The 141,405-nt window shown below is 60.0% G+C and overlaps 2 protein-coding genes across 3 annotated transcripts; one reads left to right on the top strand and one right to left on the bottom strand.

The window, feature by feature from the left end:
• The first annotated feature begins 19,884 nt into the window (after positions 1–19,884).
• On the top strand, positions 19,885–114,735 carry MUC5B (mucin 5B, oligomeric mucus/gel-forming). The gene is made up of 57 exons (XM_061203814.1): positions 19,885–19,926; positions 20,021–20,137; positions 21,106–21,226; positions 21,268–21,327; positions 21,503–21,764; positions 22,084–22,198; positions 22,566–22,656; positions 23,435–23,544; positions 24,777–24,875; positions 25,108–25,218; positions 25,621–25,690; positions 25,770–25,907; positions 25,988–26,152; positions 26,542–26,636; positions 27,746–27,872; positions 28,048–28,303; positions 28,373–28,425; positions 28,688–28,788; positions 28,976–29,127; positions 29,275–29,413; positions 29,501–29,614; positions 29,763–29,942; positions 31,539–31,778; positions 32,008–32,164; positions 32,557–32,685; positions 32,934–33,096; positions 33,570–33,613; positions 33,699–33,887; positions 34,546–36,219; positions 36,496–37,838; positions 38,717–38,859; positions 38,929–39,075; positions 39,160–39,243; positions 39,482–39,674; positions 41,217–41,246; positions 65,204–65,214; positions 100,610–101,599; positions 101,744–106,839; positions 106,980–107,161; positions 107,440–107,611; positions 108,373–108,620; positions 109,011–109,197; positions 109,475–109,700; positions 109,785–109,963; positions 110,034–110,103; positions 110,338–110,438; positions 110,730–110,761; positions 111,038–111,218; positions 111,617–111,721; positions 111,814–111,851; positions 112,269–112,385; positions 112,775–112,861; positions 112,973–113,070; positions 113,440–113,580; positions 113,690–114,251; positions 114,301–114,468; positions 114,514–114,735. The coding sequence occupies exons 1-57, from the start codon at positions 19,885–19,887 to the stop codon at positions 114,733–114,735; spliced, it is 16,467 nt and encodes a 5,488-aa protein (XP_061059797.1).
• A 6,711-nt stretch (positions 114,736–121,446) lies between these two features.
• TOLLIP (toll interacting protein) lies at positions 121,447–141,093 on the bottom strand. 2 transcript variants are annotated; one of them, XM_061202290.1, is made up of 6 exons: positions 140,934–141,093; positions 131,696–131,845; positions 127,946–128,128; positions 127,072–127,224; positions 126,329–126,419; positions 121,447–123,542 (listed from the first exon to the last, which is right to left on the bottom strand). In XM_061202290.1, exons 1-6 carry the CDS (start codon positions 140,964–140,966, stop codon positions 123,331–123,333), a joined length of 822 nt encoding a protein of 273 aa, XP_061058273.1. In that variant the 5' UTR covers positions 140,967–141,093; the 3' UTR covers positions 121,447–123,330. The 2 variants fall into 2 exon arrangements, with proteins under 2 accessions (XP_061058273.1, XP_061058274.1); XM_061202291.1 differs by lacking the exons at positions 126,329–126,419; positions 127,072–127,224; positions 127,946–128,128 and having other exon boundaries at positions 123,390–123,542.
• Between the last annotated feature and the right edge of the window lie 312 nt (positions 141,094–141,405).

Genomic DNA, 141,405 nt, shown 5'->3' with positions numbered 1-141,405 from the left:
AAAGCCAGTGCTCAGCAACGAAGACCCAACGCAGCCAAAAGTAAATAAATAAATAAATTTATTAAAAAAAAAAAAAAAGATGGCTAAAAAGAATCCTCCTAAAGATCAAGTGCTCCACCAATGATCTAACTCCCTGCTGACCCAGAACAGAACCCTCTCCTAAGGACGAGAACAGAACCTAGATTCTCAGCCATGTTTCTTGCACAAGGTTCCATGTGCAATAAAAGCCACTGGGCCTGATAACGTGACCTCCACCAAGAGGAAGAAGACAGCCAAAGAATTGCACTCACAGAGACCCATGTGATGGAATTAGCCCAGAAACATTTTAAAGTAACCATTAGAGGGACTTCCCTGGTGGTCCAGTGGTTAAAACTTTGCCTTCCAATGCAGGGGGTGTGGGTTTGATCCCTGGTCTGGGAACTAAGATCCCACATGCTGTGGGGCAAATAAGCCCGCACACCACAACTAGAGAGAAGCCTGAGCGCCACAAGGAAGAGACTGTGTGCCATAATAAAAAGATCCCGTGTGCCGCAACTAAGACCCAATGCAGCCAAAAAAAAAAAAAAAAAAGGAAAATAAATAAATAAAACTAAAACTAAAAAAAAAAAAGCTCTACATTAAGAAAACAGAGTAAGTTAAAAATCTATTTTAAAAAGGTATGTCTACAAAAAGGCTTGCACAAAAATGTTAATGGCAGCGTTATTGATAATTATAAAAGACTGGAAATGACTAAAATATTCATCAAGAGGTGGGTGAAATAAACAAATTGTAATTTATCTGTGCAACGTGCTATCACGCAAGACTGAAAAGAAACGAACTATGGGTACACACAACAGCACAGGTGAATCTCAGAAATATCCGGACACAAGGAGTTAATCCTTATGATTCCATCTGTATGACATTCCAGAACAGACATGAATAAGGTACAGGGACAAAACTTAGACCAGCGGTTGCCTGGGTCAGGAATAAGGGTGGGGTTGACTGGAAAGGGGCACGAAGTAATTTTTTGAGGTTATGGAAATGTATCTTGATCGTCGTGCTGGTTCCGTGAGTGTAAACATTTGCTAAAACTCACTGACTATTGGCTTGAAATGAATTAATCTTATGGTGTGTGAATTATATCTCAATAAAGTTTACTCTAGAAGAAAAGAAAAAACTGATTAACTGAAAAGAAATCAGGAAAGAGGAACAAAGAACAGGTGGGTAAAACACAAAACAAATTGCAATATGATAGACTTAAACCCAACTGTGCCAATCACATAACTGGATTGAAGATATGATAAAAGAAAACATTTCTGGGCTGAAGTAAGACGTCAGTTTTGCTCGTTTATTTAGCTATTTGAGAACCTCTCCTTTTCATTGAACAAAGGTCACAAAAACAGACAAAGTCCTTGCTCTCATGGGAATTAATGTTTGGCAGGATCATCATTTTCTGGTTCTATAGTCTCGTTAATCAGTGTATAATTGCAAAAGGAACATAACTCTGTGGGAATATTCATCCTGGGGAGGTGAGCCTGCCTGGAGCAGAGAACAGCCAGAGACAGTGCCCCCAAACAGGTGATGGAGGTCAGCGGGGAACGGATGGGGGTCCAGAAACAGGTGTCAGACACAGGTGTTCAGAAGCTTGTGCAGCCTGGAGTGGGAGGGAACGGGCCCTCTGAACACTGTTAAGTCTGAGGATTAGAAAGAATATTTCCCACATACTTTTCCTGGAAACTAAAAGGACTTGAAGACATCCTTTGAGATCACACAATCAAGATACAATCTCAGTAGCATGCTCAAGAACGGGGAAGTCTTGACCTAAGAAGCCTGGTGAGAGCCCTGGAACTGTCTGCTTTAGGGCCTGCTCCAGGTGGCTGTGTGCTGTGGCAATAGCCCTGAGTGCAAAGATCAGAAGTAACTCTTGCAGGACAGACACAGGGGTGAAATTGTTATTACAATCCAGAGTGAACATTCCAGAACAAGGCCTGGAAGAATGGAAGGGTGGTGGTTTCTCTGCCATCCACAGTGGTGACTCAATATTGCTAATAGAAAAAGATAGTCTCCATGGTAACATTACTCAGTGAGTATCCACAGGGCAAAAAAGGCAAAGTAAACATGAGCCAAATGGCACGAGAAGTGCAGGCCAAAGAAAGAGGCAGGGATGCATCCAACAGGGTGACTGGAGAGCCCACTCTTACCTATGAGAATAAAGGCACATCCAACTTCCCCTGAACACAAAGCTGGAGGTGGGGCTAAAAAGGAAGAAAAATACTTACAGGCTGACTACACGTTTAGAGGAGACATATCTAAAAATCATGCTACGGAAGAGTTAGAGGGGAGAGGCAACACCTTCCCCCAGAGTGTCAGTGGAGGTTGTGTAGGGGAGCACTAATGAGGAACACCTGCTCCCCCCAGCCAGGGAGGCCTCATGGGGAGCCAGGACTCCCGCCCCACCCAGCAGTAATGAGAAGGCCTCTTGGGTGTCAACAGAGGGTTAGACCTCCATCTGGTTCTCCCCTTCCCTTGGTAAATCTGCGCTAGAGAAAGCAAACTAAACAGGCTTAAATAAGGTCCAGAATCTCATGACAATACCCAAAATGTCCAGGTGTCAATAAAAATATTGCTCATCATGACAAGAAGCAGGAAGATCTCGAACTGAATGAAAAACGACAATCAACAGAGGCCAACACTGATGACACAGATGTTAGATTATCCAGCAAAGATTTTAAAGCAGTTGCCAAAAAATGTTTCAGTAATGAACACATTGAAACAAATAAAAAATATAAAGTGCCCGCAAAGAAAGGGAAAATATAACGGAGAACCCATGGAAACTTTGGAACTGAAAATTACAATAAATGAAATAAAAACCAAACCAACAAAGAAAAACCTCTCAATGGATGTGCTCACCAGCAAAATGGAGGGAAAGAATCACTGTACTGGATTGTAGAACAATGGAAATTATCCAATCTGATAAACAAAAAGAAAATAAATGGGAAAAAAAATGAACAGAGACTCAGAAACCCGTGGGATTATAACAAAATATCTAACGTCTGTGCCACTGGGGACCTGGAAAAAGTACTCAAAGAAATAATGTTTTAAAACGTCCCAAATTTGGCAAAAGACCCACAGATTGAAAAAGCTGAGTGAATCCTAAACAGGTTAAACCCAAAGAAAGCCATACCAAGACATATCATAGTCAAACTTCTGAAATCTAAGGGCAAGAAAATTAAAAAAATGAAAGCAATGAGAGAAACAGTACTTTACCTTTAGGGGTAAACCAATTTGAATGACGGCCGATTTCTCATTAGAAATCATGAAGGCCAAAAAAGCATGACATCTTCCACGTGTTGAAAGAAAAGGACTGCCAGCCCAGAATGCTTAACCCAGTGGAAATACCCTCCAGAACGGAAGGGGAAGACAAACCATTCTCAGATGAAGGAAAGGTTAGAGAATCTGTCACCATAAGATATACCCTAAAAGCTGCAAAATATGTGAACTGAAAACTGATATAACTGAAAGGGGAAATATATAAATTTACAATTACAGCTGGAGATGTCAACCCCTGTCTCTCAACAACTGATAGAACAACTAGACAGAAAATCAACAAGGATGTAGAAGAACTTAATACTATCAACCACCAGGATCTAATCAACATTTACAGAACACTCCACCCAACAGTTGCAGAATACACACACTTTTCAAGTGCCCACAGAAAATATACCAAGACGGACCATATCCTGGGACATAAAACAAATCTCAACAGATTTAACATAACTGAAACCACACAGAGTTTGTTCTCTGACAGCAATAGAATCAAATTAGAAACCAGTAACTGAAAATTAACAAGAAGATCTCCAAATACTCAGAAACACATTTCTAAATAATCCATGGACCAGTGAGGAAGTCTTGAGGGAAACACAAAGATACACTGAACTGAATAGAAATGAAAACTCAACATATCAAAAATTGAGGGACAAAGCTAAAGCAGTGCTGGGGAAATTTTATATCAGTAAAGGCATATACTAGGAAAGAGGAAAAGTCTCATATCAGTACACTAAGCTCCCACCTCAAGAACCTAGGAAAAGAAGAGAAAAATGGGCTCAAAGCAGAAGGAAGGAAAAAGCAAAGATAACAGCAGAAACCAGCGAAATTGAAAACAGGAAAATGGGAAAGAAATGAATGAATTTTAACTCATTCAAATGAAAAAAATGAAATGAAAGAAAGAAAAATATCAGTAAAATTGACAGAACTCTAGAAAGGCTGAAAAGAAAAAAGAGAGAAGACCCAAGTTACCAATATCAGGAATGAAACAGGGGATATCACTACAGAACCCACAGTCGTCAAAAGGGTAATGAGCAAATGCTAGGAACAACTCTACACACAGAAACTTGACAACTTAGATGAAATAAACCAATTCCTCAAAAAGCACAAACTACCACAACTCACTCAATATAGATAATTTGTGTAGCCTTATAACTATTAAGGAAATTAGATTCATAATTTTAAACTCCAAAAAGAGAATCCAGGCTCAGATGGTTTCAGTGAAGAATTCTATCAAACTTTTAAAGAAGAATTAACACCAAGTCTGCACAATTTCTTCCAGAAAGGAGAAGGGGAGGGGACACGTCCCAATTCATTTTATGAAGCTAGTATTACCCAGATACCAGAATTATAGAGACAGTACAAAAAAATTAAAAGCCAAAACCAACAACTACAGATTAACATCTTTCGTAAATATAGATACAAAAATGTTTTACAAAGTAACGGCACACAGAGTTCATCAGTACATAAAGAGAATTATACATTTTCACCAAGTGGGGTCTATTCCAGGGATGCAGGCTGCTTCAACATTCAAAAATTAATGAAATCAACTATATTAACAGGCCAAAGAGGAAAAATCACATGAGCATATCAATTAATGCAGAAAAAGCACTTGACATGACAAAGTTCAACATCCATTCATGATAAAAGCTCTCAGAGAAACAGGAATAGAGGGAGCTTCCTCAGCTGGATGAAGACCATCTACAAAAAACCCTACTGCTAACATTGAACTTCTTGGGGAGAGATGAGTGCTGGAAACCAGGCAAGGATGCCCACTCTCACCACTCTTATCCAACAGGCCTGGAAGTTCTAGTCAGTGCAGTAAGGTAAGAAAAGGAAATAAAGAGCATCCAGTTTGGAAGAAATGAAGCTGTCCCTATCTGCAAATGACACAATTGTCTACACAGAAAATTCCAAATAATCTATTAAAAAAATCTAAGAATAAGCCAATTCTGCAAGCTTCAAGGATACAAGATAAACACACACCCATGAGCTGTATTTCTATATCTTACCAATGACCACGTGGTCACTGACCATTGTATTAAGAATATAATACTATTTGCGATTGCTCAAATAATTGAAAAACTTAGGTGTATGTCTAACAAGGCATATATAGGACTTGTGTGCCAAAAACTGCAAAACACTGATGAAAGGAATCAAAGAGGATCTGAACAGATGGAAGTGTCACCGACCTCAGGTTTGGCTGCTTGTCAGCTCAAGAATCCAATACTGAGAGACAAGTATTGGCTAAAAGGAAGGTAGCTTTATTGAGGAAGCCAACAATCCTGGGGAGAATGTGGACTCGTGTCCCAAAGAACCAACTCCCCAGCTGCTGATCAGAGGGCAAGAGCTTTTAAAGGGGAGTTTCAGGGTTGTATAGGCGGAGGGAGGGGCTAAATGCAGAAACGGCGGAGTCAGCTCTGACAGTCATTTTGAAACTGGTCTGCAGTGGTCTGATCAGCGTCATCTTGATTGTTTTACGTACAGTTAATCTTTAACTCCAGGGTCGGTTTGTTCCCATTTCCTTGAGGCCAGTTCTTGGAATTGTGCAAGATGGAGCAGCTTATGTCATGGCTACAGTCTGGTCACCATGCAGTCAGCTTTTTCCATTCAGTGCCAGTTTCTGTATCTGCAAAACAGCTCAAAGGATACGGCTCAGGATATTATCTATAGCCCTGGAGGAGGAACTAAAGGTCCTTGACTTTGTTTAATGGCTAACTATTATTATTTCATCTTGTTTGACTGTTTTCCTTTGTTTTTTCATTTTCTCACTTCTCTGATTAAATTTATTCTTTGGAACTCAGGGGAGGCCTAGGAAGCTAGTTTTCTATAAACAAGAGGCAGACGGAGGCCAGGGCAGGGTCTGTCCCAGGAAGGCCCCACAAGGTCCCACTCGCTTAAAGACATACCATGCTCATGCACTGGAGGACTTGACATAGTAAAAATGTCAATTCTCCTCAAATTAACATACAAGTGCAATACAATTCCTATCAAAATCCCAGCAAGAATTTTTGTAGATATAGACAAGATTATTTTAAAATTCATATGGAAACATGAAGGAACTAAAGTAGGCAAAGCAACTGTGAATAAGAAGAAATTGGGAGACATCAACGTGCATGATTCCAGGACTTCTTATGTAGCTGGATAACCAAAGCTATGTGGTATAGGTAGAGGGCTAGAGATAGATCAGTGGGACAGAAAAGAGACCCCAGAAACAGACCCACACAAATATGCCCAAAGGTGCCAAAGCAATTCAGTGGATGAAGGGTTGTTTTTTCCACAAGTTGCTGGAGGCATTGGACATCCACAGACACACACACACAAAAAAGAATGTGGACCTAACTCACAGTTATGCAAAAATTAGCTCAAGATGGATCACACACTTAAAGGTAAAATGCAAAACTCTAAAACTTTTAGGAAAAATGGGAGAAAATCTTCAGGATTTAGGATTAGGCAAAGAGTTCTTAGTCTTGACACTAAAAGCATGATCCATAGAAAGAAATAAAAGGTAAATTTGACTTTATCAAAATTAAAAACTTCTGCTCTGTGAAAGACCCTGTTGCGGGATAAAAAGAGAAGGTACTGACTGGGAGAACATATTTGCAAACCACACATTCACCAAAGGATTAGTATCTAGACTATATAACAAACTCTCAAAACTCAACAGTAAAAACCAAACAATCCAATTAGAAAATGGGAAGAAGACATGAAGAGTCACTTCTCTGAAGAGGACATAGAGAAGGCAAATAAGCACATGAGAAGATGCTCAACATCATTAGCCTGGAGGGAAATGTAAATTAAAACCACAATGAGATATCATGACATACTTGTCAGGATGGCTAAGAAAACCACAATACCAGATGTTGGTGAGGATGTGGAGAAAGTGGCTCACTCGTTCATTGCTGATGGGAATGCAAAATAATACAATCACTCTAATAATAGTAACAGTTTGTCGAGTTCTTAAAAATCTAAACATGCAACTATTGTACAGCGCAGCAATTGCACGAAGGCATTTATTTATCCTGAAGAAATAAGAACTGATGTTTACACCAAAGCCCGTGTACACATCTTCACAGCAGCATCATTCGTAATAGCCAAAACCTGGACGCAACCCAGATGTCGTTCAACAGGTGAATAGATGAACAAGCTGTGCTCCACCCACGCCCTGGGATCTCACTCGGCAGTAAAAAGCAGTGAACACAAAACAATCTGAGTGAATCCCCAGAGAATTATGCTGAGTGGAAAAATGTCAGTCCCCAAAGGTTATATACAATTCCTGAAACAACAAAATTATAGAACTAGAGAACAGATTTGTGGTTGTCAGGGGTTAACTAGGTGGTGAGAGTGAGAGCAAAGGCAAGAGGCAGGATCCTGGTGGGGCTGGAAATGCTCTGTGTCTCGGCTGTATCAATGCCAACATCCTGGTTGTGCATGATTGTTTGTAAGATGTTTCCACTATTGTTTTGTAAGATGTCACCATTGGGGGAGGCTGGGTAAAGGGTACATGGAATCTTTCTGGATTATTTCTTAGAGCTTCATGAGAATCTACAATTATCTCAAAATAAAAAGCTTAATTGAAAAAAACCCCATAGCATCAAAATATGTTAAACTGTCTTTTCAGCAAATGGTGCTGAAGTACTTGAACATCCACATGCAAAAAAATGAAAGAAAGAAAAGAAACCCAATCTATACATCACACCTCACACACGAATTAACTCAAAATGGATGAGGATCTAAATGTAGAACCTAAAATTATAAGACTTCCAGAGGAAAACAAGAGAAAATCTTGGTGACACTGGTGTAGGCAAAATTTCTTAGCTATGACACCAAAAGCAAGACCCATAAGAGAAGAAATTGATAAATTGGGTCTCATCACAATTAAAAACTTTTGCTCTTTGAAAGACCCTCTGAAAAGTGAAAAGATCAGCCATAGACTGGGAGAAAATGTTGACAAATCACATGTCTGATAAAGGACTTGTATTCAGAATACACAAAGGTTTTTCAAGACTCAACAATAAGAAAGCAAAGAATTCAATGTAAAAATTGGCAAAAGTGTTGACGGTCACCTCAGCAAAGAAGACACACGGATGGAAGGCAAAGAAGGACATAATACATCCTCAACATCAAAAGCTGTTAGAGAAATTCAAATTAAAGCTACAAGGAGACTCACTATGAATCTGTCAGAATGGAGAGGGTACAGAGTGGCCAGGCTACCACACGGCTGGCAGAATCAGGACGGCACAGCCGTGCTGGAATATGGTCCAGCAGTTTATTGTAAGTTAGATGTACTCTTACCGTGGGGTCCAGTCACCCATGCCTGGGTGGTGGTTGTTAGACACACAGTATGCATTCATCAGAACTCCCAGAATTCTGCACCAACAAGAGAGAATTTTACTGTGTATAAATTACACCTTAATAAAACATGAAAAATATACAGAGAGTTGATGTCAAAAAGAGCACAGAGGAATTGCGAAGAGGTGGTTGTAGTCTCCCAACCCATGACAGGTGCAAGATGGACGGATAGACAGACATAGAGGCAAGATTTGAATTATGTGATTCATAAGATGTATTTATTCATACATTTCTAACTTTATTCCCTAATACAGATGATATTCACTCATTTTTAGAGTCCAGAAGATAGTCACAAAAATTAATCTATATTAGTCTCCAGGGGAAACTGCAACTCATTCCATAGATAATAAATGTTACTTGTTTATGAAATGTTAGCCATGGTCCAGCAAAAATTCAAGCAAAGCAAAACAGTGTAATTGGCGAGTTAACGGTGTGGTTAGCCCCCAGCCCCTCTCCCCTCCTTCTCTCCTTCCCTTTCCCCTCCTCCCTCTCTCCCATCCTCCCCCTCCCCTCCCCCACTCCCCTCCCACTTCCATCAACTGGGCAGAATGGGAAACCCAGGAAGAGACCCACACATGTGGCTACTTGGCTTATGACGAACACACCATGAACAGCAGTGCTCGGGCCCTTGGGCATCGGACGGAAAGACATGAACCTGACCAGGCCACACCACACACAGACAGGATTCCAGCTGGATCACGGTCCTATATGTGGAATGGGAAACAAGAAAACTTCCGAGAGAAAACATGGGAGCATGTCTTCAGACTGTGAGTTAGATGAAGATTACTTAGAACACGAATACATCAACTAAGAAAGAAAAAAAGGGATAATTGTGTTCCATCAAAAATAAGAACTTCATCAAAACATACTTAAAAAAGGTACTCACAGTACGAGCTTCTGACAAAGAACTTGTATCAAGTATATATAAAGTACTCTTGCAAATCAATAAGAAAAGAAAAACAAACCAACTTGGAAAAAATGGGCATTTGAAATGCCACTACTTACTTGTTTATTTTACTGTACGTGGACATTGGGTTGTTTCCATTTGTTGACTATTATGGATGGTGGTGCCTTGAAATGTATGATTGTAAATTTCCTAAATTTTTTCTTTTAAGTTTCTTCTACTGCTTTTATGCTTCTTACGTTTTTCTCTATTTGGGAATTATAAACAGATTCACCTATATTTTTCTAGTTATCAAAATAATGTTATCTTAAATATTCAAATATTAAATACCCGTGATGGAATTAGTTTAGTGAGTCATATCTTATGGGTACAACTATTTTTTTTTCATCCAAATAGTTAAATAATTGAACCTTTAAATGATTAATCGATTTTTGAACATTTGCTCTTTCTGCAAACTTTGTGATCTGATAAATTATTAACAGATGCAAGTGTTTACATGTGATTGCTCTATTTTGACATTCACAGTGATTTCAAACCAAAGACTTAAGGTTTAGATAAGAGACTAAAAAGATTCATTGAAAAAACAAAAAAAGAAATAGGCAAAGTCTTGCTGCGCTGCAGCAGAGGGGCTCCAAATGTCATAGCACATGTGGGAAGAAGCTCAGCTTGGTGGTCCTGGACCCCACCTTGCTCCGAGCAGAATGGCCCACATTGGGGTCACTGACGGGAACACTCCCAGAGCAGGCTCTGTGGGTCAGCTGGCCGGACACAGCCAGCCGTGACCAGTGACTGCTCCAGGTCAGTCCTGGCCCGGCCATGTGCAGGGCAGAGGGCTCTTCCTGTACCCGCCTACCCCCCAAGACCCCCAGCCCCCGCCTGCTCCCGCCCCATGGCTTTCCGAGTGGTCAGTGGGAGTCCTGCTGGCAGGGCGAGGGTGACCAGCTGTTCTGGTTCCCGGGGACTGAAGGGTTTCTTGGGATGTGGGATTTTTAGCTTCCTGGGGGAGAGGGCGCTGGGGTCTGGCCCAGGCTGTCTGCAGCCCAGGAATGTCCACTGGATCCAGTTTCTAGCTGGGACACCTCCTTCCCCGAGGGGGCCCTTCCGCTCCTTCATTGGGGGTCACTTGTCATCCCACAGGAAAGCCAGGGGCAGGGCTGAGGGGTCGTGGATGGAGAGAGGGGTCCTGGGACAGAGGGACGTGGGACGTGGAAGAGGAGAGGGGCCTGAGCAGGGAGTGAGGTCGCCCAGCGGGGAGCGGATTGGGGACGACTTCCCAAGGGACTGTGGCCCGTGGGTGAGGGGGCGAAGGCTCTAAGTGGCTCCCAGTCTGCGCGCTGGACCTCCGCAGCTCAGTGGCGTGTGGTCCCGGGGCGACTGCCACACCCCTGGCCACGGGGGCCGGGCTTCCAGCCTGGCCCGAGCTCCTGGCCCAGCCCTTGGGGGTCCCAGAATCTGTGCTGCGTCAGCCTCCAGCCCAGGGCTCGGAGGGGGTGTCCAGCCTTGGGAGTGGAGCCTGGTTGTGCCGGGCTTGGGAGGGGCCTGTGTTGCCCTTGGGGCTCCCGAGAGCTCTCCAGGGTCTGTCCAGGGAGGATGTCAGGGGTCCCTCTGCACACCCCAGCTCTGCAGAGCAGATGAGGGGAGAGAGGTGGCCTGGGCTGTGGGGACCGCGTCACCGAGGCGTCGTGCTCACTGCCTCCCCTGCCCTCTGTGTGTGCCTGTGTGCGTGTGTATTTGCATTGGTGTTCCTGCCTGTTTCGTTGGGGTGTGTGTGACTGCTTTGACGGCTACTGAGACAATGTTTCAGTTCCAGCTACAATGTTCCAGCTCTATTGTTTGTGCACTTGTTTTCAGAAGGAACACCCGCCCACAGCCCCACCGTCTACAGCAGAGCAGTCACTGAAGTGATTTCCTTCGGCATCTTTCTGGTCTTATCTTTACAGATCTGGGGTAGTGCAGGCACGAGTGTGATGCGCTGGTGAGCATTTCTCTCCAGATCACTGCCTGGCTGCCTGGGCCCCTGGCGCTCACGTCCCCGGTCCCTCTGGGTGGAGACACCGCTGTCCCTGTCCCCCTCTGGGCCAAGCGTGTTGGGGCCTTGGTCCCTCCACCATTCCCAGGGGCCTGGCCCAGGGAGGTGGGGCGGTGGAGTCCAGGCTCCATCAGTGCTGGAGGCTCGAGGCCCCCCCCAAGCTGGACCTGGGGGGCAGTGATTCACAGTAGGTGTGCCCAGGTCACGGGTGGCTATTTGCCTGTACATTCCGCAGAGATTCCAGGTGCGAGTGAGTGGACGCTCCCGGCTGGTGTTTGCCAAGTGGGAGCTCCAGGCAGGGTGGTTCCCCAGCATCTCTGGGTTTCCAGCCCCAGAAGTGGGTGCCAGGCACGTGTGCTCTTACAGGTGGAATCCCGCCAGCCCTGGGAAGGCTCAGCTCCACCAATATTTCAGGGGTGCTGGCCTGGCCCCCCTGTGGGTCGGCTCCCCTCCAAGCCATGACTTTAATGAATGTTCCTGGAGATGTGTCTGATCTCTTTGTATTTATATGAGCCAGGAAAAGGGAGAGGAAGTGGTCCCTTGGGGGGAGGAGGGGCTGGGCCGCCACCAACAGAGGCTCAGAAGAGTGTACTGTGAAAAGCCTGCTTTCAAGATCTGCAAACACAGACACCAGATTATTTACAGGTATTTTCTCAAGGTGAGAGTGGCAACTTTTGCTTCACTTTTTTTCCCATTAAAAAATTGTGTTAAAATACATGTAACAAAATGTACCACCTTAACCATGTCTAAGTGTACAGTTCAGAGGCACTAAGCACATTCACCTCCTTGTGCAAACTTCAGTCCCATCCACTCCAGAACTTTCCATCTTCCCAAAAGGACACTCGGTTCCCATTAAACACTCGCTCCCCTCTCCTCCCCCAGCCCCTGATCCCCACCATCTGCTTTCTGTCTCTATGGATGTGGCTCCTCCAGGGACCTCCTGTGATTGAATCATGCAGGACTTGTCCTGCGTCTGGCTTATTTCACTGAGCATCTTGTCCCCAAGCTTCATCCTGTGTAGCCTGAGTCAGATTTCCTTCCTTTTTAAGGCTGAATAATATCTCACCGTGTGGATGGACCATGTGTATCCCTTCATCCATCGATGGACACTTGGGTTGCCTCTACCTCTTGGCTGCTGTGAGCACAGGTGTGCAAATATCTCTTCGAAGCCCTGCTTTCAATTCTTTTGGGATACACCCGGAAGTGGTGCTTTAATTTTTATGAGTATGATTTTACACTGTGAAAAATACCTTTTAAATGTGCTGATGGTATTAGACAACCCCCAGCCCCTCGAGTGCGGATGTTCTTTTGTCCTGGGGTCAGAGGCACCCGCTCCACGTCAGGACCCTGGGGGGCCACAGTCAGTGTTGTATGGATGGCATCTCACATTGGCTCCGTCCTCCCCTCTCCCTAGAGGTTGACAGGACAGTCAAGGGTGACTTTTCCTTGTCCTAATGCAGGCAAGTGGGCCGGGCAGTTCCCTGCCTGCGGATGGCGGTGTTCGGGGGAGGGGCTGGCACAGTGCTCTTAGGGCAGAGGAGGGGATTCTAGTAGTGTCAGCTGCTACCTGACCCCTGGGTGCCCAGGCTGCCTGGGAAGCTATGAGGGACACAGATGCGGTTGCCTCCAGGGAACAACCTCAACGGACTGTCCCCTCCGTCCCCCCAGGGAGGTGGAAGGGTGACCGCTGAGCAGAGGCTGAGGAGGAAGGTATGGTGGGGAGGGGCTGAGGGCCTTTGTGTTTTCTGGGGCAGGAGGAGGCGGGCGGGGGCTCCCAGGAGCCGAGCTGGGCCCAGGGAGATGAGGGACTCCAGGGCCAGCACTGCCCCGCCCAGGCCTGGGCAGAGAGGGGCTCAGCTGTGGGGGGAGGGGGGGAGCCGCTGTCAGCAGCAAGCGGGGGCCTCACTGCCCTTCATCTACAGCTGTGGATCTGGGGAAGCAGGTCAGATCTCGGGAGGAATTCTGTTTGCCCAGTGATGCAGATAAACAAACACGTGCTGGAAGCCTCCAAATCAGTGCAGCCCCGCCACGAAACCACACTCACTCTCCGCTCCCTTCTCCCGCCACTCAGAGAGCATCCCCCGTGCCCCCCCGCCCCCGCCACCGGTCCCGGGAGGGTCTTGGCTCCTCGGCCCGGGGAGGCTGACCCCACCCGTGGGCATCTTCCAGATGGCCCTCTCCCCCTTGTGCCCCAAAGCCAAGCAAGAGGGATTAGGACGCCGTCCTCCTTATCAAGGAAGTTCCCGGCTTGGAGCAACTCTGAAGCCACCCTGCCCTTTCTGTCAACAGCATAATTCCTGTAAGCTATCACAGGTTCCCAGCGCCTCCCTGCCAAGGTGGCGCCCACTTCCTCTTCGAAGGTTAGAGGGGTTCCATCTGTCTTTACCCTGAAATCATTCTCTGTCACACGGGCTACGTGGTAAACTTTCCCCAAACTGCTGGTTTCCGCATCTATGACATCAGGCCGCACCCTCGGCCTCACAGTGTCCCCTGTGTCAGGAGTGGCTGTGGGTCACGGATGCTAAGCCAACATTGATGAGAAACTGTGCTGTGATTTTAGGTGCAGCTGAGAGAGGAAGGTGCTGCCTGTTTGATTGTCATGGTGCGGGTAGGCTGACAATGCACCGAGATTCCAGATGTGTTAAAATGTGCAGAAAGTCGAAGGGATGACCCAGCGCGGCATCATCACCCCGTTTCAGGAAGAGAAAGCGGGAGCTTCATGAGGTCCCTCAACTTGCCTGAAGTCTCCTGGAGGTGACCGCTGCGAGGGCGGCAGGGGCTCTTCCGGGGGACCAGACGCAGCTCAGAGGATGCTTCCCTGATGCATCAATTGGTTTGTCCTCGGGGCAACAGCCCTCTGAGCTGTGCTCCTACGATCACCATTTTCCAGATGAGATGCCCGAGGCACAGAGAGGGTGATGTGCTGGCCCAGGGCTACACAGCTGATGGGTTTCAGGGCCAGGATACCACCTCCTCCCACTGTCTGGAGCCCCAGGCCCTGGGTTCGAATTCCAGTTGGTCCCTCTGAGGTCAGGTGCCTCCCATCTGTGTCATCCAAAAAGCAGGGATAACCACAGTTCCCACCCCTCAGGAGTTTTTGGTTTTCTATGGACTGAATTATACAGTGAAGCCTCCAAGAAGTGTGCCCGGCCCACCAGGGCTGCCACCAGGCTGGCGTCCGAGACGGGGCTGACAAAGTGTCCACTGGAGACAGCCGTCCACCCCGCAGTCTCAGCAGAAAACGGGAGCCACAGCTGACTGTCTGCTTTAAGACGTGCGGCTGGTCCAGGCCTGGCTCTTCTCCCAGGGCAGGGAGTTGGAGGGACCTGGCGTTTGGGGTGCAGGTGTTGACCTCCGGGTTGGAGATGTGTCCCAGGTGGAAGGGTGGAAGTCAAGTCTCCCCCGCACCGCAGCCCCTCGAGAGCACCGGGCTATAGGGGAGGGAGGACTGGGTCCGGCTGCCTGGCCACTCCAGCCGGACGGTCTGCGCAGCCAGTCGGATCCCGCTGTGCTCACGTCCTCGCCCTGGAGGGGAGGAGGCCAACCCCGCAGAGTCCCACATGGGAAGGGCCGTGAAGCTGCCCCCTTTTCCTGCCCCCAAGCTGTACCTGTCCCCCAGGACAGAGCCTCTGCCCTGCAGCCTGCGTGGGCTGAGGGAGGTGGGAGCGTCGGGCCCGAAGAAGGCTGCGGGGGTGGCTCAGCCCCCAGGTCCTGCAGCTACAGCAGAGTGACCCCAACGGCCCTGCAGGTCACCTGCGTTGGGACCTCGGCCATGCCCAGAAACTGGAAAGGAAGGGACAGGCGTGGGGGAGGAGTGCCAGCCCTGGGCAGGCAATGCTGAAGCCAGCGTCCCCTGCCTTGGTCACCTTGGCCAGGAACAGCTGGGCTGGGCTGGGCTAGGCCAGGGTCAGGATCAGGGTCAGGGTCAGGCAGCCCAGGGTCCTGAGGGTCATGGGGGCCGCTTCTCCACCATGTCATGCGTCTGAGGAGAGAGCTGTGAGGAACATGCTGCCCCCGGGGGTCGCAGGACACCACCCGCCCCAAGAGGAAAGCGCTGGACTCGCACCTCCCACCCATAGGCTCCTTGCCCACCCGTGGGGCTCTGTTCTTGGCCGGATCCGGGTTGGTGGGCGTTTCATCCTCACCTGGGTCAGTCCCTCATACAAATAGGAGCTATCTGATGGCCGCTTCCGGTCCCAAATCAGAGCTGCCAGAGTGAGTCAGCGGCCTGGCCTGCATCCCATCCCCACATCCCTCCACCGTCCTCCTGTTGCCACGGCAATGCTTGGGCGATCCTGTCAGGGCTGGACCCCAGCCCTCTGTCCAAACAAGCACTGCCTTGCTCTCTAGTAAACCCGCTGGTTTATCAGGTCCGGGTGGGGGGCTGGCAGCAGCCCAGGTGCAGGCTGTGCGGCCCCCGGGGAACCTGGGGGAGCAAAGGCTTCTGGGGCCACCGCCCTGGGCGAGCTGCATCCCCATGTGTGGCTCCCGCTCCCCACACACAGCACCCTACTGTGAACCCCTGGACATGAACCCTCTTCCTGCAGGGGTTTTCATGGACCCCCTTTTCAGATGAGGAAACTGGGGGTGGCCAAGGCTCACCCCGGCCGTGCCCCTTCCCCTGTGCTGCCCTCACTAAGCGTGAAGGCCCCTGAGAGCAGGAGGGTGGAATCACTGCCCCACTGCTTTAAGGGACCCCTTCCAGCCCCCCACCCCTCCACAGCCCCCACTGGGCTCGGGGAGGTCACAGGGAAGAAGGCCCCTGGTTTTCAAGGCTGGGTCACTGGTCCCACACCTGCCCCGACTCCAGACCCCCTCTCCATGGGTCCCTCTTATGGGTTCCCCCACCCCGGGAAGGGATGCTAACCCCGGCGCAGGGCGTGCCTGGTGACTCAGATGGGTCGGGGGCGAGGTGTGGACTCAGGCCTGTGCCCTACGCCGTAGACACTGGTTGACCTGTTGCCTCCCTGCCTTCCTGGGGTCGTGGGGAGGGGAGGACCATGTCACTCATGCTTCCCTCAGCTTGGGTCTGGCCCCCAGCTGCAGGCCCTTGAGCCTCCCCACCAAGGCACTGGTTCCCAGTGTCCAATATCCTAACCACAAAACCTGCACAGCCCTTTGGAGACAGACTGGTCCCCTCGGCCTGCCCCTAGGGGCCTGCCCTGCTCAGCACCAGGTGACGTGCTGTCAAGCTCTAGAGCCAGGCAGCCGTGCCGGGGAGGGTGAGGACGTGATACACCAGCCTGCAGGGGGGGTGGGGGGGGTGGGGGGGCACGGAGGTGGCGCCAGCTCCCTTCAACCCGCATCCACGCTCCCTGCTATGTGATCACCCACCCACCCACCCACCCACTCACTCACTCACTCGTTCATTCACTCACTCACTCATTCATTCACTCGTTCATTCACTCACTCGTTCATTCACTCATTCATTCACTCTCTTACACTCTCACTCCTTCACTCACTCACCCACCGTGTCCCTCCCCCTCTCTCCTGTTATGTGTGAGGCATTCTTTCTACCAGGTACCAGGGCCCATTTGGGGCATGAGGAGGGGATGGCTCAGGGACCAAAAACAAGGTGACCAGAAGGAGCTTGGGACAGGCCTCAGGCGAGCCGGAAGCAAGTGCTCGGATCAGCTCCAGGGCGCCCCCTGCCCCCAGACCCCTGCCCAGCATGGTGGGGACCCAGCCCAGCCCCTCCTGCTCACCTTGCTGCCACTCCGCCCCACGTAGAGCTTCCTGGCTGGGCCCACCTGTGGCAGTGGAGCCGCCAGCCTTGGTGGGGGTGTGTGGACCCCTGGGGCGGAGGTCCAGCCGCAGCGCCTGGCTCCCTGATAGGCCCAGGGCTCGCACACCCACTGTCTGAGGCCGGGTGTCCATCACACCTGGGTGCTTTCTCAACCAGAGCCCATCAGGGCCAAGACCACTGGGCCACTTTCTGGGCTGGTTCAGTCGGCATCTCTCCAGCTCAGTGGACTCAGCCACCCCTGCCCCTCGAGGCCACAGGCCCACTTGTGACTGGAGCCGGCCTGGGGTCACCCGCCCAGCTGGAGCACGGCCAGGCTCCCAGGCAGTGCTGGTCGGGGGGCTGCACTGTGGGGCGGGGTCCTGTCACCGGGGGCGCCGTGCCCTGAGCCCTTCTCCAGTGAGGGTGGGGCTGGCCCCAGCAGCCCCAGCAGCAGGGAAGATGCCAGTGGCCACTCCAGGTGTCAGGAACTCAGGGGTCCGGCTGCACGGGAGAGTGCCCAGGGAAGGTCCAGGGGCAGGGGCGTGGTGGAGGATGCCTGAGGCCAGGACTGGGGGACCCTCAGGAACCACGTCCCACCTGGCAGACACACCCATCCCTGCCTGTCTTCAGCTGCCGGCCAGCCCGTAGCCAGTGCCCACTGTTTACCTGGGTGAGGGGAACCACAGGCCCTGCCCCACCCTCCCACGTGAGGCCAGTGGGGCTGGAGCCAGCTCTGGGACTACAAAAGGCTCCTGCAGACTCAGAGCCCTCCTCAGAGGCTGCCCTGGGGACTTCTCCCCCCACACACCATGGGTGCCGGCCGGAGGAAGCTGGCCCTGCTCTGGGCCCTGGGCCTCACTCTGGCCTGTGCCCAGCACACAGGTAAGGCTCATGCTGGCTTTCCCAGGCTGGCCCTGACCATGGCCTGGGGCCCCTGGGGTCCCCCCAAATCCTAGGGTGGCCCTGGCCCCCAGCGGGCAGCAGGCAGCTCTGAGGCCTCGTCCTGGGCTCTGGTCAAGCTGAGTGCATCCGTGAGCGGCTCTTCCAGCTTGGCGCCCGCTCCAGCGGCTTCCAGCTTTTGGAGTTGGGGAGGGGTTCTTGGGGGCTGCGGGGTCCCTGTGGGGGTTAGGGGGTGGGAGCAGCCCAGCGTCCATGAGCCCCTGGCTGCAAGATCTCATCCACACGTGCGTCTCTGCTGCTCTCTGCCCTCTGCCCCCTGCCAAGCCTGGTCTGAGCAGACTCTCGAACTCCTGGGCCAGCCTGGCAGAGCTGCCCACCTGCCTGGGACACCCCCCCGGGCATCCCCGGTTCACCGGGTCACTTTCCCTGTCTGGTTCTCTATGGTGGGCTCAGTCCCGGCTGGAAGGTGTGATAAGGGAGGCTCACAGTCTCCATGGTCCTCGGAGGCCCCTCCCCATCTGGGCCTCCACCTCCCTCCTCTGTTTCCCAGGGGATAGCTGGGCCCTGGATGGGTGAGGGGTGGCTCCCAGGCTCCCGGAACGGCGGCTTGGGGAACATGACATGTTAGCCAAGGTCCCCACTGCCCCAGGCGGCTCGCACATCCCAGTCCCCAGTCTCCCGCTGCTGCCAGACGGTCCCAGAACTGGGAAGCTCTCCCTCGAGTACTCCGGGCAGGGCTGCCCCACTGGATGTTCCCTGGACACGTGGCGAGCATGAGTCCAGGTTGTCCCGGGTGATCTGAGAAATGGGGCCAGAACACCAGTGAGTGAAACTGTGCTCCCTGGGTCAGCCCCCCATCCAGTGGAGGGCTGGGCCTCCCCCTCTGGGTGGGGGGCTGGGCACCCTCCTGCCATGCCAGCTCTGTGCAGGATCATGGCAAGCCTGTGTCTGACGACATTCTGCACCTTTGGAACGGCCTCTGAGGACCCCAGATATGAAGTCCTTGGGGTGGCCTCCGGGCCGACACTGCCTGTCCCGGGCCCTGCCTGCCTGGCCTCCACGGCGCTGGGCCCCTACCTGTGCAGTGGCCCTGAGCACCCCATTTTGGGTGCAGCTCTGTCCCCACTCTTGGTCCCAGATCCCCAACAGGCTCTGAATTTTCCTCCAGAGCTCTGGTTGCCTTTGGACCAGCTGCAGCAGACCCGCGACTTTACTGTCTGCTCCCTCGGTAGATGGGATGCCCCCGGACGGGGGCTGCCTGCCTGTCCCCTTACGTCCTGAGCAGGGCACCAGCGGCTGGGCCCTGGTGGACACTCGGTGGGCATGAATGAACAGTGAACGAAGGAATGGCCCCTGGAGAGACCAGCCGGGGTCACCCCCACATGCTCATGGGGCCGGGGACACCGCCACATGCTCATGGGGCCACCTGAGGGGGAGGTCAAGGGAGTGGCGGCCCAACCGTGGGCCCGGGTGACCTCAGAGGCTCGGCAGCCGGGAAGAGGTCCTCCCGGACAGTGCCCCCGTCCGCACAGAGAACCCCACCATCCGGACCTTCCGTCCCTCCCTCCGTGCATCCTCTGAGAGGATGTGCGGGTCCTTCGGCCGGCTCAGGCCCAGCGCCCTCTCCTCTTCCCAAAGGCCAGGCCCGGGGCAGCGCTGCAGAGCTCGGATATGAGTACCCGGACCTCCCTCCTGCCCCCCAGCGGCCTGGCGGTGAGTGGACCCCCCACCTGTCAGAGCCCCCGCCCCGCCCCAGCAGTCAAAGAACCCTTGAGGGGCCATGGGCCACTCACCTTGGGCCCTGCAGGCTGCTTGCCATCCCCATCCGGCCTGGCTGAGACAGGGTGACAGGCTCGCTGGGAACTCACAGAATGTCCCTTTCTCCCTGGAGTTAACACCTGATACTCCAGTGGTGGCAGGGCAGGTGAGGGTCAGCCCCCAGCGTGGCCAGACACCCCAGAGCAAGGGGAGGCTCGGGGACAGACCCAGCCACCTCAGTTTGCATGTCCCCAAAAGGGACTCCCAGGGAGGCGCACCTGTGCCTGATGTCAGCACCCAAGGGATTGTCCGTAGCTGCTGATGCATTTGTTTTTTTTTTTAATCGGGGTATAGTTTTACAATGTTGTGTTAGTTTCTACCGTACAGCAAAGCGAAGTAGAGTTCCCTGTGCTATCCAGCAGGTTCTCAGTTGTTACCTATTTTATACATAGTAGTGTATATATGTTAATCCCAATCTCCCAATTCATCCCACCCCCCTTTCCCCGCTTGGTGTCCATACGTTTGTTCTCTACGTCTGTGTCTCTATTTCTGCCTTGCAAACCGGTTCATCTATACCATTTTTCTAGATTCCACAAATATGCGTTAATATACGATATTTGTTTTTCTCTTTCTGACTTACTTCGCTCTGCATGACAGTCTCCAGGTATTTTTTTTTTTTTTTTTTTTTAGGGGTACTTTTTTTTTTTTTTTAAGGAACTCCTTTATTTATTTACTTATTTATTTATTTATTCATGGCTGTGTGGGGTCTTCGTTTCTGTGCGAGGGCTTTCTCTAGTTGCAGCAAGCGGGGGCCACTCTTCATCGCGGTGCGCGGGCCTCTCACTATCGCGGCCTTTCTTGTTGCGGAGCACAGGCTCCAGACGCGCAGGCTCAGTAGTTGTGGCTCACGGGCCTAGTTGCTCTGCGGCATGTGGGATCTTCCCAGACCAGGGCTCGAACCCGTGTCCCCTGCATTGGCAGGCAGATTCTCAACCACTGCGCCACCAGGGAAGCCCGTCTCCAGGTATTGATTCAGGCATTTTTCAGATCCCGGGAGCAAGGAAGCCCCAGTGCAAACAGCATTCTGGGCCACGTGGTGTGAGAGCTGGGGCCCCTGGGGTGCTCTGCTCTCAGCCCACAGTGGTGCCCGCTGGCCTTGGTGTTCACACCGGCCGGGAGGCCATATACACGGCAGAAGCCGGAGCCAGATCTGGAGTCCGCCAGATCCGAGCAGTCGCGGAGCCACCAAAGGGCGGTGGGGGTGAGGGCTGTGCGTCACCCGCCCTGTTTCCACAGGCAACTCCCTCCACGGGGTGACCATCCACCCGCCTCTGAGGAGCACCCCCCTGGTGCGAGGTGAGACCCCGAGAGGCCAGGCCGGGGGCTGTGTTGGCCGAGCTCTGCCTTGTCAGACCTGGTGGGGGGGCAGGGGGACCGCGGCTTCCCAGGTGGATAAGGGCCCAGGTTTTGGGAGGTCCAGGTGTCCCAGACTCGGCGCCCTCGGAAAGGCCCTGCTCTGTTCGGCCCACAGCCCTGAACGCGGCGCACGGAGGGCGGGTGTGCAGCACGTGGGGCAACTTCCACTACAAGACCTTCGATGGCGACGTCTTCCGCTTCCCCGGGCTGTGCAACTACGTCTTCTCCGCGCACTGCGGTGCCGCCTACGAGGACTTCAACCTTCAGCTCCGCCGCGGCCCAGGCCCCAACGCCACCGCGCCCAGCAGGGTCACCATGAAGCTTGACGGCATGGTCGTCGAGCTGACAAAGGGCTCCGTGCTGGTCAACGGCCGCCCGTGAGTCTGGGCCCCGCACGGCGAGGATGCTTCTGGGCCGTCGGGGGAGGGAAGTGCAGTTGTCCCAAGAGTGGGGCCGGGTGCGGTGCCCCCCAGGCCCCCATGCTCGGCCCCCTGCCCCGCCCAGGGGCTCAGGCTCTCACTCTGCCCCCGGAAGTGGCCCCTTCCTCGCTCTTCTGATGCCAGAGCTCCAGGCTCTTGTGGGCGTGTTGACCTTGTCACACGTGTGACTGAAGGGACCCTCCCTGCCTGAGGTCCAGACCTATGTTGCCCGCCCCCTGGTGCCCTATGGCGCCTCAGCTGGGCCCTCTCTCCGCAGAATTCAGCTGCCCTTCAGCCACTCCGGAGTCCTCATTGAGCAGAGCAGCAGCTACGTGAAGGTGGCGGCCAAGCTGGGCCTGGTCTTCATGTGGAACCAGGATGACAGCCTTCTGGTGAGGTGGGGGGCCGGGGTCGGGGGACCAGGCACATGCCTCCAGCCTGGCAGCCCCCCCAGGGAGGGAACAAGGTGCTCTGGGAGAAGGAGGGTGGGAAATCCAGACACCCCCGGCCCCACGGCAGTGAGGATGGGGGCCCAGATGCTAACGGGGCCCCAGGGTCCACACCCCTGATGGAGACCCTGCGTGTGGGGGTCGTTTCCTCCAGGACAGACCCCCTGCTCCGGGTCCCAACTGCGTGGAGCAAGTGGGGAGGGTCCTCTGTGAGGAGGCCCAGCTGCTCCAGCCTTGGGAACCTCGTCTGTCCTTCTGGTCCGGGGGTGTCCCTGGCACGGCTGGAGCCTGAGGCGTCCTCTCATTGCAGCTGGAGCTGGACGCCAAGTACGCCAACCAGACCTGCGGGCTCTGCGGAGACTTCAATGGCGTCCCCATCTTCAACGAGTTCTTCTCCCACAGTAAGCCGCGGGGCGTGAGCCCCCCTCCCTGCTGCCTGCTCCATCTCTGTGCTCCCTGGAAGCCTGCCTTCCAGGGTCCCAAGTCAGAGGTCTCAGTCTCAACACATGTGCACGCACCCACACGTGCACGCAGACCCACACACTCGAGGTCCAGCATGCACACGCACCCACACCACACACATGTGCACAGACTCTGGCACGCCCCGGCACGCACAGACGCACGGCGTGCGCTCACATGCACTCACCCCCACCCCATCCCACCCAGCACACGCGCTCAGCGGGGCAGCCCCCGCTGAGGCCTCCTGTTCTCAGTGCCCGTCACACACCCTCTTCTGAAACCGAGGACCGGCCTCCATCCAGACCCTGTCTCTGCTTCTTGGTCCTTGAGACTTTGCCAAGCAGTGGCCTTTTATGTGACCCACACCCGCTGCAGCCCCGATCCCAGGGTCCCCACTGTCAGGCCCATGAAGCCCCACGCAGAGCCCATCCGTAAGGGACTCCCTCAGGGGAAGCCTGCCCGAGTGCCCAGCAGTGGCCGGCAGGGGCCCAGGGTCACTCTCCAGCCCTGGGCCAGCGGAGCATCAGTTAACGGACCTCAACCCGCTGCCCTGCAGCCCCGAATGCCCGGGAGTTCCTCATTTCATCTCCAGACTCCCCGAAAGTCCTGTGTAGCCGCCACTTAAACTGGCAGTGTTGAAGGGGAAGGCAGGCGTAGCCCGGTCGCCCCGAGCAAGGGGTGCTGGGAGCCTGCGAGGAGCCCGGTGTTCGCTTCTGGCAGACGTCAAGCTGACCTCCACCGAGTTTGGGAATCTGCAGAAGATGGACGGCCCCACGGAGCAGTGTCAGGACCCTGCCCCTGAGCCCCCCACGAACTGCTTGACCGGTTTTGTAAGTCCCAGAGTGAACGGGGGTGGCGTCCTGCTCCCACGGCCCCGGGGACAAGTCGAGGAGGGGGCCGTGAGCCAGGGGATGTTCCAGAGCCTGGACCGAGCGCCCCGGCTTTGCCCCAGGGCGTCTGCGAGGAGATGCTGAGCAGCGAGCTCTTCTCGGGCTGTGCCGCCCTGGTGGACACCAGCAGCCACCTGGAGGCCTGCCGGCAAGATCTCTGCCACTGTGACCAGGCCGACCCCACCAGCTGCCTCTGCCACACCCTTGCCGAGTACTCACGCCAGTGTTCGCACGCCGGGGGGCTGCCCCTGGACTGGCGGCGCCCCCAGCTCTGCCGTGAGTGCCCTGCGTGGCCCCGGCCCCGCCATGCGGTCCCTTCTCGGGCCGGAGGCAGGGGCAGGGCGTGACGTGGGCCCCATCCCCCTCCCTGCAGCCCAGACGTGCCCCCTCAACATGCAGTACCGCGAGTGTGGGTCGCCCTGCACGGACACCTGCTCCAACCCCGAGCACTCACGGCTCTGTGAGGACCACTGCGTCGCTGGCTGCTTCTGCCCCGAGGGTGAGATGGAGCCCCACCCCCTCTGGCCCCCCGGAATCACACAGATGCATTGTGGGTGCTCAGGAAGGAAGGCCCCTCTGACGTGGCCCGAGGCGTCCCTGGGCCCCTGGGTCTGAGGAACCCTCTAGGGCAGGGCCACTGTGGGCAGAGGGCCTGTCCCCTCCACACACTCACGTGGTAGACACAGTCCGGCACCTGCCACGTGGCCTGCCTGCCTCTGCAGGGACGGTGCTGGATGACATCGGCCACGCTGGCTGCATCCCGGTGCCCCAGTGCTCCTGTGTGTACAACGGGGCCACCTACACTCCAGGGACCGGCTACTCCACAGACTGCACCAACTGGTAGGACCCTGGGCCCCTGCCCTCCCCTCCCCCTGGAGATGCCCAGGGACGGCCCCTGCCGTCTGGTCCCCCTGGATGCGCCCGGGCCGGCCCCTCTGGGGGCTGTGGCCCCGGGGCTGCTCGTCCCCTCCCACGCAGGTCCCCGGGCAGAGGCCAGTGGCTCTCTGGGCAGGCGCTGATGGGCTCCAGTCTATGTGGTGATGCAGGCAGGCCTGGGCAAGTCTACCTGCCATCTTGGGGGGGCGGGCTGCTCCCGGGGGCCGGCACCCACGTGGTCGCTCCCTGCTCTCAGCACCTGCTCTGGAGGCTGGTGGAGATGCCAGGAGGTGCAGTGCCCGGGCACCTGCTCGGTGCTGGGCGGTGCCCACTTCTCCACGTTTGACGAGAGGCAGTACACGGTACACGGGGACTGCAGCTACGTGCTGGCCAAGGTGCGTGGGCCCAGGGTCCTCCCCGGACAGAGCGGCTTTCAGGCCGTGGGTCCACGTGTCCTTGCCCAGCCTGGGCTGCATGTAGGTGCTGCATTTGGGGCCACCGCGGGATCCCAAATGCCGAGTCCTCCAGGAAACCACCCCAGCTCTGGGCGGGCGGACAGGTGGTGGGGAGGGGAGGATGAGGCGGGCTGGGGGCCGCTGAGCTTTGGGTGAGGACCTGTGTTTCCAGCCCTGTGACAGCAGCACCTTCACCGTGCTGGCCGAGCTGCGCAGGTGTGGGCTGACCGACAGCGAGACCTGCCTGAAGAGCCTGACGCTGATCCTGGGCGGGGGGCACATGGTGAGTGCAGACCCTGGGGTTGGGGGTGTCCTTCACGGCAAGTGACCTCTGCCCGAGCCCTTGATCCCACATGGGCAGCAGGTGGCCCAGGCACGGCCCGAGGACCCTCCCACTGACTCCCTGCTTCCACCTCTTGTGGCTCTTTTGAGTGACCGTCCCCAAAGGGAACAGCTCAGGGACTGGCATGGGGCCTCCACACCTCCCCCATGAGGCCAGGAAGCTGCTCTGCTGAAGTTGACTTTTTTACTTTAGTAAATCTCTTTGGTTTTCATGTCGCCAAAAAAAGGTCCGGTCCTCGCGGAAAGCTTAGCAGAGCAGGCTGAGCCTGGGGGATGGGGGGCCAGGTCATCAGCCCTCCTCTGCCCTGGGGAGGCCATCGTGAGTCCTGTTGTGCTTCTTCAGGTCTTCGTGGTAAAGGCCAGCGGGGAGGTGTTTGTGAACCAGATCTACACCCAGCTGCCCCTCTCGGCAGGTGAGGGCGCCTGCCCTGCCCCACCCCCTGACAGCCCCGCCCCTTGCGCCCACTGAGACCTGGTCCCCTATGTCTGCAGCCAACGTCACGCTCTTCAGACCCTCCACCTTCTTCATCATCGCCCAGACCCAGCTGGGCCTGCAGCTGGACATCCAGCTGGTGCCCGTCATGCAGGTGTTCGTGAGGCTGGCGCCCCAGCTCCGGGGGCAGACCTGCGGTAAGAGGGTCACCACCCAGCACCCGAGCCCACCCTCCACAGCCCAGCACACAGGGGCCTCACGCCACCCCCGCCCCCAGGCCTGTGCGGGAACTTCAACCAGAACCAGGCCGACGACTTCCGGACCATCAGCGGCGTGGTGGAGGGCACGGCCGCCGCCTTCGCCAACACCTGGAAGACCCAGGCCGCCTGCCCCAATGTCAAGAACGGCTTCGAGGACCCCTGCTCCCTCAGCGTGGAGAATGGTATGTGTGTCCAGCAGCCTCGCGGGCCAACCTGGTGCTGGGGCCCCTGGGCCAGAGGTCTGAGCATGGGCTCCTTGGGGGCCCGGCCTGAAGGGGGAGTCAGGTGGTAGGTAAACAGGCAGAGTCAACGTGCGTTGTTCTGGCTGGGTGAGCCCCGGGAGGAGGGGATCAGGGTGCTGGGGGGAGTGGAGGCCCACCCTCCTTGCCTCCTCTCCTGGCGGGACCAGGCTGGGGGGCACTCGGGAAGTAGCCTAGGTCTGCTCACCCCTGGAACTCCTTTATACGGAGCATCAGGAATTCCGGCTAAAAGGAAAGCTGCTCACCTCCACGTAGCTGCCGCCTGACACGACTGTGCAGCCTCGCTGACCGCCCCCCTCCTCTGTCCACAGAGAAGTACGCTCAGCACTGGTGCTCGCGGCTGACAGACCCCCACGGCCCCTTCACCCGGTGTCACGCTGCTGTGAACCCCAGCGCCTACTACTCGGTAACGCCACCCACCTGCCTCTACCCTTGGACCACTCGGCCACCCTCAGGGTCCCCAGGGCCGTGGCAGCAGCATCTGGGCCCAGCCGGTCTCTCAACCTCCAGTTTCTCCCACCCCCATTCACTCATTCGTCCACTCACTCATTCGTCCACTCACTCATTCGTCCACTCATTCATTCATCCACTCACTCATTCGTCCACTCACTCATTCATTCATCCACTCATTCATTCATCCACTCACTCATTCATTCACTCATTCATCCACTCACTCATTCGTCCACTCACTCATTCATTCATCCACTCACTCACTCATTCATCCACTCACTCATTCGTCCACTCACTCATTCATTCATCCACTCACTCATTCATTCACTCACTCACTCATTCACTCATTCATCCACTCACTCATTCACTCACTCATTCATCCACTCACTCATTCATTCACTCATTCATCCACTCACTCATTCACTCATTCATCCACTCACTCATTCACTCACTCATTCATCCACTCACTCATTCATTCACTCATTCATCCACTCACTCATTCACTCATTCATCCACGCACTCATTCATTCACTCACTCATTCATTCACTCACTCATTCGCTCACTCACTCATTCATTCACTCGTTTATTCATTCACTCATTCATCCACTCACTCATTCATCCACTCACTCATTCGTCCACTCACTCATTCATTCACTCGTTTATTCATTCACTCATTCATCCACTCTCATTCATCCATCACTCACTCACTCGCTCACCCACCTACTGCGGTTCTGAGCCCGCCCTGTCCTCCTGCTCCACGCTAGGCACAGGGGCTACACCCAGGGAGTGAGTAGCCCGCTGGCCCCGGGGTGCAGATGAGAAACTGGTGTCTAAGGCTGACTACACAGGGCTGGACTGCTGGGTCACAGAGATGAGGGGCTGTGGTCCTTCCAGCACCCCCGCCCCCCAGCCCAGGGGTGTGACTGCAAGATGCTCTGTGCACGTTAGTGGGACCCCCCGTGAGGCTCGGGGAGGGGTCCTGGGGAGGCAGGGGCTCTGGCAGCAGCGGGGGGGAAGCTCACCGTGTGTGGCCTGGTGTCCCTGACGTCCCGATGCCCCCCCAGAACTGCATGTTTGACACGTGCAGCTGTGAGAAGAGTGAGGACTGCATGTGCGCGGCCCTGTCCTCCTACGTGCGGGCCTGCGCCGCCCGGGGCGTGCTGCTCGGCGGCTGGCGGGACGGCGTGTGCAGTGAGTGTCCCAGGGTGGATGGCCCATGGCCCCCGTCCCCCAACCAGGCTCAGAGGCCAAGGAGCGCCCAGGCCAGTATCCCGGGACCCCATCAAGGACGAAGGGCCTGGCGGGAACAGGGAAGCCAGGGGGGCCGGCCCTGTCCTGAGTGCTGCCCCCTCCTGGCATCCTGCAGCAAAGCCCATGACCACCTGCCCCAAGTCGCTGACCTACCTCTACAACATCAGCACCTGCCAGCCCACCTGCCGGGCCCGGAGTGACACGGACGTTACCTGCAGCGTCAGCTTCGTTCCCGTGGATGGCTGCACCTGCCCTGACGGCACCTTCCTGGATGATATGGGCAAGTGTGTGCCGGCCACCAGCTGCCCCTGCTACCATGGGGGCTCCGTGGTCCCCGATGGGGAGTCGACGCACGAGCAGGGGGTCATCTGGTAAGAGCCCCTGCTGAGGGGGTGGGGTGGGCGAGGCTGGGGGGCTCTCTGACCACTCTCTCCTTGCAGCACCTGCACCCAGGGCACACTGACCTGCATCGGAGGTCACGCCCCAGCTCCAGGTGAGCCCGGAGTGGGGGAGGGGGAGGGAGGGGGCCCTCGGTTGTCTCTGCATAAAGTTACCTAAGTACGGGGTTAAATGCCCACAAGTCAGCGAGGCTGGTGGGTGTCAATCAGCGTCTCTGGGCTCAGCAGTGTGGGCACCCTGCCCACGCACTCACACGCTCACCCCGGGGCGGCCAAACTCTGCCGTCGGGAAACACGTCCCTCAAGCCAGCCTGGCAGGTGGCGTCAGGGTCCCCTGAATGGCCCCTCCCTCCCCAGTCTGTACCCCACCCATGGTCTACTTCGACTGCCGCAATACCACGCCTGGGGCCGCTGGGGCCGGCTGTCAGAAGAGCTGCCACACCCTGGACATGGACTGTGTGAGTGTCCCCAGCGACCCCCCTCCAACAATCCCACACCTGCTCGGCCCTCATGGGCACCTGTGGAGAAGCCCACTCGCTGGCCCCGGGGGACCCCTGCCCGCAGGCTGCTGGTCCTCTATCCCTGTGGCCCCGCTGCAGGCCCTGGGGGTCCACTAAGCTGTGTCTGCTCCGCCCCCCTCCACAGTACAGCTCCCAGTGTGTGCCTGGCTGTGTGTGTCCCCACGGGCTGGTGGCCAATGGCGATGGCGGCTGCATCCCTGTGTCCGACTGCCCTTGTGTGCACAACGAGGCCAGCTACCAGCCGGGCCAGATCATCCGGGTGGGCTGCAACACCTGGTACGGGGAGGGGCTTGGACCCCATCTGGGGGAGGGTTCCCTGCAGCGGGAGGTACAGCCCAGCTGGCAAGTCCTGCCGCCACCCAGGCAGGCAGCTGGCCCTCTAGGAGGGAGGCTTGGGCCTGATGCCTGCCGCCCCTGCCCCAGCACCTGTAAGAGCAGGATGTGGCAGTGCACAGACCAGCCCTGCCCGGCCACCTGTGCGGTGTACGGCGACGGCCACTACCTCACCTTCGACGGGCAGCGCTACAGCTTCAGCGGAGACTGCGAGTACACGCTGCTTCAGGTATGTGGCTGCCGAGCTCTCCCGCCGCCCCGCAGGCCGGCTGTGCTGCCCCGGGGCGCACGCTCAGTCCCATCCCGGCCTCCCCAGGACCACTGCAGGGGGAACGGCAGCGCCCAGGATGGCTTCCGCGTCATCACCGAGAACGTCCCCTGTGGCACCACCGGGACCACCTGCTCCAAGGCCATCAAGATCTTCCTGGGGGTGAGCAGTGGGCAGGGGGCTTGGCGGGGAGCCCCCAGGAAGGCCGCGCTCCCAAGGCCGAGCCGGGACAGGGGCCACAGGGCCATGGACCCGTTCGACAGGTAGCCGGGGTCCTCACCCAGACACTCACTGGCCCTGCCCCACGCAGAGCTACGAGCTGACGCTGAGTGACGGGAACGTGGAGGTGATCGAGAAGGAACAGGGGCAGCTGCCACCCTTCTCCATCCGCCAGATGGGCATCTACCTGGCGGTAGACACGGATGTCAGCCTGGTGTTGCTGTGGGACAGGGGGACCACCATCTTCCTCAGACTCAGCCCCGAGTTCAAGGTGAGGCCCGCGCTGGAAGCACGCCGCCTTCACCCCAGCCCGGGCCGGCCAGAGACGGGCGTGCGGGTGGGGGGACAGAGACAGAGAGAGATGGAGAGACACAGAGACAGCGTGAGTTCAAGATGAGGCCCGCGCTGGAAGCACGCCGCCTTCACCCCAGCCCGGGCCGGCCAGAGACGGGCGTGCGGGTGGGGGGACAGAGACAGAGAGAGATGGAGAGACACAGAGACAGCGTGAGTTCAAGGTGAGGCCCGCGCTGGAAGCACGCCGCCTTCACCCCAGCCCGGGCCGGCCAGAGACGGGCGTGCGGGTGGGGGGACAGAGACAGAGAGAGATGGAGAGACACAGAGACAGCGTGAGTTCAAGGTGAGGCCTGCGCTGGAAGCACGCCGCCTTCACCGCAGCCCGGGCCGGCCAGAGACGGGCGTGCGGGTGGGGGGACAGAGACAGAGAGAGATGGAGAGACACAGAGACGGCGTGAGTTCAAGGTGAGGCCCGCGCTGGAAGCACGCCGCCTTCACCCCAGCCCGGGCCGGCCAGAGACGGGCGTGCGGGTGGGGAGACAGAGACAGAGAGAGATTGAGAGACACAGAGACAGTGTGAGTTCAAGGTGAGGCCCGCGCTGGAAGCACGCCGCCTTCACCCCAGCCCAGGCCGGCCAGAGACGGGCGTGCGGGTGGGGGGACAGAGAGACAGAGAGAGATGGAGAGACACAGAGACAGCGTGAGTTCAAGGTGAGGCCCTGCGCTGGAAGCACGCCGCCTTCACCCCAGCCCAGGCCGGCCAGAGACGGGCGTGCGGGTGGGGGGACAGAGACAGAGAGAGATGGAGAGACACAGAGACAGCGTGAGTTCAAGGTGAGGCCCTGCGCTGGAAGCACGCCGCCTTCACCCCAGCCCAGGCCGGCCAGAGACGGGTGTGCGGGTGGGGGGACAGAGAGACCACAGAGACAGCGTGAGAGACACAGAGAGACACAGAGAGAGATAGAAAAACAGAGAGACACAGAGAGGCAGAGAGATAGAGAGGAGGTGACCGTAGGAGACCCACGGCCGTGTCCGGGTCCTGCAGCTGCTGGAAGAAATGATCCCTAACTGGTGGCCCTTGTCTCACAGTCTGGACACTAAGTCCAACCAGATGCCCCAGGGCCACGTTCCCTCCAGAGGCTCAAGGGGAGGATCCTTCCCGCCTCCTCCAGCTTCCGTGGCCCCAGGCGCCCTATCATCCCAACCTCTGCCTACAACGTCCCTTTACTGTCTTCACTCTGTGTGTGTCCCTCGTCCTGTAAGGACACCGGCCACTGGATCAGCCACCCACCCCCCAGTCCAGGATGCCCTCATCCTAACTTGATCGCATCCGCAGAGACCCTACTTCCACTTTGGGCCACACTCGTGGGTCCTGGGTCAGGACCTGAGCCTGCCTTTGGGGGACACTCCATAGCCACTAGGCTGCTTCTCCTGTGCCCTCCCCTCCTGGAGACTTCAGAGCCCAGTGGGGCTCTTCCTGAGGGCGCCGGTGTGGGGGGGAGCGAGTGAGGTCGCAGGGCCCCTCCTGCACTTGCCCTGAGCCTGTGCCGTCTCTGCGTCTGTCCATCCGCAGGGGAGGGTCTGCGGGCTGTGCGGGAACTTTGACGACAATGCCCTCAACGACTTCACCACGCGGAGCCAGTCCGTGGTGGGCGACGCGCTGGAGTTCGGCAACAGCTGGAAATTCTCCCCGTCCTGCCCGGACGCCCAGGCCCCCAAGGACCCCTGCACCGCCAACCCGTACCGCAAGTCCTGGGCCCAGAAGCAGTGCAGCATCATCAACAGCGCCACCTTCAGCGCCTGCCACGCCCACGTACGTGGGGTGTCCCTCCAGGCACCTGGGGGAGAAGGGACAGAAATGGGAGCAGTGGCTCTTTGCCACCCTCTAGGGCCAGCTGTGGCCATGAGGACCCATCTGGCCGGCCTTGTGGGACAACGAGCGCCAGGGGAAACCGGCCCAGGCCGACACCAAGCTGCATTGATTCCCCGGAGCCCACAGGGACGGCGGGTCCTCCGGCGTCTGAAGCCTCTCTCTCCCGTAGGTGGAGTCGGCCAGGTACTACGAGGCCTGCGTGAGCGACGCATGTGCCTGCGACTCGGGGGGTGACTGCGAGTGTTTCTGCACGGCCGTGGCCGCCTACGCCCAGGCCTGCCACGAAGCGGGCGTGTGCGTGTCCTGGCGGACCCCGGACATCTGCCGTGAGTGCCCACGGATGTGTCCGTCAGGGTGGGGCGGAGACACAGGGAGTGACAAGAGTGGTATTGAATGTGCGAGGGGAGGAAGGGCTTGAAGGGAATCAGCTAGAGCACCCCCTCCATGGAGCCTGGCGGCAGTGGGTGGGCGTCCCCGACAAGCCAGCCCGCCACCCTCCCCACTGCCCCCTCTTGTCCCTGGGCATCCTAGGCCCATGTCCTCTGAGGCCGCGTCTGGGAGGCACAGAGGAGGGATGTGTCTTCAGAACAGCTCACAGGACTTGGTCAAGGATCGGGGTATGGGGGAGCCCCCCGGGGCTGTCCTTGCAAGGGCGGCACTCCACCCGGGGCCCCCTGGGCCGAGCGCCCGGCCCTGAGCCCGCCCCCGTTGTCCGCAGCCCTCTTCTGCGACTACTACAACCCCCAGGGCCAGTGCGAGTGGCACTACCAGCCCTGCGGGGCCCCCTTCCTGAGGACCTGCCGGAACCCCCGCGGCCAGTACCTGCACGACGTCCGCGGCCTGGAAGGTGCGCTGCTGCCCTGCTGGTCTGGGCGGGGCCGTGCTGGGGAGCTGGTGGTTGGGGCTGAGGTTTGTCCTGGGGATCCTGGGACCCTTGGCCAGGCTGGGCTCCTCCTGACCCCTCGTGGTGCCTTTGCGGCCATAGCCTCAAGCTCCCCACGGCCTGATGGGGTCCAGGGCTGGGGACTGAGTCGAGGCGGGGGTGAGGCAGTGGGCAGTTGGTGTGGCTGGGACTCAGGCCTCTCTGATCCACAGGCTGCTACCCCAAGTGCCCATCAGAGGCCCCCATCTTCGATGAGGACCAGATGCGATGTGTAGCTTCATGCCCAACCCCGACCCCACCAACGCCCTGCCGTGTCCAGGGCAAGTCCTACCGGCCGGGCTCCGTGGTGCCCTTGGAAAAGAACTGCCACTACTGGTGAGACGCTTGGCGGGAGCCGAGAAGACCCTGGAGCACGTGGGGGATTCGCCCAGCCCTCCGCCACTGGGGAAAGGCCCCACCCGGCCACCCCCCAGCAGAGCCTCCCTCCTTCAGGGCCAGAGGGTCCCCCAGCCTGGGTTTCCTGTGGGGTCCAACAGGGAGCTTCCTTTATGCAGGATGAGGGTGGGGGGTCTGGGGGTGAAGGAAGAGGCCAGAGGGGAAGCTGAGCCGTGACACGGCCCAAGGACCTCTGGGAAGACACCCTGGAGAGGGAATGGCCTTCAGAAGGTCCAGGGGGCTCAGTGGCTATGCTCGAACTGCCTTCTCTGGTCATTGATAGGAAGGGCTCCCTGAGAGGGTGTGACTTCTGGGGCTGAGGCATGGCCCCCAGGGACCCCAGTGGGGCTTCCCCTGCCTGCCTGCCCCTGGGTGAGTCTCCACCCCCAGACTCATCTCCCTTCTGTCGCCAGCGTTTGCACCGAGAGCGGCGTGCATTGCACCTACGACTCTGAGGGTGAGTGGTGGGCGGCCCTCCTTGCGCCCGGGGTCTCGGGTCCCCGCCTGCGCCCCGGCCCCCTAACCGCCTGTCCTCCCCACAGCCTGTGTCTGCACCTACGACGGGAGGCGCTTCCGTCCCGGGAAAGTCATCTACCACACGACGGACGGCACGGGGGGCTGCATCTCCGCCCGCTGTGGGGCTAACGGCACCATCGAGAGGAGGGTCGAAGCCTGCAGCCCTACCCCCCGCACCCCCCAAACCACCTTCACCTTCTCTACAACCCTGTTCGGTAAGGCAGACACGCGGGGTGCCGACCAGGCGGGGCCGTCCCCCCACCCCTGGCCCCAAGAGGCAGGAAGGAGCCAGGACGGGACAGAGGGCTTGTCCCTGTGCCCGTCAGCCCGCAGCCAGGAAGGGCCAGCCACCTTGAGGTTGGCAGGTCCCATGTCCCCAGTCATGCTCTCAGGGCTGAGGCGCCCAGCACGGGGCAGGGGCTGTGAGCAAAGGTATCCCAGGCTGGTTCCTGGGAAGAGGACCACGGGAAGCCCAGCTGGGGAGTCCCTGCCTGGATCCACTGCTCTCCGATCGCCTTGCGTTGCCCCAGGGCCAGGCACCTCCGCATCCTTACCTCTTCTAAGGGCACCTAAGGGCCTTATTAGAGCTTCCCCCAAGGGTGAAGAGCCCCTGTAACTCTGGCTTTAGATTCCGGGGAGCAGGCTTCCCTTACACAAGCTTAATTCACCCCTTGACTCAGCTGCGGTGAGCTTTACCCCTGCCCGGTTTGGGCATATCCCAGACGCTTGGCAGCTGCCCTCTCTCCCAAGTTCCCGTCATGGGTGGAGACAGACAGGCAGCTGACACTGACAGAGGGGGCGGGGGGGGGGGTGTCCTCAAGGAGCGTGGGGAGCCCTGGCTCCTGACGCTTGCCCTTTCTCTCCTGCCCTCAGTCATGAGCTCCACGCTTCCACCCAGCACACACCCCAGCCCTTCCGAAAGCACAGCACACACTCCGAACACGGCCCCGGCCACCACCCCGGGCACATCCCCTGGACCAACTCCTCCCACAGCCCCCTCCCCGCCCTCGTCCCGGCCGCACTGTGGGGAGGACTGCCAGTGGTCGCCGTGGCTGGATGTCAGCCGTCCAGGATGGGGCATAGACAGCGGTGACTTCGACACGCTGGAGAACCTCCGTGCCTATGGGTACCGGGTTTGCCGAGCGCCGAGGGCGGTGGAGTGCCGAGCCGAGGGTGCCCCCGAGGTGCCGCTGGAAGTCCTGGGGCAGCACGTGGAGTGCAGCCCGACGGTGGGGCTGACCTGCTACAACAGGGACCAGGCCTCTGGGCGCTGTGACAACTACCAGATCAGGATCCTGTGCTGCTCCCCCCGGGCCTGCCCCACTAGCAGTACAGAGACCACCCCTCCTGCAACCTTCAGCACAACTGAAACTGGGCCCACGCCAGGAACCAGAAGGGTTACATCTGTGCCGACAGGGAGCACAGGTTCCTCAGCCCCTGTCACCACACCTGGCCCAACCACTGCCTCTACGACTAGCAAAACACCTGGCCCAGGTACCTCTACACCTGCCCCAGGTACCTCAACAACTGGGAAAACAACCCTCTCGACTCCCAGCCCAGCGCCAGTTTCAACAACAGTTACAACCACAACCTCTGTGTCAACCACAACCCCAGGGCCCTCGAAGGGAACGTCATCTGAGCCAACCCAGGTCACCTGTTTACAAGAATCATGCACCTGGACCAAGTGGATTGACGGCAGCTACCCTGGGGCAGAGAGGAACAGTGGAGATTTTGACAGTTTTCAGAATCTGAGATCCAAAGGTTATAAATTCTGTGCAAAGCCCAAGAACGTGGAATGCCGGGCAGAGGTCTTTCCCAACACCCCACTGCAGGCACTGGGGCAGAACCTGATCTGTGACAAAAACGTGGGGCTGATTTGCTGGAACAAAGACCAGCTGCCCCCCATCTGCTACAACTACCAAATCCGGATCCTGTGCTGTGAGGTGGTGGACGTTTGCGGAACAAATATCACACCCCCTACCACACCTGGGCCCACACAGACGACCACAGGCGAAACCAGCACTGCCCGGGCCACTGCAACCTTCTCGTCTTCCACACAACACAGCACTGCCAGCTCGGCACACGTGCCCCCAAGAACGAGGGTCACAACCAGAACAAATGAGCGGACCTCTCTGGGGACCACCTCCTGCCAGCCACAGTGCACATGGACCAAGTGGTTCGATGCGGACTTCCCATCTCCTGGGCCCCACGGAGGAGACTTTGAAACCTACAGCAACATCGTCAGAAGAGGAGAGAAGATCTGCCACCGACCCGAATACATCAGCGCCCTGGAGTGCCGAGCCGAGAACCATCCAGATGTCAGCATCCAGACGCTGGGGCAGGTGGTACAGTGTAGCCCGGAAGTGGGCTTGGTGTGTCGGAACCGGGACCAGAAGGGCAAGTTCAGGATGTGCCTCAACTACGAGGTGCGCGTGCTGTGCTGTGAGCCCCAGGAAGGTTGCACTGTCACACATGTCACAGTTCCCAGCACCTCAAGTGTGAGTGTCACCAGCCAGACAAGGACCACCTCCCATGAGGCCACATCCAGTGCAACCACTGTGCAGACAACCAGACCAACCGCAGTGCCTATAACCAGCACAGCCTCTGTGGAGACAACCAGCCCAACCACAGCTCCTAGAACCAGCACCACCACTGTGGAGACAGCCAGCACAACCTCAGCTCCTACAACCAGCACCACCACTGTGGAGACAACCAGCCCAACCTCAGCTCCTAGAACCAGCACGACCACTGTTGAGACAGCCAGCACAACCTCAGCTCCTACAACCAGCACCACCACTGTGGAGACAACCAGCCCAACCACAGCTCCTAGAACCAGCACCACCACTATTGAGACAGCCAGCACAACCTCATCTCCTACAACCAGCACCACCACTGTGGAGACAACCGGCCCAACCACAGCTTCTACAACCAGCACAACCTCAGCTCCTACAACCAGCACCACCACTGTGGAGACAACCAGCCCAACCACAGCTCCTACAACCAGTACCACCACTGTTGAGACAGCCAGCACAACTTCAGCTCCTACAACCAGCACCACCACTGTGGAGACAACCAGCCCAACCACAGCTCCTACAACCAGCACAACCTCAGCTCCTACAACCAGCACCACCACTGTGGAGACAACTGGCCCAACCACAGCTCCTACAAGAAGTACCACCACTGTGGAGACAACCAGCCCAACCACAGCTCCTAGAACCAGCACCACTACTGTGGAGACAACCAGCCCAACCACAGCTCCTAGAACCAGCACAACTTTTGTCCCTATACTGGAAACAACCCACTCCCAACCCGGGACCACCTCCTGCCAGCCACAGTGCACATGGACCAAGTGGTTCGATGCGGACTTCCCATTTCCTGGGCCCCACGGAGGAGACTTTGAAACCTACAGCAACATCATCAGAAGAGGAGAGAAGATCTGCCACCGACCCGAATACATCAGCGCCCTGGAGTGCCGAGCTGAGAACCATCCAGATGTCAGCATCCAGACGCTGGGGCAGGTGGTACAGTGCAGCCCGGAAGTGGGTTTGGTGTGTCGGAACCGGGACCAGAAGGGCAAGTTCAGGATGTGCCTCAACTACGAGGTGCGTGTGCTGTGCTGTGAGCCCCAGGAAGGCTGCACTGTCACACAAGTCACAGTTCCCAGCACCTCAAGTGTGAGTGTCACCAGCCAGACAAGGACCACCTCCCATGAGGCCACATCCAGTGCAACCACTGTGCAGACAACCAGACCAACCGCAGTGCCTATAACCAGCACAACCTCTGTGGAGACAACCAGCCCAACCACAGCTCCTACAACCAGCACCACCACTGTGGAGACAGCCAGCACAACCTCAGCTCCTACAACCAGCACCACCACTGGGGAGACAACCGGCCCAACCACAGCTCCTAGAACCAGCACCACCACTGTTGAGACAGCCAGCACAACCTCAGCTCCTACAACCAGCACCGCCACTGTGGAGACAACCAGCCCAACCACAGCTCCTACAACTAGTGCCACCACTGTGGAGACAACCAGCCCAACCCCAGTTCCTACAATTAGCACCACCACTGTTGAGACAACCAGCCCAACCACAGCTCCTAGAACCAGCACCACCACTGTGGAGACAGCCAGCACAACCTCAGCTCCTACAACCAGCACCACCACTGTGGAGACAACCAGCCCAACCACAGCTCCTAGAACCAGCACCACCACTGTGGAGACAACCAGCCCAACCACAGCTCCTACAACCAGCACCACCACTGTTGAGACAGCCAGCACAACCTCAGCTCCTACAACCAGCACCACCACTGTGGAGACAACCAGCCCAACCTCAGCTCCTAGAACCAGCACGACCACTGTTGAGACAGCCAGCACAACCTCAGTTCCTACAACCAGCACCACCACTGTGGAGACAACCAGCCCAACCACAGCTCCTAGAACCAGCACCACCACTGTGGAGACAGCCAGCACAACCTCAGCTCCTAGAACCAGCACCACCACTGTGGAGACAACCAGCCCAACCACAGCTCCTAGAATCAGCACCACCACTGTGGAGACAACCAGCCCAACCACAGCTCCTAGAACCAGCACCACTACTGTTGTGACAGCCAGCACAACCTCAGCTCCTACAACCAGCACCACCACTGTGGAGACAACCAGCCCAACCACAGCTCCTAGAACCAGCACCACCACTGTGGAGACAACCAGCCCAACCACAGCTCCTACAACCAGCACCACCACTGTTGAGACAGCCAGCACAACCTCAGCTCCTAGAACCAGCACCACCACTGTGGAGACAACCAGCCCAACCTCAGCTCCTAGAACCAGCACCACCACTGTGGAGACAACCAGCCCAACCACAGCTCCTACAACCAGCACCACCACTGTGGAGACAACCAGCCCAACCACAGCTCCTACAACCAGCACCACCACTGTTGAGACAGCCAGCACAACCTCAGCTCCTACAACCAGCACCACCACTGTGGAGACAACCAGCCCAACCTCAGCTCCTAGAACCAGCACGACCACTGTTGAGACAGCCAGCACAACCTCAGCTCCTACAACCAGCACCACCACTGTGGAGACAACCGGCCCAACCACAGCTCCTACAACCAGCACAACCTCAGCTCCTACAACCAGCACCACCACTGTGGAGACAACTGGCCCAACCACAGCTCCTACAAGAAGTACCACCACTGTGGAGACAACCAGCCCAACCTCCGCTCCTAGAACCAGCACCACCACTGTTGAGACAGCCAGCACAACTTCAGCTCCTACAACCAGCACCACCACTGTGGAGACAACCAGCCCAACCACAGCTTCTACAACCAGCACAACCTCAGCTCCTACAACCAGCACCACCACTGTGGAGACAACCAGCCCAACCACAGCTCCTACAACCAGTACCACCACTGTTGAGACAGCCAGCACAACTTCAGCTCCTACAACCAGCACCACCACTGTGGAGACAACCAGCCCAACCACAGCTCCTACAACCAGCACAACCTCAGCTCCTACAACCAGCACCACCACTGTGGAGACAACTGGCCCAACCACAGCTCCTACAAGAAGTACCACCACTGTGGAGACAACCAGCCCAACCACAGCTCCTAGAACCAGCACCACTACTGTGGAGACAACCAGCCCAACCACAGCTCCTAGAACCAGCACAACTTTTGTCCCTATACTGGAAACAACCCACTCCCAACCCGGGACCACCTCCTGCCAGCCACAGTGCACATGGACCAAGTGGTTCGATGCGGACTTCCCATTTCCTGGGCCCCACGGAGGAGACTTTGAAACCTACAGCAACATCATCAGAAGAGGAGAGAAGATCTGCCACCGACCCGAATACATCAGCGCCCTGGAGTGCCGAGCTGAGAACCATCCAGATGTCAGCATCCAGACGCTGGGGCAGGTGGTACAGTGCAGCCCGGAAGTGGGTTTGGTGTGTCGGAACCGGGACCAGAAGGGCAAGTTCAGGATGTGCCTCAACTACGAGGTGCGTGTGCTGTGCTGTGAGCCCCAGGAAGGCTGCACTGTCACACATGTCACAGTTCCCAGCACCTCAAGTGTGAGTGTCACCAGCCAGACAAGGACCACCTCCCATGAGGACACATCCAGTGCAACCACTGTGCAGACAACCAGACCAACCGCAGTGCCTATAACCAGCACAGCCTCTGTGCAGACAACCAGCCCAACCACAGCTCCTACAACCAGCACCACCACTGTGGAGACAGCCAGCCCAACCACAGCTCCTAGAACCAGCACCACCACTGTGGAGACAACCAGCCCAACCACAGCTCCTAGAACCAGCACCACCACTGTTGTGACAGCCAGCACAACCTCAGCTCCTACAACCAGCACCACCACTGTGGAGACAACCAGCCCAACCACAGCTCCTACAACCAGCACCACCACTGTGGAGACAACCAGCCCAACCACAGCTCCTAGAACCAGCACCACCACTGTGGAGACAACCAGCCCAACCACAGCTCCTAGAACCAGCACCACCACTGTTGTGACAGCCAGCACAACCTCAGCTCCTACAACCAGCACCACCACTGTGGAGACAACCAGCCCAACCACAGCTCCTACAACCAGCACCACCACTGTGGAGACAACCAGCCCAACCACAGCTCCTACAACCAGCACCACCACTGTTGAGACAGCCAGCACAACCTCAGCTCCTACAACCAGCACCACCACTGTGGAGACAACCAGCCCAACCTCAGCTCCTAGAACCAGCACCACCACTGTGGAGACAACCAGCCCAACCACAGCTCCTAGAACCAGCACCACCACTGTTGTGACAGTCAGCACAACCTCAGCTCCTAGAACCAGCACCACCACTGTGGAGACAACCAGCCCAACCACAGCTCCTAGAACCAGCACCACCACTGTGGAGACAACCAGCCCAACCACAGCTCCTACAACCAGCACCACCACTGTTGAGACAGCCAGCACAACCTCAGCTCCTACAACCAGCACCACCACTGTTAAGAGAGCTAGCACAACTTCAGCTCCTACAACCAGCACCACCACTGTGGAGACAACCGGCCCAACCACAGCTCCTACAACCAGCACCACCACTGTTGAGACAGCCAGCACTACCTCAGCTCCTACAACCAGCACCGCCACTGTGGAGACAACCAGCCCAACCACAGCCCCTACAACCAGCACCTCCACTGTGGAGACAACCAGCCCAACCACAGCTCCTACAACTAGTGCCACCACTGTGGAGACAACCAGCCCAACCCCAGTTCCTACAATTAGCACCACCACTGTGGAGACAACCAGCCCAACCTCAGCTCCTAGAACCAGCACCACCACTGTGGAGACAACCAGCCCAACCACAGCTCCTAGAACCAGTACCACCACTGTTGAGACAGCCAGCACAACTTCAGCTCCTACAACCAGCACCACCACTGTGGAGACAACCAGCCCAACCACAGCTCCTAGAACCAGCACCACCACTGTGGAGACAACCAGCCCAACCACAGCTCCTAGAACCAGCACCACCACTGTGGAGACAACCAGCCCAACCACAGCTCCTACAACCAGCACCACCACTGTGGAGACAACCAGCCCAACCACAGCTCCTAGAACCAGCACCACCACTGTGGAGACAACCAGCCCAACCACAGCTCCTAGAACCAGCACCACCACTGTGGAGACAGCCAGCACAACCTCAGCTCCTACAACCAGTACCACCACTGTTGAGACAGCCAGCACAACTTCAGCTCCTACAACCAGCACCACCACTGTGGAGACAACCAGCCCAACCACAGCTCCTAGAACCAGCACCACCACTGTGGAGACAACCAGCCCAACCACAGCTCCTAGAGCCAGCACCACCACTGTGGAGACAGCCAGCACAACCTCAGCTCCTAGAACCAGCACCACCACTGTTGAGACAACCAGCCCAACCACAGCTCCTAGAACCAGCACCACCACTGTTGAGACAACTAGCCCAACCACAGCTCCTAGAACCAGCACCACCACTGTTGAGACAACCAGCCCAACCACAGCTCCTATAACCAGCACCACCACTGTGGAGACAACCAGCCCAACCACAGCTCCTAGAACCAGCACCACCACTGTGGAGACAACCAGCCCAACCACAGCTCCTAGAACCAGCACCACCACTGTTGAGACAACCAGCCCAACCACAGCTCCTAGAACCAGCACCACCACTGTTGAGACAACCAGCCCAACCACAGCTCCTAGAACCAGCACCACCACTGTGGAGACAACCAGCCCAACCACAGCTCCTACAACCAGCACCTCCACTGTGGAGACAACTAGCCCAACCTCAGCTCCTTCATCCAGCACAACTTTTGTCCCTATACCGGAAACAACCCACTCCCAACCCAGGACCACCTCCTGCCAGCCACAGTGCACATGGACCAAGTGGTTCGATGCGGACTTCCCATCTCCTGGGCCCCACGGAGGAGACTTTGAAACCTACAGCAACATCATCAGAAGAGGAGAGAAGATCTGCCACCGACCCGAATACATCAGCGCCCTGGAGTGCCGAGCCGAGAACCATCCAGATGTCAGCATCCAGACGCTGGGGCAGGTGGTGCAGTGCAGCCCGGAAGTGGGCTTGGTGTGTCGGAACCGGGACCAGAAGGGCAAGTTCAGGATGTGCCTCAACTACGAGGTGCGCGTGCTGTGCTGTGAGCCCCAGAAAGGCTGCACTGTCAACTCTGTGACTCCCTTTGTGACTTCAAGTCCCCCGTCCTCACTCTCTCCCGAGTCCACCACCCTCACGGTTTCCCTGGTGACCTCCCCCAGCTCCGCAGCGCCCTCCGCCTCCACGTGCTACTGCAGTGTGGCCGACGGGTTCTACTCCGCAGGTATGTGTACTCTGCCTGGGTGTGTGGTGTGTGCTGACCCTGGTCACTGTTGTCCTGTTCACAAAACTATGGTGGTAAGGAGAGGGAGGGGTGTCTTGTCTTTGCGAAAGGGCTAGGTCTTGTGTATCGGAAGGCAGTAAGCCGTCTCTGAGGACATGCCATCTACATCCGGGCAGGAAGGCCACCTGCCAGACCGGCACCCAGGTGGGCCACCGGCCGGGTTAGAGTCGCTCCCGGCGATCGCTTCTTGGCTCTGCTAGTGCCCTCCTGTTCCTTTTCTTGCAGGATCCATCATTTACCAACAGACGGACCTCTCCGGGCACTGCTATTATGCCGTTTGCAGCCTGGACTGCCACGTGGTCAGGCGGACCGACCACACCTGTCCCACCAGCACGCCACCTCCCGCCCCGGCCACCTCCACGCCAGCGTCCTCCCCTTCTGCCTCTGTGCCCGTTACTCAGCGAGGATGCCCAAATGCAGTCCCACCAAGAATGGTACCCTCACCTTTCCTGCCCTTCTCGGGGGCTCGGGGGGGCCAGGGCAGGGACCCTCAGCATCATTCAAAGTAGGCTGTGGCATCAAGTGTGCATGAAGGTTGGTGACTCCTTGGCTGATGTAGGCTGACCATGGCAAGTGGCCATTTCTGGTCCTCCAGAACTTCTGGAAGGGGGTGCCAGGAGCGTGGGGCCCGAGGTTGAGACTCTGTTGCCTATAAAGGGGGCTAGAGCAGGTGACTGATGCTCTGGACAGGGTCAAACAGCCAAGGAGTGGAAACGGTGGGTGGGGAACAGGGTGGAAACGGGCAGAGGGGGAAGGGGGCAACCTTCAACACCCGGAACCCCTCCGAGTCGGCAGGGTGCTCGGCGGGGGCTGGGGGAGGAGAGGCCTGGTGTGAGTGTTGGTCCCAGTCCCGGTGGCTCTTCTCTCCCCGGAGACCCAGGCGAGCTCTGAGCCCCGAGGGGTGGGCGCCGGGTCAGGGCAAGGCCCCGCAGCAGTCTTTGCTTCCGCAGAAAGGTGAAACCTGGGCCATGCCCAACTGCTCTGAGGCCACTTGTGAGGGCAACGGGGCCATCACCGTGAGGTCGCGCCAGTGTCCAAAGGTGCAGGAGCTCACCTGCGCCAACGGCTACCCCGCTGTGACGGTGGCCAACCGGGAGGACTGCTGCCCACACTACGCGTGCCAGTGTGAGTGGGCGGGGCCGGGGGTGGTGGCCACGGCGGAGAAGGCCGTGGGACGGAATCGGTGGGACCCAGGAAGGACCTCCTAAGATCAGGGCAGCGATGGTGGCGCCCAGCCTCCTCCCCAGGTGCCCGGCGGAACCCTGGCCAAGGCCAGAGCAGCCGGGCCACGCAGGCGCGAGGAGGCGTCCGGAGTCCGGTCCCACCTCTTGGCCGCTTCGGGCAGCTACTGGACAGAGTTCTGTGCGCTGTGGGCGGGTGGGTCCCGACAACAGGGCAGTCGCCTGTTCCCCTTGGTGCGGGACACACTTGCCCCTGGGGGAGCCCCGGGGCGGCGGGAGGAGGCCCGTAGTGCGGCCAGTAAGGCGGCTCCTCCACCCGCAGGCGTGTGTAGCGGCTGGGGCGACCCCCACTACATCACTTTTGATGGCACATATTACACGCTCCTGGACAACTGCACGTATGTGCTGGTGCAGCAGATCGTGCCCGTGTTCGGACACTTCCGGGTGCTGATCGACAACTACTTCTGTGGTGCTGAGGATAGGCTGTCCTGCCCACAGTCCATCATCGTCGAGTACCAGCAGGACCACGTCGTGCTGACCCGCAAGCCCGTCCGAGGGGTGATGACCAATGAGGTGGGGACGCCCGCCGGGCAGCCCCCATTTGTGCCGGGCGGGCTGGGGGCGCCAGGCACTGGCTGATCGCCACCTGGTTCTCTTTCCCTCACTGGGTCACCATCTAGATCATCTTCAACGGTGAGGTGGTCAGACCCGGCTTCCAGAAAGACGGCATCCTCGTCTCCCAAATCGGCATCAAGATGTACGTGGCCATCCCCGCCCTCGGTGTCCAGGTCATGTTCAGCGGCCTCATCTTCTCCGTGGAGGTGCCTTTCAGCAAGTTCAGCAACAACACGGAAGGGCAGTGCGGTGAGCGCCCGGCCCCAGCCCCGCTCTGGCCCTCCGGACTCTGGGCCCTTTCTCCGGCTGGGAGTGTCTGGTGTGAGAAGGGTCGGCCTCGGGTGTGTCCCTCCAGGAACTGCATTCTTGGCTGGGGGTGAGGCCGCCCGTGTAGCGCCGAGCCTTCAGGTGATTCTGCTTTCCAGCTGCACCAAGAATGTGCGGCCACACGGCCCAGGGGCCTGGCCATGTGGCCCATACCTGAGGCCTCTTTGGGAACTGCTCCAGGGTCTGGCTTCTTGGAGGCAAAGGAAAGCACAGGGAGGTCAGGGGACAGGTCCCACAGCAACCCATCGAGTGCTGCGCAGAGACGCTGGGGCCCGGCCCCCAGCGCCCCAAGGGAGGGTGAGAGTGCCTCCGCTTTCCCCAGCTGACTGACCGCTGCTTCCACGCCCCAGGCACCTGTACCAACGACCAGAAGGATGAGTGCCGCCTGCCCGGGGGGGCGGTGGTACCCTCTTGCTCTGACATGTCCGGCCACTGGAATGTGACATACCCCGGCCAGCCATCCTGCCACAGGCCTCCCCTGACGCCCACCACAGTTGAGCCCAAGAAACCGCCCACCTCGTGCCCACCTTCACCAATCTGCCTGCTAATTCTGAGCGAGTGAGATTCCCTGGCAGGGCTGGGGTGTGGGGGGTGCCGAGTAGCCCTGCTAATCCCACGCTGCCTGGGAGATGGGAAGAAGTGGGCGGGCCTGCAGGGGGCTCCGAGGGAGAGTGGGTCACAGCTGCTGGAACGCCAGGCGCAGAGCCCAGCGGGGCTCGTGGCGGGTCAGCCTCTGAGGCTCTGAGGCAGCTCATGGTGGCTCCGGGCATAAGTCCTCAGCCAGCGGCAGCACCCGGGTGTGCAGGGCACGGGGGGGGAGCCCAGCGGAGAATTTGCAGAAAGAAAAGCTGTGCTGCAGCCAGACACCCTCCCTGCCGCACACAGATGGCCCCAGAGGCTGGGGTCCCTCGGCACACAGGTCGGCCCGGTGACGCCTCTCCCTCGGGGCCCTCCGTTAGGGAAAGCCTACAGCCTGGCAACCCCACCATGGAGCTGCCCCATGACCCGTGTGTCTCTGTGCTGCAGGGTCTTCAAGCCGTGTCACTCGGTGATCCCCCCGTGGCCATACTACCAAGGCTGCACCTTCGACCAGTGCCACATGCCCCGGGGGGACACGGTGTGCTCCAGCCTGGAGCTGTACGCCGCCCTGTGTGCATCGCTCAGCGTGTGCATCGACTGGCGGGGCCTGACCAACCACACGTGCTGTGAGCGCCCACCCCCGCCCCGGAGTGCCCCGTCCCGCTGGGCGGTGGCCATCAGCGTGTTCGAGGGGACAGACACACTGGGCAATCCATGGGTGGGCTTGGGTGGTCAGGGTGGGCTTCCGGGAGGAGGAGGGCTGAACCCAGGATGGAGTGCATTTGTTTCCTGGAGGGACAAGGGGGGCATCCAGGTCAGAGCACCTGGGCCCAGGGTGCAGGGGTCCAGGGCTCGGACAGGCTGGGCGGTGCAGGGCACACAGCAGGTGCCTGGGCCAAGAGCTCCAGCCAGCGGGGCCCAGGCCAGGGCTCGCTGCTCGTGCCCTCCGGCCTCAGGTGTGGCCTCACCCTTCGCACAGCTTTCACCTGCCCTGCTGACAAGGTGTACCGGCCCTGCGGCCCGTCCAATCCTTCCTACTGTTACATGAACGACAGTGCCAATACCCTGTAAGCACCTGCCCTCTCCCTCTGGGACACCCCCACCCCGCCCCGTGTCCCCAGGCCGCCTCTCCCCACCCTGGAGGTCACGGCCCTGCTCCCCCTCCGCTCCCCACAGGGCCCTCCCGGAAGCCATTCCCATCACGGAAGGCTGCTTCTGCCCGGAGGACATGATGCCGTTCAGCTCGGGCACGGAGGTCTGCGTGCCAGCCAACTGCAGCAGTACGTCCCTGGTGCTGGGCTTGGGGCCCCCACGCACGGCGCCCTCGGGCTCCGCACGTCTCAGCCAGGCCCCAGGGCGTTCCACCACCGCCCAGGTTTCCCCCAGCCCCCGACACCGGGGCTGCCCGTGATGGGCTGGGGGCCACGGAGGCCCAGAGATGACGTCCTCTCTTTCCCTCCAGGTTGCCTGGGGCCCCACGGGGAGCCTGTGGAGGTGAGTGTGGCACCCTCGGGGGACTCAGAGGAGGGGAAGGGAGGGGCCGGGGTTTCCTGAGCAAAGACTCAGGCGGCTTCCTTGCACGGCCCCGGAGGAGGGTGGGTGCTGGCCCCAAGGCTGGCCACGTCCCGCCCTCCCGCCCTGCTCCCACACGGTGAAGGTGGGGACGGTGGGGAGGGAGGCCGGTCACCCACACAACCCCCTCCCACCCCGCCTCCTGGCCCCTATGGGCCCCCCAGAGCCCCAGCAGCCCTCAGCCCCACCCACACCTTTGAAGACCCCTTGCGGGCCCTGAGCCGCAGGTGCCACGGGACAGGCAGGTGACCAACGGCCCGGGGGCCCCATGTCCTCCCCCTGCCAGCCTGGCCACACAGTCAGCGTGGGCTGTCAGGAGTGCACCTGCAAGGGCAGCACCCGGACTCTGAGCTGCCAGACTCGGCCCTGCCCCCTGCCCCCCGCCTGCCCCGCGCCCGGCTTCGTGCCAGCGCCCGCGGGCCTGCAGACCGGCCAGTGCTGTCCCCAGTACACCTGCGGTGAGCCCCAGGCCGGGCGGGGGGCGCACACGCACAGGCTCAGGGCTGGCCAGCTTTGCCCCTGAAGGGTCCTGAGGTGCTGGCACCCGGGGGCACGCCCCAGGAGGGTGGTGGGCATACCCTCCCTTTATGTGGCTTCAGCTGCTGACCCCCGGCAGGAAGGCTCAAGAGTAAGGGGTACCATGGAGGTCAGGGCCGACCAGAAGCCTCGTCCCCCGTGGCGGTGGGCACCCCCTGGAGAGCCTACCACCTGTCCACTGGGTAGTCAGTACTCCTGGAGACCCCCAGGGAGAGGCGACACTCAGGCTTGGGAGGGAGGCAGGTCCCCTGACGCCCCCTTCCGTCTGCTGCAGTCTGCAATGCCACACACTGCCCCGCGCCCGTGGACTGTCCGGAAGGCTCCCGCTCCATCCTGACCTATAAGGAAGGGGCTTGCTGCCCGACCCAGAACTGCGGTGAGTGTCCTGGCTCAGCGGCGGCCAGGCTGGGGAGGAGCACGGGCCGTCGCCCGGGGCTGGGATGCTGTAGCGGTGGGCGCGGGCAGCTGCCACTCGGGAGGCTGGCGGGCCAAGAGGAGGGCAGGTCTGCAGGTCTGCTCTCTCCCCTGAGCAGGCTGGACCGTCTGCAGCGTCAACGGCACCTTGTACCCGGTAAGAACCAGCCGAAGGTCAGGCCCCCTGGTGCACAGGGACCGGAGTCCCCCCGTCCTGCCAGCTTCTCCCCGAGGCTGCGTCCCTGAGGGCCTGGGTGGCCTTTGGAGCAGCAGTGGGTTCTTCTGGGACCTGTCCTGAACTTGAGAAGGCCCCCAGCCTCGCTCTCCCCACGCCGGGTCCTCCAGAGCATGTGACCTTCCTGGAGGAGCAGCCTTGGGGCTCTGTCCCCAAGACCAGGTCCCCAACCAGGAGGCACTACTGAGGGTCACCTCAGAGGAAGAGTCTGCCTGGAGGGGGCAGGCCTGGAGGGGACGTCCGGGAGGGCAGGGGCACCAGGCCCGGCTGGGCAGACACTGTCACCTTGACTCCCCCAGCCTGGTGCCATAGTTTCCTCGAACCTGTGCGAAAAGTGTTGGTGTGAGTTGGCCGGTGGCCCCCAGTCGGACACGTTCGTGATCAGCTGTGAGACCCAGATCTGCAGCACCCATTGCCCCGTGGTGAGTGCCCCCCCTTCACACTCCCACCCCCACGCAGCGCCCAGTCCGGGCTCAGGCCACACATCCTGCCCCCCTCCCAGGGCTTCGAGTACCAGACACAGAGCGGGCAGTGCTGTGGCGAGTGTGTGCAGGTGGCCTGTGTCATGAACACCAGCGGCAGCTCCGCCCACCTCTTCTACGTGAGTAGCGGTCACGGGGCCTTGGGGTGGGTTCTGGGCGGGGCCGGCCACAGGCTCCGGGGGGGCCAGCCCCACCCCTGCACAGGGGGGCGCCGGGAGTGCACAGCGGCAGCGGGGGTGCTGGGTGGATGGCTTCCTGGTGCACCGGGGCCCCTGGGGAGCCGTCAGTGCAAGGCGGGCGCAGGGCAGAGGCCGCGGGAGCTTCTGGAAGCCCGTGGGCTGGGGACTGACAGACAGACGGATGCAGCACCCTCCCCTGCTGGAAGGGGGGCCTTGGGGAGGGCCACTCACTTGCTGGCTGGGCCTCCCTGCAGCCCGGCGAGTCCTGGTCAGACCCCGGGAGCCGCTGCGTGACACACGAGTGTGAGAAGCACCAGGATGGGCTCGTGGTGGTGACCACGAAGAAGGCGTGTCCCCCACTCAGCTGTCCTGCGGTGAGTCCTGGGAGCCCGCCGGCCCTGCCCAGGGGCGTCGACAGTGGCCACGGGAGGATCAGGCCGTGGATGGGAGTGGGCGCCACCGTCTTGCGTCCCTGCCCTCGCTAACGGCCTCTCTGTCCTCATAGGACAAGGCTCAGCTGAGCGAGGACGGCTGCTGCCTCTCCTGCCCCCAACACCCAGCCCAGAACAGTGAGTGGGCGTGTCTGCCAGGGGAGGGGGACGCAGGAGGCGGAGTGGGGCGGGGGGGCGCCCGGCCAGGGCTGACCTCTGCGCCGCCTCCCGTGTCCCTCCCCAGGGTCGACCTGCAGCATGTACCACGAGCTCCAGGTCCTCCGGCAGCCAGGCTGCAGCTCCGTGGGGCCCGTGCGCCTCACCTACTGCCAGGGCAACTGTGGGGACACCACCTCCGTGTACGTGAGCCGCTGACTCGCCCAGGGCAGACCCGCACCCCCTCCCCCCGCCCACAGAGGGCTCCTGCAGGGCAGGGCTTGGGGCGGGCAGACAGGGGCAGGATGGGGGGCTGGGGGCCAGCAGGTGGCTGGGCCGGGGTCCAGGGACGGCTCGCGGCCTGTCTGGACTCACACTCTTCTCTTTACTGAGACCCCAGACATGGGGCCCCCGTTGGTGACCTGCTGGTCAAGTGGTTGGTGAGAGGCTGCTGGGCCCCTCCCTAGCCTTTGGGGGGCCCAGAAGGAGCCACAGGGCACCTCAGCTGCCGTGACCGGCACGCGGGAGCCACTGTTAAACGCCACCCGCGAGCCTCTAGTTCAGGCGGCCCCTGCCCACAGGTACTCCCTGGAGGCCCACACCGTGGCGCACAGGTGCCGGTGCTGCCGTGAGCTGCGGGCGTCTCTGCGGAACGTGACCCTGCGCTGTGAGGACGGCTCCAGCCAGGCCTTCAGCTACACGGAGGTGGAGGAGTGCGGCTGCGTGGGCCTGCAGTGCGACTCCCACGGGGGCCTCGGCCACTCAAGGGAGGTGCAGCTGGAGCAGGGTGCCGGGCGGAGCCGGGAGACGGGGCTCAGGCGCTGGAGGAGAGGGGCCCCGGGTCCCCGGCCTTCGCAGTAGACGGGCCGGAGCCCCGCCCTGTCCCTCCAGGACAGGCCCACAAGAACGTTTGTATTTGCTGCAACCTCAGCCTCCAAGGCCAGTGGAACCTGAGCCCCGGTCCAGGTGACCCAAGCCTAGGATGCACGGTCCACCCCTCTCGTCCCTCTCCGGGTCCAGCGGCCCCGGGTGTGCAGTGGCCCTGACGGGATTGCAGCCGCCTTCTCAGGACCAGCCCGGGTGGGCAGGGGGTGGGGGAGGCTCCTCTGGCTGTGGGTCCAGCCTGCTGGTCCCTGCCTTCAGCATCACGTAAGGGCCTGATCCACAGCGGTCCCTCAGATGCAGCAATTGACTGCTCGGCCGGCCACTGGGAGGCAGAGCCTCACCCCTGCCTCGGCCCTGGGCCTCAGGAACGGGCCGTCGGTTTCGGAAATACACTTGGAGAATTTGCAATTCGTGGGCTCCGTGTGATTTTTAAGCTTGTCCATAAAAGCCGGGAGCAGGTCGGAGGGCAGACATGGGCCCGGGGCGGGGCAGGCCAGCTGCCTGGTCTGCTGTGCATTTGGCCAGACAGAGGGCAGGAGTCCCGCGGGTCCACCCAGCTGAGCCGTCAGACTGGGAAGCCTCCGTCTTCTCTCTACAAATCTCTGGACTCTCCCATCACACCAAAGTCAAGCTCGGTGTGCGGTGCACCTGTGTCTGTGCACGTGTGTGCGTGTGTGCAGTGCACGTGTGTGCATGTGTCTGTGCGTGTGTGCACGCAGGCCCAAGGGAGACCAGTCCCCCAGGAGTGCTGTTGCCCTCCCCTCTGTGACCCCTGCCCCCTGCCCTGGGAACCTCCCAGTTTCGAAAACCCAGCCCCCTCTTCCTTGGAGGCCCCAGGGGAGTCCCCGACACCCCCGGTGACACACTGGCCTCAGGCTGGACCCGGCCCCACAGCAGCACTGGGAGGGTGGGCAAGGGCCGTGCGGATGTCCCGCTCCAGGCATGGAGGGAGCCTGCTGCCCAGACAGGGCAGCGGAGAGGGGCAGGGGGCAGGGTCCAGCTCAGTAATGCACAGGGTGTCCCGAGCTCCCCAAGCCCGAGTGCCAGGAGGGGGCACCCAGAGCAGACAAGCCCACGGGGCCAGGTGCCAGCCAGCTGACCCCGGCCATTGCTGGGAGGCCAGCCTGGCCTGGACCCTGACGGGGCGGGGGGGGCTGCCAGGCTGGACAGTGCTGGCCGCCAGGGTCGCCCGGGGGCTCACAATCCCGCCGAGCTCCCCACTGCTCCACGCATCTTGGGGCCCCTTTGCTGGGCCAGAGAAGGCCTCGGGGACCTGTGGACACTGGGCAGTGGGCTCGAGTGGCCAGGCGTGGATGCAGGGCAGGGGCGGCTGCCTCACCACCTGTCCTCCACGACAACATGGAGGGGGGGTGGTAGCATGCTCTCAGTCCTGCTGGAACCTAGGCCCGGGGAGGGCAGCTTGCTGGAGGTCAACTGTGGAAACCCAGGAAGCTGGACTCATGTCCTCATGTCTCTGCTGCGGCTCCTGGAATTAGATGCCCACTGCGTCCACCTCACGTTGCCTTGGTCACAAGAACCAGGCCCAGGCTGAGTTGGGTCTGGGGGTCGGTGGGTCCGGGGCTGGTGGCACCAAAAGTCCCACCTCCAGGACCTGGCTGCAGTCCCTGCACCGCCACAAGGTGGCAGCACAGTGGTCCTGGTGCCTCCGGCTGGGCCAGGGGCTCAGGAAGCAGAGTCAGGGGTCTCAGGGGTCCAGGGAGGCGGCTTACGCCCTCTGAGGCTGGGCCACCCCTTGAGGTCTGCAGGGCCGCGAGGACCCTGGATGAGGACGAGGACCGCCCTTTACAGTTTACACCCCTCTGGCCGGCATTGCCCACTCCCACCCCTGTCTGCCCTGTCCTGAGCGCCAAGTGCCCGGTGCCCTGGTCCAGCCCCCCACGGCCCGCCTGACCCGGCTGTTTGCTCCGGCCGGCCGTGTGGGCAGTGGAGCTGACCCCTCCTGTCAGAGACCAGGTAGGGGCCGAGGGGCTCCCGCAGCCATGACCCCACGACCCCTTGGGCCCAGGAGACGGCCTGAGTGGGAGGTGGACGGACGTGGCAACGAGGTCCGGGCAGGGAAGTCACTGCCACCCCCATGGGACGCCCTCCTTGGGAGCAGGAAGTTCCCGGCCCTCTGGCTCTGGGAGCTGCTGCCCCAGTGACTGGCTGGCCCTGTAGCCGCAGGTGGCACCCTGATCAGCGCCACTGCCCCCTGAGGGGATCGGGTGTCGGAGGGAGCCACCTCTTCCTCTCTGGCTGGGACGGACGCCAGCACAGTGACTAAGCCTCCACCCCACCGGGAGCGCACAGCCCCTCCCCTGCCTGCAACTGTGACCAAGCGGCAGGAGTAACCAGATAACGGGTCCCTGCTGCCACCCAGACCCGCAGCCCTGGCCAGGTGGCGCCAGAAAGAGCAACAGAGCTGGGTTTGGCCCACCGAGGCGTCCACGGCTCTGCCTGCGGGGCGGCTCCTCCAGGCTGTGCTTGGGGCCCCCACCTCCTGGATGCTGGGAGGGGAGGGGGGGTGATTTGTCACCACGGGGGGGGGGGAACGCATGGCCAGAAGAGGTCCCAGGCCAGGGCTGGCCTCGGCGGCTCACACCCCACCTCCTTTGGCCCCCGTGGAGTCTGGCCTTGGCAGGGCCATCCCTTCATTTCTGGGTCCTGCCCCAGGCAGATGGGGAAGGGGCGCCCACCCTCTTGCTGGGGGGACCTGATTGGGGGCAGCTTCTGCCCAGATAAAGGGCGCTGGGGGCTCCTGGATATGGGGAAGGAGATGGACAGGGACACAGGACACTGGGGAGCCTGTGACCGTGGTGGGCAGGTCGGGTGGCAGCCCTCTCCTGACCTCTGCCCCCAGCATGCCCACCCCATCCAGGGACACTTGGACTCCCACCCAGGCCCGAACCACTGGAGAGGGCTGCTTGGTCTGAGGCCAGAGCTGGGGCGCCAGCGGCCGGCCTGGTCCTGGGCACACGCAGGTCACAGCTCTGACCTATTTGACCTGGGCCCTGGGCAGCGGATTGGCGATTCAAAGCCAACCCCGCGGGGACACGTGGGGCCCGGGCCATCACACAGGCGTCTCCGTGAGCACGACCCAGACAGCCTCGCGGCCCGGTCTTCAGAGGAAGTCAGCAAACTCACTGCAGAATCTGCGTGGACGTCAAAGGTCCTCAGATATCCGGATCAACTGACAAAGAGCAGAGGGTGCTGCCCGCCGGCGCGGGAAGTACCGCGGCGATCGCGGAGCCGGGGCTGCGCCAGGAGCTGCGCCACATGGCAGCCCAGGACCCGGGGCGAGCCGCGCTCAGGGACCGGGCCATGTGGGGAGCCACGCACAGCGCGAGCCTGGCGATGGCGGGCAGAGTGGACAGATCACTGGGAATGAGGCCACGCGTTAGTGCCACGGGGGAGTAAAGCAGAGAACCCCTTTCTGCTGGTGGGGTCCCGCTCAGTGGCCGGCATGGGAGGGAGGGAGGAAGGGAAGGAGGGAGCCTGGGCACGTCTGGGGGAGGTGCCCCGGCAGGGCCTGGCGGGGTCGGAGATCAGAGCTGCAGGGACACGGGTGTGCCCGAGGTGGGCGGGGAGAGGGGGTTGGAGGGCAGCCGGGCCAGGCGGAGTGGGCCTCAGGGTCAGCCAGAACCAGGCCTTAGCCCTGAGTGAAGGGGCACTGGGGGACTGGGCAGAGGTTGTAGAGCTCTACCTTGTCCTTCAGACCCCACTGCAGGGTGAGGACAGACACACGGGCGGAGGGAAGAAGCAGGAGACTAGCTGGGGTCTGAGCTGGGGGGTAGGTCAGTGGTGAAGGTGACTGTTCGGCGATGGACCGGCCGTGGAGTGTGGGTGAATAGACAGGACCCTCCATCGGGGGCCGGGGAAGGATGGGGTGGCTGGGGAAGGGCATTGGGGTGGGTAGGAGCTTGGTGGGGTCACACTGTGTTTGACCATTAGACGCCCGGTGGAGAGGTCAGGGTGGTAGGTGGACATGTGAGTCGGGGGCCAGGGCTGGAGTCTGCCCTCACCAGGAGGCAAAGATGGGAGAAGTTGGAGCTTCAGCTGTTCAGCTCGGGAGGTTGTCAAGGGAGCGAGTGCAGATAGAAGAAAAGGGGAGGGGAGGGGAGGGAGGCGGGAGGTAGGTCTCCTCTGCTCTGGACTCCAGGAGGCTCAAGACCTCGCAGGTGAGGACCCCGCAGCCCCAGGGAAGCTGTGGGAGATGGTTCTGTGATGGGAAGTAGGGAGGGAGCCCTTCCGCGAGATGTAAAACACCAAATGCTGGCAACAACCCTGGGCTTTGCTGACATAAACTCCGTGGTTCTCCTTCACACCTGGGGTCACTGTCTGCATCCGTGGCTTTCTCACGGCTCATAGAACCCACCTATAGAGAGGCACACCAGGGTTTTATTTCTTTACAGAATAGAATAAAAATAAAACATCATCGTGTTACCATTGTAAAGCCCCTGTGTCCTGGCTTCCAGAAGAAAATGTGTTTATGACTGAAGTTCCAAAGAGCATGGTTTCCGGAGCCAAGCGAGGACAGACAGAGGGACGTGGAAGACGCCTAGAGCTGCAAACACAAGCGAAGATGGAAAACCAGCCCAGAACTCGGATGACGGGCACGATTAGGTGTGCTTCTGACAACAGCGGGGGGCTCTGAGCGATCAGTGATCAGCCTGGGACTCAGGACACACCCGCAACCCAGCATCCACCCCGGGGGGGGGGGGCCAGCTGCCGAGCAGGGGGCTGCCCGGGGGGCTGGGCAGGAGGGTCGCCAGGGCAGGTCAGAGCTGACGCAGCTGGATGGGAACCGCCCTCCACCAAGACAAATAGCCTGGGTGCCCCGAGCCCCCGCAGGGCTCAGGGAACTCGGTGCCTTCACTCCCAGGTTGACAGGCCCTGAGGGGACCCCAGCACCCTGCCAAGCTCAGGGCCACCTTGTCCTGTGAGTGCCACAGCCCCCCACCCCCATGAAACAAAGGAACAGGTAGGGTGCCCTCCGGGGACACAGCCTGTCAGCGGCAGCTGCCCACTTCAGGAGACCTTTCTGAGCAAGGCACCCAGCCCACTGGAGGCCGTGAGGGGCAAGAAATCCCCGGGGGCATGAGGTGGCCCCCCTTCCCGCCCAGCCCCTCCCGGGGGCCCCTCCCCGCCCTGGGCCCCGGCCCTTCCTGCTTCCACCAGGGAAGCCAGCCCCGGGGGCACACAGCGTCCACAGAGCCAGCGGCCCCATGGCAGCCTGGGTGTCTGGAGACTGTCCCCCAGGTGAGAGGGGTGGCCTGGCCTCGCGGACCCTAGGCTCAACCTCGCAGGCCATAAGCTGAGCCCTCGTGTGGAGAGACTTCCCGCCCTGTCTCCAGACCCGTCCTTTCCTGGACCCCCTCCCAGCCCTTAGCCTCCAGCCCCAGGAAGTGGGGCCTGGAGTTCCGTCCCTGGGGTGGGGTGTCTGTTTCCTGCTGGCTGCATCCACGCTCTGTCTTCAGCTGACAGCCGAGCCTCCATGGTTCCACGAGGGGACGGTCCAGTGTGTGTGAAGCCAGCAGGGACCTGGTCCTGCTGCCCTGGGCTAAGCCATGCTCGGTGGGGCCCAGGAAACCACCAGGAGCTCCCCCGGGCCCCCGTCTCTTCCCAGGGCTCCTGCAGAAGCTGCCCCTGGGGCGGCGGCCACACCTCCAACCCTAGGCATCAGGGAGACGGCGTCTCTCCAGCCATGGCACCTACGTCTCTGCTCACGTTGCACCCGGGTGTGCGTGTCGCTCACACAGTCCCTGGCCAGACCTGCAGACGTGGACACCAGCGCCCTGGGGATGGAGGGCAGGGGCTGCTCTGCTGGCAGAAACCCCTCCTGCAGAGGCCAGGCAGCCTCCCGGGGAAGGGGTCTGGGGCAGGGGGCTGTGGGCAAGGCGCTCCGGCCACCGCTGCCCCCTGCGGGTCCCACCATCCTGCTGGCCAGCGAGGCCCCTCCCGAGCGGTCCTGAGTTCCGAGGGGCCTGGCAGCAGCTCTGCTGGGCAGATGAGGGGGCAGACATGGCGAGGCGGCTCTAGCGCCTCCTCCCCTGGGCTGGTGCTCCCAAGAAGCCTCCATCCAGCCCTCCCCCCAGCCCGCCCCTCGAGGCCTTTCCTGGCCACCAGGACCGCTGCTGTTAGCCATCCTCCCCGCCCTCCTGTTACAGTTCAGAGTTCAAACTCGCCCGTCGCTGGGGTTACCCCGCTTGCGGCATCGGCCACCTTCCAGACGTGGGGGGAGGCGGGGGCCCCAACAGGACACGGACAAGGTACCCAGACACGAGGGAACCCCTTCAGCCTCCCCAGGAAAACGCAGCAGAGTGAAATCGGGGCCTCCAGAGGTCAGAGATCAGGCCTGGGCCTGTGACCCCTAGGAGGGCTGGGCCTCCCCCACCCTGGGGCCTGAGCCCAGACGAGGGCGGCGTGGCCCAGGATGGTGGTGTGTCCCCCGGCCGCCCGCTCCAGTCACTGGTCACCGCTGGGGCCTTGAGGCCGGTGGGAGAGGGCAGCAGGCGGGGCTTGGATGCGGATGACCGGCCTGCGTAGCCTCGGGGCCAGGCGCCCCTCAGCACTGGCTGGGGGGTGTGGCCCCGGGCTGTGTAGGGCTGCGTTGGGCCCCTCTGCCAGCCTGTGGTGCTGAGTCAACACTGGGGTTCCTGGAGGGAGGAGGGCACGCTGCCCACTGACACCTGGTCACCTCTGCTGGCGACCAGGACACCCCGCCCGCTACTGTTTATTCTCCCTCATGCTGTCTTAATCCTGAGCAAATGTGGGCCCAGGGGCCCAGCCTTCTCCTCTGTCCACATCTGCCTGCCCCCTCGCCCAGGCTCTGCCCCCTCGGGGGGTCCCGTGACCCTCCCCAAGACCTTGGCCCTGTATGGGGGTGCTGCTTCTCCAGGAGATTCACAACAGGGCTGGGGAAGAGGAGGGGGGAGGGGGTGGAGAGGGAGGGGGGAGAAGGGGACAGGGAGGCACCTCTTGCACCTGCCTGGGGACCTGCCACGTCACGGGGCCCCTGCTCAGGCTGGCTCTGCCCAGAAGATAGGGCGCCTGCCCCTCCTCCACTCTCCCTTATTTCCTCCCCCTCCCCCTTCCCCCCTTTCCCTTTGGCCCTCCCCCACCTCACCACTGTGTCCCTGCCATGTCTAGGTGCAATGGTCCCCCAATGGCCTCCCTCTAGTCCATTCCCCAAATCACAGCCAGCATGGAGCTTTCTGGAGAACTTTTGGATACAATTTCCAATTTATGGATAAGTTGCAGAAATAGTATAAACAGCTCCTGTCTGCCTTTAGCCCAGATTCTCCAGGGTTTGTATTTTGCTCCCTTTGCTGCACTGTTTGCTCTTGGGCTGTGCTGTGCCTGCCCTCCCCTCTCTCTGTGTCTACATATTTTCTCTGTACCACTGGAGTTTAAGAAGCTTGCCCCTTCACCCTAAGTAGATGGGGGTGTGTCTCCCAGAAGCAGGGCGGGGTCTGTGAAGATGCAGCACCACCTGCAGTCCTCAGGCCGCTACACCCCTCGCTTGTCCTGCTGGTGTCCATTCCTCCCAGTCTGGGGTCTGACCCAGGACTGCATGTCACGTGAGTGCAGCCTCCTTGGTCGTCTTTAACCTGGAATCTTTCCCCAGCCTTTCTCTGGGCTTCTTGACCATGCCCTTTTTGAGTAGTGTGGGCTGGTTAAGTGGTGCAGCACCCCCAAGTCTGGGTCTGTCTGTGGCTTCCTTGTGTCGAGGTTGGAGTACACACTTAGCAGGAGTGAAGCTGTGTCCTTCTCAGTTCCTTATACCTGGAGGCACGTGATGTTGGTTGGATCCACCACTGGGAGTTCACTTTGGCTCAGGGTGGGTCTGTCAGGTTTTCCACTGGAAAGTAGCCATTTCCCCCCTTGGAATTAATAAGGGTCTTGTGGGAGAGGCTTGGGACCATGTAAGTGTCCCACTCCCTTTAGTGTTAGCACCCACTGATGCTTTTCTAATCACATCCACTCTTCTTACCTGCATTCTGCAGTAGGAAGAGCTTTCTCTTTTCTCCCATTTATTTATTTTTCATTTATTCATTTATATCCATTTAGCCTCACAAACTTGTATTTTCAGAATGACTCTGTGGTGGGCTGGGAAGATCTAAGATCTCATTTTCCACAGAAACATTGAAAAGGACAAGAAGAAACTGTCTGGAATAACTGTCTTCAGAGCTCTAGAAGATATTCAGAGGTTTACAGCAACCAAGCTAATGTTCAATACAGAAAAGGCCATCTTCAGAAGGATAGGAAAGTTTTGTGGCATTTTCACTCATCCTTGCCCATCCCCAGTGCAGTGGCAGTTTTGGTCTTGAGTTGCCAGCCCAGTTCCATTCCCCTCCCCCACCCCAAGCCAGAAGCAGCAGAGAATACCATATTTGCAAATTACTGTGAACATCTGGTGGATTCATGAAGGAATGATGCAAGGCACGCACCTCTGTTTTGCTTAACCTGGAATTCGAGTGGCAAAAGTGGCAGACACTGCTCATAAAAGCTGCGAAGTGACTACAGACCCACAGACTCCTGGGGCAAGAGATTACAGTTGGAGACATATAATGGATCATCTAAGGCCTGGAGGAGTTGAAGTAGAACTCTTTGAGAAATTCGGGCATTCAAAAGCAGCCATGCACATGCAGGAATTTAGAAAGACACACTCATGCCCAGGCAAGATTTCATCTTGGGCTGGTCCCCAGGCTCAGAGCAAGCCTGCCTAAGTGTTGAAGGACAGAGCCAGGTTGTGAAGACTGGGAAAGCTCCTGCTACTCAAGGAAACTCTGCCCAAACACCAGCTGAACACAAGCTAAACCAGCAAAGATTCAGTGATCACACACAACAAGGAATAGTCTTTGTAAAAATTGAGACTTTGGAAAAGTCTCAAAACAAATGGACCACTACATCCTTCAACAACAAAAAAAAGAAAGAAAGAAAAGAAAAAGAATAGCAAACACTGGGAAGGGGAGGATCTGATTTCCAGAGTTACCTCCCAATTTTCAACAAAAAATCACAAGGCTTACAAAGAACAAGAAAATATGGCCCATCCAAAGGAGCAAAATAAATTTACAGAAATCATCCATAAGGAGGTCAAGACATCAGTCTTACTAGACAAAGACTTTAAAACTACTGCCTTAAGTGTGCTCAAAGAGCTAAAGTAAAACATGGACAAAAACCAAAGGAAATCAGGGAAATGATGCATGTACAAAATGAGAATATTAACACAAAGGTAGAAATTATTTAAAAAAATAGAAATTCTGGAGCTGAAAAATACAGTGACTGAAATGGAAAATGCACTAGAGGGGCTCAGTAGCAGACTTGAGCAAGCAGAAGAAAGACTCAACGAACTTGAAGACAGAACAATTGAAATTATCAAATTTGGGGAGCAGGAAAAAAAGAATGAAGAAAAGTGAATAGAGCCTAAAGGACTTGTCAGGGATCATCAGGTGGGCCAACGTATGCATAATGAGAGTCCCTGCAGAGAAGAGAAAGGGGTGAAAATATTATGTGAAGAAATAATGGCTGAAAACTTCTAAGAAGCTCAACAAACTCCAGGTAGGATAAACTCAAAGAGGTCCACATTGACATACATTATAACTAAACTGTTGAAAGTCAAAGAAGAAAATCTCAAAAGTACCAAGAGAAAAGAGAATTCATTCTCAATAAGATTATCAGCTGATTTATCATAGGAAACCTTGGAAGCCATTAAGGCACTGAATGATACATCTGAAGTGGTGAAAGAAAAAACAATCAACCAAGAATTCTTTATCTGGCAAAGCTGCCCTCTGAAAGTGAGAGCAAAATTAAGACATTTCCAGATAAACAAAAACTAAACCTACTCTATAAGAAATGCTAAAAGAAGCCGCCCTTCAGGTTGAAATGAAAAGACACTAGACAGTAAATCAAAGCTCTATAAGAAAATAAAGATATCCAATAAAGTTAAATATGTGAGCATATATAAAAGCCAGTATTATTGTAATTTTTGTTTGTAACTCTACAGTTTATTTTCTATGATTTAAAAGATAAGTTCATGAAAATAATTGCAAATCTATGTTATTAGCACACAAGGCATAAAGATTTAATCTGTTACAACAATAACATTAGGAGGGGAAGGAACTCTATGGGATTAGAGTTTTGTATGCATAAACTAAACTGGTGTCAATTCAAATTAGATGGTTTTAACTTTAGGGTGTTACATGTAATCCCATGATAACCACAAAGAAAATATCTACATAATATATACAAAAGGAAATGAGAAAGGAAGCAAAATTTGTCACTATAAAAAATCAACTAAACACAAGAGAAGGCAGTAATGGAGGAAATGAGGAACAAAAGAGATAGAAGACATACAGAAAACAAATAGCAAAATGGCAGAAGTAAGTCCATCCTTATCAGTAATCACTTTAAATGTAAATCGATTTAAACTTTCCATTCACAAGGCAGAATTGATTAAAAAAAACAACAACAATCCAACTATATGCTGTCCACAAGAGATTCATTTTAGAACTAAAGACACAAATAGGTTGAAAGTGAAAGGATGGAAAAAGATATTTCATGCAAATAGCAACCAAAAGAGAGCTGGGGTGGCTACACTAATATCAGACAAAATAGACTTTAAGTTTTAAAAAAAAAGTTTATAAGAGACAAAGAAGGATATTATTTATTGTTAAAAGAAAAAAATTCAACAATATATAACAATCATAAAGATATATGCACCAAACGGTATAGTCCCAAAATATATGATGCAAACATTGGCCGACTTGAAAGGAGACCTAGATAATAAAACTACTAATAATAGTTGGATAATTCAATACCACACTTTCAATAATGTATAGAACAACAAGGCAGAAGATCAATAATGGAACAGAGGACTTGAACAAGACTATAAACCAACTATGCCTAACATACATATACAGAACACTCCCCCTATCAACTGCAGAATACACATTTTCTCAAGTGCACATGGGATATTCTCCAGAATAAACTAATTGCTATGCTCTAAAACAAGCTTTAGTAAATGTTAAAAGATTAATATCATATAAAGTATCTTTTCTAACCATAAAGGAATGAAGCTACAAATCAATAATGGAAGGAAAATTGTAAAATTCACAAATACATGGAATGTAAACAACACAGTCTTAAACAACTAATAGGTCAAAGAAGAAATGAGAAAATCCTTAGAGATGAATGAAAACAAAAACACAATGTACCAAAACAGGAGATTCAGCAAAGGCAGTGCTAAGAAGAACATTTATAGCTGTAAAACCTACATTAAAAAAGAAAAAAGATCTCAAACCAATAACTTAACTTTACACCTTAAAGAACTAGAAAAAGAAGAGAAAACTAAACTCAAATCTAGCAGAAGGAAGGAAAAAATAAAGGTTAGAGCAGAGATAAATAAAATAGAGAATAGAAAAACAACAAAGAGAGCCAACAAAACCAAAAGGTGGTTCTTTGACAAGATCAACAAAATTGACAAACCTTTAACTAAATGGACTAAGAAAAAAAAGGAAGGAGAATCAAATTTTAAAATCAGAAATGAAATGGGCATTACTGTCAATTTTATAGAAATAAATGTGATTAAAGGTTTGCAACAACATGAATGGACTTGGAGGGTATTATACTAAGAGAAATAAGTCAGACAGAGACAGACAAATACTGTATGATATCACTTATATGTGGAATCCAAAAAATACAACAAACTAGAGAATACAACAACAACAACAACAGACTCATAGTTGTAGAGAAAACACTGTGGTTACCAGTGGGGAGTAGGAAGGGGGGAGGGCAACAAAGGGGTAGGGGATTAAGAGGTACAAACTATTATGTATAAAACAAATAAGCTATGAGGATATATTGTACAACATGGGGAATATGGCCAATATTTTATAATAACTATAAATGAAGCATAACCTTTAAAAATTGTAAATCACTATCTGTACACCTGTAAATTGTATAATATCGTGTATCAACTATATTTAAATAAAAAATTAAAATAATAAAATGAAATAAAATATAATACCATGTATGGTTGCTCAAAACGGTTGGAAAAAAAAGGCTTCAGGATCTTTTGTATCACAATATTATTATTGCTGGCATTAGTTTATATTGTTCTATGAATATGAAGGTATAATCTACCGAGGGTAATATAGTATGTTAAAAACTAAAATCACAAATGCTTAGAATCACAAAGAAATAAATATAATACAAATAATGCTAAAAAATATGATTAAATGGTATAGTATGAACAATTGCATGCCAACAAATTTGATAACCTAGAAGAAATGGACAAATGCCTAGAAACACAGAGTCTAACAAAACTTACTCATGAAGAAATAGACAAACTGAATAGACCTTTAACTAGGAAGGAGATCAAATCAGTAATCAAAAACCTCCCAACAAAAAAAAAAACTATGCTTGGTCCAAATAAAGAAAACTACGTACCAATATCCCTTATGAATAGTTATGCAAAAATCCTCAACAAAATACTAGCAAACAAATTCAGAAATATATTAAAAGGTTTCTACACCATGATCAAGTGAGTTTTATTCCAGGAATGCAAGGATGTTCAACATACAAAAATCAACCAATCACCACATTAATAGATTGAAAAGGGAAAAAACCCACATCTCAATTAATGCAGAAAAAGAATTTGCCAAATTTCAATACCTTTTCATGATTAGGAACTCAACAAACTAAGACTAGAAGGACACTATCTCACTATAGTAAAGGCCATACGTGAAAAGCCCACAGCTAATGTCATACTTAATGGTGAAAGATAAAAGCTTTTCCTTTAAAATCAGGAACAAGACAATGATGCGTACGTTCATTGCTTCTATTCAACACAGTATTAGAAGTTCTAGCCAAAGCAATAAGGTAAGAAAAAGAAATAAAAGGCACCCAGATTGGAAAATAAACTATCCCTGGTCACAAATGACATAATCTTATATGTAGAAATTTCTGAAAATTCTACCAAAAACGATTCAAGCTTGCTATGGTGTGTTTCCCTCCAAAATCCATATGTTGATATTCTAACCCTCAAAGGTGACGGTATTAGGAGGTGGGGCATTTGGGAGGTGCTTAAGTCCTAAGAGTGGAGCTCTCATGAATGGGATTAGTGCCTTATAAAAGCAGTTCCAGAGAGATCACTAGCCTCTGCTGACTTTGCAAGAAGTGGGTAGTCTGAAACCAAGAAGAGGGCTTTCACCAAAACCCGATCATGCTGGCTGAATTCCAGTCTCTAGAACTGTGAGAAATAAATTTCTTTTGTCCATAAGCAACCTAGTCTGTGGCATTTTGTTATAGCAGCCCAAATGGACTAAGACAGAGCTAATAAATGAATTCAGCAAGTTGCTATACACTAGCGAGGAACAACCCAAAGAGGAAATTAAGAAAATAATTCCATTCACAGTAGCATCAAAAATAATAAAATACTTAGGATTAAAGTTAAGCAAGGAGGCAAAAGACTTGTACAATGAAAATTACAAAACACTGGGACTTCCCTCATGGTGCAGTGGTTAAGAATCCTCCTGCTGATGCAGGGGACACAGGTTCAAGCCCTGGTCTGGGAAGATCCCACATGCCATGGAGCAATTAAGCCCGTGTGCCACAACTACTGAGCCTGCACTCTAGAACCCCAGAGCCACAACTACTGAAACCCATGCACCTAGAGCCTGTGCTCCACAGCAAGAGAAGCCACCGCAATGAGAAGCCTGCACACTGCAACGAAGAGTAGCCCCCACTCGCCACAACTAGAGAAAGCCCATGCGCAGCAACAAAGACCCAATGCAGCCAAAAATAAATAAATTAAATAAATAAATTTATTTTAAAAATTACAAAACATTGCTGAAGGAAATTAAAGAATACATAAATAAGTAGAAAGATATCTCATATCCATGGATTTGAAGACTTAATTCTGATAAGATAACAATATTACCTAAAGAGATATACAGATTTTATGTAATCCTTATCAAAATCCCAATGGTGTTTTTGCAGAAATAGAAAAATCCATACAGAAATTCATGTGGAATCTCAAGGGAATAGTCAAATTACTCTTGAAAAAGAAGAACAAAGTTGGAAGACTCATTCTTCCTGATTTCAAAACTTATTACAAAGCTGCAGTACTCAAAACACTGTGGTACTGCCATAAAGACAGACATGTAGACCAATGGAATAGAAGAGATAGTGCAGAAATAAGCCCTGGCACACACAGTCGATTGGTTTTTGACAAGTGTGCTAAGACCATTCAATAGGGGAAAGGAGCCTTTTCAACAAATGGTGCTGGGAAAACTTGATATCCACAAGCAAAAGAGTGAAGTTGGACTCTTATCTGACACCATATATGAAAATTAGCTCGAAATAGATCAAAGACCTAAATGTAAGAGCTAAAACTATGAAACTCTTAGAAGAAAATTCGGGAAAAATCCTTGTGATGTTGTATTTGGCAATGATTTTTGGATATGACCCTAAAAGCACAGGCAACAAAAGAAAATTGATAAATTGGACTACATCAAAACTAAAACCTTTCTGCATCAAAGGACATTATGAAGAGAGTGAGAAGACAAACACAGAATGGAGAAAATATTTGTAAATCATATATCTGATTAGGGATTAATATTCAGGATATTAAGAACTCCTAAAACTCAACAACAACAAAAAACAAACAACCCAACTCAAAAATGAGCAAAGGACTTGAACAGACATTTTTCCAAAGAAGATATGCAAACAGCTAATTAGCATGGGAACAGATGCTCAACATCAATAGCCATTAGAGAAATGCAAGTCAAGACCATGGTGAGATACCACTTCATACCTGTTAGGATGGCTATTATTAAAAAAGAGGGGATATAAGAAGTACTGGCAAGGATGTGGAAAAATTGGAAACTTTGTGCACTGTTGCTGGGAATGTAAAATGCTTCTGTTGTTTGGTGATTCCTCAAAAAGTTAAACATAGACTTATGATATGATCTAGTGATTCTACTCCTAGGTATGTACCCAAAGGAATTGAAAGCAGGGACTCAGATATTTACACCGTCCTGTTGATAGCAGCCTTATTCACAATAGACAAAAGGTGAAAACAACCCAAATGTCCATCAAAGGATGAATGGATAAACAAAACGTAGTGTATTCATACAATGGAGTATTATTCAGCCTTAAAAAAGGAAATTCTGACACAGGCTACCATGTGGATGAACCTTACAGACATTGTGCAAAGTGAATAATCCAGTCACAAGAGAACAAACACCGTATGATTCCACTTACACGAGGACCTAGAATAGTCAAATTCACAGAGACAGAAAGTAGGAAGAACGAGGCCAGGGCCTGGCGGAGGGGGAGGGGGAGTTGTTTAATGGGTAGAGTCTCTTTGGGATGATAAAAACAGTTCTAGATATGATAGTGGTGATGGTTGCACAACACCGTGAATGTACTTAATGCCAGTTAATGTACAACTTAAAATGGTAAATTTTAAGTTATGTACATTTCTCTACACAGATCAAAAAAAATAAAAAATCCCCTATGGTTTCCCTGCTTTAAATGCTCCAGTAAACTGTACCCCCCAAATTCAGAGTAAACCCTGACTCCTCCCCTGGTCCAACCTTGCCCACACCACAGCCAGCTCCCCTCTTGCAGGTGCCCCAGTACCAGCCACACCAGGTGCCTTCAGACCCTCCAAGGAGCCATGTTGATCCCTGCCCCAGGCCCTTTGCACCTGCTGTTCCCTAGTTTGCTAAAGGCTGCCTCTTTCCCTTCCTTCAGCTCAGTGTCACCCTAGCCCCACAGAGAGCTTTGGTTCCTTCAAAGCCCTTACTGCTCCCTTATATGGCCAGTGAGCTGTGAGCTCCAAAGAGGACCTCTTCCCCTTGGCCACATCCAATCCCCAGGGCTTGGGGCTCATCAGAATTTGCTAGAGGCAGAAAGGAAGGAGGGAAGGAGGGTGAGAGGGAGGGAGAGAGGAAACGGGCAAGGAAAGGGGTTGTGTGAAGACCAGGAAAAAGAAGAAGATGCTGGGTGGGGGTGGGGGGGTCTTGGTCTTCACACAGGGCAGGGGCTTCCTGGGGGAGGGTCTCCACATCCTTGCAGCCCTGGGGCAGGGTTAGGGGAGGGGGCACAGCCTTTCTCACCGTGGCGGCCGCTCTGGGGACGAGGATGCCCAGGTGGCGCCTGATCCCCTATCCCCCATGCTCCCTGGGTATAGACCAGGGCGGGGGGCACCCCATCTGCCAAGTGGAGGTTTCCACTCCCCGCAGAGACAGCAGGTGCAGAAGGCCTGCATCCCCAGACGGCCAGGGGCCGGGCTCTGAGCAAGCCTAGAGCCAGCCAGGCCTTTGACGCCCCCAGGGCCATACCTCATACTCCTGAACCCTCCATGGTGTCCAGTGTGGAGCTGGGCAAACAGCCAGCACTCAATAAATGCCTGAGGCTTGATGCACCCCAGTGCCCATGGCCCTGACTCCGCACTGCTGTGGTGAGAGGCCGGTGGGCAGGGAGGGGCGAGCTGAGAAGGGCGTCCAGCGCTCCGTGATGACCCCTCCAGGGGCTTCCAACAGGGCCGAGGCACTGGCCGGGGAGCCCAGCTCCGGGCTCTGTGTGTGGGGGGATCTTTTCTGGGGGGTGGGATCACGTCCGCCTGTGGGCTCTGCAGGCTGAGGGCGGGACAGGGTGCGCCCCAGGCGGGGCAGGTCCCTGGCACGTCCCTGCGGCCTCCCCGAGCCCCAGGAGGCCTGGCCCGGGCCCTCCTTCCCAGCAGCCTTGTGCTTCGTTTCCTTCTTCTTCTGTCCTCGGCTCTCTCAACTGTGAAGGGGTAAACTCGCTAAGCAAACAGGCTGGGCTTGGCGGTCCACATCCGGGATGTCTCAATCCTGCGACCCTGGCGGCCCCCACGGCCAGCCCTGCCCAAGGATGGTGCTCCGGGGGGGAAAGGGCAGCGTCGGGCCACGGCACAGCCGTCCTCCCCCTCAGTCTTCCGGCGCACTGACTGAGTGCCTACTGTGTGCCAGCTGTGAACAGATGGGCCAGGCCCCTGCCACATGGAGTGCTCCTTCCGGGGTGCTGGTGGGGGGGCCAGACGATAACCTTGAAGCTTGAAGAGATAACGTCCTCGAGGGCCGAGGCGCCCAGGCTACTCACACGTGGTGCTGGGGGGTGCAGAGCGAGGGGCCGACCTTCATGGGGACTGGGGCTGCCGGGGCCCCTCTGATGGTTGTGTGGTGCTGGCCACCCAGGGCGGGTGGAGGGACGTGCCAGCCTCAAAGGTGCCCAGCTCGGCTCTGGACCAGGGGCACAGATTGAGAGCTGACCCTTCGGGGAGCGGGGAGAAGGTGGGCATGGGGCCTCAGGCTGGGGGGCCAGATTCCCTGCTTCCTTCCTTCCTTCAGGTGGATTCAGGGGTCCGGGCTGTGTGCACTCCCCACCTACATGAGGGACCAGGTGCCACGGCCTCGAGCACCAGCTGTTGGCCTGGAGCAAGGGCAGGAAGGCCAGGCACAGCCACAGCCTGAGAGCACGGGAGGGCGGTGGGGGGGGCGGGTAGGGAGGTGGAGGGAGGGGTTCCAGCGCACCCTCCAGGCCTGTTCTGCAAGGGGCCCCACCCAGCCCTCCCCCAGAGGCCCCTCCAGCTGCGCCCTCTGCAGAGGGGACAACTGGGTTGGCTGTGAAAGAGAACTTTGGAGATCACGCACCCCAGCCCGGGAGGTGACAGTGAGGATGAGGGAGGGGCAGCTGGAGGGCAGCCTGAGCGCCTGCCCTGGGGTCCCAGAAGCGGGCAGTGAGTGGGGTCTGAGCCCGAGCTGAGACCCAGGGCCCAGGTCTGCAGGAGCCCCCATGCTGGTGCCGGTGCCGGAAACGCCCCAAAGACACCAGGAACCAAAAGGAGACGCAGGACCTGTGGGGCCATTGGCCAAGCTGGGGGGATGACGTCGGTAAAAGACGTTTAGAGCTTTAAGATGGGTTTTCCCTTTGCCCCAGAAATTCCACTTCAACGGACTTATCAGAAAGACAAAGGCGGAGGGCAGGGCGGGGGGAGCGGGTACCGGGTGCTCTGGGCTGTTAACCACGAAAACCTGGAAGCTGCCCACCGTCCGGCTGACGGATCACAGCCCTGTCCTGTGCACCCCACCCCCGAGCCGTCCTGTGCTCAGACACAGCAGGTTTGGGGTGAGGACGCCCAGTGGCTACGAGAGCCAGAGCCAGAGGAGGGAATGGGTGGGGGGGAGTGTGGCTGGGGGGCTGCACTGACCAGGGCCCCCTCAAACCTGCTCGAGGGAGCAGGCCTTCGTGGCTCCCACTTGGGGCAGGTACTGGGGTTTAGAGATCCCCGGTCCCCCAGTGTCCCCTGTCAGCCCTGCGGGGGGCCCCGGGGGCACATCACTGTGTACACGGGTCCCTGCTCAGCCTGCCGTTGGCCGGGAACCCAAGGTGGGTCTGGGATCCCTCTGTGCCCCTTCCCTGGGGTTAACCAGACGGCCTTGGGAATGAGGCAAGGGTCAAACAGGACCCAGGCTGGGAGCCCCTGGCCCTGCCTTGGCCAGTCCTGGAGTGCGTGCCAGGGCGTCCATCCTCAGGGCCTTGGTTTCCCCTTGAGTTTGAACTTGGTCACAGAGAGGAGCCCAGAGGCCTGGAAGGGTCCTGCTGGCACAGCTGGGAGCTCTGGGACCCCCGGAAGCCTGCAGGCCGGTACCCACCCTCCACACATGGCCTGCGTCCCCTGCAGTGAGCGGGAGCCCCGCCCCCCCCGCCAGGCTGAGCAATGACCTCGCAGCCCCCTGCTCACCCCTCGGGGACGGGGGAGGTGACCACCTCTGGGCAGCTCCCCCACGGCCGCCTCTTCCCCTCCAATCCCCCTTGACAGCCTCAGCCAGGCTCCCGGGAGGTGCTGCCCCGGGGTCTGAGCCCGCCGGCTGCCCACACACCGCACCCCACCCCGGCCCCATCCTATTGAGGGCGCGGGGCTGCAGCAAGGCGGGACCCAGGCAGGCCGAGCCGGCCCTGCTTTGTGGGGGCTTTGCCAGCACCGCCCTCCCGGCTCCATCCACGCTTTCTCTCCTGACTCTCAGAAGCTGCGGGCTGGGGGGTGGGGGAGGGGGTCCTGCACCTCTGGGGCCCAGAGCCGCAGATCCTTCCTCCTCTAGGCTCTTTTGTGCCACGGCCCCTCCCCAAGAGCAAACACACGTGGCTGCCGTGGGGAGAGGACAGCACCCTGCGTGGCCCAGGAGCTGGGCACGGGGCCAAGGCTTCCTGCTATATAAGCCCCAGGGCCCCCAGGGGAGCGAGCATCGCGCCCCACTCCCTCCTCGCCGCCTGCCCACCACCGTGCCGGCCCTCAGGATGGGTGCCCAGAGCGGGTGCCGGGCCCTGGCATGGGCCCTTGTGGTCCTGCCCTTGGTGCAGAAGGCAGGTAAGGCCTAAGCCCCTCACTCCATCTCGTCAGCCTCCGCGGGCCACTCGCCTGTGTGTCTCCTGCCGACACTGCACAGCGTGTCCTCCTTGGGGCCCTGCATGCCCCAGACTCCTGGTCCCCCCGGAGCGCCCAGCCTGCACTGGGAGAACTTAGGTCCCCCTGGGGAAACTGAGGGTCTCATCCTCCGGGATGGGACGGGGGTGGCTCTGGGTGAGGAGCCTGGGCTGGGGGTTCTCTCTGGTTCCCGTGAGGCCCCCAGAGCAGAGCGGGCAGGGGACGGCACAGGTGCCTGATGGCAGGGGGAGCAGCAGGGTCGCATCTTCCACACTCCGCCCTCCAGGGCTGGCCCGGGGTCACGGCCGTCACGGCAGCCCCATCCGAACGCTGGCCCTGCTCCTGGAGCCATAACTGCCCTGCGGCCTTTTTCATCCTCCTCACCTGACTGCCGCCTGTCTGGCCCTGCGGCGCTCCAAGCAGGGGAAGCACCGTGAGCCCTAACACTTACTGTCAACACGAAAGATGCTGCCTGGGGCGGCCGGTGACACCCAGCGGGGCTGGCCTGGAGCCCTGGCCGCCAGGGGCCACCCCTCCCGTCCCCGGGCCCCACAGACTGCTCCTGCAGCCCCTCTACGGCACCTCACCCCAAGCTCGGGGGTCTGGGCAGGTGGGCACCAGCCCGAGGCTCTCTCCACCTGTGAAAGGGAGGTGGTGAAGGGGAGGGGGTTGTCTCCCAGAGCCCCTGCCCCAAGCCGCCTTTCTTGGAGGGCGAGCAGGGCTGGGTGCGGGGGCATTCCCGTAGCAGCTCCCGGTGGGGGTCGCGCACGGTTTGGGTGGCCGGCCAGCCCGCCTGGCCCAGCTGTGGCCCCGCTCAGCCCCGGGGCAGCAGGCCTGCCGTCAGCCCACTCCCCCTCCTCTGGCTGGGGGCAAATCCCTGGGGTGGGTCTGTGCTCCTGTCAGAAGGAGACGCGCACCGTGGCGGCCTGGGCTGGGAGAGGGAGCAGTGGGCAGCGGCTTGAAGCAAGGCCTTAGCTCCCTGCCCAGGAAGCGGACCTGGGCAGCCTGGATGAAAACCAGGAATCCTAGCCGCTAGTCTACCAGGGGCTCAAGGCTAGAAGCAGGGTTCCCCTGGCCCTCGCCCCCACCGAAAAACGCATTTCTCAAGGAGGCAAAAACTGTAAAAACAGGTACAAAGTTTATTACTAGAGACACAGCACAACCCGTGGGAGCGCTCACAGAGAAACAGTTTGTTTAGTTAAGACAGAAGCAGGGCAGAGATGCCCTAATCCTAACCAGAGAGAAAGGGTGTGGGCGCCCCCCCCTAATGAGGAGGGGCCCAGTAAATAGGCGGTTAAGTCATCATAGAGGGCGGTTCTTCCGGGTCTCTGTTTACCTCTGGCCAATTATCCGGTTTCTCTTTCCACACCCTTAACCGCCCTAGGACCCTCCCCAACATGCGTGCGCAACCTTTAGCCAAGATGGATCCCAGCCCAGAGGCCTATGGGAGGCCTCGCCATCACCTACTAGGGGGTGGCGCCCCCTCCTTTTTGACCCCCAAGGAGCCTTTCTGCGCATGTGCAGTGTCTCCCTTGCCCCAGGGATGGGAAATATGTGATCTCTTGATCTTTTCCTCAGACAAGGGTTAGCCCCTCTGTGTTCCTGCCATGACTGTTATCTTAAAGCGTCCACCAGAAACAAAATCCAGCTATTTACCCTGTTCCTGTTGTTATTTCCATCTCCAAGTGCAGAGGGGAGGCTGGTTGTAAATATCTAGCCTGGAGCCCACCTGCCTCCTGCCTCGGGAAATGTAAACAGGAGGCTGGTTATAAATGTCTAGCTTGGAGCCTATCTATCTCCTGCCTCAAATGGGTGTCCCCTGGGCTGGAGCCCCCTTAGGGGTGGGTGGGGTTGGGCCCTGAGTGGAGGGGCTTCCCATCAGGGGGATGTGCACCCAGACTGCAGCGTGACGGGGTGGTCAACAGTGGGCATTTCTCTGGCCAAGCGCTGGACCCAGGTTCACTGGGCGGTCACCTGGCCCCAGGAGGGTGTGCCATGTGAGCCTGTCCGTGTGAACGCCCTGATTTCTCAACCATGCGGTGGGTACAACAGCGGGCACACGCGGGAGGGGCTGCATGTCTGGGGTCAGGGGTCAGGGGTCAGGGGCAGACAGGGGCAGCAGCCACGCTTCTGGGAAACGCAGTCAGCTAGGGCCCTTAAGAGGAGAGAGAAATTCCAGGCCAGTCCCCGTGGTTCCCATGTCGGTGTCCCAGACGGGAAAGTCGCACAGGAAGTGGAGCCTGGCATGGTAGCTGCGGAGCCGAGCCCCAGCCCCACCGGGGACATGGGGACCTCTGGGGCTGCACCTCCCACTCCCGAAGAGGCGCAGGCATGGGCTGAGCATGGAGACCCCCACAGACGTGATGAAGGAATTCTGAGGCCCCAGCCCGAGAACGGGGTGCCCCAGCCTGAGCCTGGGAGAGAGCAGCCTGGAGGGGGGCTCAGTCCTGTCCATCAAGATTGTGGGGGCACCTCGACACTGGAGGGGTGTGCCTGGTGGCGGGGGACACACAGGTGACCTGGGGAGCCGTGCCAGCACCGGGGCCCCCAGGCCTCCCACCTGCCACGGCTGGTAGTTCTAAGGTGGAGCCGGCTCTGGTCTTGGGTTTCTGCGAAGTCACGCCCAGGAGCCTCCCCAGCCGTGTGTGTCCTTCTCCCCAACAAAGCCAGGCTTTGTCCTTCTCTGAGGGATGTGTGGATGGGGCCGAACGCTCTCCCTGGGGTGGCCTGGGGTCAGTGAGGCCAACAGCTTTTCCTGATTCCATTCTACCCTGAGCCACAGCAAGATGCGGTGCAGACAGGGAGGGCGGGTCAGCTCCCTGCCGAAGCTCCCATCCCGGCATCGGGTGCTGTTCACGTGGCCACCATCCTGCAGCCCTTGGAGACCAAGGGGCAGGTGGCTGATGTCAGGCTTCTCATGGACTCTGGCTCCCTTTTCCCACAGAGACCCAGGGCAGCACGGAGCAGAGCTGGGCGAGTCAGGAGGCCACCGTGAACGGTGAGAGGGCGGACAGTGGCGGGAAGGGCCCCACGTGGAGCTGGCAGGGGGTCTGGGCAGGGGTGCGGGGAGCTGGCAGGGGACCTGGGCAGGGGTGCGGGGAGCTGGCAGGGGACCTGGGCAGGGCTGGGGGTGGACCCTTTGCCACATTAGCTACGCGTCACGTGGAGACCCTCCTGGATCCCATCTGCCCACAGGAGGGGACAGCGGAGGGGGCCTAAGAAAACAAAGGCACGGAGCAGAGAGGCTCAAATGCTCACATGCACTCACACGTGTGTGCACACACATGTTCACACCCACACGTCTGTGCTTACACGATTGCCCACCCACCCTCTCGCAGGTGTGGACACACTCACATGCTCACACACGCACACAATCGGGGAAACACACAGACCTGGGCAGGAGCGTGTCCTGGGCAGATGGGTAGGGTCCTGGAGGGGACAGCGTTAGTCCTGGGCTCCCTCGGCTGGGTCAGAGTTGGCCTGCGGCTCCCTGCTGACCCAGGGTAGCCAGTGGGGAGGACGGGGGCCCTGGGAAGGGGTGTCCTGGCTGGTCCCTGCCCGGCCGTGTTCGGGTGTGACCTGGCTCACTCTTCAGCCCAGCGTGTGACCTTCATCCCGCCCATCACTGGCTTCCCCACCATGAGCTGTAAGTGGTCGCCGCCCACTGCCCACGGGGGCAGGGGTGTTTGCCAGCCTCAGGGGGTGGTCACAGACCTGGGGATAAAGCCGGGACAGTGTGGGCAGCCGGGAAGCTGGAGCTTGGCTGGAGCCGGGCCTTGGGCGTGGCTGGGAGCCATCCCTGCAGATGGTTCTCCTGGGGGCTGACCCGGGTGCTGGTGTCAGGGGTCCCAGGGAGAATCCGGAGGAGAGGGGAGTGAGGAAGGGGGCGGCGGCTCCCCACCCCGAAACCGGGGGCCTGCTCCCAGGGAAGCCTGCCCTCCCCCACCGCGCACTCCCCACAGCCCTGAACGCGGCACACGGCGGGCGGGTGTGCAGCACGTGGGGCGACTTCCACTACAAGACCTTCGACGGCGACATCTTCCGCTTCCCCGGGCTGTGCAACTACGTCTTCTCCGCGCACTGCGGTGCCGCCTACGAGGACTTCAACCTCCAGCTCCGCCGCGGCCTGGTGGGCTCCAGGCCCACGGTCACCCACATCATCCTCAAGACGCAGGGACTGGTGCTGGAGGTCTCCAACGGGTCCATCCTGGTCAACGGGCGGCGGTGAGCCTTCCCGGGCGTGGAGGGGCCAGGCTCCAGGGTGGGCTGGGGTCAGAGCTGGCGGGGAGGGCGCTGGACCCGTGGGAGCACCGAACTTTCCGCGCCAGGGAGGAGTTGCCCTACAGCCGCGCCGGCCTCCTGGTGGAGGAGAGCAGTGCCTATGTCAAGGTCAACATCCGGCTGATGCTGACCTTCACGTGGAACGGAGAGGACAGCGCCCTGGTGAGGCTGCCCACCCCGATGCCCTCCCCACCCAGGGGGAGCCCTGCGGGAGCTGGGTGGATGGGGGCTGGGGGCCCTGCCGGGCCCACAGAAGCTGGAGCTGCCCCTCCCCCACCCCCAGCTGGAGCTGGACCCCAGGTACGCCAACCAGACCTGCGGCCTGTGCGGGGACTTCAACGGGCTCCCAGCCATCAACGAGTTCTATGCCCACAGTGAGTGCGCAGCAGGTGGCCGAGCCCAGGCTGGACGGTCCCAGGGAGGCTGGGGGCGCAGGGCGGGGGCCTCACCGGGACGCTGGGCAGGGAGCAAATCAGGGGGTGGCAACACTTCCAGTGATGCCCCAGAGGGAAGTTTCGGGGGTCCTGAGCATGGGCGGGAGCTCTGCCCCGAGAGCCCCTCGGGGCCCCTGCATGGAGTGCCTCCTCTCTGCAGATGCCAGGCTGACCCCTCTACAGTTTGGGAACCTGCAGAAGCTGGACGGGCCCACAGAGCAGTGCCAGGACCCCCTGCCCTCCCCAGCTGACAACTGCACAGATGGAGTGAGTGCCTGCCCGCAACCCCTGCAAATACGTGCCCCCCCAGACACAGTCTCATCAAGAGGGGGGCACTCAGGAAGCCCAGAGCAAAAGCCCTTCCGATGCGCTGGGAGGACCCCACCTTTGGAAGTGGCCTAGCACCTCCAGGATCCCCGAAACCAGCAGAATCCACGAGGCTTAAATGAGGACCTGAAGCTAGTCAGGGGTGGGGGCTGGACAAGGGGGACGGGCATCGAGAGGCCGGCACTGACCCTGCTGGGGCTGGCTGACGGTGGGCACCTCCGCCTCCCCCTGCTCTGAGCCGCCTCCAGCATGGGGTCTGCACCCGTCCTGGGCACTCGCACCGTGGGCAGGTGTGTCCCGGAGCCCGGGGTGGGCGCAGGGAGTCCAGGGTCGTGGGTCACCAAGCAGAGCGCTGCACAGAGCAGTAGCACGTTCTCAGCAGTTGAGCAGAAGAATGGGTGGCTGGACGGAGGGACGGAGGGATGGACAGATGGACAGAGGAATGGAAGGATAGATGGGTGGATGGAGGGACAGAGGGATGGATATGTGGATGGACAGATGGACAGAGGAATGGAAGGATAGATGGGTGGATGGAGGGACGGAGGGATGGATATGTGGATGGACAGATGGACAGAGGAATGGAAGGATAGATGGGTGGATGGAGGGACGGAGGGATGGATATGTGGATGGACAGATGGACAGAGGAATGGAAGGATAGATGGCTGGCCGGAGGGACGGAGGGATGGATATGTGGATGGACAGATGGACAGAGGAATGGAAGGATAGATGGGTGGATGGAGGGACGGAGGGATGGATATGTGGATGGACAGATGGACAGAGGAATGGAAGGATAGATGGGTGGATGGAGGGACGGAGGGACGGATATGTGGATGGACAGATGGACAGAGGAATGGAAGGATAGATGGGTGGATGGAGGGACGGAGGGATGGATATGTGGATGGACAGATGGACAGAGGAATGGAAGGATAGATGGCTGGCCGGAGGGACGGAGGGACGGATATGTGGATGGACAGATGGACAGAGGAATGGAAGGATAGATGGCTGGCTGGAGGGACGGAGGGATGGATATCTGGATGGACAGATGGACAGAGGAATGGAAGGATAGATGGCTGGCTGGAGGGACGGAGGGATGGATATGTGGATGGACAGATGGACAGAGGAATGGAAGGATAGATGGGTGGATGGAGGGACGGAGGGATGGATATGTGGATGGACAGATGGACAGAGGAATGGAAGGATAGATGGCTGGCCGGAGGGACGGAGGGACGGATATGTGGATGGACAGATGGACAGAGGAATGGAAGGATAGATGGCTGGCTGGAGGGACGGAGGGATGGATATGTGGATGGACAGATGGACAGAGGAATGGAAGGATAGATGGGTGGATGGAGGGACGGAGGGATGGATATGTGGATGGACAGATGGACAGAGGAATGGAAGGATAGATGGCTGGCTGGAGGGACGGAGGGATGGATATGTGGATGGACAGATGGACAGAGGAATGGAAGGATAGATGGCTGGCTGGAGGGACGGAGGGATGGATATGTGGATGGACAGATGGACAGAGGAATGGAAGGATAGATGGCTGGCTGGAGGGACGGAGGGATGGATATGTGGATGGACAGATGGACAGAGGAATGGAAGGATAGATGGGTGGATGGAGGGACGGAGGGATGGATATGTGGATGGACAGATGGACAGAGGAATGGAAGGATAGATGGCTGGCCGGAGGGACGGAGGGATGGATATGTGGATGGACAGATGGACAGAGGAATGGAAGGATAGATGGGTGGATGGAGGGACGGAGGGATGGATATGTGGATGGACAGATGGACAGAGGAATGGAAGGATAGATGGCTGGCTGGAGGGACGGAGGGATGGATATGTGGATGGACAGATGGACAGAGGAATGGAAGGATAGATGGGTGGATGGAGGGACGGAGGGATGGATATGTGGATGGACAGATGGACAGAGGAATGGAAGGATAGATGGCTGGCTGGAGGGACGGAGGGACGGATATGTGGATGGACAGATGGACAGAGGAATGGAAGGATAGATGGCTGGCCGGAGGGACGGAGGGATGGATATGTGGATGGACAGATGGACAGAGGAATGGAAGGATAGATGGGTGGATGGAGGGACGGAGGGATGGATATGTGGATGGACAGATGGACAGAGGAATGGAAGGATAGATGGGTGGATGGAGGGACGGAGGGATGGATATGTGGATGGACAGATGGACAGAGGAATGGAAGGATAGATGGCTGGCTGGAGGGACGGAGGGATGGATATGTGGATGGACAGATGGACAGAGGAATGGAAGGATAGACGGCTGGACGGAGGGACGGAGGGATGGATATGTGGATGGACAGATGGACAGAGGAATGGAAGGATAGATGGGTGGATGGAGGGACGGAGGGATGGATATGTGGATGGACAGATGGACAGAGGAATGGAAGGATAGATGGCTGGACGGAGGGACGGAGGGATGGATATGTGGATGGACAGATGGACAGAGGAATGGAAGGATAGATGGGTGGATGGAGGGACGGAGGGATGGATATGTGGATGGACAGATGGACAGAGGAATGGAAGGATAGATGGCTGGCTGGAGGGACGGAGGGATGGATATGTGGATGGACAGATGGACAGACGAATGGAAGGATAGATGGCTGGACGGAGGGACGGAGGGATGGATATGTGGATGGACAGATGGACAGAGGAATGGAAGGATAGATGGCTGGACGGAGGGACGGAGGGATGGATATGTGGATGGACAGATGGACAGAGGAATGGAAGGATAGATGGCTGGACGGAGGGACGGAGGGATGGATATGTGGATGGACAGATGGACAGACGAATGGAAGGATAGACGGCTGGACGGAGGGACGGAGGGATGGATATGTGGATGGACAGATGGACAGAGGAATGGAAGGATAGATGGCTGGCTGGAGGGACGGAGGGATGGATATGTGGATGGACAGATGGACAGAGGAATGGAAGGATAGATGGCTGGCTGGAGGGACGGAGGGATGGATATGTGGATGGACAGATGGACAGAGGAATGGAAAGATAGATGGCTGGACGGAGGGACGGAGGGATGGATATGTGGATGGACAGATGGACAGAGGAATGGAAGGATAGATGGCTGGACGGAGGGACGGAGGGATGGATATGTGGATGGACAGATGGACAGAGGAATGGAAGGATAGATGGCTGGACGGAGGGACGGAGGGATGGATATGTGGATGGACAGATGGACAGACGACTGGAAGGATAGACGGCTGGACGGAGGGACGGAGGGATGGATATGTGGATGGACAGATGGACAGAGGAATGGAAGGATAGATGGCTGGACGGAGGGACGGAGGGATGGATATGTGGATGGACAGATGGACAGAGGAATGGAAGGATAGATGGCTGGCTGGAGGGACGGAGGGATGGATATGTGGATGGACAGATGGACAGAGGAATGGAAGGATAGATGGCTGGCTGGTGGGACGGAGGGATGGATATGTGGATGGACAGATGGACAGAGGAATGGAAGGATAGATGGCTGGACGGAGGGACGGAGGGATGGATATGTGGATGGACAGATGGACAGAGGAATGGAAGGATAGATGGGTGGATGGAGGGACGGAGGGATGGATATGTGGATGGACAGATGGACAGAGGAATGGAAGGATAGATGGGTGGATGGAGGGACGGAGGGATGGATATGTGGATGGACAGATGGACAGAGGAATGGAAGAATAGATGGCTGGCTGGAGGGACGGAGGGATGGATATGTGGATGGACAGATGGACAGAGGAATGGAAGGATAGATGGGTGGATGGAGGGACGGAGGGATGGATATGTGGATGGACAGATGGACAGAGGAATGGAAGGATAGATGGCTGGCTGGAGGGACGGAGGGATGGATATGTGGATGGACAGATGGACAGAGGAATGGAAGGATAGATGGCTGGCTGGAGGGACGGAGGGATGGATATGTGGATGGACAGATGGACAGAGGAATGGAAGGATAGATGGCTGGATGGAGGGACGGAGGGATGGATATGTGGATGGACAGATGGACAGAGGAATGGAAGGATAGATGGGTGGATGGAGGGACGGAGGGATGGATATGTGGATGGACAGATGGACAGAGGAATGGAAGGATAGATGGCTGGCTGGAGGGACGGAGGGATGGATATGTGGATGGACAGATGGACAGAGGAATGGAAGGATAGATGGCTGGCTGGAGGGACGGAGGGATGGATATGTGGATGGACAGATGGACAGAGGAATGGAAGGATAGATGGCTGGCTGGAGGGACGGAGGGATGGATATGTGGATGGACAGATGGACAGAGGAATGGAAGGATAGATGGCTGGCTGGAGGGACGGAGGGATGGATATGTGGATGGACAGATGGACAGAGGAATGGAAGGATAGATGGGTGGATGGAGGGACGGAGGGATGGATATGTGGATGGACAGATGGACAGAGGAATGGAAGGATAGATGGCTGGATGGAGGGACGGAGGGATGGATATGTGGATGGACAGATGGACAGAGGAATGGAAGGATAGATGGCTGGCTGGAGGGACGGAGGGATGGATATGTGGATGGACAGATGGACAGAGGAATGGAAGGATAGATGGGTGGATGGAGGGACGGAGGGATGGATATGTGGATGGACAGATGGACAGAGGAATGGAAGGATAGATGGGTGGATGGAGGGACGGAGGGATGGATATGTGGATGGACAGATGGACAGAGGAATGGAAGGATAGATGGGTGGATGGAGGGACGGAGGGATGGATATGTGGATGGACAGATGGACAGAGGAATGGAAGGATAGATGGGTGGATGGAGGGACGGAGGGATGGATATGTGGATGGACAGATGGACAGAGGAATGGAAGATAGATGGCTGGCTGGAGGGACGGAGGGATGGATATGTGGATGGACAGATGGACAGAGGAATGGAAGGATAGATGGGTGGATGGAGGGACGGAGGGATGGATATGTGGATGGACAGATGGACAGAGGAATGGAAGGATAGATGGCTGGCTGGAGGGACGGAGGGATGGATATGTGGATGGACAGATGGACAGACGAATGGAAGGATAGATGGCTGGCCGGAGGGACGGAGGGATGGATATGTGGATGGACAGATGGACAGAGGAATGGAAGGATAGATGGCTGGCTGGTGGGACGGAGGGATGGATATGTGGATGGACAGATGGACAGAGGAATGGAAGGATAGATGGCTGGCCGGAGGGACGGAGGGATGGATATGTGGATGGACAGATGGACAGAGGAATGGAAGGATAGATGGCTGGCTGGAGGGACGGAGGGATGGATATGTGGATGGACAGATGGACAGACGAATGGAAGGATAGATGGCTGGCTGGAGGGACGGAGGGATGGATATGTGGATGGACAGATGGACAGAGGAATGGAAGGATAGATGGCTGGCTGGAGGGACGGAGGGATGGATATGTGGATGGACAGATGGACAGAGGAATGGAAGGATAGATGGCTGGCTGGAGGGACGGAGGGATGGATATGTGGATGGACAGATGGACAGAGGAATGGAAGGATAGATGGGTGGATGGAGGGACGGAGGGATGGATATGTGGATGGACAGATGGACAGAGGAATGGAAGGATAGATGGCTGGCCGGAGGGACGGAGGGATGGATATGTGGATGGACAGATGGACAGACGAATGGAAGGATAGATGGCTGGCTGGAGGGACGGAGGGATGGATATGTGGATGGACAGATGGACAGAGGAATGGAAGGATAGATGGCTGGCTGGAGGGACAGAGGGATGGATATGTGGATGGACAGATGGACAGAGGAATGGAAGGATAGATGGCTGGCTGGAGGGACGGAGGGATGGATATGTGGATGGACAGATGGACAGAGGAATGGAAGGATAGATGGGTGGATGGTGGGACGGAGGGATGGATATGTGGATGGACAGATGGACAGAGGAATGGAAGGATAGATGGGTGGATGGTGGGACGGAGGGATGGATATGTGGATGGACAGATGGACAGAGGAATGGAAGGATAGATGGCTGGCTGGAGGGACAGAGGGATGGATATGTGGATGGACAGATGGACAGAGGAATGGAAGGATAGATGGGTGGATGGAGGGACGGAGGGATGGATATGTGGATGGACAGATGGACAGAGGAATGGAAGGATAGATGGCTGGCTGGAGGGACGGAGGGATGGATATGTGGATGGACAGATGGACAGAGGAATGGAAGGATAGATGGGTGGATGGAGGGACGGAGGGATGGATATGTGGATGGACAGATGGACAGAGGAATGGAAGGATAGATGGCTGGCCGGAGGGACGGAGGGATGGATATGTGGATGGACAGATGGACAGACGAATGGAAGGATAGATGGCTGGATGGAGGGATGGAGGGATGGATATGTGGATGGACAGATGGACAGACGAATGGAAGGATAGATGGCTGGCTGGAGGGACGGAGGGATGGATATGTGGATGGACAGATGGACAGAGGAATGGAAGGATAGATGGCTGGCCGGAGGGACGGAGGGATGGATATGTGGATGGACAGATGGACAGAGGAATGGAAGGATAGATGGCTGGCCAGAGGGACGGAGAGATGGATATGTGGATGGACAGATGGACAGAGGAATGGAAGGATAGATGGCTGGCCGGAGGGACGGAGGGATGGATATGTGGATGGACAGATGGACAGAGGAATGGAAGGATAGATGGGTGGATGGAGGGACGGAGGGATGGATATGTGGATGGACAGATGGACAGAGGAATGGAAGGATAGATGGGTGGATGGAGGGACGGAGGGATGGATATGTGGATGGACAGATGGACAGAGGAATGGAAGGATAGATGGGTGGATGGAGGGACGGAGGGATGGATATGTGGATGGACAGATGGACAGAGGAATGGAAGGATAGATGGCTGGCTGGAGGGACGGAGGGATGGATATGTGGATGGACAGATGGACAGAGGAATGGAAGGATAGATGGGTGGATGGAGGGACGGAGGGATGGATATGTGGATGGACAGATGGACAGAGGAATGGAAGGATAGATGGCTGGCCGGAGGGACGGAGGGATGGATATGTGGATGGACAGATGGACAGACGAATGGAAGGATAGATGGCTGGATGGAGGGATGGAGGGATGGATATGTGGATGGACAGATGGACAGAGGAATGGAAGGATAGATGGGTGGATGGAGGGACGGAGGGATGGATATGTGGATGGACAGATGGACAGAGGAATGGAAGGATAGATGGCTGGCCGGAGGGACGGAGGGATGGATATGTGGATGGACAGATGGACAGAGGAATGGAAGGATAGATGGCTGGCCGGAGGGACGGAGAGATGGATATGTGGATGGACAGATGGACAGAGGAATGGAAGGATAGATGGCTGGCTGGAGGGACGGAGGGATGGATATGTGGATGGACAGATGGACAGAGGAATGGAAGGATAGACGGCTGGACGGAGGGACGGAGGGATGGATATGTGGATGGACAGATGGACAGAGGAATGGAAGGATAGATGGGTGGATGGAGGGACGGAGGGATGGATATGTGGATGGACAGATGGACAGAGGAATGGAAGGATAGATGGCTGGACGGAGGGACGGAGGGATGGATATGTGGATGGACAGATGGACAGAGGAATGGAAGGATAGATGGGTGGCTGCAGGGACGGAGGGATGGATATGTGGATGGACAGATGGACAGAGGAATGGAAGGATAGATGGCTGGCTGGAGGGACGGAGGGATGGATATGTGGATGGACAGATGGACAGAGGAATGGAAGGATAGATGGCTGGCCGGAGGGACGGAGGGATGGATATGTGGATGGACAGATGGACAGACGAATGGAAGGATAGATGGCTGGCCGGAGGGACGGAGGGATGGATATGTGGATGGACAGATGGACAGAGGAATGGAAGGATAGATGGCTGGATGGAGGGACGGAGGGATGGATATGTGGATGGACAGATGGACAGAGGAATGGAAGGATAGATGGCTGGCCGGAGGGACGGAGGGATGGATATGTGGATGGACAGATGGACAGAGGAATGGAAGGATAGATGGCTGGCTGGAGGGACGGAGGGATGGATATGTGGATGGACAGATGGACAGAGGAATGGAAGGATAGATGGCTGGACGGAGGGACGGAGGGATGGATATGTGGATGGACAGATGGACAGAGGAATGGAAGGATAGATGGCTGGCCGGAGGGACGGAGGGATGGATATGTGGATGGACAGATGGACAGAGGAATGGAAGGATAGATGGCTGGCTGGAGGGACGGAGGGATGGATATGTGGATGGACAGATGGACAGAGGAATGGAAGGATAGATGGCTGGCTGGAGGGACGGAGGGATGGATATGTGGATGGACAGATGGACAGAGGAATGGAAGGATAGATGGCTGGCTGGAGGGACGGAGGGATGGATATGTGGATGGACAGATGGACAGAGGAATGGAAGGATAGATGGCTGGCTGGAGGGACGGAGGGATGGATATGTGGATGGACAGATGGACAGAGGAATGGAAGGATAGATGGGTGGATGGAGGGACGGAGGGATGGATATGTGGATGGACAGATGGACAGAGGAATGGAAGGATAGATGGGTGGATGGAGGGACGGAGGGATGGATATGTGGATGGACAGATGGACAGAGGAATGGAAGGATAGATGGGTGGATGGTGGGACGGAGGGAAGGATATGTGGATGGACAGATGGACAGAGGAATGGAAGGATTGATGGCTGGCTGGAGGGACAGAGGGATGGATATGTGGATGGACAGATGGACAGAGGAATGGAAGGATAGATGGGTGGATGGAGGGACGGAGGGATGGATATGTGGATGGACAGATGGACAGAGGAATGGAAGGATAGATGGCTGGCTGGAGGGACGGAGGGATGGATATGTGGATGGACAGATGGACAGAGGAATGGAAGGATAGATGGGTGGATGGAGGGACGGAGGGATGGATATGTGGATGGACAGATGGACAGAGGAATGGAAGGATAGATGGCTGGCCGGAGGGACGGAGGGATGGATATGTGGATGGACAGATGGACAGACGAATGGAAGGATAGATGGCTGGATGGAGGGACGGAGGGATGGATATGTGGATGGACAGATGGACAGAGGAATGGAAGGATAGATGGCTGGCCGGAGGGACGGAGGGATGGATATGTGGATGGACAGATGGACAGACGAATGGAAGGATAGATGGCTGGATGGAGGGATGGAGGGATGGATATGTGGATGGACAGATGGACAGAGGAATGGAAGGATAGATGGCTGGCTGGAGGGACGGAGGGATGGATATGTGGATGGACAGATGGACAGAGGAATGGAAGGATAGATGGCTGGCCGGAGGGACGGAGGGATGGATATGTGGATGGACAGATGGACAGAGGAATGGAAGGATAGATGGCTGGCCGGAGGGACGGAGAGATGGATATGTGGATGGACAGATGGACAGAGGAATGGAAGGATAGATGGCTGGCTGGAGGGACGGAGGGATGGATATGTGGATGGACAGATGGACAGAGGAATGGAAGGATAGACGGCTGGACGGAGGGACGGAGGGATGGATATGTGGATGGACAGATGGACAGAGGAATGGAAGGATAGATGGGTGGATGGAGGGACGGAGGGATGGATATGTGGATGGACAGATGGACAGAGGAATGGAAGGATAGATGGCTGGACGGAGGGACGGAGGGATGGATATGTGGATGGACAGATGGACAGAGGAATGGAAGGATAGATGGGTGGCTGCAGGGACGGAGGGATGGATATGTGGATGGACAGATGGACAGAGGAATGGAAGGATAGATGGCTGGCTGGAGGGACGGAGGGATGGATATGTGGATGGACAGATGGACAGAGGAATGGAAGGATAGATGGCTGGCCGGAGGGACGGAGGGATGGATATGTGGATGGACAGATGGACAGACGAATGGAAGGATAGATGGCTGGCCGGAGGGACGGAGGGATGGATATGTGGATGGACAGATGGACAGAGGAATGGAAGGATAGATGGCTGGATGGAGGGACGGAGGGATGGATATGTGGATGGACAGATGGACAGAGGAATGGAAGGATAGATGGCTGGCCGGAGGGACGGAGGGATGGATATGTGGATGGACAGATGGACAGAGGAATGGAAGGATAGATGGCTGGCTGGAGGGACGGAGGGATGGATATGTGGATGGACAGATGGACAGAGGAATGGAAGGATAGATGGCTGGACGGAGGGACGGAGGGATGGATATGTGGATGGACAGATGGACAGAGGAATGGAAGGATAGATGGCTGGCCGGAGGGACGGAGGGATGGATATGTGGATGGACAGATGGACAGAGGAATGGAAGGATAGATGGCTGGCTGGAGGGACGGAGGGATGGATATGTGGATGGACAGATGGACAGAGGAATGGAAGGATAGATGGCTGGCTGGAGGGACGGAGGGATGGATATGTGGATGGACAGATGGACAGAGGAATGGAAGGATAGATGGCTGGCTGGAGGGACGGATGGATGGATATGTGGATGGACAGATGGACAGAGGAATGGAAGGATAGATGGCTGGCTGGAGGGACGGAGGGATGGATATGTGGATGGACAGATGGACAGAGGAATGGAAGGATAGATGGGTGGATGGAGGGACGGAGGGATGGATATGTGGATGGACAGATGGACAGAGGAATGGAAGGATAGATGGGTGGATGGAGGGACGGAGGGATGGATATGTGGATGGACAGATGGACAGAGGAATGGAAGGATAGATGGGTGGATGGTGGGACGGAGGGAAGGATATGTGGATGGACAGATGGACAGAGGAATGGAAGGATTGATGGCTGGCTGGAGGGACAGAGGGATGGATATGTGGATGGACAGATGGACAGAGGAATGGAAGGATAGATGGGTGGATGGAGGGACGGAGGGATGGATATGTGGATGGACAGATGGACAGAGGAATGGAAGGATAGATGGCTGGCTGGAGGGACGGAGGGATGGATATGTGGATGGACAGATGGACAGAGGAATGGAAGGATAGATGGCTGGCTGGAGGGACGGAGGGATGGATATGTGGATGGACAGATGGACAGAGGAATGGAAGGATAGATGGCTGGCCGGAGGGACGGAGGGATGGATATGTGGATGGACAGATGGACAGACGAATGGAAGGATAGATGGCTGGCTGGAGGGACGGAGGGATGGATATGTGGATGGACAGATGGACAGAGGAATGGAAGGATAGATGGCTGGATGGAGGGACGGAGGGATGGATATGTGGATGGACAGATGGACAGAGGAATGGAAGGATAGATGGCTGGCCGGAGGGACGGAGGGATGGATATGTGGATGGACAGATGGACAGAGGAATGGAAGGATAGATGGCTGGCCGGAGGGACGGAGGGATGGATATGTGGATGGACAGATGGACAGAGGAATGGAAGGATAGATGGCTGGCCGGAGGGACGGAGGGATGGATATGTGGATGGACAGATGGACAGAGGAATGGAAGGATAGATGGCTGGATGGAGGGACGGAGGGATGGATATGTGGATGGACAGATGGACAGAGGAATGGAAGGATAGATGGCTGGCCGGAGGGACGGAGGGATGGATATGTGGATGGACAGATGGACAGAGGAATGGAAGGATAGATGGCTGGCCGGAGGGACGGAGGGATGGATATGTGGATGGACAGATGGACAGAGGAATGGAAGGATAGATGGCTGGCCGGAGGGACGGAGGGATGGATATGTGGATGGACAGATGGACAGAGGAATGGAAGGATAGATGGCTGGCTGGAGGGACGGAGGGATGGATATGTGGATGGACAGATGGACAGAGGAATGGAAGGATAGATGGCTGGCCGGAGGGACGGAGGGATGGATATGTGGATGGACAGATGGACAGAGGAATGGAAGGATAGATGGGTGGATGGAGGGACGGAGGGATGGATATGTGGATGGACAGATGGACAGAGGAATGGAAGGATAGATGGGTGGATGGAGGGACGGAGGGATGGATATGTGGATGGACAGATGGACAGAGGAATGGAAGGATAGATGGCTGGCCGGAGGGACGGAGGGATGGATATGTGGATGGACAGATGGACAGAGGAATGGAAGGATAGATGGCTGGCCGGAGGGACGGAGGGATGGATATGTGGATGGACAGATGGACAGAGGAATGGAAGGATAGATGGCTGGATGGAGGGACGGAGGGATGGATATGTGGATGGACAGATGGACAGAGGAATGGAAGGATAGATGGCTGGCCGGAGGGACGGAGGGATGGATATGTGGATGGACAGATGGACAGAGGAATGGAAGGATAGATGGCTGGCCGGAGGGACGGAGGGATGGATATGTGGATGGACAGATGGACAGAGGAATGGAAGGATAGATGGCTGGCCGGAGGGACGGAGGGATGGATATGTGGATGGACAGATGGACAGAGGAATGGAAGGATAGATGGCTGGCCGGAGGGACGGAGGGATGGATATGTGGATGGACAGATGGACAGAGGAATGGAAGGATAGATGGCTGGCCGGAGGGACGGAGGGATGGATATGTGGATGGACAGATGGACAGAGGAATGGAAGGATAGATGGCTGGCTGGAGGGACGGAGGGATGGATATGTGGATGGACAGATGGACAGAGGAATGGAAGGATAGATGGCTGGATGGAGGGACGGAGGGATGGATATGTGGATGGACAGATGGACAGAGGAATGGAAGGATAGATGGCTGGCCGGAGGGACGGAGGGATGGATATGTGGATGGACAGATGGACAGAGGAATGGAAGGATAGATGGCTGGCCGGAGGGACGGAGGGATGGATATGTGGATGGACAGATGGACAGAGGAATGGAAGGATAGATGGCTGGCCGGAGGGACGGAGGGATGGATATGTGGATGGACAGATGGACAGAGGAATGGAAGGATAGATGGCTGGCCGGAGGGACGGAGGGATGGATATGTGGATGGACAGATGGACAGAGGAATGGAAGGATAGATGGCTGGCCGGAGGGACGGAGGGATGGATATGTGGATGGACAGATGGACAGAGGAATGGAAGGATAGATGGCTGGCTGGAGGGACGGAGGGATGGATATGTGGATGGACAGATGGACAGAGGAATGGAAGGATAGATGGGTGGATGGAGGGACGGAGGGATGGATATGTGGATGGACAGATGGACAGAGGAATGGAAGGATAGATGGCTGGCTGGAGGGACGGAGGGATGGATATGTGGATGGACAGATGGACAGAGGAATGGAAGGATAGATGGGTGGATGGAGGGACGGAGGGATGGATATGTGGATGGACAGATGGACAGAGGAATGGAAGGATAGATGGCTGGCTGGAGGGACGGAGGGATGGATATCTGGATGGACAGATGGACAGAGGAATGGAAGGATAGATGGCTGGCTGGAGGGACGGAGGGATGGATATGTGGATGGACAGATGGACAGAGGAATGGAAGGATAGATGGCTGGCTGGAGGGACGGAGGGATGGATATGTGGATGGACAGATGGACAGAGGAATGGAAGGATAGATGGGTGGATGGAGGGACGGAGGGATGGATATGTGGATGGACAGATGGACAGAGGAATGGAAGGATAGATGGCTGGCTGGAGGGACGGAGGGATGGATATGTGGATGGACAGATGGACAGAGGAATGGAAGGATAGATGGCTGGCTGGAGGGACGGAGGGATGGATATGTGGATGGACAGATGGACAGAGGAATGGAAGGATAGATGGGTGGATGGAGGGACGGAGGGATGGATATGTGGATGGACAGATGGACAGAGGAATGGAAGGATAGATGGCTGGCTGGAGGGACGGAGGGATGGATATGTGGATTGACAGATGGACAGAGGAATGGAAGGATAGATGGCTGGCCGGAGGGACGGAGGGATGGATATGTGGATGGACAGATGGACAGAGGAATGGAAGGATAGATGGGTGGATGGAGGGAGGGAGGGATGAGAAGATGGATGCGTGATGGATGATGGGCAAGCAGGTGGCTGGCTGGCTGGCTGGCACCTCAGGGGAAGGGGTCTTCCTGGCCTGGGGAAAGGCTGCAGGGCTGGGGTCCCCACCGATACCGCACAGAGGACAGAGCCTCCAGCCTCTGTATCACCAGGAGGGCATCTGTCGCCAAACCCTGCTGGGCCCAGCCTTTGCTCAGTGCCACAGGCTGGTGGATGCCGAGGTGTATGTGGCCACCTGCACCCAGGACCTGTGCCGCTGCCCCACCTGCCCATGTGCCACCTTCGCGGAGTACTCTCGCCAGTGTGCCCACGCCGGGGGACAGCCGCAGAGCTGGAGGGGCCCTGACCTCTGCCGTGAGTGCCCCCACGCACTGGGGAGGAGCCCAAGGCCCTGCACCCACACCGGGTCCCTGGGGAGAGTGTGAGGGAGGTGACCCTCAGGCAGGACGCCTGGCACCTGGCTGGGGATCCGGGCAGGCGGAGCCCCTTGGGGGGCCCACGGTGAGAGGATGGGCAGGAGATCAGAGGGGAATATGAAGGGCCTGCGGGCCCCATGGGGCCCAGAGGGAGGGCCTGGCCTGGGCACACTGAGCTGGGCTCACCCCTGAACCCAGGTGGGGGCGGGAGGGCTGCCCCCGGAGGCTCGGGGCCCCACGCTCCTCTCCCCTCCCGCCTCACTCAGAAGATGGCTGGACGGGGCGAGAGGCGCCCCTTTGGGGCCCCTTGGTGGCACGTGGAAGGCGGGAGCAGGGCGGCTTCCTGGGGCCAAGCCCTGTGCTCCTCCCCACAGCCCAGACATGCCCGCTGAACATGCAGCACCAGGAGTGCGGCTCACCCTGCGCGGACACCTGCTCCAACCCTGAGCGCTCCCAGCTCTGCGAGGACCACTGCGTCGACGGCTGCCTCTGCCCCCCAGGCAGGTCCTCCGGGCCCTCGGGGACCGCCCCCCACCTGGGCCTTTGCCCCCATCCGGTCACTGTGCTTCCAGCACCTGAGCCCAGCCTCCGCTGACCGCTTGTGCCCCACCCCCGCTGCTCCCCAGGCACGGTGCTGGACGACGTCACCCACTCGGGCTGCCTGCCCCTGCGGCAGTGCCCCTGCACCCACGGCGGCCGCCCCTACGCCCCGGGGGCCTCCTTCACCACCAGCTGCAGCTCCTGGTAGGTCCCCCGGCTGGCCCGGCCCCTGCCCTGCCCCTGCCTCGCATGGGGCTCACCTCCCCCTCACCATGGCCCCTCTGTCACGGCCTCCCCCCACCCAGCACCTGCTCCGGGGGACTATGGCAGTGCCAGGACCTCCCGTGCCCGGGCATCTGCTCCGTCCAGGGTGGGTCCCACATCTCCACCTACGATGAGAAACTCTATGATGTGCACGGGGACTGCAGCTACGTCCTAACCAAGGTGAGCCCCACCTGCTGGGCCCTCCCGGGACCCTCAGCCCTCCTCCGCCCCAGGAGGGGTTCCATGATGGCCATCCGAGTGGTGAAGTCTCCCGGGGTTCCATTCCGAGAGGACGCTCACACTCACGGGGGCCAAGGGGCTCCCAGGTCTGGACAAGCTGCCCAGAGGTGACCAGGTGCCACAGGCCCCCGACCCTGCAGGGGCTTCCTGGGCACAGGGCACCACGCACACACAGCCCCTGCCTGCCCGGGTTGGGGGCTGGCCGACCCAGGACACGGCTGGGCTCTGTCCCGTCAGATATGTGCAGGCAACGCCCTCACCGTGCTGGCCGAGCTGCGGAAATGCGGCCTGACGGACAACGAGAACTGCCTCAGAACAGTGATGCTGAGCTTGAGCGGAGGGGACACGGTGAGGGCCCGGCTGGGAGGGGGCGGTGGCAGCGGCCCTCCGCGGGATGGCCGGCCGGGCTCCTCCCCACGCTGACCGCGGCCCCGCCTCCTCTCACCAGGCCATCCAGATCCAGGCCAACGGCGGGGTGTTCGTGAACTCCATCTACACGCAGCTGCCCGTGTCAGTGGGTACGTGGCCCCCAGGGAACAGGCGCTGCGGCGGCCAGGCGGGGCCTCTAGGGGGCGGCACCGAGCCAGCAGAGTCCCTCGCTAGTTCTTTGTGGCCTTGGGAGTCCCGGAAAGGCCCAGGGCTGGGTTCCCACATGCAAGGTGGGGCTGCCAGGGGCCTCATCTGTGACTCTGTGGGGACCCGTGTGGCGCACTCGGTGCCCGGCCTCACGGGAGCGTCAGCGCTCACGGCCCGAGCACACAGGCGAGTTCCCGCCCAGCTCCCGGGCCCTGGAGGGGCGGCCGGCGTTCCTGCCGGGCAGCCCCGGAGCCCTCGGCTCAGGCTCGGCTGGCCAGCACGGCGGCCTCTGACCGTCCCCCTCAACCCGCAGCCAACATCACCGTCTTCAGGCCGTCATCCTTCTTCATCCTGGTGCACACGGGCCTGGGGCTGCAGCTGCAGGTGCAGCTGGTGCCCCTCATGCAGGTGTTCCTCAGGCTGGACCCCTCCTACCAGGGCCAGATGTGTGGTGAGGCCAGCGGTGGGCTTGGGGGCCGGGGGCGGGGCGGTGGGGGGGGAGCGGGGAGTGGGCAGTCAGGCCAGAGGTGGGGACTGGGGAGTCAGCGGCTCCCCGGGCGCAGCAGGGACCCCGGCACGGGAAGGCGGGCCGGGAGGATGGAGAGCAGGGTATGCTGCCCTCACAGCGGGCTTCATGTGGGGGCTGCCCGCCCCCCCACCAGGGCTCATCTGCAGATGGTTTTGGAACCAACATCCTGGGATGGGGCTCTCCGGCGGGGCCACGGTGTGGTGGTGCCTGTAGGACCCGCAGGCGCCCGGGAGCCTGGGCCGAGCTGGGCGGCCCGCTGATGCACCCCCCCACCCCCCGCCCCCAGGCCTGTGCGGGAACTTCAACCGGAACCAGGCCGACGACTTCCGGACCATCAGCGGCGTGGTGGAGGGCACGGCCGCCGCCTTCGCCAACACCTGGAAGACCCAGGCCACCTGCCCCAACGTCAAGAACGGCTTCGAGGACCCCTGCTCCCTCAGCGTGGAGAACGGTATCCCCAGCCTGGGGGTGGGGGGGCCTCGGGTTACCCTGCAGCCGGGCCTGGGAGCTGCCCGTCTGTCTCACCCGGGCTCCAGGGCGGCCGGGGCTGGGGGTGAGCAGGGCGGGCTGCGGGGTCACCGACAGGCTGCGGGCCCGCCCCCGGGAAGGCGCCGCTGCCCTGTGAGCAGCGCCCGCGTGGCGCGGCTGGCGAGCCCCCAGTTCCAGTTCGGTTTCCCCAGTGGAGGGGCCCCCACAGGGCCTGCGTATGCCGAGCGGAGGCTGGGCGGGTGGGCCGGTGCAGGGGAGGAGGTGTGGGAGGGACTCCAGTGGCCGCTGAGCCGCGCCCGCAACGGTCCTCCCCAGAGAACTACGCCCAGCACTGGTGCTCCCTGCTGACCGACCCTGCCGGGGCCTTCTCGTCCTGCCACTCTGTCATCAACCCTGGGCCCTTCCACTCGGTGAGACCCCCGGCCAGCTCCTGGGTGGGGTGGGGTGCTGGGGGCAGGACATGCCCCACTCCCGGCTCCCTCTCTCAGCACCGCCCACACCTCCGTGGCCGAGGGTCATCCCACTCTAGGGACATGGCCACTGCTGGTGTGTTCGTTGCCTGGGGCGGCCGTAACAAAGGGCCACAGACTGGGGGGGCTGACAGCCGGAGGCATCTACCCACTGCCCAGGTCCTGGAGCCAGAAGGTTAAAATCATGGTGCTGGCAGGGTCCCCTGGGGGTCCTTCCTGCCTCTCCAGCTTCCGGGGGCCACGAGGCTGCATCACCCCAGCCTCTGCCTCATGGCCTCCTCCTTGTGTGTCTGGGTCCAAAGCTCTCCCATAAGGATACCAGGTGTGTTGGTCCAGGCCCACCCTAATGACTTCATCCTAACTTTGTCACATCTGCAAAGACCCCGTTTCCAACAGGGCCACGTTCACAGGCCCTGGGGTCCTGACGTGGACACATCCTTTGGGGGGACACAACTCGACCCGACAGTTGGCTCACAGGCCGCTTCTCTGGAAGCCAAAGCCCTAACGCGCGTGTGACTCCAGCCCCCGGGAGTGCGTGTCCACAGCTGGAAGACCCAGGCCCGCTTTGGGGGGCTGCACCCCCTGCCAGCACCCTCCCGGCCAACTCACCTCCAGACATCTCCTGCCTTCAGTCTCCCCCCACATGCAGCTCAGCCCGTGACGGATCTAGAACTCAAGCTGAGCCCTGTCCTGGTCCCGCAGAGACCCCTCCCTTGGACCCCGTCCTCAGCCTGGCCTGGCCTCTCCCATCCCTCAGAGCAGCATGTACCCGCCCGCCCCCCCACCGCGGCCTTACACCACGCTCCCTGCGGGAGGCCCCGCTGCCCTCTGTCGCCCGGCCCAGACGGGGGTCCCAGGAAGGATGGACGCGGAGAGAAGGGTCCCTGGTGGGCTGGGGCCCCTGACGTCCCGATGTCCCCCCAGAACTGCATGTTCGACACGTGCAGCTGCGAGAAGAGTGAGGACTGCATGTGCGCGGCCCTGTCCTCCTACGTGCGGGCCTGCGCCGCCCGGGGCGTGCTGCTCGGCGGCTGGCGGGACGGCGTGTGCAGTGAGTGTCCGCCAGCCGGCTTGACGGGGGGCAGGGGGGGGATGCGGGGGGACCGGAGACCCTGGGGCGCACCCCACCACCCGTCCTCAGCGAGAGCCTTAGGCCTCCCCACCCCGTCCAGAGGGGAAGCCAAGTCTCGGGCCGCTCCAGCCCCAGCTCGGACGTGGTCAGGCGAGGCTGGACGGGCTGCCCGGCCGCTGACCTGTATGTCACCTGCCGGCCCCCAGACAAGTACGTGAGCAGCTGCCCCAAGACCCAGAGCTACGCCTACGTGGTGGACAGCTGTCAGCCCACCTGCCGCTCCCTAAGCCAGGCCGATGTCACCTGCGACGTGGCCTTCGTGCCCGTGGACGGCTGCACCTGCCCCTCGGGCACCTTCCTGGACGACACCGGTGACTGCGTGCCCGCCGAGGCCTGCCCCTGCTACTCCCGTGGCTCCGTGCTGGCTCCCGGGGAGGTCCTGCACGACAACGGTGTGGTGTGGTAAGGGGCCCCCTCCCCGCTGTCACCCCCTCCCTGATGTCATGCTTCCCACCCCTCCTGCTCCACACACAAAGATCTCCATGCCTCCCGCAGGGGACTTTAACACACAGGGGACTCCCTGGGGAGGGAAGTTCACCCCTGTGCACCCCTTAGCCTTTCTGAGAGGGACCCCTCCTCTGGCCCGGGAAGGTGTTCTGAGGGTCTGAGGCCCGTGGGGGGCACGGTGTGTGCCCTGGAGGGCCCACCTGGGTGCACCCCTGTCCTGGCCTCCTCCGCCCCCCCCCTCCCCCTCCCCCTCCCGCCCGACTCCAGGTACCTTCCTGGCACCTCTGCTCATTCACTCAGTGCGTTCGCGGGGATTTGGGGCCCTCACCGCGCCCCGGAGCAGGCGGCTCCCTCCCCTCATGACAAGGCCCGGGGGCCCAGCCGGCGAGATCTGGGTGAGGTCTGTGGGGCAGCGGGCAGCTGCCCAGACCGGCCATCGTTCTCATCTCTTGTAGTTCATGTGTGAGCGGGAAGCTGAGCTGCCTGGGAGCCGTGGAGGAGAGCACAGGTTCTACCCCCACCCCCCGCCCCGGGCCTCCCCCTCTCAGGGCCCCGCGCCACCCCACCCCACCCCACCCCCCCCGACGACCAAGGGGAGGGGCTGCTGCCGGGCCGGGCGGCCCACCCAGCGTGGTCTCCTCCTCAGGGTGCGTGGCCCCCATGCTGTTCCTGGATTGTAGCAACGCCTCCGCGGACACGCCCGGGGCCGAGTGTGTGCGGAGCTGCCACGTGCTGGACGTAGACTGTGTGAGCCAGCTGGGAGGGCACGGCAGCGCTGCCCGGGGCCCGGGGGGGCGGGGGGGTAGCGTCCCCTGCCCCTTGGTGTCCCCAAGCCGAGCCAGACGAGCCGCTGACGGGCGTCTGCCTGTCCACAGTTCAGCACTCGCTGTGTGTCGGGCTGCGTCTGCCCCGCGGGGCTGCTGGCCGATGGGAGCGGGGGCTGTGTGGCCGAGGAGGACTGCCCCTGCCTGCACAACGAGGCCGCCTACAAGCCCGGGGAGACCATCAGGGTCGACTGTAACACCTGGTGTGTGGAGGGGCCGCGGAGGGGGCGGTGTGGGCGGAGACCACGGGGACAGACCCGAGCGGGCCTCGGCCAGGATGTCCTTGGCAGGAGCCCGGAGACGAGCTGAGGCCTGGAAAGCCCCGGGCGGCCCGTTCGTCCTCTGGGAGGTGCCCAGGGACTGGCCTTCTCTGCCCAGCAGACGGCAGGGCCGGTTGAAGCTGCCCCCAGGGCCGTGGGCCCTGCACCCCAGGCGCCAAGGGTTAGGGGAGCCTGCAGACAGGAGCCCAACCGGGGGGGTGGGATGTCGGATCCCGCGTGCCCCGAGCTCCCTGCTCCATTTAACCCCTCCAGCCTGGGGAGGGGCAGCACCGCATTCCTGTTTCATGGAAGAGGCGCTGTGTCCTCGTCCTTGTCTGACGGGCTTGGCCGCGGCTGCCTGGTGAGGTGGTCTCCTGGCCCGGCCCCCTGAGCAGGGCATCACCTGCCCTCCCCTGCAGCACCTGCAGGGGCCGCAAGTGGGAGTGCAGCCGCCGGCCCTGCCTGGGCACCTGCGTGGCCTACGGGGACGGCCACTTCATCACCTTTGACGGCGAGCGCTACAGCTTTGAGGGGAGCTGTGAGTACACGCTGGCCCAGGTATGCGGCCCCCCTCCCTCGGCCAGCACATGCTGGCCCAGGTACATGGCCCCTCGCCCGCCCCCCGGCCAGCGAGCTGGCGCTGGGGCCGTGACCACGTCCCTCTCCTCCCCTTCTCAGGACTACTGTGCGGGCAACAACGCCAGCAACGGGAACTTCCGCATCGTCACCGAGAACGTCCCCTGCGGGACCACGGGCGTCACCTGCTCCAAGGCCATCAAGATCTTCCTGGAGGTGGGGGCGCCTGGGAACCGTCTCCCTCCCTCTGCAGCCCTGTAGGAGCCCCGGCCGGGGCCCCTGGACCTCCAGCTGTGGCCTCGGGTCTCAGGGCCACAGTAATAGCCACAGCCCGGGGACTTGCAGCCCGAGAAAGTAATTCTCTCATGGTTCTGAGGCCAGGCTCCCATCACAGGCTCCAGGCGAGGGTCCTTCCTGCCTCATCCAGATTCTGGGGGCTCCTGGCTTGTGGCCGTGTCCCCCCCGGTCTCTGCTCTGTCCTCACACGGCCCCTTCTCTGTGTCCTCTTCCCCTGTCTGACCTGGTAGGAACCCCCGTCCCTGGATCTGGGCCCTCCCTAAATCCAGGATGGTCTCACCTCCAGATCTCACCTCCACTTCATCACATCTGCAAAGACCCTTTTTCCAAATCAGGGCACATTCACGGATTCTGGGGGTTGGAACTCGACATGTCTTTTCGGGGGGCCTTCGTTCAGCCCCCCGCACCCGGGGATGACCACTTCTAGCGGCGGGTGGTCAGAGGTCACAGTGCAGAGAGCGGAGCTGCTGACCGGGGGCCGCTGCCCACCCGCCCCAAAGGTGGGGAGAGGCGTGAGGAAGGCAGAAGAGTGGGGCGCGGGCCCGAGATGCGGCTGGGCGGTCTCCTGCAGCTCCTGTGCCCTCTGCCCCACTCCGCTTGCCCACAGCTCCCAACTTCCCGCACGGCCTCTGAGGGCTCCCAGCCTCTCACCTCAAGTTCGCAGATAGTGTCAGGAGTCTGGCTCATTCCTAACGCCAGCCCCATGCGTCGGGCCCCTGAGCACCCACAGAGCCCCTGTCCTGGGCCACGGGGGGAAGGGGGCTCTGGCCCCTCAGCTCCCTGCAGCCGCCGCCCCCCCGTGCCCCTCCGCAGAACTATGAGCTGATCCTCCACGAGGGTTCCTACAAGGTGGTGCAGCGGGGGCCAGGCGGAGACCTGCCCTACAAGATCCGTTACATGGGCGTCTACCTGGCCGTCGAGACCCGCAGTGGCATGGTCGTGTCCTGGGACCGGAAGACCAGCGTGTTTATTCGGCTGCACCAGGAGTACAAGGTGGGGGTGGGCAGGCTGCGGGACCCCCTTGGGGAGGGACAGGGCTCTTACTCCTAGACCTGGCCCAGCAGTGCAATCTGGCAGCTGACGGACTGCTGAGGGCTGGGGAGGCCATGCACAGTGTCCGGTTCCCAAAGGGGCATGTTGAGACCAAACCGACTAGTGGGCGTGTCAGTCCTGGTTGGAAAGCGCTCTTGGCTCCCTGGTCTCTGCACTCAGCTGTTCCATGCCCGCTGGGCTAAGGTTCTATAGGGGAGCAGGTGCCTGCCCGCCTGTCTACCTGCCCACCTGTCTACCTGCCCACCTGCCTGCTCACTTGCCTACCTTTCTACCTGTCTACCTGCCCACCTATCCGCCTGTCCACCTGCCTATCCACCTGCCCACCTGCCCTCCTGCCCACTGCAGGACCCCTCGTGCACCCCACCTTCCTGAAAGTTCACTGGGTGCTGCCTGGGGGAATAGGGTGGCCTGCAGTCACGCCTCCCAGGCCAGGCTCTGTGCTGCTCCCTCAGGCCACCCCATGCAGCCCCACCCGGTGCCCATCTCTGCGTCCATCCGCAGGGGAGGGTCTGCGGCCTGTGCGGGAACTTTGACGACAATGCCCTCAACGACTTCACCACGCGGAGCCAGTCCGTGGTGGGCGATGCGCTGGAGTTCGGCAACAGCTGGAAATTCTCCCCGTCCTGCCCGGACGCCCAGGCCCCCAAGGACCCCTGCACCGCCAACCCGTACCGCAAGTCCTGGGCCCAGAAGCAGTGCAGCATCATCAACAGCGCCACCTTCAGCGCCTGCCGTTCTCAGGTGGGCCAAGGGGGTGCTGGGGCTGCCTCCTTCCCTCCTGGCGGGACCTGGGTCTGGCCCAGGCTGGTCCTCTGAAGATGGCCTTGACCCTGACCGCTGCACACGGCACGCTGTGTGGCCCTCCCACCAGGCAGGTGCCCGTGTCCCCAGTCCTGCTCTGCTTTCCCTGATGGCACTCAGCCTCATCCCCTGGAAACGGGGCTGCGAGCCACCCAGGAAGGACCTCAATGTCACCTCCCGGTCCTCCCCCACATTCCCTGAGCCGCCAGCCCCCAGCATGGACAGAAAGCTCAGGGGGCCTGCAGCCCAGCCGGGCCCCACGGAAGCAGAGGATCGCCGTGGCCTGAGACCCTTCCCCAAAGCCCTTCCTGCTACTTAACAAGGACTGCAGGGCCCACTCACCAACACGGTCTCGTGATCCGGGGCTTGCACGGTGATGAGGAGGCGGCTTAGTGGGACTGGCCCGCAGCTGACGCTGGCCAGCCTGTGTGCGGCCTCGTGTCCCTCCTGGCTCGCAGCCCCCGCCCGCACCCCGGGTGTCCTGCCCATTGGCTCAGAAAGTCCTTTGTGAACCTGACACAGCAGTCTCCACCTCGGATGGTGCCGCCCCTGGTGGCAGATGCGAGACATGGTTGCCCTGGGCTCTGCCGCCTGGGAGGGAAGAGCGGGGGGCACCCCCTCACCCTGAGGAGACAGCACCCCGTTTGTCAGGACAGGTCACAGCACGGTCACAGGGAGGGCTGGCCTACAGTTAAGTGAGGTGGCCGAGCAGAGGCGAGGGAGGAGTGGCAGGGGTGAGGTCAGAGAGGCGCCCAGGGACCCGGGGTGGGTGCCCAGGCGGGCGCGTCTCAGATGGCAGGTGGGGGTTTGACGTGCAAATGGGGAGCCGGCTGCCCAGGGGCTGGGGGTTGGCTCTTCTTGCTGAGCAGACACCCCCCCCACCCAGGTCGACTCCACCAGGTACTACGAGGCCTGCGTGAGCGACGCGTGCGCCTGCGACTCGGGGGGTGACCTCGAGTGTTTCTGCACGGCCGTGGCCGCCTACGCCCAGGCCTGCCATGAAGCGGGCGTGTGCGTGTCCTGGCGGACCCCGGACATCTGCCGTGAGTCGGGCTCTGTCCATGGTGGCGGGATGAGGTGCGGCTGCACCAGCTCTGGGGCCTGACGGGCACGCATGCACACATAAGAACACGTGACATGCGTGTACTATACACATGTGCCCACGTTCGTGTGCGTACAAACCAGACAGACAGGTCGCCCCCAAATGGGATGGCTCAGCGGGGGACGGGAGTTCTGAGTGCAGGGCTGAGAAATGAAACTGGAATTCAGGGGGCGGGCCCTGAGACCCCTCGGATCTGGGAGGAGTGAGGTGACGGGCCCGGCGGGCGCCCACAGCCTCTCTCCCCCTCGCTCAGCCCTGTTCTGCGACTACTACAACCCACAAGGGGAGTGCGAGTGGCACTACCAGCCCTGCGGGGCCCCCTGCCTGAGGACCTGCCGGAACCCCAGCGGGCATTGCCTGATGGACCTGCCAGGCCTGGAAGGTGAGGGCAGGCTGTTCGGGGGAGGCCACACCTTGTCACCCCAGCACACCCAGCACGGGCTCCTGCCTCCCCATGCCCACCCTCGGGACAGGGGGACAGAGACAGGTGGCAGCCGGGGCAGCCCCACCGCCTGGCCTGAGAGGGGAGTCTTCTCCCCGCCCTGTGCCCGCCCCAGGCTGCTACCCAAAGTGCCCGCCCAGCAAGCCGTTCTTCAATGAGGATGAGATGAAGTGCGTGGCCCAGTGTGGGGGCTGCTACGACGAGGACGGAAACTACCATGATGCCGGCACCAGGGTCCCCACGGCGGAGAACTGCCAGAGCTGGTGAGCCAGTGGCGGAGCGGGGGTGGGGTCTGGGGGGACATGGGGCGGGGCCTGGGTGGGGCCAGGCGGGCACAGTAAGGCCCGGGCCCTGCTGGCCCTCAGCTCTTCTCTCTCCCCCTCCCAGTGACTGCACCTCCGGAGGCCTCCAGTGTACATACAGCCCCGCGGGTAAGCGGGGGCCTGTTGGTTTGAGGGCTGGGGGCTGGGGGCTCTGAATGAGCCCTGTACCTGTCTGTCTCCAGCCTGTACGTGCACCTACGAGGGCAGAACCTATGCCTATGGGGACGTCATCTACAACACGACCGACGGGCTGGGCGCCTGCCTGATTGCCATCTGCAGAGACAATGGAACCATTGTCCGAAAGGCCGAGGAGTGTCCCGGAACCCCGTCCCCAACGCCCTTCACCTTCACCAGCACTGCGGCTCCGCCCTCCACCACGGGTAAGCCTGGCAGACACACCACTGGTCCTGCCTCACTCACCGGAGCCCCTGACCCCGGTGATGGTCTGGGTGCCGAGGGAGAACCCAGTGGGCACCTGGTACAGGTGTCCTGGGTGCAAAGGACGGCCCGGGGCCAACACTGGGGCAAGGGGACATGAGTCACCCTTCCTCTGGGCGTGGCTGGCGAGGATGCAGAGGAGGCTGACGGGGACCCTGGCACTCCACCCACAGGCTCGGTCCCCACACCCTCCACCGTGTGCGTGCAGGAGCACTGCCACTGGTCCGACTGGTACGACAGTGGACGTCCAGAGCTGGGCATGGGAGGGGGAGACTTCGAGACATTCGAGAACCTGAGGCAGAGGGGCTACCAGTTCTGCCCGGCCCCAGCGCATGTCGAGTGCCGGGCCCAGCAGTTCCCGGATATGCCTTTGGAGAAGCTAGGCCAGAAGGTGGAGTGTGGCCAGGCCCGGGGGCTGACCTGCCTCAACAGCGAGCAGAACCCCCCTCTCTGCCACAACTACGAGCTGAGGGTCCTCTGCTGCGACTACGTGCCCTGCAGCACCAGCCCGGCCCCGGGCACCAGCCAGCGGCCATCCTCCCAGCCCCTGCCCACCTCCACCCAGACCACACCCACCAGAGGAACCACCCTCCTGTCCATGGCACCCTCCGCCTCACAGACCCCATCCGCCAAGCCTGCCTCAACCGTGACCCGAGTGGGCAGCAGCTCTGTGGTCCCGGCTACCACCACGTGTGAGCCCCGCTGTCAGTGGACACAGTGGTTTGACGAGGACTACCCCAAGTCCGAGAAGGCCGGGGGGGACGTCGAGTCCTACGACAAGATCAGGCGTGCGGGAGGGGCCGTGTGCGAGCAGCCCCAGGGCATAGAGTGCCAGGCCGAAAACTTCCCCGACGTGAGGCTGGAGGAGCTGAACCAGCGCGTGCACTGTGACGTCAGCTTCGGCCTGGTCTGCAGGAACGACGAGCAGGTGGGCCTGTTCAAGATGTGCTACAACTACAAAATCCGTGTGCTGTGCTGTGGGTACAGCCACTGCGGGGAGCCCACGTCCCCCACTGCCACTGCCACCGCATCCAGTGTCACAGCCCCCACGGCCACCACCTCCACTGCCACAGCCACCACTGTGGCCACCTCTACAGCCCCCACTGCCACCACATCCACTGCCACAGCCCCCACGGCCACCACCTCCACTGCCACAGCCACCACTGTGGCCACCTCTACAGCTCCCACTGCCACCACATCCACTGCCACAGCCCCCACTGCCACCACATCCACTGCCACAGCCACCACTGTGGCCACCTCTACAGCTCCCACTGCCACCACATCCACTGCCACAGCCCCCACTGCCACCACATCCACTGCCACAGCCCCCACGGCCACCACCTCCACTGCCACACCCACCACTGTGGCCACCTCTACAGCTCCCACTGCCACCACATCCACTGCCACAGCCCCCACTGCCACCACATCCACTGCCACAGCCCCCACGGCCACCACCTCCACTGCCACAGCCACCACTGTGGCCACTTCTACGGCCACCACTGCCACCGCATCCACTGTCACAGCCCCCACTGCCACCGCATCCTCTGCTACAGCCACCACTGTGGCCACCTCTACAGCCACCACTGCCACCGCATCCACTGCCACAGCCCCCACGGCCACCACCTCCACTGCCACAGCCACCACTGTGGCCACTTCTACGGCCACCACTGCCACCGCATCCACTGTCACAGCCTCCACTGCCACCGCATCCTCCGCTACAGCCACCGCTGTGGCCACCTCTACAGCCACCACTGCCACCGCATCCACTGTCACAGCCCCCACTGCCACCGCATCCTCTGCTACAGCCACCACTGTGGCCACCTCTACAGCCACCACTGCCACCGCATCCACTGCCACAGCCCCCACGGCCACCACCTCCACTGCCATAGCCACCACTGTGGCCACCTCTACAGCCCCCACTGCCACCGCATCCACTGCCACAGCCCCCACGGCCACCACCCCCACTGCCACAGCCACCACTGTGGCCACCTCTACAGCTCCCACTGCCACCGCATCCACTGTCACAGCCCCCACGGCCACCACCTCCACTGCCACAGCCACCACTGTGGCCACCTCTACGGCCACCACTGCCACCACATCCACTGCCACAGCCCCCACTGCCACCGCCTCCACAGCAACCACTGTGGCCACCTCTACAGCCACCACTGCAGCCACCTCCACTACCACAGCCCCCGCCCCCATAGCCCCCACGTCCCCCACTTCCACTGCCACAGCCACCACTGCCACAACCTCCACTGCTACAGTCACCACTGCAGCCACCTCTACTGCTGCCATTGCCACAGTGGCCACCTCTGCTGCCACAGCCTCCACGTCTCCCACTGCCTCCAGCACCACCACCGCTGTGTCACCAGCCACGCAGCCCAGGACACGGCCAGGGAGCACAGGGGTGACCAGGTCCCCCGCCAGCAGTGCCACACCAGCACCTTCCCTTTCCACGGGACTGACAGCCCAAGTGACATCCTCGAGGCCCAGCCACACAGGCACACTCCCAGTGTTTGCCACGTCGGTCCTCCCGACTCACACAGCCTCAAGGGGGCCCACCCCGGCATCAGTGACGATGCAAACCTCCACGTCTCAGCTGTTGACGGGAACAGCAGTGGGCAAAACAGGTACCACCTCCACCGGCCCGCTGTCCACCTCGCACCCTGAGACCAGCATGCCGGGAACCCTGGTGTCGACGGGCACCACCACGTGTGAGCCCCGCTGTCAGTGGACAGAGTGGTTTGACGAGGACTACCCCAAGTCCGAGGAGGCCGGGGGGGACGTCGAGTCCTATGACAAGATCAGGCGTGCGGGAGGGGCCGTGTGCGAGCAGCCCCAGGGCATAGAGTGCCAGGCCGAAAACTTCCCCGACATGAGGCTGGAGGAGCTGAATCAGCGCGTGCACTGTGACGTCAGCTTCGGCCTGGTCTGCAGGAACGACGAGCAGGCGGGCCTGTTCAAGATGTGCTACAACTACAAAATCCGCGTGCTGTGCTGTGGGTACAGCCACTGCGGGGAGCCCACGTCCCCCACTGCCACTGCCACCGCATCCAGTGTCACAGCCCCCACAGCCACCACCTCCGCTGCCACAGCCCCCACTGTGGCCACCTCTACAGCTCCCACTGCCACCACATCCACTGCCACAGCCCCCACGGCCACCACCTCCACTGCCACAGCCACCACTGTGGCCACCACATCCACTGCCACAGCCCCCACGGCCACCACCTCCACTGCCACAGCCCCCACGGCCACCACCTCCACTGCCACAGCCACCACTGTGGCCACCTCTACAGCCCCCACTGCCACCACATCCACTGCCACAGCCCCCACGGCCACCTCCTCCACTGCCACAGCCACCACTGTGGCCACTTCTATGGCCACCACTGCCACCGCATCCACTGGCACAGCCCCCACGGCCACCGCATCCACTGCTACAGTCACCACTGTGGCCACCTCTACAGCCACCACTGCCACCACATCCACTGGCACAGCCCCCATGGCCACCACCTCCACTGCTAGAGTCACCACTGCAGCCACCTCCACTGCTGCCATTGCCACAGCGGCCAACTCTGCTGCCACAGCCCCCACGTCCCCCACTGCCTCCAGCACCACCACCACTGTGCCACCAGCCACGCAGCCCACAACATGGCCGGGGAGCACAGGGGTGACCAGGTCCCCCAGCAGCAGTGCCACACCAGCGTCTTCCCTTTCCATGGGACTGACAGCCCGAGTGACATTGAGTCCCAGCCACACAGGCACGCTCCCGACATCTGCCACGGGGAGCCTCACATCTCCCCCAGGGTCCACAGAGCCCACCATCCCAGGGAGGGCCACGTCGGTCCTCCCGACTCACACAGCCTCAAGGGGGCCCACCCCGACGTCGGTGACGACGGAAACCTCCACGTCTCAGCTGCTGACGGGAACAGCAGTGGGCACAACGGGCACCACCTCCACCGGCCCGCTGTCCACCTCGCACCCTGAGACCAGCATGCCGGGAACCCCGGTGTCGACGGCCACCACTGGGGCCACCACCAGCCAGGGCACAACCAGCTGTCAACCCAAGTGCCAATGGACAGAGTGGTTTGATGTGGACTTCCCCACCTCGGGGGTCAGGGGCGGAGACATGGAGACCTATGACAACATCCGGGCCGCGGGCGGCAAGATGTGTCAGCAGCCACAGAAGATTGAATGCCGGGCGGAGAGCTACCCCGAGGTGAGCGTCGATCAGATCGGGCAGGTGCTCAGCTGCAGCCTGGAGGTCGGGCTGGTCTGCAGGAACGAAGAGCAGAGGGGGCGGTACACCATGTGCTTCAACTACAACATCCGTGTGTACTGCTGCGATGATGTCCGGCACTGCCCCACCACGGCTACCCCCCACCTCACCTCCACCACACTGCCCGCCACCAGCAGCTCCACAGCCACGGTGCCATGGCCCTCGACCTCTGCCACGACCCAGACCCAACCCACCTCCACCGCACCGCCTGCCACTGGCAGATCCACGGCCACAGTGCCAAGTCCCTCGATCTCTGCCGTGACCCAGACAGGTGCCCCCACCACGGCCCCTCCAACTGCGCACATTCACGAGACCACCTTCGGGACCACCCTGCTACCCACCCCCGTGACGCCCAACACTAGGGCTACCACCTACACCCGCTCCCTGCACCCCACAGCCTCTCCTCAGGTCACAGAGCTCCCCACCAGGCCCTTCAAGACCACACCCGGACCCCCCATCACCACACCCAGCACAGGCCACGCCACCTACAGCACAGGGGCCAGCACCAGAGCCTCCGTATCCACCCGCATGCCTGAGCCCAGCACCTCCTCACTGGGCACCACCCTCCGCTCCTCCATGGCCACCTCCACAGCCACAGTGTCCTCGCAGAAGACCCATACCTCCAGCCCCCCGTTGGTCACCACGTCCCCAGACACCGGGTCCACGGCCTGTCAGCCTCGCTGTGCCTGGACAGACTGGCTGGACCAGAGCTACCCGATGCCAGGGGCCTCTGGGGGGGACTTCGAGACCTACGCTAACATCCAGGCGGCCGGTGGGGCCATCTGCCAGCAGCCTCTGCAGCTGCAGTGCCGGGCCGAGGCCCTGCCTGAGGAGGCCCTGCAGGATCTGGGCCAGGCGGTGCAGTGCCGGCTGGAGGAGGGCCTGGTGTGCCGGAACCGAGACCAGAGTAGCCTGATGTGCCTCAACTACCAGATCCGCGTGTTCTGCTGCGACCACAGCCACTGCCCCAGCCCCGCCGGTCCCACGTCCACCACGCCGGCCCCCTCACCCTCCACCATCAGCACCAGCACTGGCAGGCTGTCATCGAAGGTCACCACCCAGACGCACCTCTCCTCCCCAGGGACGATCAAGAGGGCCTCCACCCCCACCCCTCTGACAGGTCCCTCCTCCACGGGGACCACCGAGGGGGTCTCCACCCCCACCCACGTGACAGGTCCCTCCTCCACGGGGACCACCCAGAGCATCTCCTCCACCACCCACATGACAGGTCCCTCCTCCACAGGGACCACCAAGAGGGTCTATGCCACCACCAGTGTGACAGGTCCCTCCTCCACGGGGACCACCAAGAGGGTCTATGCCACCACCAGTGTGACAGGTCCCTCCTCCACGGGGACCACCCAGAGCATCTCCTCCACCACCCATATGACAGGTCCCTCCTCCACAGGGACCACCCAGAGCATCTCCTCCACCACCCGTATGACAGGTCCCTCCTCCACGGGGACCACCAAGAGGGTCTATGCCACCACCAGTGTGACAGGTCCCTCCTCCACGGGGACCAGGCAGAGTGTCTACACCTCCACCCGTGTGACAGGTCCCTTCTCCACGGGGACAACCCAGAGGATCTCCACCCCCACCACTCTGACAGGTCCCTCCTCCATGGGGACCACCCAGAGGGTCTCCACCCCCACCCGTGTGACAGGTCCCTTATCCTCTGGGACCACCCAGAGAGTCTATACCTCCACCATTGTGACAGGTCCTTCCTCCACGGAGACCACCAAGAGGGTCTATGTCACCACCAGTGTGACAGGTCCCTCCTCCACGGGGACCAGGCAGAGTGTCTACACCTCCACCCGTGTGACAGGTCCCTTCTCCACGGGGACAACCCAGAGGATCTCCACCCCCACCACTCTGACAGGTCCCTCCTCCACGGGGACCACCCAGAGGGTCTCCACCCCCACCCGTGTGACAGGTCCCTCCTCCATGGGGACCACCCAGAGGGTCTCCACCCCTACCCATGTGACAGGTCCCTCCTCCACGGGGACCACCCAGAGCATCTCCTCCACCACCCGTATGACAGGTCCCTTCTCCACAGGGACCACCAAGAGGGTCTATGCCTCCACCAGTGTGACAGGTCCCTCCTCCACAGGGACCACCGGGAGGGTCTACACCTCAACCACTGTGACAGGTCCTTCCTACTCTGGAACCACCCAGAGGGTCTACACCTCCACCAGTGTGACAGGTCCCTCCTCCACAGGGACAACCCAGAGAGTCTCCACCCCCACCACTCTGACAGGTCCCTCCCCCACGGGGACCACCCAGAGGGTCTCCACCCCCACCCGTGTGACAGGTCCCTCCTCCACGGGGACCACTGGGAAGGTCTACATCTCCACCACTCTGACAGGTCCCTTCTCCCCTGGGACCACCGAGAGCATCTCCACCCCTAGTCCCTCTGCCTTCCCGGGGTCCCCACCCATGACCACCAAGCCAGGCTTGCCCAGTGTCTTTCCTACGGGTCCCCTTTTGACTTCCCCCATATCGACCGCCTCCTGGTCCCCACCCACCACCCCTTCCTGGTCCGGGGTGGCCTCTGGCAGCCCAGGGACCTTCTCCATCTCCACTGCCTCTCCCAGCCCCACCACAGCCTGCCTTTGCCACGCCTTCGAAAAGTTCTTCCTACCAGGTGAGTGGAGGAGCCCGCCCCCTCCCTGCAGACCTGCAGCCTGGAAGTTGGGTCCCGCGGGCCGTGTCCATGTGCCTGCCTGTCCGGGGATGCCCTCCTGTCCCCCCTCCCTGGCTGACCCAGTGTCTCTGTATTCGTAGGGGACATCATCTACAACAAGACCGACGGAGCGGGCTGCCACTTCTTAGCCATCTGCAACCAGCGCTGTGACATCGACCGCTTCCAGGGCGCCTGCCCCACCCCCTCACCCTCGGGGACCTCGGCCTCTGTTCCCCCAGACACCCCAGTTCCCGGCTGCGATCGCACCATCCCTCCCCGACAGGTGTGCCCCTCGCCTCCTCCCTGAAGCGCCAGGCCCTTCTGTGTGCACAGGGTCTCGGACGCCCGTCAGGGTGACGGCACAACCCCCAGCCCCTCGGTGACCGCTCTGCAGCTAGCTTGGCTGGAGGGAGGCACGCGGGGTCTGGGCCTGGTTAGCACCGGCCCGGCCAGGAGGCGGGGGCAGCCCTGCCCAGGCCAAGGGGGTCCTGAGGCTGTGGCAGCGGCAGTGAGGGTGGGTCTCGCAAGCCCACCTGGTGAGCGCTCTGCCCTTCTCTCCAGGTGAATGAGTCCTGGACCCTGGAGGACTGCACGGTGGCTCGGTGTGAGGGTGACAACCGTATCGTCCTGCTGGGGCCGAAGCCGATGGGCGACGTCGTCTGCGTGAACGGGCACCTGCCCGTGAGGGTGCAGAGCGGGGATGGGCCCTGTGACTACAGCTACGAGTGCGAGTGTGAGAGCCCGCCTCTGGGGGCGGGGGGGGGGACGGGATGCGCCGCCAGGCATTTGGGACACGCACACGTCCCCCATGCCTGATGCCCGGGATCGCTGAGCTCGCCCCCCATCAGGCTTGGCAGTTTGAAGGGAAGCCGGGGGTTTCTGAGATCAGGGAGAGGAGGGGATCGTAACCTGAGGGGTCCCGAGCAGATTTCCCCATGGAGCAGCACGTAGGAGGGGGTGGTCTTACAACCCCCCGGGGGTCCTGGGGCAGCTAAAACGAAGGACCACAAACTGGGTGGTTCAAAACAACAGAAAGTGATTCTCTCCCAGTCCTGGAGACCAGAAATCCAAGATCAAGGTGTCTGCAGGACCGAGCTCTCCCCAAAACTTTAAAGGAGGGTCCTGTCCGCCCCTTCCAGACTTGGGGCCTCAGGCGCCCCGGGCTGTGGCCGCGTCCCTCCAACCTCTGCCCCACTCATCACGCGGCTTCCTCTCTCTGTCTCTTCTGTCTCTTAGAAGGACACCTGTCATTGGATTTAGGGCCACCCTGGTAACTCAGGATGACCTCACCCCATGATCCTTAATCACAGTTGCAAAGACCCTTTTCCCAAAGGAGGTCACATTCGCAGGCTCTGGGTGGACGTGTCTTCGGGGCCCCCATCCAACCTGCTATACCCATGTCATAAACGAGAGGACTGAGGCCCTGGGGGCTGAGTGACTCCCCAGGGTGGCAGCTCTGGGTGGCACTGGGTGAGGCCCGTCCACACCCCCCAGGCTCCTGCAGCGGCTGGGGGGACACCCACTACGAGACCTTCGACGGCACGTCCTACTCTTTCCTGGACAACTGCACCCACGTCCTCATGCGGGAGATCCGGCCGCGCCACGGCAACCTCAGCATCCTCCTGTACAACCACTACTGTGAGGCCGCCGCCAGCTGCCCCCGCGCCCTCAGCGTCCACTATGAGTCCATGGACATCGTCCTCACCACCACCCCTGGCGCCGACGGGCAGGAGGAAAGCCTGGTGAGTGCAGGCAGCAGAGCGGCGCTGGCCTGTCCCAACCTGGTTAGGGAAGGCAGGGGCCGGCAGAGGCCCGGGAGCCCTGGTGCACATAGAGCGCATCTCCCCCGCGCAGAGGGCAGCTCCCATGGGGCCTCAGGGGAGGCAAAGGGCACACTGCGACCTGGGGCCCCAAGCACAGTGACTCCTGAGCAGGGAAGAAGCGTGGGGAGTGCCCGCAGCCAAGAGCACCCTGGGACCCAAATGCGCCGACTGTGACCCCAGGCCCGAGGGGGCATCTGCGCTTCGGGGTGCAGATGCCGAGGAGGGGGCCCAGCGCCCGGCAGGCAAAGCCCCAAAGGCCAGCCCGCTGCCCCTCGGCCCAAGTCACAGGTTCCCCGGTCACGTCCCCAGATCCTGTTTGGCCAAATGCGGGTGAGGCAGAGCTTCAGCAAGAACGGCCTGACCGTGACGGCGACAGGGGCCACCGAGATGAGCATCGAGATTCCCGCCATCGGCGTGAGAGTCATCTTCAACGGGCGGGTCTTCCAAGCCCAGCTGTCCTACAGCCACTTCAGCTACAACACCGAGGGCCAGTGTGGTGAGCAGGGACCCGCAGGACGCCTGCTGGGGGAGCGAGGGGCCGGGCACCACCGCTGCGGGCACACGCCCCCAGGCGGCCCCGGCTCTTGATCGCTTGCCCCCCGCCACGGATGCCCCCCGCCACAGATTCCCACCTGCTCCCCGTGCCACCTGCCCCGGGCAGGAAGCAGTGTTTCATAGCTGACTGGCTGCCAGGGAAGTCGGGGGGATGGAAGGGGAGAAGAGGATGGTCCAGTGCCCCCCCCACAGTGAGGCGCCTGCCCCGCCCTCCCCAGGCACCTGCACCAACAGCCGCAGGGACGACTGTCGCCGGCCTGACGGCACCACGGCCCCCACCTGCCAGGACATGGCCCGGTCCTGGCTGGTCCCCAACAGCAGCGGGGAGGGCTGCTGGGCACCGACCGGCCTGCCCCCGACCACCAGCCCCCTCTCGCCGGCACTCAGCACACCCACCTCCACTCCGTGCCCCCCGGAACCCCTCTGCGAGCTGCTGCTGAGCCCGTGAGTCCTCTGCATGGGCTGGGCGGTCAGGGGCAGCCACCCCGCGGGGCATCCGCCCTGGCCTCTGACCGGCCCTGCCTGCAGGGTCTTCGCCGGGTGCCACGGCCTCATCCCGCCCGGCCCGTTCTTCAGCACCTGTGTCAGCGACAGCTGCGGGCCCAGCCGCCCTGAAGCGCTCTGCCAGAGCCTGGAGGCCTACTCGGCGCTCTGCCGCGCCCGGGGCGTGTGCCCCGACTGGCGCAACGCCACCAGCGGGCTGTGTGGTGAGTCGGGTGTGGCCGCCGGGGGCCCTGGCCTCCTTGGCCCACCTGACACCCGTCTGTGTGCCCGCAGACCTCACCTGTCCGCCCACCAAGGTGTATAAGCCATGTGGCCCCGTGCAGCCCAAGTCCTGTGACTCCAGGTGAGCCCAGCAGACGGGGACGGGATAGGACGGTGGGGAGAGCAGGCCTCCCAGGCCTGCCTGAAGGGTCTGGGGGGACCCAGGAGGAGACCCACAGAGGGTCCGGGACCCCAAGCCCAAGCTCTCAGGGTGCCCTTCCCCGGCCCTGACCTCCGACCCTGGACTTCAGGAGTGACCCCAGCCCCCCACCATGCCCACTGCCCTCCTCCTCGGACTGCCCTGGTCACCTTGCAGGAGCCAGAGCCCGGCGAGCAGGGGGCTGGCAGAGGGTTGCTTCTGTCCCGACGGCCACATCCTGTTCAACTCACACACGGACGTCTGTGTGCCCGAGTGCCGTAAGCAACCCCACACCTGGGCCCTCCCCAGCCCCGCAGAGCGGGATGGGGAGGGCCACGGGGCGGGCAGACCCCGGCCTGGGCCCGTCCCACCCAGCTCTGCCAGCGGTGCAGGGTGGGCTTGAGCCTTCCTGAGCCCCCTCCTAAGTGACCCCCCCCTGGAGTTCTCCAGAGGCTTCTGTCCCCAGCAGGAAGAAGAGGCCTCTGTTGGGGGGAGGGGGTGGCCAGGCCTGCTGGGCCCCAACCCCAGCACTCCCAGTGACCCCCTTTCTCCCCGTTCTTCCCTCCCAGCCTGCGTGGGACCAGATGGGTTTCCCAAATTCGTGAGTGTTCTGCCCACAGCTTCCTGACCCCTTGCTTGAGCACAAGGAGGGAGGGGGTCCCCATCTCAGGGCGGCAGCTCTACCCGGGCCAGGGAGGGGCTGGTGGGGGCACCCCGGCGTGAGCCGCATCACCGTCACACGCCTGCTCCAGAGAGGGGGAGGCTGAGGGCTGAGCCCGCATGCTGAGGGCTGGGGCCTGACCCGCTGCTGGACGCAGCCCCCGAGGCCGGGGCGCCACCCGGGAGCCCTGGGGGACCCTGACCTGGTCTGTTCCAGCCCGGAGAGCGGTGGGTCAGCAATTGCCAGTCCTGCGTGTGTGACGAAGGCTCCGTGTCGGTGCAGTGCGTCCCTGTGCAGTGCGAGGCCCGGGACCAGCCACAGGAATGTGGCTGGGCCGGCTTCGTGGCCCAGACCAGGCCCCTGGCCGACAACCCTTGCTGCATGGAAACTCTGTGTGGTGAGACCTGAACCCCAGTGGGCCGGGTGGAGCCGTGAGACAGCAGAGGATGGTGTTGGGCACAGGCCACCTGGCCGGCAGGCCTGCAGGGCGGAGGAGGTTTGCAGGGTCCTAGCTGGACTTGGCTGGACCACGAGGTGGGGAGGCCTCTTGGGCCTTCATTTTTCCACCTAAAAATGACGCTGATGACCTCTGGTGTGCCCTGGTACCACCCAGGGTCTTGGGGAAGACCGGGGAGGTGACAAAGCGTGGGGACCCAGAAGGGCAACAGAGAGCCGTCAGCTCCCATGGAAGGGGGATCTCTTTGGTCCAGTGTGGGTAGATGTTACCCTGGGAACCAGAATAGCCAGAGGACAGAGGGCAGGGACACCCCAGGCAGCCCCCCAACTCTCCCGCAGTCTGCAACACAAGCACGTGCCCCCAGAGCCCACCCAAATGTAGGCCGGGAGAGGAGCTGGCCTGCACCCAGGCGGAGAACAGCTGCTGCCCCACCTTCAGCTGCCGTGAGTCTCTGGGGTGGGGGTGGGGCCAGGGGGGGGTCTGAACACTTCCTTCCGCTGCCTGGGCAGGTCCTCAGCCCTCTCTTTCCTTCCAGGGCCTCAGTTGTGCACCTACAACGGCACCGTCTACGGGGTAAGGGCTCAGCTAGGCGGTCGGGGTAGGGCGGAGAGTGGGTCCGGGGCTGGGCACATCCGCCTAGGGATGCCCCGTGTCCACTCCTTGTCTCCCCACGCCCAGCCCTATCCAGCCTCTCCCGCCATGACAGCAGGTGAGTCGAGGCTCTGGGCCCTTTACAGGCACCTTCTGTAGAGAGTCTCTGGGAGCTTAGCTCTCCCAGCAAGAGCTTCGGGGCAGGACTGCACCCTCCCACCCCTCCTGCCTGCCCGGGGCCCCTGCATGCCCTGGTCTGTGCTCAGCCAGGGGGCACATCCGTAATCCCATGTGAAGAGGAGAGAGACTCTGTGGGCCTCACCGACACAGGGAGAGGTCCTGGCCCTGGTGCCCCTTTAGGGCTCTCGGTGTCACATCCCCTCACCCTGTCCACTGCAGGTCGGTGCAACCTTCCCAGCGGTCATTCCCTGCCACACGTGCACCTGCCTGTCCGTGGACACCCATGACCCGACCGTGCAGTGTGAGGAGGATGCCTGCAACGCCACTTGTCCCCAGGTGAGGCCGGCCTCCTGGGCAGACCCAGGCCCCTGGGGCAGCCCCCAATCACCACACCCTAGGGTCCAGGAAGGGTCTCCAGCTCAGGCTTCACTGGGGTTTTTGTCTTCCCAATGGGAGGGAGTGAAGCAGGAGGATGGTGGAAGGGGTCTTGGGTGAGGGGCAGGACCTGCAGGCTGCTGGGATCAGGTTCCTGGAGGGCACAAGTGCAGAAGGTGCTGGAGGCAGGGGTGAGGCTAAGAGGGGACACTGCGGCAGGGCAGGGACACTGCCTCACAGAGGAAAGGCGCTGCTAGGGAGGCCCTGGGCCCCTGGGATGTGGGCAGGAGAGCAGGAGGGCTGAGGAGCCAGGCTGGGGGTGAGGGACGTGACCACCCCTCTGCCCCCAGGGCTTCCAGTACTCGAGGGTGGCCGGGCAGTGCTGCGGGGAGTGCGTGCAGACAGCTTGCCTCACGTCCGACGGCCGGCTGGTCCAGGTAAGGGGGGCTCAGTCTCAACCCCCGCGCCCCAGAGACCCTCCCCGCCAGCTCCTCTCTGCCCACCAGATAATCCTCAACCCGGCCCCCACTCTCCCCCTTTTATTTCAGCCCAACGAGACCTGGGTCAACAGCCTCGTGGACAACTGCACGTTGTACCACTGCCAGGCTGAGAACGGGCCCCCTATGCTGACCCCGACGCCCGTCGCGTGCCCGGACGTGTCCACCTGCAAGGTGTGTTGTCTGGGGCTCAGGCCCGCCCCGGAGGCCCCGCCCATGCCCAGAGCCACACCCACCCTGGAGCCCCGCCCACACCGCCTCGGGAGACCCCGCCCACCCCCACCCCAGGAGGCCCCGCCTGCCCCAGCTCGCCCTCTGTCCCCCTCCCCCCGCAGGGCATCCTCAGGAAAATCGGCTGCTGCTACTCCTGTGAGGAAGTGGGTAAGTCGAGGCCCGCCTTCCCGCCCCCCAGCCCCGCCCAGCCCCGCCCACTGACTCCTCCCGAAGCCAACCCCGCCGCCAGAACCCGACCCTGAGCGGGAGGTTACGTGGGGGTGCGGCGCGGGCGGGGACCTCAGAGATCCGCCTCCACCGCCTTTCGTCTGCCCAGACTCCTGCCAGGTACGCGCCAGTATGACGGTCCTGCGACACCGGGGCTGCGCCACCCAGGCCGCCGTCAGCGTCCCCTTCTGCGAGGGCTTCTGCCCGGGAGCGTCCCGGTGAGCGGCCCGCGCCTCCCCCCGGGACACACGGGGACACCACCCGGTGCCCCACGTGTCCGTGTCCCTGTCCCTGGCCGGACACCTGGCGCTGGGGCTGGGGCTGGAGGGCCCAGCTTGCTACAGGAAGGAAAGAAGGGCCGCCCCAACAGGGCTGCACCAACCCTGGGGCCTTCCCTGACCCCCAGAGCCCGGCCTGGGAGAGCTTGGCTGGGGGCCACGTGGGGCAGGGCACCAGGGCTACCCCCCAAAAGTCAGAGTCCACGTGCAGGACGGGCAGAATCCGGGGGGACCAGACTGTCAGGGCAGAGCTGCTGGCAGAGCCCCGCCCCACCCCCGATGCCTGGGCTGCAGCCAGCTGTGAGCAGACCGGCTGGAAGAGGCAGGAGGATGGGTCCAGGCCTGGCTGGAGGGCCCCGGGCAGGTTCCTGGAGGAGGGGTCTGACAGGGTCAGCAAGTCAGAGGAGCTGCTTTGGGAAAGAACGGGGGCCTGGCTGGGGAAGGTCAGGGTTCCAAGTGACCGAGAGCGCTGCCCGGGCCAGTACAGAGCAGCCCCGAGCGCTCAGGAAACAGGCACAGGGCCGCTGTCTCCCGACCCCCGCGAAACCAGGAGCCGGGCAGTCCGCGCGGTTGTGGCTGGTGGGCAGGTCCTGAGGGCCGTGTGTCTGCAGGTACTCCACAGGGGCCCGGGCCACGCAGTGCCCATGCGTCTGCTGCCAGGAGACCAGGGCCCACCAGGAGGTGGTGACCATGCAGTGTCCCAACGGGACGGCCTTCCAGCACACCTACACCCACGTGGACGAGTGCAGCTGTGGCCCATCCTGCGTCTCCTCGGCCCAGGCTCCCGAGGACAGCACCCCCACCTTCCCGATCTATGGGTCCACCGCTGTCTGACGCATTCTGCCCCCCCCCACACGCCCGCCCCACCTGCAGCCAGAACACGCAGCACCCGACCACAGAAACCGCAGGAGCCCACGCACACCTCCCGCGAATACCACTGCCCCCGCCCACTCTACACCTGCCCCAGGTGAAACCCAGGCCCTGGAGGGTGACAGCGTAGTGGGGGTCGGCTTGAGGAGGACCCCAGGCGGGGGGCGCCTGCCCTCAGAGCCCCTCCTGCCTGCTTTGGCCACCTGCCTGGCCTTCGGGACCTGAGCCTCATCCGAAACACACGCACCCACTCCACCCAGGCTCACCCCCGTCCTGGGGTCAGAGGGACGCCCCGGAGAAAACTGCACACCCACCGCCGTGCTGCTCCCACGGCGGGCCTGTGTGCCCCCCACTGCCCCTCGAAGCCCCGTGGCGCACAGGTGCCCGCTGGCTACACCTCCTGCAGCTGAGCGCAGACTGAGGCCTGTCCAGGCAAGGCCGGCTACCTGCCCACGTCTGGACCCCGGCCTGAGGCTATGAGGGCCAAGGGACGGGCCCCGGCGGGGTCGGCACCCCACAGCACCCCCTCTGCTCACCCAGCCCCAGTCTTTGAAAATAAACAGCGAGCATCACATACACTTCCTGGTCCTGGCGGCTCTCCCCTCCATGTGTGGGCCGGGCTGTCCAGAGCCACACCTCTGGGGGACCCCCGGGAGGGACAGGCGGGGCAGGAGGCAAGAGGCCCCCAGGGTCAGGTCTTGGGCTGTGGGAGTACTGGCCAGAGTCAGGGGTCATCCGAGGGTTCAAACACGCGGGTTTTATAAGGAAGTTGGTTCACAGCTGCAGAAAGACCGGACAAGCCAATGGGGGGAAGCCCCCGGGGGGACACGGAGGGCAACAGTGTGGGAAGCACTCCCTGCGCCTCTGCGGGGCATTTCCTTCAGGCACTTGTCACACGTCAACTTGCTGTGCATCTGACCTTCGCGTCTCTCTCCACCGAGGGCAGGGGTTGCTGCCTTTCTCTTCTGCTGCATCCAGAGCGGAGAACACTGCCAGCACAGGATGGGGTGGGGCGAGCGGGGTGCAAGGGTGGGGCGGTGCCCCCGGCTTGAGTGTCCACATGGGCAGGGGCAGCTACGAGAGGGCGGGGCTTCCACCGGGGAGGCAAAGGCGCTGCTGACCGGGGCCAAGGAAGCCTGGCGTGTGCGGGGCGGGGGGCTTCTGGGGCCTCCTGCATCACGTGACCTGCCTCTGCGCTGTGTGCGCGTCTGCCCACCCAGGGAATGGCAGCCACAGTGATTTACATTGTCCCCCGTGGGCTGGGGTCCTCAGCTCCTGGGGAAGGTGGGGCCTGTGGTCTCTTTAGTGGCCCTTCCTACTCACGTCACCGAGGTCTGGTCAGGGCAGGCCACCCTGGGACTGGGCCGGAGATGGTCCAGGAGGGCTGACAAGGTTACAGACACACTGCAGGTGAGTCTGGCTGCCCCCCTCGGTCACCACTGGGGTCAACTGTAAACTTGCCGTGTCTCACAGTCTGATTTCCTGTGGGGGGGCTGTGGCCAAGTCATGCCCCGGCCTCAGGCTTTGTTAACCCACGTGTAGAACAACAGCATTTCCTAAATCTCAGTCATTCTCGGGGCACGACTGCTTCCTTAAACCCATGTACCTCTTACAAAACTAAGCGTGTTTCCAAGGTACCTGGAAAATGAGTGTCCGTCTCCACAGACCCGAGCTCACGTGTGTGAAGTGTTCTCACCCGTCACAGACTAGAGCTCACTTTGGAGACCAGTGCCCAGCTGTCTCTTTGCAGGCTCGCTCTCTGCCTGGTATGGAATTAAGGAAACTGAGCTAAAGTTGGAGTCGGGACAGGCCTGCAGGGGAAGCTCTCATGCCCGCAACGCATCATCAACTACCCCAAACAGGAAGAGACGTCCCCCTGCACGCCCCCCACAGGAAGGCATCTCTACTGACCATCCAGCAGGAGGAAGGAAACTTCTCTCCTCCCACAGCAGCCCAGCCAATCAGAGACTGCAGCGGCCCAGCCCACGGGAAGCCTCCTTACTCCGGACCCCCAGCTCCTCCAATGGGCTCTGGTTATCACAGCCCTTCCCAGCTCCCCCTTTTGCCCATAAAAGCAAGATCCCCCTCCTTGTTCTCTGGATTTGCCTGTGGGCCACCATGGTTCACAGATACTGAACTGCAATTCCTCTGCTATTCCCCAATAAACTCACTTTTGCTGGTGAAACAACTGGCTATGTTATTATTGAAGTCGACGCTGGACAAGCTGCACCCCACCTCCCTCCAGAGGCCACAACCCCACAGTCACTGAGGGGGGCTGAGACATGGGGCATCTGCTGCTGGGTCCCTGCCCACGGGACCCTGGGACCAACAGGTGCTGCCTCTCAGCCCTGGGCGGCTCTGTGCTCTCATCTTGCTCCAGGCAAGGCTCACCGCCGGTCAGCCAGGTCCAGCCCTGAGTTCAGGGCCCTGACTGGGGTCCCACTGTGCCCCCCCCCCACCCAGGCCTTGGGCTCCCTGACCCATCAGAGCGGACCCCGGGTGCCCTCATCCTCTGCTCAGTGTCGCGGCCCGCCTGGACCCCGCGTGGGCTTCTGCAGCTTGGGTGGACCCAGCTCTGCTGCCAGGCTCGTTGGGGGCAGCTCCTGTGCGATTCGTGAAGGGCCGAGGGCGTGGGGCCCGGGCAGGTCACAGACGTTTCCAGAACTCCGCCAGGGCTCTTTAGGAGGCAACTCGTCCCAACTCCATCCTAGGAGGGGTGTGGAGGGCGCCTGGCACGGATCTTCCCGCTGTCCGGGTGCCCTGGGGTCACGTCCTCACTCGCCCTCCAATCTGCTCCCTCGCTGAACCCAAGCCACGTTGGTTTCCCAGCCTGTCTGGGGCCCGAGAGCGGGGCTGTGGAAGCAGGGGGCACAGAGCTCTGCAGGGGGCAGAGCTCCCAACCACAAGCCCAGGGCTCAGCCTGGCCGCCGAGTGGTCCGTCCACAGCTCCAGCTCAGCAGAGCCCCTCCCAGACCAAGGCCCCAGCCAGGGCCTCCTCCAGGACGCCCCTCGGCCAGCGCCGGACACGTCCCCCTGCGCTGGTGTGAAGGCCACACACTCTGTCTGTCCTGCCCGGATGTCCACAGGAATAAGAGCGGGCCGGCTGTATGTCAGAAAGAAAACGGCTCTTCCACACTGAGTTAATGACCCTTGAACTGCAATTTTTGTAATTTTTCACTTTTCCATTTTGCCCTAAATGAGGTTGATTGCTTTAACCTTGGCAGTACCTAACAGTTAATAGACACTGAAGATAATTACCTTAATGACAACGTTACAAGTTAGTGAATGAACGTTTTGTTATCACCGGCTTTAATGCGTTTCACAGTGACGCCTGCACTCAGGGAACCGCGTTTCTCACGAGACTGACTTGTTAGCACAGAAACTTTCAAGCAAAACCACCACCGACATGCTCACCCCAAGCAGCACCGCGCTCCGCTTCGCCGCGCTGGTTCGTCTCCCGCCCTCCGCCCTCCGCCCTCCGGGTGATGGGGACACGGCTCCGCTGGGCGCTAGGGGACTACGGCCCTGGACGCAGGGCTTTGCCTCCAGAACAAGTCAAACATCAAACTGGGCTGCAACCTTTGCTTCCACAAAGGTTGCTTTTCAGAAATCAACGGTGCCAAGGGATGCTCTGCACATTACTTCTGAAAATAAAAATGGAAGAGATAACGATAATAAATTGCTCTCCTTGTCAGCACAGGGAAGACGGCCCTGAAGGGCCAGACTCTGTGCGCTCTGGGAGCCCAGTGAACCCGGAAGCCCAGCCCAGGGAGGTCCTGCCACCCTTGGGGCCATGGCGGGGAGGGGGACTGGCCGAGCTCAGAATCCCTCTTGCATTTGTTCGTCCAACAAGTGCTGACTGAGCCCTGCTGTGCGGGCAAAAGCCCGTGCTTGACCATCCAGCATCCCAGCAGGATAGACACCAAGCAGAGAAAAGAGAACAGGTGCGTCTGGATGACCCAATCGAGAGGGGCTGGGTGTGGGGAGGGTGAGGAGTTGCCAGAGAGGCTGGGAAGCTGCCCCGCTAGCCATGGGGAGCAGGTGGAGGTCAGGAGCCTTGCAGGGGGGGCGGGAGGCTCAGCAGGAGGCCTCCCTGAGCTCCTGCGTTCTGGGGTCTTCCCTTTGCAGGGTTGGCCGGGACGTGGGTGAGGAACCGGGCCTTGTGCCGTCTCCCTGGCACTCAGGAGACGTGGGAACCCAGACGAAGGACCAAAGCCGCTGCCAGGGTGCTTGGCCCACCCATTAGAGTCTCTAGACTTCCTGGTGGGAAGTGAGGGGCCTCCTGGGCCAGCTGAAGATAAGCAGTCATCCTGCAGCCTGAGGGAGGGTCCCTGAGCACTGGGCCCGGAGCTCAACGTAAGGGCAGCAGCACCTGTCACCCCAGGAAGCCCCGAGAGGAAGGGAGCCTGGACCTGCGATGGCCATCCTCGGAGCCGCCACAGCTGCGGGGCCAGCCCACTCCTTGCTGCCCATGACTGAGCGGGGGGGTCAGCGTGGAGGCTGGGACAGCGTGGGCCCCGCTGGGCAGCGGGGTGACGCTGCAGCTGCAGGCACTGGGAAAGCATCTCGGGGCCTGACAAGCTCTGGACCCAGTCGGGGTGCTGGCTGGGGGGTCTGTGACCCAGGAGCAAGTGCCCTAGGAGCAGATTCGCCACGCTGCCGGGCGGGCTCTTGGAAATTCGGAACCGACCGCGGTCCGCGTTGAGTGGAGAGCCCAGAAGGGCCCTCGCAGTGGCTGAGGAAGGGATGTGGAGGCTAAGCAGGGCCCCGGGGACACTGCACAAGTGAGGGCGCCTGCACAGCCGAGAACCAGCGCGGCTGACCCCAGCAGCGCGGCTGAAGACAGCAGATGCTGTTACAGGGCTGGCTCCCCAACAGCAGGGTGATGGGGTGGGGGCTGAGATCCCACAGGAGCAGAGGGGCCAGAGGCAACCAGACGCCCTGAGCAGTGGCCACCTGCGGTGATGGGGGCAAGCCGGACGGGCGGCTGACAGCCCGTGGACTCAGAACAGAACCGAATGACAGCACAGACAGCTGCCGGCCTCCTCATGGGGGCCACGGCCCCTCCCCCAGGGTCCAGACCTGCTCGGTCCTCAGGCCAGAGCCATCGGCCGGAGGAGAGGCTGGGCTCCCTCGGGAGAGCCCAAGGCACCAGGGCAAGTGGACAGGGCGGTGGTCCCTACCCCCTCCCAGAGGGGCTCACAGCATTCACCCCCAGGGCAGAGGGGCCACCACTGACCTCAGGCACCCAAAGCAACGCCAAGGCCCCTTTAAAACTGGGGCTTATGGGGCCACTCAGCTACCCACTGGTCATTTCCCCAGCCCTGGAACGTGTAACTGGGATGGACGCCGGCAGAACGCCACTGATTCCTCCGCCGTCTGGGACGGGCTGGCCGAGAGGAGGGCCATCTCTGACCTCCGACATGAAGGACGGAAGGGCTGCCACCACCACGGCCCGGTACCCACTGCCCAGCGCCTGCACACCCAGCCCGCACTCGGCTGCGGATGGACGTCCACGCGAGGAGTGGCGGGCCCGAGATGTGGGCAGGCCGCGTACCTGGGTAACGTCCTCGTCCCCTGTCCCCAGCTCCACCAGCCGACCCCAAAGTAACGCCCCCGCCCACACCCAGCTCGGCCGTTTCAGGCCTGTTTCATACACTCGATGCACATCTACCTCGTGTTCCTTGGGGTTCACAGGATTCCCGACCGGAGGCACCAACCGTCCCCCCACCTCCTCTGGGCCCCGTGTGCAGTGGGTTTCTTCAGCCCCTGCTGGACCACCATCCTTCAGCAACGTCCAATCTGCCAAAAGCCTGCCCACCAAGGGGTCAACCGCAATGACTGTATCTGCATTTCCAACAGTTCTATCTGTTCTTCTCCACTTCTGTGTGGGTATTGTTAACTCTCTTGGTCTTTGCATTTTACTCTGTTCCCACGACACTGCAGGTTGTCACGTGCTGCTCCAGGGGCGGCTGGCGGCTGGGATGGGCGGGGTCCCACTCGCCTGCGTCCGAGCTCCTCCAGAACCAACGTGCTGTTGCTTCCACCAAGCGGCTTTCTCACCTGGAGCTCCCCGGGCTGCAGGTGGTGTAGACGTGGGCCCGCAGTGGGGAGGGGCTCCCCCCTCCCTCTGTGGGCTGAGTCCCCTCCTCAGCCAGCACTTGAACGAGCCAAGGCCGCGCCTCCCGGCGGCTCACACCCCACATGCAGGGCCCAGCACCCGGGACACGGCGAGCGCTGAGCGTATCCTACCCTCTGCATCGTGTCCCTGGTGCCCGGGCCCTGCCCGCACACAACTCCTCTCAGCCTTGGGCACAAGCTCTCACTGTGACACTGACCCAGGGCAGGAGGGCACCTGAGAAAACTGACAGGGGATAACGGAGGTGGGGGGGGGTGTACCCGAAGGCAGTGGGACCCCTCCCTCCCCACCCCCCGGCTGTGCAATGTCCTCAGTGGGGCCAGTGCCTGCTGACTCGGGGCTGGACCAGCCCCACCCCTGTGTGCTCCAGGGCCCCAGGGCCCTGCACCCGAGTCGGACCCTGCACTCGGGGTCTGGCTCCGAGGTGGGCGTCATGGGCCCTCTTAGAAGGGGAGACACATTGTGGCCCATGTTCGGTTCCTACTCCCGGCTCGGGACGGCCTGGAGAAGAATTACAAACAGGACAACAAAGGAACGAGAGGCCGGTGCTTCGGGAACCAGGAGTGGAGGACAGCGTCTGGGGCCTGTCCTCCACAGCCCGACCAGAAAACCAAACCCACGGTGCATGGAACTATTTCAGGCTCCCAGTCGGAATCCAGCCTGTGCCCTCCTCTGCCTTCACTTACGAGTCCTGTAACTAGTTTACTGGTGAGTTTATTGCGACTGCTGTCAACCTGCTTGTTACGAGCCGAGTTAAAACAGAACAAAAATGGTAAACTCTCCTTGGAGAACTTGACTTCTCTATTTTACACAGACCATTTATTAAATTAGAAGGCTGAAAAGTAAAAACGTATCTTACAATCAAGGAGGAATCTGGACCCTGGACCCCAAAAGAATGATGAGAAACGCAAAGCTCCGAGGACCGTTTCTGCCAACACCCGGCTGGGCGCCTGAAACGGGAGGGAGGGCAGGCCCACTGGAAACACCTCTCTCCTCACCAGCACAGAGCAGCAGCCAGCTGCACGTGCCCAGGCCCCGGGCCCAGCAGCCGCGGGCGCCCGAGCCAGACGGCCCCCACCCCACCCCCAGGGGCTGCCTGGACGGTGAGCGCGGACATGAACATGAACGCGAAGCCAGGCAGGAAGGGGCAGCCGAGGCAGGAAGGGCATCTGACTTAACAAAGGCCTCACAGGGCGTGACCCTTCTCTGACCTAGTAAAGCAGCAGCATCCATGAAAAAGGACCATGAGAGCTGGCAGGTCTGGAGCCACCCTGAAGCTACTAAGACTCCCGTGAACGGAGGCCCGGGCGGGGCGGCTGGGGCAGCGCGGGGTCACCTGGGGCTGGGGGCCGGGCCTGTGTGGAGCTGCGCTGAATGTGGTCAGGTCACCGCCCAACAGTCTAGGGCTGCAGCCGAGGAACCATCGCTCTCAAGCATCTGAGAAGAGCCTGCGGCAAAGGCACAAGTGGTCCGAACCCACCAACCAACGCAGGTCTCCCCCACCCGGGGCCACCGTGCACGCCCGGGGGAGACAGAAAGCGGCGCCACACTTAACCTACACGGAGGGAAGGGCTGCAGCCTGGGTCTCCTAACTTCCTCGGGCTGACCTTCCACTGACGTCCACACGGTTGGGATCCACCTCTATGTCCAAAGGCTAGGCAATGACTCCAAAGACAGAGCGGTGACCGCGACTTACCGCGGACCGCAGTGACCACAGCACAGTGCGTCACTTCGGAGACACCACTCAGATTTCTGATTTCCACGGGGCATCACCCAGCCTGTCCCCGTCCTCTCTGTCCGCGGCCGGAGCCAGGGCCAGGGTGCCGTCCACACGGCAGGGCACCTCCTGCCTCTTGGGAAGACCTGCCAGCACTGACGGTCACTAGACTGCCCTCTCTGTCGCCCAAACTGATCCACAGGACTGGGCCCAACCTAGCCTCCCTAAATTAACATCGGTGGTAAGCCAGAAGTTCCTAAATGCCCTTTAATAAGCAAATACAAAGACTGGATCTGTTTCTTACACCCCCAATTTTAGTTCTGTTGCCAGAGTGCATCCCGGGGAGGAGAGGTGACCCTTCGGGACAGCATCACACAGAGGCGGGTGAGACAGCAGGAGAGACGGAGGGCCCCGGGCTCAGGCCTGGGCTCCCGACGCCACGCCCAGACTTGGCTGCTCTGCACGCAGGCTGAGCTCTGCAGCCGCGGTTGGACGGTGGTGAGCAGCCCACGAACACCACCAAGGGGAGGAGATAAGTTTTCAGCTGAAACTTCTAAGTGACCCCAAACCCGCTGTCAGTGGGTTCTGTGTGCCTTGCGCTAATGGGTCTACCCGATCAGGTCGCGTCACCGCAGGTCACCAATCAAACCAGAGGAGGCTCGGCACTAAGGCCTTGGTGGGGGCAGCTGCTCCCAGGAGAGCCTCCCGGGACGGCGGGAAGGCGGGCGCGCACACGGGACACGGCCCTCCGACACAATGTGGGAGAGCCCCCCACCCGCCCCGACCACGTCGAGAACGGCTGCAGGAACCGAAAACCACATGCATCCCAAACAAGGGTGTGGACTGAGCTACACAGACGTCCGAGGAAGGGGCTACGCAGGGCACGTTCACGGGGATCTGCTGGGGACGGTGCTCCCGGGAGCTGGGCGGGCGGGCGGGCAGGCGGGCTGGCGGCGGGGCACATCTAGGACTCCTCGCCCATCTGCAGCAGGGAGTTGATGGCCGCATCCTTGCTGCCCCGCTGGGCCTCCAGCACAGAGCGGATCACCTCCCGGTCCATGTTGGGGAACATGTCCTGGATGGCCTTCAGGTCCTCCTCACTGCAGCGGGGCTGGGCGCTCACGGCTGGGGGCAGGGCCACAGGCACCATGCCGGGGCTGCACACGGCGGGCATCCCTGCGACCGGGAGACAGGGTTCAGGGAAAGCAGCACCTCCGACGCGCGCCGCCCCAGGGGGTGGCCCCCCAGGTCTCGTCTCCCAACATGACCTCAGAAACTGGCCAGACACTTGCGAGAAACCAGGGGCGAGCAGCCCCCCGCCACTCGGTCCCCAGCATCTCACACGAGCCCACTTCACAGCGGGGGTGGCAGGGGCAAAAACAAGCCTAAGAACGTGTGCATTTACACCACAGGGGTCAATTCTCATCCATCAAAGGCCACAAAACAGTTCCCTCCACCTGAGAACGAAACAGCAAACACAGTCTACGCTCCTTTGCCCCAACACCTGAGACTTTCACGCCGTTTCCTCTGTCACACTTTCCAGAACAGACTTTCCCAGCTTGGCACTCACATCACAATCAGACACTGACGAGGAAAGAAAACCCGCCCAGCACGTGCCCAGCGCACGCCCAACCTTCCCCGTGACAGCAGACAACCCACGAGGCGAGGCGCTCACGAGCACTGCCGGGCCGGGGCCTGTGCGCTCGAGCAGAGGCCCTGGGGCCCCGGACGCCCAGCCCCGCCAGCTACACATGGGGCTCCTGGTATCACTCCCTCACACAAACCACGTCCCCTCACTCCCTTGTTAGACACGGGTGACAACTGAGAACCTCACGGCATCTCAACTGCTGGAAGGTTCAGTCCGAGCACCTGGTGCCACCGGACCCCAAGTCAAAGCTTTGACTCCTTGTCCTGAGATGGTCTCGTGGGGGAACGCAGGCAAACGTAAGGAAGGAGAGTGTTAACAGAGACTCCACGCCTAACAGAGTGCAGAGCCTAGACAAAAACCTCTCTGAAAAGTAGAAAGGGATTTAACATCATTAGTTCTGGGACTGCCCTGGTGGCGCAGTGGTTAAGAATCCGCCTGCCAATGAGGGGACACGGGTTCGAGCCCTGGTCTGGGAAGATCCCACAGGCCGCAGAGCAACAAAGCCCGTGCGCCACAACTACTGAGCCTGCGCTCTAGAGCCCACGAGCCACAACTACTGAAGCCCGCGCACAGCAACAAAGACCCAACTCAGCCATAAATTAATTAATTAATTTAAAAAAATAAAAAAATAAAGAATCCGCTTGCCAATGCAGGGGACGCGGGTTCGGGCCCTGGTTGAGAACTAAGATCCCACATGCTGCGGGGCAACTACGCCTGTGCGCCACAACTACTAAGCCCGGGGGCCACAACTACTGAAGCCCGTGTGCCTAGAGCCCGTGCTGAACAAGAGAAGCCACCGCAATGAGAAGCCCGTGCACCACAACCAAGAGTAGCCCCCCGCTCGCTGCAACTAGAGAAAACCCGCGTGCAGCAACGAAGATCCAATGCAGCCAAAAATAAATAAATAAATTTTAAAAATAAAATAAAATAAAATCATTAGTTCTTATAAACTCAAAAGTGCAAACAATCCGCCCAACCAGGCTGGGAGCGCTGGACTAAGAAGTTTAGGACATGATTTCCTTTCCTGTCTGAAGTCAGAAGATCCTAAAGGCAGCTCAACACTGTCAAAACCAAAACTGGCAGAAGGGCCGACAAGTGTTGAGCCGAGGTGGCATCGGCTGCAGGTGCGCGACCGAGGCTGCGCTGGACACACACGGCCGCCTCCAGGGACGGAGGGGACGGGACGTGCTCCCAAGGCAGCAGCAGAGCCCAGCCCCTCCAAGTCCCTCCTCGGCCAGCCGGGCCGAGCACCTGCCCACACCCCCTGGCCACTGGCCTTTAGTCCTGGCCGTCCTCAGAGGCGAGAGGTCGCCTGGGTCCCAGGTGGGCACTCAAACCCGGTGAGGCCAGGACCCCCAGGTCGTTCCATGAGCCCAGGAAGGTGCTCGCCCACCGCCTTTCAGAAACGGGGAGAAGGGAAAGGGAACCCGGGACTGGGGATGGCTGACAGCTTCACTCCGCGAGCCCCCGCCGTCCACCCTTGCCTGGTTCGCATCGGGGCCACACTCCCACCGCCTGCATTTCTGACACTTCTGGGAACAGTCGAGACAAACTTTAGGAGACACCGTGGCTCTCCTTAGGCCCCTTCCACTTGGAGGGTCTTGGGTTTTAACATGGGAGGCAGGCGGTCCTGGGGCAGTTAACTCGGGGCCTCACAGTCTTCACCTCGCCCTGGACGGAGTTCAGAGGATTTCGGGGACGTGGCCACCACCGTGCACACGGCATCCTCGGCGTCACTTGGTCTCTCCGGTGCCCCGAGCCTCCCGCCACCCACGCACCACCCGGCTTTACGGTGGCTCACGCGGGGGGCGAGCTGAGCCCAGGCCCCGTCGCGGCCCAGGGTGGGAGCCGATCACAGGCCGACGTGAAGGCTCAAAAATCCAAAGGCGGAAGAGCCACAGTCCAACTTGACTTTGTTGTGCTGTGCGAACCGCTCATTCAGAAAGGTTACCAACGTGTAAGGTAAGTACCTCATAAAGGTAAAAAGAGAAACGGTAACGCTGGAGCCCGGGGTCCATCCACCCAACAGCAAGTGATCTTGTGCTGCGGTGACTCAAAATGCTTAGAAATCACATTTCAACATCTCCATAAATTTCAACTCACCTTCTTTGTGCCGACAGAGAAAAAACAAACCCTATTTCCCACACATGCATGTAACATTCAAACGTAACAGCGGACCCCTGGTTTTGGGAGGCTCTCCGGGCATCCCCTGAAGACCAGGCCCAGCCTCTAGCCCACACCCCGAATCCCCATGTGCCTCCCCCCAGCTCAAACACCCAAGGAGACGCGCCTGGGAAGGAGGAGCAGCACACACCTGTGATGGGCACGTAGCCGACGCCCTGCTGGTACACAGTGGGCATCAGGACCACGGGCTGAGGCGGCATCATCATGGCAGCCGGCAGCGACTGAAACACACCAAAGACCATCAGGGGGTCAGAGAAGAACACAGCACACATCCAAACCTCATCACTCCCAGCCTCGCCAAAACCGTCCTGGGAGGGACAGCACAGGGCCTGGAGCCCAGTCACCTGAGCCAGGATCGAGGCGGGTCCAGCCAGGCCCTGCGCCCCGTCCAGCATCATCAAGTCCCTGCCCACACTGACACCCTAAAGGCTCCTCTGCTGGAGGACTCGGGTAGAAGGTGTCATCAGACCTGCTGAACCACGGCTGAGATGTGACCAACAGAGAACCCCGCTCAAGAAAGGAAATCTAAGCTTAAATTCCAGGGTCAAACAGCCTCTCTCTGTTTATAGTTCTTCAGTTAAGTACAATGATGGCTTTCCGTCTACGTAGAAACGTCTGTTACAGAGGCACGATGGCACGTTCACGAATAAACTCACTGATGTTGGGACCTGCTGTGAATCAGTCCAGCACTAGAAAGGGGGTGAGACAAGGTGCCAGAGGCGGCGGCTGTGAGGCTGGGCAGTTGGTCCCACCCGGGGTCCCTGCACGCCCTCCCGGCGTCCATATGCCAGAAACACCTCGGAGTAAGGGCGGGGATGCCGTTAAGCCCAGGAATGGCACCCCGGTGGCCGCAGGCCCGCCGGCCGGCCTCACCGTGTAAGACAGGACCAGGTTGATCATGCCCTCCTTGTCGTCGCCCTGCCGTCCGCTCAGGCTGTACCATTCGTCCACGACCTTGCCCTGCCTCAGCGCCTCGGGGATTGTCACGTGCGTCCAGGCAATGCGGTCGTCCATGGAGAAGGCTCGCTGGGGGGCGATGGGAGATGGCGGTGACCCCAGGGCCGCCCGGGAGGCCGCCCCACTCCCCCAGCCCTCCCGGCAGGGTGTATGCGGCCCGGGGCCAACCCGCTCTCTCCACCTCCTGTGGGTGCAGGGGGAGGGAGGCTCCACCGGGCGCCTGCAGACGTGCGCTCCCCCACGAACCACACGCTCCCCTCCTCCCCTCCACCCCCGGGGCCCCAGAGGCGATGGGGCAGGGTGTGAGGGAGGACCCAGGAGGAAGGGAGGAAGGCGCAACCCTGGGGACTGTGGCCACTTCCCAGCCCCGCTGCCCACCCCACCCCACCCCCCAAGCCCCGTCAGCCGGCCACAGGCGAGGGGGCAGCCGACCCGGCCTCAGGAGCGGTGGGACACGCCCAGACAGGCCCTCGGAGGGCCAGGCTGGGTTAGAGCCCAGGGCACCCGACGGCCCAGGGACACTCGGGAGGCTGCTGCCACTCACGCCACCCAGCCACGGGCCCTGGCCACGCCACACCCAAGCTGCGTACACATAGCGGCTGCCTGACCTGCCTGGTCGGGTGACGCCCACACGCTGGACACAGGGTGGTGACGTGTCTGAATGCAAGTTCTAAAGACTCTGCAGGGGAAACGTGCTTTTCACTATGCTGGGGACACCAGGACGCCTGTCACAAAGCCACAAGAAACCTGAAGTTCTGGAGCGGCTGAGTGGCCCCCGCGCGGCCCTCACCTCGTCAAAGATCTCCAGGTAGAAGGAGTCCACGCCCGGGGGCACCGTGCACTGGATGACCTTATTCCAGCGCGGGTTCTTGGCGCCGTTGTGGGCCGTGGGCGTCTCGTACACCGCGTAGCCCAGGCGCAGTCGGCAGTACGGATCCATGCGGGTCATGCCGTAGTTCTTTGCCAACTTGGCCTGAAATAAAGCCAACGTATGAGACGGGGCAGCAGCTGTCAACAGTGGAAGCCGCAGCTCAGCTAAGTGGGCCGCCACTTCCACTCACGGCTTCCAGAGTTTTCTGGGTGCCGACCCACCAGAACACGGCTGTAACTGAACCGTCAGCCCTCCGTAAGGGTGGATTTAAGCAACCACAGATCGAAAATATTAGGAAAAAACATTCCAGAAAGTTCCAAAAAGCAAAACTTGAATTTGCCACACCAGCAACGATTTTTAAAGCTTTACACTGTGTTACAACTGCACGCACACAGCATTTACCGTGTGTTGGGCGTTACGAGTAACCCAGTGATGACTCTCAGTACACGGGAGGATGTGTGTATGGTACGTGAGTGCAAAACTGCACCGTTTTATATGAGAGCCTTGAGCATCCTTGCATGGTGGTGTCTGTGGGGTCCCAGAACCAATCCCAGGGACGACCGTGCTCTGGGACCCAGGAGGGAGGAGAAAGTCCAGGCTGGGTCCAGTGATTCTGCAATAAGGCACCCGGCACCGTGCCTGACACTCAGGACACACCGGCTGCTGCTAGGCAGGGGCTGGATCCCCACCCAGAGGAGGAGGAGGGTGAAGATGGCAGGCCGTCCCGGGACAGAGCCAAGAGCCACCGAGAAGAGAAGCAGGGGGACGGGGGCCACCCCGGAGAAGCAGGGCCCAGCCAAGGCCGTCCCCGCACCCTCGGACAGTGACCGTGCTGGCTCCCCAGCCTCCCCTCCCGCGCAGGAGCCTCTCGGCAGTGACCATCCCTGCCCAGCGCTGCGTGGGGGCCAGGGGTGCAGGCACTTCACCCTGGGCATCCCGGCGGAGCCCACCCACACCTCACATAGGTCACGGGCCCACTCAAGCCAGACGGGCTGCTCGGGCCGCGTTTGGAGGAGAAAACGTGGACACCGAGGAGCACGGCAGGCTGTCGGTCAGGAAGTACCGACTCAAAGTGGATTATGGGCTTAAACGTAAAACCTAAAACTATAAAACTTGCACAGGAAAAACCAGGAGAAGTCTTTGTCATCTTTTAGGCAAGGTCAGCAAAAGCATGACCCAGGAAGGGCAGCTGGCGGCCCCCTGAGGACCGTGAGGAGGAAGGCAGACCAGCCCCGTCTGCGGCATCAAGTCTGATCACAAACCTGTGTCCAGTACATAAAGCACTCACAAAACTCAGCAATGAGAACACAACACGATTAGAAAACAGGCAAAAGATCTGAAGAAGAAAGCTCAACGCCAATAAGCACGTGAGAAGATGCTCCCCACCATCGGTCATCAGAGACATGCAAACCAGAACCCCGTGAGGCCACAAGGAGCTGCTGGACGGGCTCAGACCCACCCCGGCCGGGCCAAGCCGCCCACCCCCAGAGCGCAGGAGCCCCGCAGGCGGCTGGGAGGAGCCACGGGGCAGCTGTGCAGGGACCAGCCTGGCAGCTTCTCCAAAGCACACTCCACCCAGCTCGGGAGCTGGGAGTCCACTCCGAAATGGGAACTCACGCTCACACAGAAGCCCGCGCTTCACAGAGGCCCTGCTGGGCCACAGACAGACTCTGGGAAGTGCCCCGGGGGCTGAGCTTGGTCAGCACTGCGGTCAAGGGCAGGCCCACCGACAGGCAGAGGGAACTTTGTGTGTTGCTGGAGAAGCTCTCTTCATCACAGGGGTGGACAGGCTTGTCAGAGGTCATTGAAACATAGGCTAATTCAAATCAGCGCATTTTAACATACGTAAACCATATTCAGTAAGGTCGATTTTTAAAAAAACAGCAAAAAATTCCCCAAAGCCCTGCTGCCTGCACTGACACCCTCTCTCTTCTCCCCTCTGGAAGGCTCCGCACAAGCCCCTATTCTGTCTGCGAGCCTCCTTGCCCCCCCGCATCCCCCACTCTCGTGCCGACTTCCCCAGAGCTCTGGCCGGGGCTGCCCATGACCGCACGTCCCAGAGCCACCACCCCTCCGTGCAGGACCAGCCGGAGCCCCTCAGGACGCCCGCCTTGTGTCACTGCTGGACCTCTCCCCTGAAGTCCACAGCCTCCCGGCCTCGGCCACCTGCCTTTAAAACATCCTCGACTTAACGCGTCCGACACTGAACCGCGAGTTTCCTCCCCGGCCTGTTCCTCCTGTAATTTCCCCTATTTAGGTCAATGCTCCTCCATCCCCTGGGCGCTGGCAACAGGCCTTGGGGTCACACACCCTCCCGCCCCCACTGGGGTGCTCCCTGAAGTCGGCTGGTTCTCCCCCAGGAGCACCAAGTGCAGGGCCTTCCAGCCTCGCCCACATCTTCCCGACACAGAGCCCGAGGGAGCCCTGAACTCCAGCTCAGGACAGGGTGCCCACTCAAAGCCGAGCCCCAAGGCCGCAGGACCCCCAGCTGGCAGCACCAGGAGGGCCTGGCCCTGAAGGAGCCCCTGGCACACGGTGGCAATTCCTGTTCAAGTTGTACTTTCCACGATAATAACTGGGCCGCTCCACACCTGCCCTCGAAGCTCGCCATCGGTGCACCCGTACTCTGTCCCTCAGGGCGACGCAGGCTTTTACTGCCATCCTGCCCCTGCCCTCCTCACCCGCTGACTTCCTGCTCCTCTGTCTCCAAGAGCAAACACGGATAACACGGCTAATGTCTTCCCCAAAGCGCCTGGGAGAGGGCCTCAGCCCTCACATGCTGTTGTCTTCACCGTGAATTCACTAGAGCAGTTCTCAGGACGGCAGATTTTCCCCCCGAAACTCCTAGAAGCTGCCCTGGTATTTTCCGGAAAACATGTAGCAGCAAAGTCTGAAACGGGCTTGATTTTCTACAGCTTCAAGGCAGCTGTTTTGTCTCTGTCTAGCCGCTAAGGCTTTTCCACCTGAATAATCCGATGCCCGTGGTCTGAGCAAGGCCAGCTGCCCGTGAGTGCGGGAGGCGCCTTCCTTCACCTGGACCCCGACTGGCCCCAAGGCCATGCTCTGCTCATGGCTGCTGCCCTCTGCAGAGGCCCGTCTGCCACCGTGCTCTCCTCCCGTGCCCCCGGCACCACGGAGGGGACACGGAGGCCTGGCCTGCCCGCTTCCAAGTGGCTCCCCTGTGACATCGACTGGGCTGCGCTGCAGGCACACGAGTGTCTGAGGAAGGTCACCCCAAAGCTTACTGGGCACAACGACCCGCCAGGCACGGCCCTGGTGTCTGCTGGGGACAAATGGATGGACGGACAGACGTCTCTGCCTCCCGCGGCCTCATGCAGTCCGTCAGAGCAATGTGGCAGCACCCTTTCCGCCCTGACAGCACATCTGGTTCTCCCGGGGGCCAGGATGACTGGGCAGCAGCCGCGCCGCCCCTTCCCTGGCACCGGCAGGGCGAGCGGCGCTCCGGACCCCTTCTCTAACTCTTCCTGGCGAAACCCGGGCGATCGTCACCATCGTTCTCCACCAGGTATGTGTTTCCGGAAAAACGGGATCAGAGAAAGCCCCATCCGTCCACGTGGAAACATGCTATGACAGCGAAGGCCCCGCCCCGCCCGCTCCGGCCCCCTTCCCCCCACAGCCCCCTCCCCCCACGCAGGCGGCCACACCCACCTGCACCACGGTGATGCTGAGGCGGCCCACGGTGCCCAGTGCCCCTCCGTACTGCAGCTGCTGCGCTGCCTGTGCGTCCAGCTGGATCTGCTGCTGCTGCTGCGTGGGCGTGATGCGCAGGAAGTCCTGAGGCAGCTCCCCGATGTACACCTGCGGAGAGCACGGCGGTCAGAGCTGGGCGCCGCCCGCCCACAGGACGAGGGTCCGCGGTGCCAGGGTCTCCACCCTGCGGGCCCCTCCCAGGGCCTGCGCTCTCGGGAGCAGGACGCTCTGCAAGCGGGGGGCTCTGTGGAGGCCCGAGTGCGTCTCCGCCCTGAGAGCAGGCCTCGCGTCCTCGCTGGGCCTGGGGGCCTCACGCGCTCTGGCCCGCGTGTCCGTGACCCCTTCCCCAGGACCAGGGCCGCCGCACACAAGGCCTGTCCAGCGTGGGCGCTGTTCGCGGGGTGGAGCCTGAAGCCTGGAGGCCCAGTGACCTGGAAAGGCCTCTGTGCTGATGCCCTTCACACGTCTCCATGGGAAGCAGCCCACATGCAAAAACGCCCCGGAGACCAAGAAGCCAACAGATTAACCACCAGAAGCCCGGAGACCTGGCCCTGGGCAGGTGAAGTGATGGGAAAGCGCCGGCGCCCAGGGACACACCTGAGTGTGGAGCCCGGTAGAGCCTGGGGGCTGCAGGAATGACGACTCCCAGAAAACCGCAGGAGACCATGCACGGAGAGATGGCCCACAGCCAGACGGCCCGACGCCTCCCCCCGGTGTTCAGAGCCCTGGACAGCCGCACCGCTGCTCGCTCCCGGGCGGGGGGTGAGGGCCTGGAGGGGCCACAGTGCGAGCAGAGCCCAGGTGAACGGAAGGGAGCAGCCGCAGGACCCACGACGGAGGTCTGGCTGCTGGGGGGGAAACCGGGGCCACAGGCCCCCTCAGCCGCCCAGGGGACGTCACAGACCCCAGCCGCGGGCCCTGAAGAACTGGGCGGTTTCAGGGAACACGGAAAGGAAGCCCCCAGCGTGTCACAGCGAGTTCCGGCAACTGCGCTTATAGCGGCCGCCAGGGACCACTTGACGTCCAGACGCCGCCTGACATGGAGGTCTCTCCTGCGCAGACCAGACGGCACCAGGCGGGGGCCCAGACAGCACCCGACCCGCCCAGCTCACAGCGCCCCTGGGAGAGCACCTCCCCCAGCGAGCGCCCTCAGCGCCTTTCCTTTCGAAGGTCCCTGGGAGAGTCTGGGCCTGGAGGTCATGCACTCCCACCAAGGCTGATGGAAGCGCACACGAGGGCGCTCGCTGGCTCCCAGCAGCCCGCACGCCGACTCTGCACCCCCAGGCCTAGCGCTCCCACTGCTTCTCTCTAAAAGCAAGCCGTGCCCCCCGCCCCAAGACCCCCCAGACCCTCTGTCTGGGAGCCAGCCCTGCGTCTCACACCTCCGCTGCATCAAGGACCCAGCCCAGGGCAGGGGAGGGCGCCCCGGAGGCCGCCCCCCAGAGGCCCCGGCGTTGCCAGGAGAGGAGCGCAGTGCCCTCCATTCCCTCCCCAGGGCATCGCAGGCCGCGTTTCCTGGGCGCGTAGTGCAGCTGAGTGGGTTCCAGGACGGGCCCTCGAAGGCAGGCGGGTGGTGACACCCCGCGGGCCACGCCCGTCAGGAGGGCTGAGATGCCGGGGACACACCGATCGCCAATTCCTGCCAGCGCCAAGACCAGGCCCCCGTGAGCCCCCAAACGCACCCCATCCAGAGCCCCTCGGGCCCCTTGCTGTTTGCCCACAGCCCCCGCTTGCCCCGGTGCTCATCTTACAGAAATGACTCTCCCAGGGGTCGCTGCGCACAGACCACACCCCCGCCTGCTGGTCTGAGGAATGACTGCCCGCCTCAGCGCCAAGGACCCCACAGGGAGCAGGCCGCACGGGGACATGCAGTGGCGAGAGTGACAGGTCAGGAAAGGCCTCTCTGTTCCTTCACTGATCCTGTCTGTCTTGTCAGTTACGCTCCTAGAGGTCATGAAACTAGAACGAAATGCAGCGCCTAGGGGTCACGCTCCCTCTTTGTCATACTCGTCTTGGTTTTGGGGTTCAGCACAGTCCATGCGGGAGCCACGCGGGGACAGCGGGCCACACTGAGGCCTCAAGGGAGGGGGACACAGCACAACAAACCAATCCCACGTGGTCAGAGCCTGCGAGGGGCGGGGGAGGGGGGATCACAGCCCAGGGAGGAGGAGCCAACGCTGAACCCGGAGCCTCCAGGTCTGCAGGGCCACCCGCCTGAAGGCACCCTGGGGACACCTGCCCTAGGCCCGCCCGCCGGAGACAACAGCAGGGGTGAGGCCCAGGGTGATGGCGGGTCAGGGCAGGTCACGTGGGGCTCAGCACCCAGGGCCGGCTGACGGCTGCCCCGCCAGCCGACAGGCCCCGTCGCACCGCAGCCTCAGCGGCCTGTGGCAAGGAGCGGGCCGCACACACATCCCAGCGCATCCCACCCCGACAGAGAGGTCCCAGGACATGTCCGCTGAGGCCTAAGAGACACCTGCCAGTCACAGGACGGGTCACTGACGTTCTTCCATACATTCAGCATCTTCCCAAAGAAAGTTACGAGGAAAACTCCAACTGCCAGCCGACACCTGCAGCCACGGGGATGGGTCTCCGCACGAGTCACCGCCCCCCACATACACACACACCCTGCTCCTTCCTCAAGTCTCCAGCACCTCCTGCCGATGACCTGGTTTCAGGAAACGGGAAAAGAGGAAAAAGCCCAGAAACAACAGGGAGGGAAGGCTGGCACCACCAGCGCCGTGGGGGGGGCTCCCCAGAGGGTGCCACTTGGTCCCTCCCCCCTCGCCCCCTCCCCCCCAATCCTCTCCCAGGTTTCACTGCAAAAACCTGTGTCAGCTCTCCTCCCCTACTCCTATCCCTCAGGCCTCCCCCAGCTTTCTAAATGACCCAACCCTGGATAGGCCATTCAAGCCAAAACGTCTGGCTGTCCCAGCCCTGCCGGACACAGCGTACACAAGCTCCGGACGAGGGGACCGAGGCACGGCGTTAACTGAGCACGAGGACGCCGGAGGGTCAGCGAGAGAGACAACGCCACACAACGCTGACAGGCCAGCCAGCGGCTTCCACGGGGCCTCGCCCAGGGATTCCAGAGCCTCTCCCGCCAGCCCGGGATCTGGGCGCGAGCGAGATGGATCACGCTGTCCAAATCTGAGTGAAACAAAACAGCCAGTGGTGCGCCAAGGGGCGCCGGGGGCCAGGCATCGCACTGCAAGTCTTTCACCTTCACCGTATGTGCGGATTTTCACGCCAAATGCTGGGGGGAAATCACTGCTCCCATGGAGCTCATACTTTAACAAAAGAAGACAAATCATTGCTGAAAGTCGCAGAGCTGTAAATAAACACAGGGCGAGGTAAGATGGTGCAGACGGCTGAGGCAGCTTCGGGAGAAGATGCCACCTCAGCAGAGGCCTGAATGGCATGACGGCGTCGGTCATGCAGAGCCTGGGAGGGCCCTGTGCACAGGCCTGGCCAGGAGCCCGCCAGGCAGCTTGAGGCAGGGAGGTGGCTGGAGCAGAGCAAGTGAGGGAGAGCAGGAGAGGGGAGCGAAGGACAGGAGTTGCACCAAGGCCACTGATGGGCTCCGACTCAGAGATGAGGAAGGGAGCAGGTGAGGTGCCGGGGCAGGTGAGCAGCCGGGGCAGGTGAGGTGCTGGGGCAGGAGAGCAGCTGGGGCAGGTGAGGTGCCGGGGCAGGTGAGGAGCCGGGGCAGGTGAGGAGCCGGGGCAGGTGAAGAGCCGGGCAGGTGAGGTGCCGGGGCAGGTGAGGAGCCGGGGCGGGTGAGGTGCCGGGGCAGGTGAGCAGCCGGGGCAGGTGAGGAGCCGGGGCAGGTGAGGTGCCGGGGCAGGTGAGCAGCCGGGGCAGGTGAGGTGCCGGGGCAGGTGAGCAGCTGGGGCAGGTGAGGTGCTGCGCGCATGCACATCTGGCTCTGCCTGGCGCCCGGCCCCAGCATGTGACAGTGGGGGGGGGGGGGGGGGCGCGGCAGGGCGGGACCAGTCGAAGGGGTGTGGTGGGTGTGGGTGAAGCAGAGGCTGAGAAGGAATCCGATTCTGGACCTGCTCGGAAGGCAGAGCCACAGGAGCGCGTGAGTGGGCAGGAGAGGCGAGGCCGCCCAAGGGGACGGGGAAGCCAGGGAGGGTCCCAGGGAAGGAAAGGGCGGGTCCATGTGCAATGTTCTTGGGAGACAGGGAGCCGCTCAGGATGGTAAGCCTGGGGATGAGTGGGGTGGGCGCTGACACCCCCCAAGACCCCCGACGGAGCAAGACGGACAGAAAGGAGGAGGAGCCGTGGAAGGAAACCCGTGTGAAGAAGGCGACCCTGGGCAGGGAGAGGCCATCGCACCTGTGCCCACTTCCGCGACCGTGCCCACAATGAACCCGCCAGACAAGCCGCTGCGGGGACCCCGTCCGAGCCCCACCCCCACTCGGTCACTCCCGCACCCCGCAAAGCACAGGTGGCTTCCCGACCTCCAGGATCTTCTCACTGTCGGCTGAGGCAGCTGCCCCTCCTGGGCCCCCAGCCCCGCACCGCCATCCCCCCACCCAGCTCCTACCCAGCTGGTGGTGAAGCAGGATCAACAGAGGGAGGCGGGCGGGATGGGAGGCACACGGCAGGACTGCAGGCGGAGAGCCCGAGGAGTTGGCCAGGTGTCTGAGAAACGACAAGTAACGCAGGGGCCGGGCAGCCCCCAGGCCATGTACACGGGAGGGCACGGCCACAGAGCTGCAGGCCACAATGCCCAGACGGATGCCACAGACACCGACAGACAGCAGAGCGGGGGAACGGGAAGAGGGGCTGGGGGTGCTCTCAGATGCGGGAAGAGGCACAGGGCTGGAGCACAGGCGAATCTGCCACCAACAGCTCGATGGCAGATGCCACACAGGGACCTTCACGTCCCGAGAGAAGGAGACTGTGAGCCCAGAATCCCAGACAGCAAACATACCTTTCAAGAACCAGAGGAAGCAGCACGTGTCTCAGTCCACCTGAGCAAGCACCAGCTTATCAAGGTAACGCCGCCCCTGGGAGGATGGGGAGAGGCCACCCGAGGCAGCCACCGATCAGGAGGAGGGTGGTTACGACGATTAACCTTGCAGCCCGAAGTCCCTATGTTAACATTTCCAGGATGACCCCAAAGAGAACAGAATGACAACGTGTGTTTTCCAGACCAGCAGAAACCAAAAAATGGAACTTAAAAAACTATATTTAATCAATCCAAAAGCAGGCAAGGAGAGAAAAAGAAACATAAATAGACAAATGAAAGCACAAAAGAAAGCGTTAGGAACAAAAAGTGTGTGTGTATAACTACACACATAAAACTATCTAACACATTCCAGTTAAAAAACGAAGAACACAAACTTCAGATTTGACTTTTTAACAATCCAGCTCCCTGTTGTTGACAACAGACCAACCTGACACACATGTTCAGAAAGATGTGGTCCAACAATGAAAACCCCATCAGGCAAACACTGCCTAAAAGAAAGCTGGCGTTGCCATGTGGCATCAGACCAAACAAGAAAGGCCTGTGCATGGCCAGCGGGGTCACCACATGCAAAAAGGTCCAACTCACGGGAAGACGGGGCCATTCTAAACCAGGACGCGCTCCTAACTCACCCTGAGAATCCAGAGCAGAGCTCACGGGGACACGGGCGACGGTCCAGACTCCAACAGTGCGGGTCCACAACTGCACCCGAAAAAGAGAAAGCCAAGCGCAGGCCTAAAAAAAAAACAACTCCTTCCTCTGAACAGTGGAAATGAAAGGGAAAGAACTAAGCAGCTGTCTTGCCTTTCCCATACAGACTGTGTTTAAGGACAACCAGACAACGTTCATCTATACAAACAGGTCTAGCTAATAAATGCAGAACAAGTGATAAAATTCAAACATCAGGGGCTTCCCTGGTGGCGCAGCGGTTAAGAATCCGCCTGCCAATGCAGGGGACACGGGTTCGAGCCCTGGTCCGGGAAGATCCCACATGCCGCGGAGCAACTAAGCCCGTGCGCCACAACTACTGAGCCAGCGCTCTATAGCCCGCGAGCCACAACTACAGAGGCTGTGTGCCACAACTACTGAAGCCCGCACGCCCAGAGCCCATGCTCCACAACAAAAGAAGCCACCGCAACGAGAAGCCCGCGCACCGCAACGAAGAGTGGTCCCCGCTCGCCACAACTAGAGAAAGCCCGCTCACAGCAACAAAGACCCAACGCAGCCAAAATAAATTAAAAAAAAAAATTCAAATATCACCCTCTGCCATCCCCAGTGAAGTCAATTATCAGTTTGTGCAAGGCTGATAAGGACCTGGACATCCCGGGCCACCCAGGCATCACCAGACAGCTCACCCTCAGGCCTGACGAGGGAAAAGATGTGACAGGAAGGAGGGGCCACACTGATCAACCAGCATCTCCAAAAGCAGGACAAGTGGTCCCTACTGGCCCCCTTCGGCCTGGACTCAATGGGACATACCACACGTCTTAGCCTGTGACCAAGCCTTGGCCGCCGTGCCGTCGAGCTGACCGGCAGCACTGTGGTCAACAGCAGCGGGTCCCTCAAACCTCCCCTGACCCGAGTTCTACCTCAGAGGGCAGGGGCCCCCACACAGGTACTCCTGTGGGTGTCCATCGGGTGCTTTTTAATAGTTCGTGGACCAGACAAAATCACGGGATGGAGAAGGGCTGTCAGAACAGAAACACCAGTACTGCTGAAAGTGGGCAGACAGCACAGGGCTGGGCATCCCTCAGTGGCCACTCAGGGAAAGACTAACCTGCAGACGCAAACACCACGTCTCCTGGAATTTAAGCAAATTCCTAGCCCCTCAGGCTCCCCTTCTCAGGGACAAAGGGAACCTCCCCACACCCGTGGGACCCCCCTTCTGCCTCACATGCCCGAGGACTCTGTCTGTCCCTCCTTCACCACGAGCGGGAAGAGACGGTCAGACTTCAGAGTCAGCCCAAGCGAGCGTGAATCCAGGCCCTGGGAGCCCTGCTGAGTGACCCTGGGCCGAGGCTGAACCCCGTCCTGTGTGGGTAGGGCTGGGGCCCCCCGGCCGAGGGCGGACACTCGGGAGAGCCGCCCAGACCCGGCACGGGGAGCACCTGCCGGATGCCCCAGCTGGACTCACAGCTTCTGCCACAAGCCTCGCCGTCCCCCGGGGCCTCCACCGCACCACACACACGACAGCACGTGGGAGCTCCTTCAACGCCAAGTCCGTGCACCCTGGCAAAGGAAGAGGTCTCCACCAGACCCCGATAACCACAAAAGGAAGGGTTCGCCATGCCTGATAACTGGCAAAAAAGCCTTTACGAGTACAGTTAACCCAGAGGGGGTGGGCCACAGGGGAGATGTGGAAACGAGAGGATGTGTACCAGGCAAAAACATTAGGGAGGAAAAAAAAACAGTAAACAGTACACTGTAGCAACCCGATCAAACTCCAAGCCAGATGTACCTGCACTCGCGGGCCCCCGCCCTCTGGCACAGACACCCCTGCTCAGGACCCTTCCTGGCCTTGAAGCAGCAGCCCCCCATCTCCCAGACCCTGTCCCACTCTGCTTTCCATGCTCTCCCCTCCCACCACCCCACAGCTCCTGCTCCCCTATCAAGTCTCCAGTCAGAGACCCTTGCTCCACGACCCTTACACACCCTGACCCCGGCCCAGGCAGGCCACCGTTCACCCCAACTTGAATTCAGACCTCGGGGTCTGAGAGTGGACGCTCTGTGAGACCCTGATGGCAGGCGTCACCGTACAGTGCCACCCAAGATACCGAGAGCACCCACGCCAGCTGGGCAAGCCGCACGGGCTCCAGGGCGCCCAAGACCCCTGAGCCCCCAGCAGCTCTGGCCCAGACCGAACCTTACTGCATGAGCACAGGTCATGGAGGGCAGCCCTCAAACACCTGCTGGTCTACGCATGGGGCCCACGACACACGGACAGAAGGCCCACGACCACTCGACAAGAGAACACGCCGGGAAGCACCGCACAGGGCCAGTCAGCCGGGTCATCGAGACCCCGACAGCACAGGCCCCAAGTCCGGACACCGCCCGTCGCCCTGGCCCTGTCACAGCCCTGTCACAGCACGTGGCCAACATCCCCCTTGGTGAGAGGAGGGGCCCACCTTCACCAAGCGCTCCCTTCGCCTGGCCCCGAGCCGGCCGTGAGTGTTTGCCTGTGGTTCCCGGCGACAAGGGCTCTGAGTTCCCAGCAGGCTGAGGACACGTGACAGGCCGGGACCGGGGCCGGGCCGCTTGCCCATTACACCACCGCTCCCCTCCCGGGGGAGCCGCTAATTTGCGCCCTGTGCTGCTCTGACGAGCCACTTGCATAGAAATGAGCAAGTGCGACAGACACTCGGCCTGCTGTAACTCACCGTGCGCAGTGAAAGTGGAGACGTGGAAACGCTGAGAATCCGAGTCTAGAAATCACTCTACTGACTCTGGGGCGTTTCCACAGCCAAGTCGGCTAGGAACTCCCATCAGGTCCCATTCAAACGCCCAGAACCAGCATCTGTGCCCAGGGGGCTTCTAACAAGACCTGGTCTTCCTCAAACTCAGAAAAACGTTCTGTGGATTCTTCTCCAGTCGGGAGAAACACAAACAAGATTTGTCAACCCCGACCCGAGGGTGAGGAGCCCCGGCAGCCGGGGGGCTGACCCTCAGCAGCGGCTTTCTGAGAGAAGGCACATCAAAGTGTCCACAGAAGAACCTCGTCCCGACTCAGAAGAACCCAGATGTCCGTCTACTGTACGTTTCAAGCCGCTGTGATAAAAACCTCACTACTCGTGAAGACGCACCCCAACCCAGTCTGAACGCCCGGCTGGAGGCGAGTCCCCAGGAGCCGGCCTGAGCCCGTCTGGACTCGCTCGCCGGCACTGACACAATAAGCTGGGCCAGAAGACAGGACGCGAGGGCTGGGCGGAAGGGCACTCCCAGCTCGCGGCTCCCAACCCCTCATTTGTCACTTAAGAAACCGAGGAACACAGCTGGGCCTGGGAGCCTCCACCATCCAAGAGCCTGTCCAGGGTTCAGGGTGCTTCTCTGGGTGCCTCCTCCTCCCGAGGACCCACTGGGTGCGGGGCCTCCCTCAACCCGGGGACCCACCCGGTGCGGGGCCGCCCCCATCCCGGGACTCCCTTCCGCTTGCCCGGAGCCCGGCGTCGGGCCCTCCCGTGTGCCCGGAGGCCGTGGAGCCCGCCCCCAGCCGGAGCCTACCGGCCCGCGCTGCGTGCTGACGGTGGTCGCCATGGTCTGGCCGGCCTCAGGCCTCGCCCTCCGAGAGGTGACGCGCCAGCGACCCTCCGCGCGGAACCGCGATGTGACTATTACTCCGCAAGGCCGCCGCCGCCACAGTCAGCTGACGGCCGGCCCCGCCCCCGCACTGCCCACTGCGCAGGCGCAACACTGCCCCGCCCTTTCCGGCGCCGGGCGCCTGCGCAGTCGCTCCCCGCCCTCAGCCCCGCGAAATGGCTCCCGAGCCGGCAGTGTGCGCATGCGCGGCGGGCCGTGGTTTCGGGGGGCGGGCCGTTGGGGGCGGGCCGCGGGGCCGGGCCGCGGACTGTAGGTGCCGGTGCCGCCAGTTGGCCCCGCGGCAGGAGTGGGATTGTGGCTTCGCTGCTCCTCGCCGAGTGACCGGCGTGACTCGGTGCAGCGGCCGCCCTCCGTGTGTGCCCGCGGTGAGGCCGCG

The sequence above is a fragment of the Eubalaena glacialis genome, chromosome 10 (assembly GCF_028564815.1).
Source record: "Eubalaena glacialis isolate mEubGla1 chromosome 10, mEubGla1.1.hap2.+ XY, whole genome shotgun sequence".
Taxonomy (NCBI): Eukaryota; Metazoa; Chordata; class Mammalia; order Artiodactyla; family Balaenidae; genus Eubalaena; species Eubalaena glacialis.
This window is presented reverse-complemented; position numbering and strand designations above follow the sequence as displayed.

Bases quoted from the DNA above. Each gene is read 5' to 3' on its own strand.
- MUC5B (XM_061203814.1), top strand. From the start codon at position 19,885: ATGAGTACCCGGACCTCCCTCCTGCCCCCCAGCGGCCTGGCG. The intron at 19,927-20,020 runs GTGAGTGGACCC...TGGGCCCTGCAG, and splicing joins TGCCCCCCAGCGGCCTGGCG to GCTGCTTGCCATCCCCATCC. The intron at 101,600-101,743 runs ATCCACTGTCAC...CACTGTGGCCAC, and splicing joins ACGGCCACCACTGCCACCGC to CTCTACAGCCACCACTGCCA.
- TOLLIP (XM_061202290.1), bottom strand. From the start codon at position 140,966: ATGGCGACCACCGTCAGCACGCAGCGCGGGCCG. The intron at 131,846-140,933 runs GTAGGCTCCGGC...TGCTCTCCGCAG, and splicing joins TCAGCACGCAGCGCGGGCCG to GTGTACATCGGGGAGCTGCC. The intron at 127,225-127,945 runs GTGAGGGCCGCG...ATCGCCCCCCAG, and splicing joins ACCTGGAGATCTTTGACGAG to CGAGCCTTCTCCATGGACGA.